This window comes from Mesocricetus auratus, unplaced genomic scaffold, assembly GCF_017639785.1.
Source record: "Mesocricetus auratus isolate SY011 unplaced genomic scaffold, BCM_Maur_2.0 Super-Scaffold_100676, whole genome shotgun sequence".
Lineage (NCBI taxonomy): Eukaryota > Metazoa > Chordata > Mammalia > Rodentia > Cricetidae > Mesocricetus > Mesocricetus auratus.
Genome location: NW_024429266.1, coordinates 129,317,705 through 129,461,883, shown reverse-complemented (window position 1 = coordinate 129,461,883; position 144,179 = coordinate 129,317,705). Strand labels below are relative to the sequence as shown.

General features: G+C 41.0%; 2 protein-coding genes across 2 annotated transcripts; both read left to right on the top strand.

The window, feature by feature from the left end:
• The first annotated feature begins 51,813 nt into the window (after positions 1 to 51,813).
• Positions 51,814 to 53,510, top strand: Tacstd2 (tumor associated calcium signal transducer 2). Its single transcript, XM_005076078.4, has one exon. The coding sequence runs from the start codon at positions 51,879 to 51,881 to the stop codon at positions 52,833 to 52,835; it is 957 nt and encodes a 318-aa protein (XP_005076135.1). The 5' UTR covers positions 51,814 to 51,878; the 3' UTR covers positions 52,836 to 53,510.
• A 21,327-nt stretch (positions 53,511 to 74,837) lies between these two features.
• Positions 74,838 to 143,899, top strand: Il23r (interleukin 23 receptor). Its single transcript, XM_005076112.3, has 10 exons — positions 74,838 to 74,934; positions 83,966 to 84,262; positions 92,699 to 92,822; positions 99,620 to 99,780; positions 105,289 to 105,434; positions 115,223 to 115,379; positions 134,244 to 134,330; positions 136,897 to 136,999; positions 140,866 to 140,956; positions 142,964 to 143,899. The coding sequence occupies exons 1-10, from the start codon at positions 74,838 to 74,840 to the stop codon at positions 143,600 to 143,602; spliced, it is 1,902 nt and encodes a 633-aa protein (XP_005076169.3). The 3' UTR covers positions 143,603 to 143,899.
• The last annotated feature ends 280 nt before the right edge of the window (positions 143,900 to 144,179 follow it).

Below are 144,179 nucleotides of genomic sequence, written 5' to 3'. Positions count from 1 at the left end.
CCACCTGATCCAAGCTTTACTGTACATTTATCTGTGTTTCTGTACTTTCTTCATTCCTTTGCTGGCTCAAATCTGGATTCCAGGACCCAAGCTGTGCTAGTCAAGCAAATGAGGACAGAGTAATGGAACAAAGATTGTATTAAGACACCCACTACTGCCATTTCTATTAATATCATACTAATGACATCAGTGATTATTAATGGATCATCTACTTTTTATTTTAAAAATTGTAATTGCAGCATGAAGAAATGACTGTGTATTTTAGAACTAATCCTGAGTAGTCATGGATCAATTTCCTAGAACATGGGGAGTCTCTGGATTTAAATATAAAGGCTTAGATTCTAGAAAATCAATACTGAGCTAGAAATGTCATTTGTATATCCTCAAAAAGATAATGTTTATCATTTTCCTGTATGACCTAAAGTGGCAGGTATTTTATTTATTTTACATACTAATCCCAGTTCCCTCTCCCTCTCATCCTACCCACTGACTACTCCCCAGGGAGATATTCCATGGGGGATAATCAAAGTCTGTCACATCATTTAGGGTAGGGCCTAGACCCTCCTTTGTGTATCTAGGCTGAGATAGTATCCCTCCATGAGGAATGGGCTTCCAAAGTCCATTTCTGCACTAGGGATAAATACTGATTGCACTGCCAGAGGTTCCATAGACTGCCCAGGCATTCTAACTGACACCCACATTCAGGAGGCTTGGTTCGATCCTATGCTGGTTTCCCAGTGGTCTGACTGGAGTCCCTAAGCTCCCACTTGCTCAGGTCAGCTGTTTCTGTGGGGTTTTTCAGCCTGGTCTTGACCCCTTTGTTCATCACTCCTCACTCTCACTTTGTACAACTGGATTCCAGGAGTTCAGCTCAGTGCTTAGCTGTGAATCTCTGCTTCTGCTTCCATCAGCTACTGGATAAAGGCTCTAGGATGGCATTTAGTGTAATCATGAATCTCATTATAAGAGAAGGGTATTTAAGGTAGTCTCTCAACTATTGCTTAGATTGTTAGTTGGGGTCAACCTTGTAGATCTCTGCACATTTCTCTAGTGCCAGATTTCTCTTTACACCTATAATGGCTCCCTCTATTATGGTATCTCTTTTCTTGCTCTCCTCTATTCTTCCCATGACTCGATCTTTCTGCTTTCTCCTGTCCTCCTCTCCCCTCCTCTTCTCCCCTTCTCTTTCTTCTAACTCCCTCTCCCCTCTCCCATGCCCCCAGTTAGCTCTGGATATCTTAACCCTTTCTCCTCCTTCAGGGGACCATGTATTTCTGTCTCCCTTAGGATCCTCTCTTTTTCCTAGCTTCTCTGGAGATATGGATTATAGGCTAGTAATCCTTTTCCCTATGTCTAATATCCATATATGAGTGAGTACATACCATGTTTGTCTTTCTGTGTCTTGGTTACCTCACTCAGGATGGTTTCTTCTAGTTCCATCCATTTACCTCTGAACTTGAAGATGTCATTATTTTTTCCACTGAATAGTACTCAATTGTGTAAATGTGCCACATTTTCTTTATCCATTCTTCGGTTGATGGGCATCTCTGTTGCTTTCAATACAAATAATACTGCTATGAACATAGTTGAACTGATTTCCTTGTGGTATGAATGTGCATCCTTTGGGTATTTGCCTAAGAGTGGAATTGCTGGACCTTGAGGAAGACTGATTCCCATTTTCCAAAACTAATCCTGGATTGTGATGAACAGGAAACTTTGCTTCATAAATGTGCCTCTGAGAGTTAGTTGTTCAAAAGGGCATTTGATAGTAAAGCCATTTACTGAATGTAAGGACAGTGATTTGAAACTGGAAATCAAGTCAGAGTACTACCAATACCCTGTTGTGGGATTCCTACCTGGGTTCTGTTGCCTGTTTAGCCCCCAAATAGCACACAAGACACTATATTAATTATGAAGCTATTGGCCATTGGCTTGGTTTCTTATCAGCTAGGTCTGGCTTGATTATTAGCCAATTAATTACTCATATAAAGGACTTATATTTGTTAGGATGCACTCTTGCTACATCCGTTCCTCCCAGGAGTCATATGGCAACCAGCTTCTTCTACATTTCCCAGAATCCTCCTGACTCCTAGTCCCACCTATCTTGTTTCCCTATTGGCCAACAGTGCTTTATTGACATATACACAGGACTCTCCCATCATCTCCTCTTTTCTGTCTAAATAAAAAGAAAGGTTTTAACTTTAACATAGTCAAATTATATATAACAGAACAGTTATCAAGAAAGAACTATAGCTACAATATTTTGTCCATTAATATTTAGTAAGATTCAAAGAAAGTATTTTATCATCTATCTGATCTGTGTGAGTCTAAAGTCTTATATGTAAATTATCTTTCATCATAACTAAGGAAAACTATAACTACAACTATCTGTCTTCAACTCCATCAAAGACCACAGAAGGATAATACATAAACACTAAAATTGACAGCGACTTCTCACTACCTGGACAGTCACCCAAATTTCTGCTGTAATGTTGGGGCATCCGTCTTCAGCTCATAGGCCACAGTGTATCTGAAAGACTTCTCAGCAAAGCAGGAAATTTCAAACTGTTCATCTGCATTGGCAAGCTGTCAGTAATTTTTCTGTGTCCTGCAGAAAGTCTGGCAGACTCTTCCATGAAGCAGGAACCCTTCAGGACCGTCCAAATTCATTAGTCACTTTTCTGTGGGTCCTGCATGTCCAGATATACAGCAACAGTCAAACAGTCTAGGCAAGAGCATGTCTTGCCCAAATAGCTGACTTGCCATGTTGAAAGCAATCTCCATAACGAGTTTCTTCGATGCCCATCTTCCTCTCAGACGTAATTGGTGATGCCAGGAGCAAACATTTCTCATTGTCAAGAAAAACCTAAAACATTTTAAATGCCATTTTCTGAAGGTCTTTGAAAAGTTTGAAGACTATCTACCTCAAATATATCTCTGCATATCTAGAAAACCTAACTTACCTAACTATAAGTTCTGACTATTATAAGTAACTATCAATAGTCTGAAGTGGGCGTGGTTAGCTGTGCAGTTCACCACCTTTTATTGCTACATCCATATGCGCCTCTAGCCACACACAAAATGGGCATGGCTAGTGGCGCAGTTCTAATGTCTCTTCCTACAGTACCCATATCCTCAACTTATGAGTTCAAACAATGTATATTGTGTGTACAGCATAGAGTAGGCAAGCAGGGTTGCTTGCCTTGCACTCTGCATTTTGTATCAATGTTAAACTAAATACCATCTCCTACATAAATAAGTCTAATTTGGTCTCTTTTAAATTCAGTGTTTTAAATTTATTCATAATAACTCTGTTAAAAAGCAAAAAAATGGTCAGGCATTGGTGGGACATGCCTTTAATTCTGACACTCAGGAGGCAGAGGCAGACAGATCTCTGTGAGTTCAAAACCAGCCTAGTCTACAGAGCAAGTGCCAGGATAGCCTCCAAAGCCTCACAGAGAAACCCTGTCTGGAAAAACCAAAAATAAAAAATAAAAAGCAACATATTTTCTACTAAGGAAGTACTGTATATCTCAGGAAGAAAATGTACTAAGAAATCCCTTGTTATATAAAACATATTGCTATGTCAGCTGAATGGACCATAGTTATTGTCAATTTTCCTCTAAATTTTGTCTAAAAATGTTTGTGTGTATGCTCGAATGCCTCTTCCCTCTGCACTTAGTGCATATCAAGTTCATGTTCATATGAGTGATGCAGCAGAGACAACCATTTGCAATTAAGGATCAGGCTAAGAGGTTTTAATTATCTCAAATCTCAAATATTTCTGTGAATATTGTGAAAAAATATAGAAAATATGATTATGCACAATTTTCCCTGGGTTTAAGAATATATCTATTTTAAGCCAGGCGGTGGTGGCGCACGCCTTTAATCCCAGCACCCGGGAGGCAGAGGCAGGCGGATCTCTGTGAGTTCGAGGCCAGGCTGGACCGACAACCTCCAAAACAATACAGAGAAACCCTGTCTCGTAAAAACCAAAAAAAAAAAAAAAAAAGAATATATCTATTTTAAACTATGGTTCTTCCATGATCCTTTTTTGTTTATGCTGTGGTATAAAGAAATGAAATAGGGGGCTAGAGTGATAGCACAGTGGTTAAGAGCACTGACTGGTCTTCAGAGAACCCGGGTTCAATTCCTAGAACCCACATGGCAGTTCACAATGTCTGTAACTCCAAGATCTGACACTCTCACACAGATACATGCAGAAAAAAACACCAATGCACATAAAATAAAAATAATTTTTAAGAAAAAAGATGAAGTGGAGATATTTTCAATCTCATGACAAAAATATACTTACTTAACTCAGTATACATTCAATAAAGACTCACTGACAATCAGGAAAAACCTCACCTTACATTCACTAAATATATTACTGAGACAAAATATAATTCCAAAGAGAAAGACTTTAAGAAAGCTACATCCAAACCAATCTTTGTATAACTATGGTTCAGTTTCACATTCTGTCCTCGTTTGTTCTCACTATCCTCAGAGAACCTTCAGCCATGATATCCATGTATATTATATAGATATCATAGATATCCACATACCCTGGGGTCACATGCTCCTTGATGGCAAGTGTTCAGTCCTGGTGTCCTGTCAGTAATTATGTTTTAGTGTGTTCTGATGAACCTTTGTTTCCAAAAGTAAATAATGGAACAATTTTGGCCTTTGAGTAATAATTTGCCAATTGTATGACTTTTGTCTTACTTGTTTGCTCCACACCTTGAACATTTCCATGTTCATAGAATATATAGTATTTTGTCCCCAATACACCATCACAAACCTAAAATATATGAACCACTGGGCTCAATGTTGGTAAAGGCACTTCCTAACAAGTCTGGTGACCATAGTCTGGTCCACAAATCAACCTGGATGGAGAGGTCAAATTTCTCAGGCATGTAATGATACTCATGTGTCTACATGTTGTGTATGATCTAATAAAGCCACTGAAGATCAAAATGCAAAGCCAGACACACTAGACAGCCATAGAAGCTGGGCAGGGGTGACACACACCTTTAATGCCAGGGCTCAGAAGACAGAGGCCGATGGATCTCTAAGAGTTCAAGGACACCCAGGGATGCATGAAAGTGAATCAATCTAAAAAGAAACAGAACTCACACCTTTAATCCCAGCACTGGAGAGTTATATAAGAGGGAGACCAGAGTCTCATGCAGGATTCAGTATTTAGTCTAGGTGCAATTAGTCTCCAGTCACATTAAGGAAAGGATCTCCCTAGCTTTGGGAGAGGTAAGAGCTCTCTGGTGACTTGACTGTTTTCATTCTCTGATCTTCAACTTGAGCCCCATATCTGTATCAAAGGAATAATTTATTCTTCTTATTGTCTCCTTGCATGTGATACTCTCAATATGGTTAAATGTTTCCTATGTTATAAATTATTTGATTTATATACAAGGACTGAAATAAGATAGACAGCCATTATTTTAGAGTAAAAATGCACAGCAATAATATCAACAAAAGGAAGAACAACGTCACTTAAGTAAAGGAAATTTTCTGGAAAATATCACTCTCTGCCACTGGATTTTCTCATGTGAACTGTGCTTTGCTATTTTACCTTGGTCCTCACTTCCATCTCCACTTTCTGTTCTATTTAGGTTGGCCATAAATAATGCAGTATTTGGGGCATCTCAGCTGTTGTATGTGAACCTGAAGTCAAGAGAATCCTTCCCCCAGGACAAATTTTGATATTCAGGGCAACATTTTGGGAGAGGCCTTGTGCCTCATCTGAAAACAGTGAATTAGCAGTATCACCAGCTTCCACAGGATTATGACCAAGCCACTTTCAGAGAATTGACTTGAGACCCTACCCTGGAGATGTTCTTGCTTGGTAAATGGATCAATAGCCTAATAGTAATCTCTTCTATCATTATAAAAATGACTGATCATTCTGCTGCAGACCATTAAATAGAAAGCATGTGTTCACCAGGTGTTGATGGTGTACACCTTCAATCCCAGGCAAAGGCAGACAGATCTCTGTGAGTTCGAGGCCAGCCTGGTCTACAGAGGGAGTTCAGGACAGCCTCCAAACCAATTCAGAGAAACACTATCTCGAAAACAAAAAACAAAAAAAGAGAAAGACATGTGTTCATGGTGACCCCTGCTGGAGAATCAGCTCATTATCCAAGCTTTCCAGAAATGGGAGAGAGGGACTAGGAGGAAAAGAGGAAAGCGAAACAATATGTGGTAGGGTTGTAGTGTATGAGAGAAAAATAAATAATATTCTGTGCCTTGTGTACCTCTTAGTTAAAGACTCTGCTTAGGGGCTGGAGAGATGGCTCAATAGTTAAGAGCACTTTTTGTTTTTCCAAAGAATCCAAGTTTAGTTTCCAGTGCCTATGTCAGAGGCTCACAGTCACCTGTAATTCCAAATTTTTAGGGCACCAACATTTTCAAGACATTTAATCTAGAAGAAGAAGAAGAAGAAGAAGAAGAAGAAGAAGAAGAAGAAGAAGAAGAAGAAGAAGAAGAAGAAGAAGAAGAAGAGAAGGAGGAGGAGGAGGAGGAGGAGGAGGAGAGAGAAGAGGAGGAGAGAGAGGAGGAGGAGGAGAGAGAGGAGGAGGAGGAGGAGAGAGAGGAAGAGGAGGAGGAGAGAGAGGAAGAGGAGGAGGAGGAGGAAGAGGAGGAGAGAAAATAAATGAAACAAATCTTTGTTTAGAATGGCTCTGGTACCAAGGTAAAGTTCCTGAATGAAATTTTAGTTTTAAGTAGTATTCAGGACCCTGGGAATCCAGCTGAGTAAGTACTTGCCTGACATATGCACAACCCTCAGTTCCATCCCCAACACTGTAAATCCAGCATGGTGGTATACACCTGCACTCGGAAAATTGAAGCAGAAAGATCAGAAATTCAAGGCCATCCTTGAATGCAGACCAAATTTGAGGCCAGTTTTGGATACAGGAAACCCTGTGCCAAGAAGGGGGGTCAAATCCCTTAATAATTTTGTGCTTCTATCAAATTGTAAAGGTTGAGTATATTTCTTAGGCTCTATTGCCACCTAATGGTACATTGCTGCTATCTTTTTTCCGTCAATTTTTTAATTGGGAAAAAATGAATCTTAAAAGTACACCAAGTTTATAATATAAATTATGACACTCAACCCATTTCAATCACCTTGTCAAGTGGTGGTGACATATACATTAGAGAAGGTAGCTCAAGGCAGGAGAACATCAAAGAGAAGACTTGCCCAAATTAGTTAACAAAGACTGGAGCTCAGGGCTCACCCATACCTCATCCCCTCCTGGTTATCTGCACAGTTTTCAACTGTTTAACCATTGTGACTTGATGCTCATGTCCTTCCTGGGAGTATGCTCCCCAGTGGGCACAGGTCCACAGTGCCTGAAAGGATTCATTTAGCCTCCAACTAAAGACACCTCCAGGGCAACGAGGTGAGGAGTAACTGGATAGAGTCAGCAGAGTGGCTTGGTTTGCACAGCCCTGACCCATTACCACACAACAGGCTTCCTATTACAGAGCTAATGAGACCCCAGCCCTCTTTTCTAGCATGGGCCTGAGGTCATCTGTCTTGTTCTGTCTTTCTAATCAGCCTGCAAAGAAAGGGCCAGAACAAAAAGACCTGAGAAAACAAAGAGCCCAAAGACTGCTCCCACAGTGTTAAAGCAGGATCGCCGGCCACGTGGCAAGTGACTCCCAAACTCCCTGAGTCTTAAGATGGGTTCAAGGACTCAGAGGAGTTCAGGGCACCGGCAGCATAACCAGCTCTCCGCAGCGTCTGGTCCCTCATCTCTCACCCCAGCATACCCAGTTCAAGTCACAGTACTGTGGGAGGTCTCTTCCTGAGACTGGTTGCAAAGAAACTTGAGCCCATGCAAGCACAAGCAATCCATCTGGAAAGAAAGATGCAAGATGCTCAGCTCTGCCGAGCCTGCCCTATGAGGGTGCTAGCTAGCTCACCATGGTTCTCACCACTGTAGCTCACGTTCCTAACAGGAAGTCCACCCTTAGATACAGCTAATTTCTCTACATTCTGCTTTTTATCTGAACCCTGCTCTTCCAGGACTTCCAAGCCTTAAATGGAATGTGGTCAAATTAAGATCCATCCCTCACCTCTTATCACCAGGAAACAATATGATTCCTAACAGGAATGGGGCAAGGACAGAGATAGCATCAGGATGGGGTAATTAAAAGAATTCATCTTAAATTAAACTTTTAATTAATTTTTTAGAAAAGGACTATTTCTGGGATGCTTTTTTTTCATTTTTACTTAAATTAGAAACAATTTTATTTCACATGTCAATCCCAGCTACCTCTGCCTCCCCTCCTCCCCCTCCACCAGTTCCCCCAACTCCCCACCCAATCCCACTCCAATCCCTAGGGAGGGTGAGGCACTCCATGGAGGATCTCCAGAGTCTGTCATTTCATTCAGGGCAGAGCCTAGGCCTTCCCCCAAGAGTCCAGGCTGAGAAAGCATCCCTCATTGTGGGACAGACACCCAGAGTCCATTCGTATGCCAGGGATAAATACTGATCTACTACCCAAGGTCCCATAGATTATCTAGGCCTCCTCACTGACACCCACATTCAGGGGGTCTGGATCATCAGTCCCATGCTGGCCTCCTAGCCATCAGTCTGGGGTCCAAGAGCTTCTGGGATGCTTTAACACTACTGAAGCACGGGATTAGAGGGCAGGCTGGATTGCTGCTATCTTGAGAAACTGTCTCCCTCAGCATTATCGTTGTGAGGAATCATGACCAACTTGGGGAGAAAGTGTTTTATTGTGTTTACATTTCCATATCACAATTCATCATTAAGGCAGGCAGGGCAGGATCCTGGATGCAGAAACTGATGCTCAGGGCATGGAAGAGGGTTGTTTACTGGCTTGCTCAACCTGATTTCTTATGAAACCTAAGACCACAGGCCCACGGGTCGAAATACTCAATATGGGTTGTGTCTTCCCAAATCAATCAATCAAATTAAGAAAAGTACCTGCAGGTTTGTCTACAGACATATATTTGAAGCATTTTCTCAGCTGAGCTTCCTCCTCTCAGATAGACTGTAACTTTATGCCAAGTTGATGTAAAACTAGCCAATACAAACACTAAATAGGGAATATTGGCTTAATTTGGGAGTAAGTGTTCCAGTACCCCCATTGCAGCCCTTGCTTCTAAGATACCAGGTCTCATCCACAAAAGGCCTTTGTATCTTTCTTTCCCATTGCCAAGAACAATACAGCAGCAATGCTTGTCACATTGAAAAGGAACAATGCCTTGAGTAATTTTAACTGGGGAGTCTTTCACTACTTTGTAAACAAATTATCCACACTCTTGGGCCTCAATTCTTTCCTCTACAGGATGAGAATGGTAACGCATGCCTCATAAAGTTGTTCTCATTAAATCAATTAACATAGGACCTAGGGAGATGGATCACTGGGTAAACTGCTTGCCTCAGAAATGTGAGTACAGATTGCCATCACTCACATAAAAGGCTAGATGCCACAGTACAAGCCTGAAACCCCAGCACTAGGGAGCCAAGACAGGTAGTTCCTGGTGATTCATTGGCTGCCAGTCTATTTTTTTTATTTTAATTTTAACTAGCTGTTTCACATGTCAATCCCAGTTCCCTCTCCCTCCCCTCCTCCCGCACCCTCCCACCATCCCCCCAGCCTCCCACCCTATCGCCACTTCCTTCCACATAGGGGATATCTAGAATCTGTCATTTCACTCAGGGCAGGGTCCAGACACTCCCCTAAGAGTCCAAGCTAAGAGAGCATCCCTCTTTGTGTTATGGACACATGAATTCTGTTTGTACACCAGGGATAAACACTGATCCACTGCCTAGGGCCCTATAGGTTGCCCAGGCCTCCTCACTGACTCTCACATTCAGGGGGTCTGAATCAGTCCCATGCTGGCCTCCCAGCTGTCAGTCTGGGGTCCAAGAGCTCTCCCCTGTTCAAAATCAGCTCTCTGCTGATTTTGCCCGCCCATTCTTTGCCAATTTGCTCATCGCTCCTCTCTCTCTGTCACTAGGTTCCTCGGGTTCAGTTCAGTGTTTAACTGTGGGTGTTTGCCTCTGCTTCCATCAGTCTCTGGATGAAGGCTCCAGGATGGTTATAGACATCAAGTTCATTATCAGGAATGGGCATTCGAGGTGGTCTCTCTGCTATTGCTTAGCTTAATGTTGAGCTCTGAGTTCAGCCAGATAACCTGTCTCAAAAATAAATTGAAGGCTGGAGAAATAGCTCAACATGGAAAAGTGCTTATGTTACCAGTCTCAAGAGCTGACTGAGTTCAATCCCAGAACCTGAATCGAAAGCTGTATGCAGCAGTATCCACCTGTAATCCCAGCCCTTACACAGTGAAATGGCTGGTAGAAAAGGGAGAATCACCTATAAGCTTGTGGAACAGCTACCCTGGAGTACACAGTACACAGTATAGCAGAAACAAGGAAAAACACAGTTTAGGAAGGATAGAACCAAGTCTTGTTCTCTCTCTCCCCCCCCTCTCTCTCTGTGGGGGGGGGGAGCAGTTAATATAAAGTGCTTGTAACTGACACATAAACATTAAACAGTATAAAACATTTTAAATTACTATCATATACTTCCTATCATGATATTATTTTATAAGGTCTCCAATATACCAGGCCAGCCTGAACTCACTATATAACTAGAATCACTTTGAATTTAGATTCCTCCTGCATCCACTGTGCACCACCACAACTAATTTTTGCAATGCTGGAAATGAGCCCCAGTGATTCAAACATGCCAGATAAGCACTACCAAGAAAACCTCCAGCCCATTTTCTTTTTTCAATTTTAAATATTCTGGTATGTAGCCCATGCTGGATTTAAAACTTCCCCTACCTCAGCTTCTTGCGTATTGCAGCGCAGCACTAAATCATCCAAATTTACTTCATGGTGTCACAATGAAGCAGTGACAGTATTTGAGAAGTGTGACATCGCAAGGAAACACCCAGTGTTATCTTGTAACCGGTTTTACTATGTTAAAATAATGCTTTGATGATGTCACAATTCAGTTTGGTGGTATAATGGTGTTCTGTTATGTCACAATTCAACATTATGATGGTGTAATTCAGCATTGTAGTGCCATAATCACATGGTGACATATATACAATGGGGCATCGTGTTGGCTCAGTGGAGCACTGAGTCTCCAAAATGCAGCACTGTAAATCACAATTGAGCATTATGTCAATCCAGTTGAGCATTTAATATAATTCAGGTCTGTGAAGTCACAATGGATCATTGTGACATTACAATTTTATATTGTGAGGATGCAGTGGAGTATTTTGAGGGCACAATGAATCAATGTGATGATTCACAGTGGCACACTGTGGAGCACTGTAGTTACAGTAGACATTCTGGTGTCTATGGCACATTGTGGTATCACAAGAGCCCTGTAGTATCACAACATCCCATAATGGCACAATGGAGCCTTCAATTATCTCAGTGTACTTTTGTGACATCACAATGAGTCGTGTGATATCACATTGGAATATTGGAATGACACCGTGGTATAATATGAATGTCCAATGGAATGGTGTGTGTCTGTGCCTGGAGCCTTCAGAGACCAGAAGAGAGTGTTAGATCCCCTGGAACTGGAGTTACAGACAACTGTCAACTGTTGCATGGAAGCTAGAAATAGAAACTAGGTCCTCTGGAAGAGCAAGTGCTCTTAACCTCTGAGCCCTTCCTACCTTTCATTGTTTTGTTTTGCATTAGAAAAATACAAATGCTCACATTTTAGTTTTGTAGATGAGAGTGTCCTCTGTTATCCAAATCATTGGCAAACGTTGACCTGTTGATGCCTATCTGCAGTAAGATTTTGTTTCTCATCACAGTTAAGTACAAATGTCACTCCCTAGACATGACTTCGGTGAGGTGTTTGTAGCATGTGTGTGTATATAAGTCTGTATGTGCTGAAGCCAGAGGAGGGCATCACAAGTACACAGAATGTATGACGTAGTGCTGTATTATTAAATAAGTGTGCGCTGCTGTGTGAGTACACCCATGGGCAGTGAGACATTAGTATATCCCTCTGGCTCCTGTCTAGCATTTCCATGAGTGCTTATGTCATACATCAATAAATACTGCATTATTGCTCTCTCTTTTCTCTCTTCCTATCTCTCTCCTAACTCTCCTCATTCTTTCACTCTCTGTCCTCCCTTTCTCCTCTCTTCCTTCTCCCTCGCTTTCACTCATCTTTCTTGATGTCCTCTCTCCACACTTTCTCCTCTTTCTCTCCCCAGTCTCCTCTCCTCCTTATCTCTCATTCATCCCTTCCTCCCTATTTTCCTCTTTTGTCTTTCTATACATTCACTCTCCCTCTCTTCTGCATCTCTCTTCTCTCTATCTTCTCTTCCTTGTCTCTTCTTGCTATCTATCTCTCTCCCATTCACTTTTTCTCTCTCTCTTCTTTTTCTCTCCTTGCTCTCTCACACTCTGTCCTCTGTTCTCTCCCTTTTTCTTTATATTTCTTTCTCCTCCCTCTGTATATACTCTCTGCATCTCTCTCCCTATCTTTCCCCATCTGTCTGTATTTCAGCTCCACCATCTCTGTTTCTCTTCTCTCTCCCTACCTCCCCTCCATCTCTCTTCTCCCTCTCTTTCTCACCTCTCTCTCTCTACTCTTTCAATCCAATCATTCCCCCTCTCACCCTCTGTATGTGTCACCTCTCCCCTCTTTTCTGTTCCTTGCTCCCATATCTCTCCCACATTCCCTCTTTTTTCTTCATAACTCTTCTTTCTGTCCTCGCTATCTCACACTCTATCCTCCTATCTTCTCTTTTGCTCCTCTGTCTCCCCTCTCTCTAACTTCACTCTCTCCTAACTCTCTCCCATCTCTCCTCACTCTCCTTTCTTCTTCCTCCTCTCTCTTCTATATCATTCTCCTCTTTGTATGCCTCCTCTTCTTCCCTTTTTCTCTTTCCCTAGCCAATTTCTCTCCCCCTTTCTTTCTGTCCTCCGTACCTTTCTACTCACTCTTATCTCTACTCTTCCTCTTCTCTCTCTTTTTCCTCTCTCACCTCTTTCTTATCTCTCCTTCTCTCTCCATTTTTTGTTCGTTTCTCCCTCTCTTTCCATGATCTCCTCACTAGCCCCTTTCTCTCTGAGCTCCCTCTCTCTCCTCTATCTCAAAGTCCCCTTTCTCCACTCTTCCTACTCCCTTTCTTTCCCCTCTCTGTCTTCACCCCCTCTCTTACTAGTCTATCTCCTCACTGAATTTATTATTCCTCATCTCTCTCCTCTTCCTCTTTCTTATATCTACCATCTTTCAAGACAAATAAGATTTATTTTTCTTTCCTCTCATTCTCCCATCTCTATGTTCTCTTACTCTCCTCCCCAATTCTCCTTCATTTCTCCCTTCATCTCTATCTCTTTCTGCCCATTCGCTCCCTTCTCTCTCATCTCCCTTTTCTCTCCTCTCTCTCCATGCTCCCTTCTTCTCTCTCCTCTCTCTTTGTACTCTCTCCATTCTGTCCTTTCTTTCTCTCTTCTTTTTATATTCTTTCTATCATCTTCCCCTCTAAAACAATTGTCTCTTTTCTCTTTTCTATTTCTCTCTCATCTCTCTCTCAATCATGCCTCCTCACTCTTTTCTATACACCCCCATTCACTCCTTTCACTCTTGCTTTCATGTGTTTGTGCACGCACACATGTGTGTGTGTGTGTGTGTGTGTGTGTGTGTTTTCTTCCCTCCCTAATTTTCCTACTTCTCCTAACTCTCCTCTTCCCCTTTCTCTGGTCTTTTTCTAACCATTCACTCCCTCTCCCCTTCTCCTCTCTGTCTTTCTTCTTTCTCCTCTCCTTATCGCCTGCCTTTTCTCCCTCTTTTTCTCCTTTCTCTTTCCACTCTATATTCTATCTTTCTCCTCTCTCTTATTTCTCTGTCTTCCCATCCCATAAAAGAGATAGGATACTCAGGCTAATAAGAAGCAACTTTTAAGACAAGAAGGATTTATTTGGCATTCTGGTTTGAGGTCATATAGTCCATCATACCGAAAACACACAGCAGCAGGAATGTGAAAAGGCCAATCACATTATATCTGCAGTCAAGAATCAGAGAGAAATGAATGCTGGTACTTCCCTCACTTTATCTTTTTCCCTTTTTACTCATTCTAGGTCCTCAGATCCTGGGATGGGCCTGTCCACATTCAGGATGTCTTCCCTCCTTAGTTAAATTCCCAGAAACCTCCTGACAGATACACATAAGTGTACATTCTCCTAGGTGATTTCAAATTGGTAATGAATCAATAATGCCAAGTGGTGGTGGAGAAGTTATGATTTAATCTAGAAAAATTTAATTTATTGATTCATATAAGAATGCATACTAAAACTAGAAGAAACTATCCTGAGTGAGGTAACCCAGTCACAAAAAGACAAACATGAGCCTTCATCCACTGGCTGAAGGAAGCAGAGGCAGACACCCACAGCTAAACACTGAACTGAACTCCTGGAACCCAGTTGAAGAGAGGGAGGAGTGATGATCAAAGGGGTTAAGACTTGGTGGGTGAAACCCACAGAAACGGTTAACCTGAACAAGGGGGAGTTCATAGACCCCAGGCTGATAGCTGAGAGGCCAGCATTGGATGGATCCAGATCCCCTGAAAGTGGGTATCAATGAGGAAGCCTTAGCATTCTTTGGGCCCTGTCATCCAGATGGACTTTGGGAGCCCATTCCACATGGAGGGATGCTGTCTCCACCTGGACACATGGGGGAGGGCCTAGGCATATATATTCATATAGTGTATAATTTACTATAAGTCTGTTCTCACTGTTTGGATTATTTGGGTCAGATCTAAATTTGTCTATTTCCTATATGATGACATGATTTCAGCTGCCTTAATTGTGACTTCTATTTGTGTGACATCGATGACAGTTCTGTATAATAAGATTAATTCCAAGTTCCAACCTAAAATTCTGGTAATCTTACATACATTGCTGAAAGTTTTGGGGTACTTTTTTCATCATTTTGATAAAATATATATAACAAAGAATAACATTTAACCATTTAAGCATACAATTTATTGAATTAAACAAATTCACCAGGCTATGTCATTTCCACCATTTCCAGAATTTTTTTCATTATCCCCAGTGTGTTTAAAACACAAAAACCCCCATGTGTCCAGGCTGAGAGAGCATACCTCCATGTGGAATAGACACCCAAAGTCCATTTATATGCCAGGGATAAATACTGATCTACTACCCAAGGCCCCATAGATTTCCTAGGCCTCCTCACTGGCACCCACATTCAGGGGGTCTGGATCAGGCCTATGCTGGGTTCCCAGCCATCAGTCTGAGGTCCAAGAGCTCCCCTTTGTTCAGGTCAGTTGTTTCTGTGGGCTTCACCAGCCTGGTCTCAACCCCTTTGCTCATCACTCCTCCCTCCCTGCCACTGCATAGACTTTTTCTTATGTACAGACACATAGAAAGGGAAAGGAGCAGATACACACAGTCTGTCCTGTAGCCTTCTGGACACAATCAGAATTGAATCTTCACCTTAGAATCTTCACTGATGAGACCAATAAGGCACAGGGATCAAAAGTAAGCCTTTGAAAGTTCCAGACAATTTAATTTGTACAAAATGCAACCCTTGATCTTCTCCCTTCCTTTATTCTTTTTCTTAATTTTTCCTCTGTTTTGTTTTTGGCATTGAAGGAGAGAAACAGGACAATCTAGAGGGTTTCTCCCATTTAAAAAAATTTGATTGGTGTTGCTATTATTTTTGAGACAGGGTCTGTTAAGCCCCTAGAGTTTCCTTGAACTTGTTTGTAGCCAAAGCAAGCTTGGCCTTCTGAACCTCAGGACTCTGCTCATGAATGCAGGGAGTACAGATGTGTGCCACCATGCCGAGCATAGCCTTTGTTTGTTTGTTTGTTTTTAAGGAAATGTATAAATAATCACACCCATGTTTTAAACTATATAGTCTTTTTAGATATCTTCATCAGTAGAGAAATAAAATTTTGCTGAAGTTGCAATAAATAAATAAATAAATAAATAAATAAAACATAAAAACCATAATGTACTACTACTCCATTTTATGGGTTATTTTACATGTTCAATATATGTCAGCTAGTTTGCAGCTTCCTTTAATGAAGTGGAGTTTATATTACATTCTTAAAACCTGAGGTAAAATATATTCATTTGTTTTCACCTGATCTTATTAGGTATGTCTATAAGACGAGTACATATTTACACACCAATATTCTCTCTCTACCTTGTCTAACTTTAGAAAAGTACAAACTGCTTATTTTGCATTGAGGAGCACTGTGTTCAACATAATAAATGCATTTTTAAAGGCTCTGAAATAGAACATGGAGTAGAGCAAGGGAATAAGAGTGCATGCTTGAGCTCTAGAGACTCGTAGACTGGGGTGGTATGAATAGGAATGGCCCCCACAGACTCATGTGCTGAATGCTTGGTCCATAGGGAGTGGCACTACTAGGAAGTGTGGCCTTGTTGAAGAAAGGGTATCACTGTGGGGCAGGCTTTGAGGTCTCATATGCTTAATCCGTGTCCAAGTGGCTCAAGTCTTCTCCTGCTCCCTCTGAATCAAGATGTATAACTCTCAGCTATCTCTCCAGTACCACATCTGGATGCATGCCATCATGTTTCCCACCATGATGTTGATAGACTAAACCTCTGAACTGTAAGCCAGCCCCAATTAAATGTTTTCCTTTATAAGAGTTGCTGTGGTCATGGTGTTTCTTCAAAACAAAAGAAACCCAAACAAGACAGAAGTTGGTACCAAGGAGTGGGAGATTGTTGTGGCAAGCCTAACCATGTTTTTGTTTGGAGGAATATGGACATTGAACAGGTGAATGCTTTAAGTGGGGACTAATGGGCAATACTAGTGGGAACATAGATGACAGTACTGCTCAAGAGTTAACAGAGGAGAAGAATATTAATGTGTGGCCTAGAGATGGGTCCAGTAATATTTTAGAGAGAATTTGTCTACTTCTTGCTCTTGTCTGAAAAAAATCTGCCTAAGGCTAAAGTGAAGAGTTTTGAGTTAATTCCTTTGGCAGAGGAAATCTCAAAACAACCTATTATTGACTCTGTTGTGTGGTTATTAGTGTTCACTTTATGAAGAGCTATAATGCAAAGGAGCAAGCTGATCAAGGAAAAAAACTTTAATGTACAGTTTGAGGACAAAAGTAGCACCAGGACGTGAAATGGAGCTAAATCCTCTGTTCAGACAGATAAACATATTAAAGAAAGCCTGATGTTAAATGGAATAAAGGGAGTGGTAACCTCAAGGTAAGACCCCACACAGCTAAGCTTCCACTTGTGAAAAGAACAGCTTAGGTCAAGGTGTGGTGACACGCCTTTAATCACAGCACTCAGGAGATGATGGCACCAAGATCTCTGTTCAAGTTCAGCCTGGTTTACAGAGCAAATTCCAGTACAACCAAGCGTTGGCAGTGAAGGAAAGTATGGAAGACAGAAAGCTGGTGAAGATGTAATTGAACCAAGGGGGCCATGTTCCAGCCCCAGTAAGCAGTAGACCGTGGCAGCTTTGGTCACTTGATTCTAGATTTAGAGCTAAGGATAGAAAGGAGTTATGAAATCTTCCTCCATGACTAAGGAAAGCCTCTGAGGCCATCTATGTGTCAGGGGTGTCCCTGCATGCAGGCCCAAAGAGGCCATTGTGTGAAGCTGTGAAGTTGAAGTACAAAATGCCTTGGAGACCCCAAGACATTCGTTGGAGATGCCAAAGTTGTAGGATACCTGTTAGTATAAAGTGCATGGGGAATCTTGGCAGATTCCATGGCAGGTGAGGGTGACTGAGGCAGGGGACAAACATGCCAGGCTGACAGAGCTTAGTGAGAAGTTTTATTAGAAAGGGAAAGATGGAAGGAAAGAGAAAAGAGACACAGAAACAGAGAGAAGACAGAAGAGAAGAGGGAGACAGGAAAAGTCCTGTCTGCCCCAGGAGAACAGTCAGAAAGAGAGTGGGAAAGAGAGCATAAGTGGGAGGGAAGATCTTTCTTTTAAAGGGGTCGTTTGCACCTGGGCAGACCAGAATACTGCCTGAGTGCATGCATTCTGTCAGGTGACATAGTTAGACCAGCATAATGCTTGTCAAGGAAAGCTGCCAACATGGAGTGGAAACCTCTTAGGCATATATCCAAAAGATGCCCATTCATACAAAGACATCTGTTCCACTATGTTCATAGCAGCATTATTTGTAATAGCCAGAACTTGGAAGCAACCTAGATGCCCCTCAACTGAAGAGTAGATAGAGAAAATGTGGTACATTTACACAATTCAGCAGAAAAAAATGGATCCCTGAAATTTGCAGGCAAATGGATGGCACTAGAAGAAACCATCCTGAGTGAGGTAACCCAGTCACAAAAAGACAAACATGGTATGTACTCTCTCATATATGGATTTTAGACATAGATCTGGGGAGTGCCAGCCTACAATCCCACGGCCAGAGATTCTGGGGAACAGAACCTTTATCCAATGGCTGATGGAAGCAGAGGCAGACTCCCACAGCTCAACACTGAGCTGAACTCAAGGAACCCAGTGCCAGAGAGGGAGGACTGATGAGCAAAGGGGTTAGGGCTTGGCTAGTTTAACCCCCAGAAACAGCTGACCTGAACAAGGGGGAGCTCTTGAATCCCAGACTGATAGCTGGGAATCCAGAACGGGACTGATCCAGACCCCCTGAATGTGGGTGTCAGTGAGGAGGCCTACGCAATCTATGGGGCCTTGGGTAGTAGGATCAGTATTTATCACTGGCATACAAATGGACTTTGGGTGCCCATGCACCAATGAGAGATGCACTCTCAGCCTGGACTCTTGGGGGTCTATGGACACCCCCATGGAGGGCCTCACCCTCTGTGGGGAATTGAGGGGGTATTGGAGGGTTTGTGGGAAGGCATGGGAAGAGGGGAGAGAAAGGAAGAGGTACCTGGGATTGACATGTGAAGCAATCTTGTTTCTAATTTAAATTTAAATTTAAAAATAAAAATTAAAAAAATTGTGGTAGCAGCATCACAAGTTTTAGGCCAGCCTGGACAACATAGTGAGACCCTGTCTCAAGATGACAAGGACTGGGGTGTAGCTTAGTGGAGTACTTGCCTAGAATGTGCATGAGCAAAACAACAACAAAATCCAACTGTGTGATGGATAAACAGTCACAGGAGTTACAAGAGAAGGCTGTGAGCTCAGCAAGCAGGTTTCAGGGTAGTTCTGTCAGGATGGAAAGACCTCAAGGAACAAGTGAATGGCAGAGCCAGGCACTGTTGCTTCCCACTTGGTTGTTGCTGTCTATATCCCTTTGTTGAGCCCACATTTTCATAGGTTTCTTCGCAGGTAGCTTCACTTCTGCTTCACAGTGAAGACCGAGGCAAAGACCATCCATACAGGCAACCGACTCCTCTGTTCTGTCTTTTTACATGGTTATGCCTTGTCTTGATTTATAAGCAAAACCTACAAAAATAAATGTTTTGTGGTTTATCTAAAAAATAATGCATAAAATGTTACTGTCATTTATGGTGAATAAAATCAAATAAATCTAAATAAAATGTGAGTTTTGTTTTTAAAAAAGTATTGAATTGTCATGTGCCTAGTCATACACACACACACACACACACACACACACACACACACACCAGCTGTCACACCTCTTCCCTTTCCCATGATCAAAGAAACCATATTTAGCTCTCTGTGCTATTGATTTCTAAATTTTAAATTCTAGCTTCTATTAATTCACTGCTTGAATGATAATCTTACAGACACCTCATACTTAGAATGTTAAAAATAACATCCTTAGTCCCATCACATTCTCTTCTTTCCTCAGCTTCTAGTTATTACTGAAGTGAAAAACCTTGGAGTCATCCTAGATTCCTGTCTCACTATGTACCTACATGAATAGTAGGATTTGTATACCCTACATGAAGAGTAAGATCTTTAAGTCACTGTATTCCTACTGCCTTGCACAGCAACTGGAAATTGGAAGATTTATGGTATCTGTGGAATGAAATCAAGGAATGTATTAGAGATATGTCTACACCCAAATACTGGCCCAGCCTCCTAACTGGTACAAGGAGAGGTGGAGGAAGAAGATGAAAATCTCCCCATATAAGAAGTCTCTTTTAATCTAGAGAAAGCTTAGTGTTGCTTCACAGAAAAGAAAATGAATGGATTTCAGCTCATAGCTGTGGAGGAAAGGATATGTGTGGTTATATTTTGTTCATGATCTGACAAATAAAGCTTGCCTGAAGATCAGAGTGCAAAGCTAGCCACACTAGTTAGCCACAGAGGTCAGCCAGTGATGGCTCACACCTTTAATCCAAGCAGCCACACTAATTAGCCATAGAGGTCAAGCAGTAATGGTACACACCTTTAATCCCAGCACTCAAGAGACAGAGGCAGATTGATCTGTTAGTTCAAGGCCACCCTTAGCCACACAAAATTGATCCAATCTAAAGAGAAACTGAGTTCAGAGCTCACACAAAGGTGATCCCAGCACTAGAGAGGAATATAAGGCAGGAGGAGACAGGAGCTCAGTGCAATCTGACGGCAGTGTAGTCTGAGGTTTGGTGGAGACAGATGCAGTCTGGAGATGCAGTCTGAGGACAGAATCACCCACCCCTTTTGTCTGAGCATTGCTAGAGATGAGAACTCTCTAGAGGCTGGTCAGTTTGCTTCTCTGATCTTCAGTATTAACCCCATTGTCTGACTCTGAGTTTATATTATTAAGAACAATTAGAATTCATACTATAAATATGGCTTGGCAACAACTGGGGTGGTTTCTGGGAACTTTCAGGAGAGAATGGAGAGAATTATAAGTTTTTACTTTGTATTTTGTGTTTTTTTAAGCATTATAGTGTGGTAAAGCACTTGAGGCCTCAACCCTAGGCAAAGAACTACAGGAAACTAAAGAATGCTGAGATCAGGGAAAATGGTCTTCCCCAAGGAAAAGCACACCAACTGATTATCCAGTACCAAATTGTCAGCCCTGAAAACATACATACAAGTAACATTCCACAGACTAAGCAGGTTGTATTTGTATTTAGGAACACACACACAACAACAACAACAAAAACAACAAATAAAGGGAAAAAAAGGTAATGAATTCAAAAAAACAAAAAAGGGTACACCAGAAAGGGAAAGGAGAAATGATGTAATTATATTATAATCACAAAAAAATGAGGAAAATATATTTTAAAATATTTTGGTCCCTTTTCTCTAGATTCTTCAGTTAGAAAGCAAATAAGACCTTTGAAAAGATCTAAGGTTTATATAGATGGAGCTCAGTCATATTATTGTAAGTAAAAGCTGAATGAATGACATGCATGACCATTTCTTTAAGTCTTAAATTATCTTCAACTTTTTAAATGAGTGGTTAAAAATATCATGATATATCCCTCTCAGAAGGGACCACACAGAGCAAACAGCATACCCGTTAGTCAGAACTCACTGCCAGATACATCATATTTTTGGCTAGGAAAGTTATTAGAGATGCAACACCAAGGCTTTTTTCTAGGTGCAGGAATTCAGTTATTGCATGACTCGTGCCCATACTTTAGGTTCCCAAGAGAAAAGTAGACACATGGCATCAGTCTTATTACTTATGCAAACAATATAGGCACAGAGAGTCAGCCTTAAGTGTTAGGAGAGGATTTTTTTTATCAGTGGAAGGATTAGTTTACTGATCACGTTCCCCATTGCCCACCAAAGGCCACCTTATAAGAAGGGCTTTCTTTGCTAAGTCAACTCTGCTTTTGTCTCCATCCTTAATTCTTGGTAATCATGCATTACACTAAAACTACTAACAAGAGTGGTGCAACAGGTGAGACTAAGCTGTAATATTGAATTTACCTATGTTCCAGTTGTCTTAGCCTTATCTAGTTAAGTTTCATGTGACTTTATTTTTAAGTTTGTTTTGTTTTGATTTTATTATGAGACAGGGACTCACTGTATAGCCCTGGCTGTACTGGGACTCACTGGCCTGAAATCATAGAGATCCAACTGCCTTTGCATCCTAAATGCTGGCATTAAAGGTGACTGCCACTACACCAGGCCCCACCAAATTTTTGTATTTATTTTTTGTTGTTCCTCTTTGTTTCTTGAGGCAGTATCTTGCTGCATAACCCTAACTCAGGATACCTGTCATATGCTTCCAAATGCACCAGTGAGAACCATGTGTCTCCAGGCTTGGCTTGAATTCAAGTCTGGCTTGGGTATCAGTTTAATATAACTCAACTCTGTTCATTCTAAGGTTGATCTGTTATCACAAAGTGCACATATACAAAATAAAGTCACATAGACGTATGTCAGTATACTGCAAGCCAAGAGTCTACAAGTGTTAAGTCAATTCTAATCAGGAAATCTACAGTCAGGTAGTAAGTTTCCTTCCATCCCAATAAGGTCTGCCATTATGCATTCCACTCTCCTCTCTTCTGTTTCATTCTGAATAATTTAGCTGAGTCACTGGTTCCAGAGGGATTGTCACAAGCAGTCAGTTTCAAAGAACTTTGTTATCTTTGACTTCATTTTGTCTGAATCTAGACCATGGATAACATTTGAAGGTGTTTTGTGGGAAAGTCAGAAGTAGGAGCCAACCACTGCTGTAGTCTAGTCTGTCAGGTCAGAGAGAAGCTCGGAGATCAGTTTGAGTTTCAAATGACCACAACAGCTTTTGGGGTGGTATTGATTTTCCCCTTCCAGAAGGAGGAAAATGGTTGGGGATTGTTTTAATTCTTGATGGCTTCTCCATGCCTCCACACATCCCCAAGCCTTGAGCTTTTCTTTTCTGTGTTATAAATTTGGTGTGCCCAGTTAGTAATTATAATGATTTTTTTCAATATTTGCTATGCTTTTTTGTTTTGTTCTGTCTTGTTTTAATTTTCATGTAGACTTTTTTGTGCAGAAAAGTTGAGTGCAAGAAGGGCAAAAGAATTTCTACACAAAAATATTTTATGAGTTCACCAGAAGTGTTAAGGGTTGGTTAGGACAAAATTTCCATTTTTTTACCAAAATAAGGTTTTAGAACCTTCCTGTTTGGGCTGGAGAGATGGACTCAGTGGGTGAAAGCACTGGCTGTTCTTTTCAGAGGACTTGGGTTCAATTCTCTGCACAAAGATGAGCTCATAGGCATCTGTAACTCTAGTTTTAGGGGATCTCTGATACCTCTTCTGATGTTTTAGGTTCCTACACCACAACATGGTACATAGACACAGGCAAAACACATACACAACCTAAAAAATACTTTTTAAAAAAATTAAAACATACTTCTTTTATTCTGATTGTACATCCAGGGAACAGCCTAAAAAATGTCTTTTTCTGGGGTCAACTTCAATGAATAAACTGCCTTACTGGATTGTCTCTTGGGCCAAGAGAAAGACAAGAGTTATAGCCATACCTAAACCAGAAAGCTGAATGAAGACAGTAAGTTCAAATGACAAGACATTCTAGAGGACAATATTGCTCATCATTTCAGTGGCTCTCTAGTATTTGCTATTTGTTGTTGGGGGCTATTTGATATAATATACTTATGATGGTATTCTATAAATGTCTTAATTTTAATGAAAGAAGCATTTTAAGCCATAAACACTTTCTTAAAAGGTGAATGCTCGCCGGGCGTTGGTGGCACACGCCTTTAATCCCAGCACTCGGGAGGCAGAGGCAGGCAGGTCTCTGTGAGTTTGAGACCAGCCTGGACTACCAAGGGGAGTTTCAGGACAGCCTCCAAAGCCACAGAGAAACCCTGTCTCGAAAAAAACAAAAATAAAAATAAAAGGTGAATGCTCAGTTAACAAAGTACTTGCAATTCTAGTTTGATTTTCAGAACCCTTTTTAAAATCCCAGGCATGACTGGGTGTGGTAGTACATACCGTTACTCCCTGTGGAGACAGATGGAATTCTGTGAGTTCAAGGTCAGTTTGGTCCACATAGTGATTTCCAGTGCCGTCAGAGGTATTTAGTGAGACCTGTTCTCAAACAAACAAACACACACACACACACACACACACACAAAAGAGAGAGAGGAAAAAAAGGTGGAAAGGAGGGAGGGAGGGAGAGAGGGAGAAGGAAGGGAGGGAGGAAGGGAGGGAGAGAGAGAGAGAGAGAGATCTAGCTTTGGTGGATACATTTGTAATCCTAGATCTAAATGTGTAGAAACAGTGAACCCCTGGGACTCACTAGCTAGCCAGCTAGCCTAGCTTACTTGGAAATTTCCAGTTCAGTGCAACAAGAGATTTTGTGAAGATGAAGGAGAAGGAGGACCAGGTTTCCTCTGGCCTCCACACACATGTTGACGAGGACATTCACATGCACCCACATATTCATGTGCATTTATGGACACACCTGAACACAAACTATTTTATTCTCAGTGGAACTGGAGAAAAGGGCAGTATACAAACAATTTTGTATGTCTGCTATCTTTTCATGGTAACTTTAAAGTGAAAGACCCTGGCATCAAAGCACCGGGCACTGAACCGAACCCTCTGCCCAAGAACCGGGGCCAGACCACTGGCTGCAAATGCAAGAGGTGATTTATTGAGTGCACAGGTGCCTGCGGATGCTGCTGCAACTCGGGTGCAGAGCATACCGGGCTTGCAAGGAGTACGATATTTATATAGTTTTAATGGTTACATAAGTAACAGGCATTTCATTGGCTCATCTTGGGGGCAGGGGTAGTTCCCACGGACTAAGTTTCCTGGTATTACTTCATGAAAGACCCCGGCACGCTTTAGCAATTATTATCCTGGTCCATGACTACTATGGTGATCATAAACACAACTGGGGGCAGGGGTAGTTGCCAAGGACTAGGTGTCCTGGTATTGCCACATAAAAGACCCTGGCACGCTTCAGAAATTATTATCCGGGTCCCATGACTGCTCTGGTGACCACAGATCCTGTTTGACATCCTGCCAGCTGGGCGAGGCACCTGGTCTGGGTTTCTTTCATTAGGCAACGGCCTAGCCTTGCTTTTCTTTTCCTAGGGGGTCCTGGGTAAGGGTCTTTCAAAGAGGTTTCACATTTGCTTTTGTAACCCAGTAATCTGGATCACAAAGAGAACACAGCTCATGGAAGTGGACCATCAGCTAGAGGTCACTCCATAGTAACAAGAAGTTTGGCATAGCAGCTCATACACTATTCGCAAGAACGGGGAAGTATTTTTCACATCCCTCTCAGTGAAAGATCTCATTTAAAAATTGTTTAAAAAAAACAGTACTGAAGGAGATGCAAACTAAAGAATAAGTGAACTAATGACACTAACTACTCAGTACAACAACTATTTAGGTATAATTTTCAACACATTATATAATTTCACTAGCAATCACAGCATGCATGAATTCATAGGTTTGCCGTTATGCTTCCTCTAGGTACAGAAGGCTATGGTAGCCACCGGTAGATTTTGAAAGATTTTGTAGCTGCTCTCTGCCTGTAGTCACTTACAATTTGAGAAGTAACTAGGGGGCGGTATTTAATGTTTAATTGTAATGGTAAGAAAGTTCTGGGAAAGGCACTGCATAAAATAAAAGTAGACACTGGTTTTTCTGCTGTACTCTGGATTCAAGAGCCTCACCACCAGGCCCTACATAACAAAAAAAAATCAATTTTCTTAATGCATTAGTAAATTCTGGGCTTAGGTTAGGGCATGATAACACATTTTCTTTTTTTTTAACGAGTTTATTTATTTATTTATTTATGAGATTGGTGATTGAACACAGAGCCTCGACTATTCTAGGTAAAAACCACCACTGAGGTATATATATCACTGCCCCGTTGTCATCATCATCACCATCATCACCATCACGGGGCTAAGGATCACACCCAACATTCTAGTCAAGTGCTCAACCATTCAGGTATATCCTTAGCCACAAGGAAATGCATTTTCCAAAGTAGAAACTTCATCATTTATTTTGAACTGATTATGAAATCATTAAAACATAGGTGATGATTCAGTCATTTGTGGGAACCCTAATAAATTTGAGACTTGCCTAGAAAATAAAAGAGGTTGAATTTTTTAATGAACATGGAATAATAACAGCTAACATTTATTGTTTTCAATAAAACTCCTATGTTAGTCAGTGTTCTATTGCTGTGAAGAGACATCAAGACCACAGTGATTCTTAATAGAAGAAAGCATTTAATTAGGACTTGTTTACAGGTTCAGAGGTTTGTCTATTATAGTCATGGTGGGGAGCATGGAGGTACACAGACAGGCATGGTACTGGAGAAGTAGCTAAGAGTTCTACATCTGGATCTGCAGACAGAAGAAAGAGGCTCTGGGCTGGTGTGGCTTTTGAACCCCCAAAGTTCATTGCCCATTTATACACTTCCTCCAGCAAGGACACCCTTCCTAATCTTTTTAAATACTGCCATTCCCCATACATGGTCCCAATGAGAAGGGGAAAAGGACAAGATCTCCTGAACAAATTGGGAGCACAGAGGAGAGTGGGGGTGGGGAGAGGTAGGAGAAGAGGAGTGGGGAAAAAAAAGGGATCAGAAAGATTGAGTCAGGGAAGAATAGAGGAGAGCACAAAAAGAGATACAATTATAGGTTCAAAGAGAAATCTGGCACTAGAAAAATGTCCAGAAATCCACACGGATGACCCCAACTAAGAATCTAAGCAATAGTGCAGAGGCTTCCTTAAATGTCCTTCCCCTGTAATGAGATTGATGACTACCTTATATGCCATCCTAGGGCCTTCATCCAGTAGCTGATGAAAGCAGTAGACATCCATAGCTAAGCACTGAGCTGAAATCCTGGAATCCAGTTGCAGAGAGGGAGAAGGAAGGAGCAAAGGGGTCAAGACCAGACCATGCTGCGGAAACCCACAGAAACAGCTGACCTGAACAAGTGGTAGCTCACGGAACCCAGTAGGACATCTGGGAAACCAGCATAAGACCGAACCAGGCCTTCTAAATGTCGGTGTCAGTTAGGAGGCCTGGGCAGTCTATGGGACCTCTGACAGTGAAACCAGTATTTATCTGTGGTGCACAAATGGACCTTGGGAGCCCATTCTCCATGGAAAGATATTCTCTCAACCTAGATACACAGGGGAGGGAGGGCCTAGACCCTGCCCCAAATAATGTGACAGACTGATGATCCCCCATGCGAGGCCTCACCCTCCCTGGGGAGTGGATGGGGGCTGGGATGAGAAAGTCGATAGGAGGCATGGGAGGATGAGAGGGAGAAGGAACTGGGATTTATATGTAAAATAAGATTATTTCTAAATTAAATAAAAATATATAATAAAAAATATTACCACATCCTGGTGACCAAATCTATGAGCCTATAGGGGTCATTCTCAATAAAACCACCACAACGACATAAAAAATTTTTCATGTAGTATCTTATTTAAATTTTCAGTAGTCAGAGAGGTATTTTATGGATGAGGAAACATATAATAGTTATAATTTGAGGTTTATTGCCTGGAATCCCAATAATTAACTAAGGTAGGTTTTTCTCCTACATGTATGGCAAGCAAGAACTGACAAAATATTCTGGATTATTTTATTCATGCAAATAACATGTCTTCTTGTTGCTGTTGTGAGTGTGGTTATGGCCCCACGCAGGTTCGCAGGAATCAGTCAGAAAGAAGGAATAACCTTGCAGCAAAACCCAGGTGCATTACATGAATTTAATTTAGATGAGGAGTAGCGAATTGCTCTTAATGATGAAGCAGTAAAAAGTGTTTGTGTGGACAAGGCCTGACCATTGACTGGATTGGTCTACCCGAGTGTGTGTGACTGCAATAGGAGCTGCTCTGACTTATTGTTCTGCCCTCTTAGGGATACAACTTACTAACAGCAGACTTGCCTGGGTTTGAGTGAGCCTTTCATCTCATCCTGAGGTTTGGGGATTTAATGCTCAAGCATTGTTTTTTAACTAGAAACTGATTTAAAAAAAAAAACTCTCTTGTCGCTTTCTCTGTGTGATTTATTGCTCCTCTCCCCTAGACTAGATGACTACAGCCATATTGTCGCAATTCTTCATTGGGATATCAAAGAGAAGCTGACATCAGGCCCCAGTACATGCTGCTGGGTCATCCAACATGTGTGCTCAGATCACATTGCTTTATGGGTGAATGCTCTTCTCCTTCATTGACTCCATTTAATCACTGTAAATTCTCATCCAGGGAATCAATCTCCATCCAAATCTTGTAATACCTCCATTCAGGGACAAGACCATGTGGATTTGTATGTATTAATTATTTAGCATTACATTTGGGGGAGGGGTTGAGACAGTTTCTCTCTAGCTTTGGAGCCTGTCCTGGAACTGGCTCTGTAGACCAGGCTGGCCTCAAACTCACAGAGATCCACCTGCATCTGCCTCCCAAGTGCGGGGATTAAATCGTGAACCACCACTGACTGGCCACATTACATTTTTATATTAGAGCAACTAAAAAGCTCATAGAAGTGAGTTCTACAGGAAGGATAATCTACTTGGCTAATATAAATAAATCATAATGGCATTTCTCAGAAATTCAAAGAATTGGTATTATTTTAATTTTATGGCTTGTGGTAGATTTTGATTATTGAATTATTTTTAGTGGAATAATCTTAATGTCATAGCTTAAGCAAATAAAAAAAGAGCAAAGAACACCTTCAGCTTATAACGACATCTTACTCTCTTAAGACACGAGAACTATATTTCTAGTTTCATGTAGAGAATTAATTTTGACCTTTCTTGAAGTCCTGTGACTAATGAGTTGAGGGCAGAGCAAACAGAGGTTGAGGAATTCTGTTCCCAGAATATCTGGAAGCCATTTTTGCTCTCTTGAGAACCTGGGAATAGTGGCATGGCAACAGACCCTCCACAGCAGTTTTGACTGTGTCAACCATTAGTGTCTTGGCAGGCTGTGTTCAGGGTCTTCATCTTCAAACCTTCAGGAAGTGTGGGGTCAAGAATCCAAACTGACAATTTCCCCCATATTTCTGGAATCTGAAACTAAGGTGTTTTCCATGATGGTAAAAAATATACAGATCTATTTAAATGAGATTCTATGAAAAGAAACTCTCTTTATATATGCAATCCCTAGTTTTGCCAACTATTGAAATTTTTTTTTTTTGGTTTAGTCTGTTTGGTGTTCTGTAAGCTTCTCTAGGTTGGGAAAGTTTTCTTCTGTGATTTTGTTAAATATATTGTCTGTGCATTTGAGCTGGTATTCTCCTTTTTTTTGTTTTTCTTTTTATTTTTTAAAGATTTATTTATTTATTATGCATAGTGTTCTACCTGCATGTATCCTTGCAGGCCGAAAGAGGGCACCAGATCTCAGAGATGACTGTGAGCCACCATTTGGTTACTGGGAACTGAACTCAGGACCTCTGGAACAGCAGCCAGTACTCTTAACCTCTGAGCCATCTCTCCAACCCTTGTTTTGTTTTTTCAACCACATATGGACAAGTCTTTTTTTTTTTCTTGAAGGAACAGCTCTTAGTTTGGTGCCTCGTGCTGATGTGTATAAGCAAACCATGGAGCTAGAGTCTATGATAGGAGCTCTTCATTGTTTTTCTTGGCTTTTGAAAGAAGCACTGTGTTGAGAATATAGATGTGAAGCTGTATAACCCTTAAGTTAGTGATGAAGGTCCTTAGATGGTTGAACCTTGTATAACTCCTTCTTCCTCTTCACTTGACATTTTATATTATGACTGTTGGCTTTAATGTTTTCTTTGACCGACGAATCTAGTTCCTCTATGGTATCTTCAATGCCTGAGATTCTCTCTGCCGTCTCATGCATTCTGTCGTTTATGCTTGCATCTGTAGTTCCTGTTTGTTTACCCAGAATTTCCATTTCCAGAATTCCCTCTGTGTTTTCTTTATTGCCTCCATTTCAATTTTCAAGTCTTGGACTTGTTTTTCTTATTTTTTCTTTCTGGTTTTCTTTGCTTTCTTTAAGGGATTTATTGGTTTCTACCAATTATTTGTCTTTTCCTCCATTTCTCTAAGGGAATTCTTATTTTTTTCTTTTTTTTTTTAATTTTATTTTCCAGTTTAAATTTAGATAAGAAACGAGGTTGCTTCACAAGTCAGTTCCAGGTCCCTCTCCCATTCCCTCCCCTCCTCCCGTGCCCTCCCCCCCAACCCGGGCCCCTCCCCCCCCTCCGTTATCCCCTCATTTCCCCAGGGAGGGTGAGGCCCTCCATGGGGGTGTGCATAGTCTGTCATTTCATATAGGGCAGGGCCTAGACCCTTCCCCAAGAGTTCAGGGTGAGAGTGCACCTCACATTGTTCTATGGGAGTTCAAAGTCCGTGTGTATATTTGGGATGGGTACTGATCAGCTGCCCAAGGCTCAATAGATTCCCTAGGCCTCCTCATTGACACCCAGATTCAGGGGGTCTTGATCAGTCCCATGCTGGATTCCCAGGCTGATGCCTGGGATTCAAGAGTTAACCTTTGTCTGGTCAGCTGTTTCTGGGGGTTAAACCAGCCCAGTCTTAATCCCTTTGATCATCAGTCGGGAATTCTTATTTTTTAATTTTTATTTATTCATTATGTATACAGTGTTCTGTCTGCATGTATGCTTGTACACCAGAAGAGGGCACCAGATCTCATTATAGATGGTTGTGAGCCACCATGTGGTTACTGGGAATTGAACTCAGGACCTCTGGAAAAGCAGCCAGTGCTCTTAACCTCTGAGCCATCTCTCCAGCCCCCCAACTATTGAATTTTTAACACTTTTTGGACAAAGTTTGATTACAAGGATTATTGTAGGCAACCGGAAATGTCACTGTTTTGTAAAATAGCTGTTTATCTGTAAGCATGTGTGTACATACAGCAGTTTTATTGCCTTTATTATAAAACATAAGACACTTTCATTCTTGCTGCTTTGCTAATGAACTCTTACAACAGTCTAATTACTTGCATTTGGGGTACTAGCCTTTATATAAAAACATGATGCTCCATGTTTGGTGGAGGTACAAGGGAAAAGCCTCGGATCTATTTGGCGAGCAGCACGGGGTGTGTAGGAGTGGGTGGTTGTTTTGAGGGTTTCCTTATCTTTTTTGTTTGTTTGGTTGGTTTGGTTTTCTCGAAACAGGGTTTCTCTGTGGCTTTGGAGGATGTCCTGGCACTAGCTCTTGTAGACCAGGCTGGTCTCGAACTCACAGAGATCCTCCTGCCTCTGCCTCCCGAGGGCTGGGATTAAAGGCGTGTGCCACCACCGCCCGGCGTTCTTTATCTTTCATGTATTTTATGTCTACTCTTTGCCTAGCATCTGCTGCTAAAATTTGCTGCTTTGAGTGTTTGTATTTATGTGTACAGTAACTAGACCTTTTTCTAAATGCATGCGAGGTACTTTGATAACAACAGTCCCTACTTGAGAGTCAAAAGCAAAAGACTTGTGAGATCAAATGTCATCTTTACCAACATAATGGGCAATTGTGTTATTTATTTTTTCCAGAATAGGAAAAAGATGTAACAATTAAAAGTTTTGATGTCCTAATTGCGTAAAAAACTGAGCATTTGATATGTGATATTGGTTTCTTAGAACACTCACCTCCCGCTATGGTCAGCTGTAACCCTTGCTGTAGTTTTCTGTGGGTTTGAGTACACTTCCCCTTCCCTTCGTCTCGCGTGCCTCAGGAATGCAGTTTGACAGTTGTCCAGCAGATGGTGCCATAGTTCATTTTGTGGGCACTGGACTTTTGACTCCTTCAAAGTTTTATTTGTATCTTACAGTAGCCATTCTTAACAAAACTACACCATGTTTGTATTCACGTGACATATATTTATTCAAATTCCAGAAGATTAGGCCATTTTAGATGCTGATGGAGATGAAAAACGAACAGGTGAAGACGAATTTGAATTGCTTGCTGGACCGCTTAGCTTACATGACTGACTGTCATTGTGCCAGAACCAGGTCAGTGAGGCACTAGAAGCATCAGTAGCAGGGGTCACAGCTGCCAAAAGTATGCTAGAGGTGCTGATGCAAATTGGTGAACTGAAGGGCTTGTTTTGTTGTCTGTTTTAATACGTTTCTTAGATAAATAGAAAGAATAGAGGTTTAGCATCACCCGACACCATCAAGTTTCTTTAGCCCTTTGGTGGGGGAGGAGCAGGGAGTGTAGGTCAGAGGTTAACAGGAAGGTTTTCCCTCTATTGTTTTCCATCTTATTTTTGAGACAAGGTCTCTCACTGAACCTGGAGCTTAGTGATTGGGCCAGACTGGCCACATTCACATGTGCATGAGTGCACACACTCAAATAGGTATGTAAACACTACAAATACACACACACCAAAATAAAAATTGATGATTTAGCTCTTTATGTGTACTCACATCATATTTTATGAAGCTGGAGAGATGATGGTTCAACAGTTAAGAGCACTTGCTGCTCTTGTAGAGGATCCAAGTTCTGTTCCCAGCACTGATATGGCAGTTCACAAACATCTAAAACTCCAATTTCAAGGGATTTGATGCCCCCTTCTGGCCTTCTTGGGCACTGTACACACTTGGTGTACATACATGCAGGCAAGATACTCATACACATAAAATAAAAACAAAATAGCAAAAAGAATTATCCTGCATCTGTTCATATCAGAAGTGGCACATAAACAGAATGAAGAAAAACAAACATGCGTTTAGTGGAAATTTTCTTCTATTAACTCAGAAATCTCTAAGTTTAGAATCTTGAGGAATTTTCCACTAGTTCTAGTGAGCTAACACATTGTCTTGCTATATTACTGCACTGACTAGAACACACATAAAATAAAGGGGGTGGGGGTGGAGGGGACTGATAGTCCAGATATTTTTTATCTCTTTGTTGAGACCTGAACATAATCCTGCTTTCAGGTTGCCATGGCTATGGAAAAAGAGTTTTCTCTGGGAAAATAATGATTAGGGGAACAGGGAGCAGCCCTTGCAAACCCCCATGACCTTTAAGGAGAGTGGCTGCTGCTGTTCTAGTCCTTCTGACCAGAACCATGGTCATGCAAGTCCTGTCTCCTCTCTCAGACAGGTGAGTGTTGTTTTGTCTCCAGTGATAGTTACTTCCTGGCACAGAAGCCTGGTTATGGTGGGAGGAGGGGGAGAGGAAACTTTCAAAGCTTGGAGGCATATTGTTGAACGAATCTAGGATAAATTTGGTCATCGTTGCTTTTTATTCAGCTAATAATTGGCTTGTTTGGGGTTGAAAATGATGCCAATTTAGCAACTGAGTCAAACGCACACCTTTGTCCTTGTCGTTCTGGAAACTGGAAACTAAAGCAGTTCCACCTGGTGCCCAGGAAACCTTAAAGACTGAAGGAGTGCTTCTGCTGAACCGATGTACTGCATAAAGATAAAAATAGAAAAAATCATTTCTGGCTGGGGATGTTAGATAGTGGTCACTTCTGAAGGGCACAGTTGCTTCAAGGAGCCCCCAGTGAGCTTCGGAAGTACTGCTGGTATTGTTTCTTCACTTGGAAGATGGCTGAGTGGGGATTTCCAGACTGAAATGCATCATGACAGTGATTCAGTGATACTCTTGGTGCATACGACATTCATTAAAAAGAAAATGTTTAGTTAGCAGTTTCCATTTTGTATCATATTTTGATATCAGGACATGTGTGACTAATGATGACACAGTTTTTGTTTGACTTGGGGTTTTGATAATGAGGACAGTATGTGGGGCTCGAAACTGTCCCTGATGAAATCTGCTTTTGTTTTCTATATGAAGTGCTTTTTTTTTCTCCTGGCAGTGGTTTGAGTTGTAGCCTGGCTGCTGGTCTTGAGTCTCTGGGTTAACAAATATCTGTACACTAGTTCTATTAATGTGCTTAGTAGATGCAGCAGGGTGAGCTGGACTTTCCACCAGCCCTCCTTCCATGCAGACTCCTTGGAACAGTCATGGTGGGAACATACTGCCAGCAAGTCCATTTCTTGCCTGGTCTACCTGAGTGGGATGTCTGGCAACAAATGCTCCAAGTGCTCCAAGACTACAGGTGCAGCTGATTACACAGGGAAGCCAGCATGGGGGCGTTTCTGCTGTTTTTCTCAGGATTTTGAAATGTTCTTTAAATCGTTTTGCTCATAAAGTATAGGTAAAAATCAAACTGCTTGTCCAATTGCTTCCTCAGAACTTGATTTCTGCTCCAACAGGTATCTGTCTCATCACAGTCAACAATCCAATTCATCAGAAGCTTCTACCCAGCTTTCTCCACGGAAGTGATGAAGAAAATTAGCTTGTAGCCACCTCTAAACTTGGTTGTCTCCCAACACCTAATGGTATTACTGGAAGACATGGGGGCCAAACTGAGACCTGACTGTGGTCAGTCAGAAGTGGGAAAGAAGACCAGGTTTCATAGTGTTTGAGCACAGTCTTCGAACTGATTGAATTCAAGTTTTAAGGGGTGTGGTTTTGCTTTGTGTATGCGATGAAGGGCATTTCTTAAGATTAGAACACAAAAGAATTATGTAGGTATCTTTGGTATTTGGGACAGGGCCTCACTGTGTACTCTAGTTGGCCTCACACCTACAATCCTCCTATCTTCAGCATTGGGATTGCAGACTTACACTCACATGAAAATGAGGAGTAGAAAAATGAACCCATTCGTGTGCTTACGGATAATGGCTTGAATCAACATAAGTGGTAGGGTTCTTTAGTGCAGTTTAAATAGAGATGGTATTTAAGGTAACACTTTGAAAGGTCGACTTAAATTACTATTTAACCTTTGCTTCAGTCAAGAACATTAGCGGAGATAGGGGGCCTTTGGGATCTACTAATCTAGCTCCTTGACTAATTGGTAAAATTTATTTTTTAAATTATTTGTGTATTTGGTGCTGACTACAGGAACCCAGAGCAATGTGTGTTCTGAGAGTGTCCTCTGCCACTGAACCGTAACCCCAGTTATATCCCTGCTGAGGTGCTCTTTAAGCAACAGACACTAGATTGTTATTCTTAAGGACCAGTTGCCTTTGTATAGGCCAGAAAATTGTCTGCTGCATTCCCACTCCATTAAGTCCTTAGAGCAAGGACTAATTATTGATGTATAATAAAATTGTGTAGTGCTTTAATAATAGTTGCATGTGCATGGCTTGACTAACATATTCATGAGCAGTGATGTACTGGTACATCCTTGAGTGCAACTGTAAAAACTGATGTCATACATCTGAGTCCTGCTGTAGGACTCATTACATTTGAGTTTTTCTATAATAGTACATCTGTGTACCACTATACTCTTAGATCTATGTGTGCTGTTTTGTGAGAACATGTGTGATCACTTCCGTAATACTGGTGCATCTGTGTGGACTGTTGTTCATGGACATCCATGTGTTCTGATTTACCAAGAAGTACATAGGCACACCAATAAGGGAACACCAATATGCACTGCTCTACTTCTGCACAAGTGCGTCTGTGTCCATGTGCAATGCAGTAATAGTATCTTCATTTGCACTTTTTTCCTAGTGTATATATGTATAGTGCTGTCCCAATAGACCTATGGGCATGCAGGAATAGTACACTGCTGAACTGGTTTATCAGTATGCACTGATCTACTCCTACAAATGGGTGCACTGCCCTTAAGAGCAGGCATGTGCACTACTGTACACATACACCCCTGTCCTGCATCATCTCAGTACGTGCACATCTGTGTATGCTACAGTAGCAGCAGGACATCTGCTTTTACTCAGATACCAATGCACAGTGCATAGAGATACATGTGTGCTGTGATATTATTGCTTTTAAGTGCATTGTGGTACTCACATAGCCATGTATGTTCCTGTCTAGTACCTCCATGGAGCCATGGAATTGGTTTACTAGCTTGCCCATATATCCTGCTACAGTAATAGATCCCTACATGTTTCTATAATAGCACATCTGTGTCTACATGTGTAATAGTACATCCACGTGTGAAACTGTAGGAGTGTACCCATAGTCTCTACTCTAATATTAAATCCAGGTGTGGTTCTTTGCTAGTACATCCATGCGTATTGCTGTATTAATGTATTCCAGCATGCTGCTATACAGGCACAATGGTATGCACTCCTATACTCGAATGCCAGCAATCACTGCCCTACTGATGCATCAGTGCGAAGTACTATCTGAGTAAATCCATGTGTACTACTCCAGTAGTAGATAAAGGTGTGCTTCTGCATTCATACATCCTTGAGCACTTCTTTGAGTACATCCATGTATATGGCTGCACAGTTCATCTTTGTCAGTTCTATATAGCTGCATGATTATGTGCTGTTATACTATCATATTCATGTGTGCTGCTATACAATTACACCCCTGTCAAGTGTTATAATAGTATATTAGTTCCAGTTCTTCACATGTACATCGGTGTGCACTGTAGTCTCAGTACTTCCTTGTGCACTGCCTTAATACTGTACCCATATGCACCGATATTCTAGAACATCTGTGTGAGGTAGTGTACTGCTACTTCCATGCGCAGTGCTGCAGTGATATATTATTTATGATTATTAAAGCTTGCCTGATGATTCGGAAAGCAAAGTCAGCCACAAGCCATAGAAGCCAGGCATACATCTTTAATCCCAGCAGCCAGAAGCTATGGGGTGGTGGTACATGCCTTTAATCCTAGGACTCAGGATTAAGACATAGGTGAATCTCTGTGAGTTCAAGGCCACCCAGATCTACACAAGATTGAATCAGTCTAAAAGAGAATTATAGCTCATACCTTTGCCCAACATTAGGGAAGTATAGAAGACAGAAGCAAGGTCAGCAGAGGCATCCATTCTCCAGCCACACTGAGGAGAGGCAGCAGTTTGAGACTTGGTGAAGAGCCCGTGCGTGCATCGGCCCTTTCAACCTGAGCTAGAGGTGAGAGCTAGTGACTGGCTGCTTTGCTTTTCTGATAATTCAGCTTGAAGCCTGAACCCCAATATCAGTCTCTGGGTCCATTTATTTGTCGTGTTGCGTAGTGCTGCGAGCATTTCCATGTATAGTACACAGTAGACACTGCTCTTCTGTGTACCAGGTGATACTAGGACATCGGTGTGCAGTATTTCACACCTACACGAGTATATCCGTGTTTCAAACCTACGAAGTCACCCATGGGCAGCACTTTACGTGTATTCATGTGTGCTACTTTACTCACACAGCCACGCGCACCAACGTTCCAGAGCATTAACGTGTCCTGCGGTAGAAGTAGTACACGAGTCTTTGCTGTAGTAGTGTATCCACGTGTGCTCTTGTCCAGTAAGGACTGACCACGAGATTACTAAACTAGCCTTGTGTCCTTCCATAGCAGTATATCCATGTGTGCTTCTATAATTGAACGTCCCTGTGTATAATAGTTCATCCATGTGTGATGTTGCAGGGGTACATCTATGTACATCCACTTCTGTTCATGGATGTCCATCTGAGCTGCCGTACTTGCACACACATACGCACAGTCATTCCAGGACATCAGTGTGCAATCTGTCCTTCTGAACTGGTATTTAGTGCTTCGGGTGCGGTGCTGTGCACATGTGTTGCTTTCTAGTAAATCTGTGCTCGCTTCTGTTACCTCTGTGTGCACTGCATTTACAGTAAAAGCCACTCTTTCTCCTGCACTGGAGCTTCCATCTGAAACATGTACTTGTCCATCCCTGGTCTCTGCTTTACTCGTGAAAATGTGTGCCCTGCTGTTTTAGTTCAGATATGAGCAGAGCTGTGCCAGTGCACCCATCTACTTCGTTGTAAATGCTCATCAGTTTACCCTGCAGTAGTGTGCACCAGCTTCTGCAAAGATGCCATTGTGCAAAGCTTTAAGTCGTATACTGGAGTGTGCCGCTGTACTAGCACACCCGTGTGCCGAGATGTACCAATAGGCTCTTGTGTGCCTCTGTCTGATACTTCAGTGTTTGCTGGTGCTGTTTTTCCAAATTAGCTTAGGCCCTGGGCACAGGTGTCTGCCTTTTTGTAATTACCTGTACCTCCAGGCACAGGTGTCTGTGTTTTTTCTGATTATTTGAAACCTTGGGACCAACTCTCAGTGCCTTTTTCTGATTGGCTGGACCCTGGGCACGGAACTGTGCCATTTTCCTGATGAATTGCACCACTAGGCGCAGGTTTCTTGATTTTCCTGATGAGCGACAGTATTGGTGCAGGTGTCTGCTGTTTCCCTGATTGCTTATGGCCATGGACTGTTGGGGAAGTCTTATGCTAATAAAGCACTGTCTGGCCAATAGGAATCTAGATAGGTGGGGCTAGGAATCCAGGAGGATTCTGGGTAGGAGAAACACAAGAGAGTCAACATGTAACGCCATTGGGGGTAGGAAGCCTGGAACTATTCTCCGGTAAGAGACATACTTAGATTAACAATTATGGGGTAATTACTTAAGGCAGAGCTAGCCAGTAAGAGACAAACAAGGCCAACAGCTTCATAATTAATATAGCCTCCTGTGTGTTTATTTGGGACTCATGCGGATCTAGAACCAGGCTGGCGCGGCAGAGCCCAGGCAACTGGCGGGGGATAAACCAAAGCGGCTAGCAAAAGGAAAGCTTCTCTTAACATAATGGTTGTCAGGAGTGGGATTGAATTTCCACGCAAAACAACAAAAGGTTTAAAGGAATTTTAGAAACAGAAGAACGGAGAGAAGCACAGATTTTTGGTAGCAGCATTTTCTCAGGTGTGCTCTGTTTTGTTAGCGACAAGCCGAGATTCATGTGGCTCGTTTACCGGAGTCTTCCTGACTCAGCATAAAAAGAAAAAAAAAAAACAGCAAGGTTGTTTTAAGAGACTCTGCTACCGATTGAAAGGGGTGTACGTACAGCTGGAAGTGGCAGCTTTTGCTGGATGTCAGCATGGACTGAGGCGGTAAGCTGGAGTCATGCTTAAGCCCGCCATCTTGAAACGGCAGTTTAAAACAGCCGAAGTTTTACAGATAAGACACGTGGCCAGAAAAACATAAAGATTTACAGTAAAGTCAGACTTGGATAAAGAAAAACTTCTAAAGGTTTACAGTGTGTTTAAAAATATACGTGAGATTGAGAGAGAAAATGAAACGGCAAAGTGGTAAATAAATGCAAAAGCCGGCTGTGGTGGCGCATGCCGGTAGGAATTGCCCCAGAGGCAGAGGCAGGCAGGTTTCCGAAAAGAAACCCTGTCTCAGAGAAAAATAAACAAAAGTGAAAGAAATAGAGTAATAATAATAATAGATAAATAAATAAGCCACACAAAGATGGAAAATACACAGAGAGTCTGGATACTGTACACTATTGTGTTTTTCAGTTTTTGCTTGCTCAGGAAGGAACTGCTGCTAAAGTACACTTGATTATAAATGCTGCTGAATTAATCCAACTTCTATCTTTTGAAAATGCCTTGACTTCAAAATTTAAGTATAAGGATATGTTACTCGGAAAAGGAGTTTTTGCTTATGTTTCCACAGAACATAAAAAGCTGAGGATTTCTTCCAGACTTCTGTGGTTTGACCAACCAAGACCCCCGGAAGCAGTGGACCAGGGGTTCCAACAATTGAGACAGCTAAGATGATGGAGCTTTACAGACCCCGAAAATACGGACTTATACAGGTTTCTGAGTTTTGTCATGATCCCCATGGTATAAACAGCGCCCCCTTCCAGCAGGAAGCAGTTTGGAATGAGCGACGTCCCAATTCCCATCTTGTTTATAAATCTTTGTTTTCATTTAAATGGGATTGTTTATAATTGGCTAATGATCACAGCCAATCCTTTTTAATGGTAAAAAAGGGAATTAGGGTATGGGTATTGTTTTTCATTTATTGAGACAAAATCAAGGTCAATTTTGTGATGCATATATTTCTCCTCTTGATTAAGTATTGTGCTTATACTGATCTTTTAAAATGTAATGTGTAATTAAATACAGATTATAGATAGTTACTTATAATAGTCAGAACTTATAGTTAGGTAAGTTAGGTTTTCTAGATATATAGAGATGTATTTGAGACAGATAGTCTTCAAACCTCTCAAAGACCTTCAGAACATGGCATTTAAAATGGTTTAGGGTTTTTCTTGACAATGAGAAATGTCTGCTCCTGGCAGCACCAATTATGAGAGGAAAATGGGCATCGAAGAAACTCGTTATGGAGTTTGCTTTCAACATGGCAAGATTAGCCATTTGGGCAAGAAACTGCTCTTGCCTAGACTGACTGTTGCTGTATAAACTGGACATGCAGGACCCACAGGAAAGTGAATGCTGAACTCAGTCTTACAGGGTTCCTGCTTCATGGAAGAGTCCGCGAGACTTTCTGCAGGACAAAGAAAAATGAATGATAGTCTGTCAATGCAGATGGACAGTTTAAAATTTCCTGCTTTGCTGAGAAGTGTTCCAGACACATTGTGGCCTATGGGCTGAAGATGGATGCCCCAACGTTACAGAGGAACTTCGGGTGACTGTCCAGGCAGTAAGATATCTCTGTCAATCCTAGTGTTTATATATTATCCTTCTGTGGTCTTTGATGGAGTTGAAGACAGATAGTTATAATTATAGTTTTCCTTAATTATGATAAAGATAAGTTACATATAGAACTTTGAACTCACAAGGATGGTATGGATGATATTTTCTTTAAATCTTGCTAAAATATTGTAACTATATTCTTATTTGATAACTGTTCTGTTATATACAATTTGACTGTGTTAAAGTTAAGACCTTTCTTTTTGTTTAAACAGAAAAGAGGAGATGTTGGGGAAGTCTTATGCTAATAAAGCACTGTCTGGCCAATAGGAATCTAGATAGGTGGGGCTAGGAATCCAGGAGGATTCTGGGTAGGAGAAACACAAGAGAGTCAACATGTAACGCCATTGGGGGTAGGAAGCCTGGAACTATTCTCCGGTAAGAGACATACTTAGATTAACAATTATGGGGTAATTACTTAAGGCAGAGCTAGCCAGTAAGAGACAAACAAGGCCAACAGCTTCATAATTAATATAGCCTCCTGTGTGTTTATTTGGGACTCATGCGGATCTAGAACCAGGCTGGCGCGGCAGAGCCCAGGCGACTGGCGGGGGATAAACCAAAGCGGCTAGCAAAAGGAAAGCTTCTCTTAACAATGGACAGGGCAGGCCTTTTCCCAATTACCAAAGTCCCTTGGCAGAACTGTCTGGTTTTTCTCTTTGTTCCTTTTGTGTTTGCCTCTCTACCTTGGGTAGATCCATTAATGTTTATTCCTGATTATCTGTGCACCTGGGCATGGATGTCTACACTTAACCAGGTTATCCCTCTCCCCCCCCCAATACAGGTATCTGGATTTATCCAGATTAAAAGCACCATGGCAACAGGTGTCTACACTAATCCAGATTATCACAGCATGGGCACAGATGTCTGCACTTATCAAGGTTAGCTGCTTCATGGACACAGGTGCCTCCACTTATCCAGACTATCTGTGCCCCTGTCAAAGGTTCCTGTACTTTTCTTGATTCGTTGATTTACTAGACACAGGTATGCATGCCATTCGTTAAGCTGTGGTAACAGCTGTCTTTTTCCTTTTTTTTTTTTTTAAGCCTACCTGTGGAATCAGTTTTCATGATCAGATGCACGCTTACACTCAGGTCTTTACCCTTTCTGTATAGTTTGCAACCCTTGGCTCTGCTGCCTATAGTTCTTCCAGATTAGCTTCACCCCTAGATCAGGTCTCTGTGATTTGCCTAATTAGCTGCAGCTCAATGCACAGGTGCCTTTCCTAGCTTTAATTATCTGTAGCCCTGGCCACAGCATATTCGGTCCTAACCCTAATCCTACACTTACCCTAATCTTACCTGTAACCAATCCTTAACCCTAACTCTAACCTAATGCTTATCTTCCAAGCCCCAAGCTGGCCACCCAGCAGCTCAGATAGGAGCCTAGTCCAAGACAGGCCTGGATATGCTAATGAACCTTCCCAAGGTCCTGTTGACAAGCTAGTGATCCAGCCCCAAGCTATGAGTCCTGATAGCACAAAACTATCAATATAGCTATCAAGATGGCCAATGAAATGACATAAAAAAATGGAACTTTGGAAGTGGTCTCTAAATTTAAACCTAACCCCATTCCTACATCTGAACCTATGCCGACCTAATGCTAGCCCTAACCTTAAACCTAACACTAGCTCTATCCCTAAACCTAACTTGAATACTAACCCAAACTATAGCTCTCACCATAAATTTAATCCTAGCTGAAGCACTAACCTTAAATACGACACTAGTTTTAGCAAAACTATAAACCCACCTACAGCCCAAACTCAAAAAACTAGGTCTAAACCCTATTTCTAATACTAACCGCAGACCTTATATCAACTTTATACCAAACTCTAAACCAACCCTATCCCTAATCCTAACCCTGACTCTGCCATAAACACTAAACTTAAACCTAGCCAAGAACTAACAGTAACCATAACTGCAAACCCAGACATAAAGTTAACATTAGGCCAACCTCTAAATCTAACTATAACCTTAGTAATACTATACCTAGCCCTACCCTAAAAATTAACCATACCTCTAAATCTCACATTCAATTGAGAAATATAGCTAAAATTTCCATTCCCTAACACAAACCTAGCCTGACCGTAACCCTATTCCTAACTCTAATGCTAACACTAATCTTAGAATAAGCATAAAAGTGTCTCTAGGATTAACACTAACTCTGCCTATTACCCTAAACTAAACTTAACCTTTTCTTACTTAATCCAGTACTTTCTAATCCTAATGTTAACCCTAACCTTAATATACAATCATTATAATCACATCCTTAGCAAAATCCTAACCTTAATCCTGCATATTGACCAAACAATAAAACTAGGTCAAAAATAACCAAAATCCAATTTTAACCCTAAATGTACCCCCTTGTCAAAATTCTAAACCTCTATCAAACCTGAGTAACTCCTAGATCTGACACTAAAAATAACCCCAACAGTAAATGTAGTAGTCACATAGTTCTGTTAGTAAAGTCAGATCACACCCTAATCCTAAACCTAGCTCTAACATTATTCTAAGACACAAACAAACATAAACGAAATCCTAAGATTGATATTAACTCTCTCCCTATCACTAATCTTAACTCTAATACTAACATCAAACACTACCATTGCCTAAAACCTAGTGCTATTCCAAACTATAAAATTTAAACCTAACACTAAACAAAAGTTTATACCTAACAAAAACACTGGTTCTAACCCTAGTCTTAACTCTAAAATTATCCTAAATATAGCCTTAATTCTAGGCCTCGTTCTAACTATCTATAATCCTAACACCAACATAGTCATGACCCTAACCCTAAACCTAACAGTATCTCTAACAGTAGACTTAATTTAAAATACCATTCCAACCCTAGCTCTTGCCCAATGTTAACCCTAGCTCAAAGAGTAGCCCTAAATGAAATTTTAACCCTACCTCAAGCCCCAACTATAAAACTAAGCCTAAAACTAACTTTAACCCAATTCTAAGATTAATTATAACTCTTACACTAAGAATATACAAATCTCTACCTAACACTATCTATAAGCCTAACCCTAATCACAAACCCAAACTTAAAGTCAGGTCTCAAACTAACCCCAGGACTAGCAGTAACCCTAACAAATAAATGTAACCCAAGCTTGAATCTTAGGCCTACACCTAACTCTAATATAAACCTTAGAAATCAAGAAATCACAGCAATACTGTCCCTAGCCCTAATCTTAACCCTACTCTAAATCTTACATTAATCTTAGACATATACCTAAACTCTCCCTTGCGCTACACTAGCCCTGGCCTAAACATAACCATAACTCTGCCTAACTCTAACATTGATCTCATAAATAAACCCTAAACTGTCTCTAAACCTAAGGCTAACCTGAGTCATAACTCTAACCCTAGCAGTATCTCTGGTCAGACCCTAACCAAAACCCTAACAATGAATACATCTAGCACAAACTATAAAAAATAAATTGGTCTAAATCTAACAATAACCCAATTTCTAACACTAACCATATGTTTCTCCCTAATGATACACCAAACTCTACCCCTACTTTGAGCCCTGTGCCTTACATAGGTATTGACCCTAACCATAACCTCAACTGTTAATAGTGCCATTCCATATGAGATTATATGGTCCAATTGCATTCAACTACCACACTATCCTAACCAAAATTCTAACCTTGACATTAAACAAAGATCTGTACCTATTCTAAACACTAGCTCTGACACTAGTTCTAAGCATAAACCTAACCCTACAGTACCCCTAATTCTAACATTCACCCCATATGTACTTCTAAATCTAGCCAAAGACTTAAATTTAATAGCTCTAAATTTAAATATAACACTAATTTCAAGCCTATATGCAACTTACCCAAACCATATCTCTCACTCTTAAACTTAACCCTAGCTTTAACAATATATCCCTGACCTGTAACCTTACCTCAAGTCTATACCCTAAAACTAGGTCTTCAAATAACTTCTGCTCTAGTTTTTTTGATTTTTTTGTTTTGGTTTGGGTTTTTCTTTCTTTTGGGGGGGGGGTTGGTGTTTTTGTTTTGTTTGTTTTGGTTTTTTTTTTTTGAGACAGGGTTTCTCTGTATTGTTTTGGAGGCTGTCCTGGAACTCACTCTGTAGACCAGGCTGGCCCCGAACTCACAGAGATCTGCCTACCTCTGCCTCCCGAGTACTGGGATTAAAGGCATGTGCCATCAACATCCGGCACTTCTACTCTAGTTTTTTTTTTTTTTTTTTTTTTTTTTTTTGGTTTTTCGAGACAGGGTTTCTCTGTGGCTTTGGAGGCTGTCCTGGAAGTAGCTCTTGTAGACCAGGCTGGCCTCGAACTCACAGAGATCCGCCTGCCTCTGCCTCCCAAGTGCTGGGATTAAAGGTATGCGCCACCAACGCCCGGCCTCTACTCTAAGTTTTTAACACTGTCTCCTGCACTAAATTTATACCTGTCCTAACTCTAGGCCTGACCAACCCAACCCTAACCCTAACCCTCCTACACTAACTTTATACCAGCCCTAAGACTAATACTAAACAACACACACTAGTCTTTACCCTAAAACTAACCCAAAACATAGCTCTAACTCTAGCTCTATCACTAACTCTTATCTAATACTAGCCATAACATTAAACTTAAAACTAATTCTAGCCCTAGACCTAACTTGAAAACTAGCCTTGAACCTAGCTCACTTAAAACACTAGCCCTAAATCAGGCAGTGGTGGAATACACCTTTAATCCCAGCACTTGGATTGAAGAGACAGGCCAACTCTGTGAGTTCAGGGGAAGCCTGGTCTACTAAGAAACTTCCAGGATAGCCTACAATGCTACAGAGAAACCCTGCCTCAAAAAACAAAACAGAACAAACAAAACAAAATAGCCCTAAATAAATCCCTAGAATTAAATGAAATTGTAACCCTACCTCAATCCTGGACCCTAGAACTGGGTCTAGGCCTATAATTAACATTAATCCTACTACCAAGTCTAGTTGTACCTCTTACACTAACATTGCACCAAGCTTTAACTGAACTTCATCCATAATTCTAACCTTGGCTCTGCCATCAAACCTCACCCTAAACATCACCTTACATGTAAAACTAACCCCAAATTTAACACTAATACGACAAATATAGCCCTATCTTAAAACTAAGCTTACTCTAATTCTTAAACTAACCTTAAAAATAACAGCACTACTGTTATTTGAAAGCTCTACACCAAGAATTTGCCCTAACTCTAACCTAAGCAAAACACTAAATCAAGCATTAACCATAATATTATCTAAACAAAACCGTAAACCTATTACTAACCTTATCCCTCAAACTAAACAAAGCTTTACACCTAATCCAAATATTGGCTCTAACACTAATTTTTACCTTAAGACTAACCCTAAACCTAGCCCCAATTCTAACACTATCCCCAACCTATGTCTAACCTAGTCATACCTTAAGCCTAATGCTATTTATAATCCAAGGCCAACCTTATCTCTAACCTAAGTTGTAACCCTAACCCTAACCACAAGCCTAAAAGTAGCTCTACCCTAGACATAACTGGAATACTAACCCAAATCCTAGCACTTACCTGAGCCTTCAAAAAACTCAAACTCTTGCCCTAAGCATATCCCTAGCCCTAAATGGAATTGCAGCACTACCTCAAGCAAATGCCTAAAAACAAGTTTAAAACTAACCCTAACTCTTGTTCTAACAAGACCTGTAGCTTTTACAAACTTCACAGCAAGCCGTAACCTTTCCCTAAAGATAATCCTAACAAACAGCTCTTCTAGCAATCTGAACCATAAACCTAAATTAAACCATAAACATAAACCTAACCACAGGACAAGCACTAATCCTAATGACAACATAACACTGATCGTAACTCTAACCTACCTCCAACTCTACCAGTAATCTTAGAAATATAACTAAAGCAAACAGTCCCTTGTCCAAACACTAACCCAGGCATGACCATAATCAAAATAATACCTTCAACTCTAACAATCTTAGAAATAAACCCCCAACACTTTTCATAGCCCTAACCCTAACCCTACCCTAGCCCTAGCCTAACCCTGTCTAATCCTAACACTAATGATATCCCTAACCATAACCATACAATAATCCTAATCCGACCATAGCAAAAACCTTAAACCTAACTCTACATCTACTTGAACCACAAAACCAAGTTTAAAACTAACCATAAAGCAATTTTAACACTAACTCTACACTAAACTCTTTCCCTAAGTCCTAAGCCTAAAATTAGCACTGACACTAACTATAATTTCAAGCCAAAATTAAACAGTCACATAGCTCTATTTGTAAGTTTACATCTAACCCCAATACTAGCCATAACTCTGACCTTACTATAAGTCTACAGCTAATGTTCCACCTAAGTTGACATAAAAAACAAATCTTAACTTTCATAGTGAATTCAACCCTAGTTCAAATATTAGCCCTAAATAAATCAGCAACCAGAAACCCTACCCGTAATCACTATCCCTCACAATAACACCTTAAACTTAACCCTATATCTAATTAATGGAAACATTAACGATATATGAAACCTAACCCTAACCATAAGCCTATACCTAACACTTATATGTTTAATATTAGCCATAGAGGTTGCCCTACCCTAACACTCCAAGACTAACCCCAAATCAAGTGCTAACTCTAACCTGAATCTAAACATAATCCCAGTGCCAACCATTTACAATAGCCATACAATAGCTCAGAACACTATCCCTAATCCTAACTCCCTAACCTTAAGCCTAACCCTAAACCAATTTTGACCCTAACCTGTACTGAACTCTAATGCTAACCCTAATTACAGCCTAACCAAAAACTAATCAAACCCTAACTTTAACCCTGACAGTAAACACTAAAACAAACCCCTAAACCAAACCTCAAAACTCAAACTTTCACTATAAACCCAACCCACTCTCTATACCTAGCCCTAATCTACAATAAACCTAACAACACTAAACAAAAAGGAAGCCAAACTCTAACCTTCTAACCATAACTTTAAAGTAAACTCTAGGACAATACTAACCATAACCTTACCTTGACTCTAAGCCTAATCCTACTCCTAAATTTATCCCTAACCCCCTAAAACCAGCCCTAAATATAATCCCAAACCCTAACTGTAACACTAACCTGAACTCTAACCACAATATTTAATCCTAACCCATACCTTAACCAGCAAACAGAAACTCTAACCCTAACACTAAACGTAACTCAACTCTAAACCTAAGGAAACATAACCAAACTCTAATCCTAACCCAACACAAACCCTGACCTCAATCCCTAAAGTTAACCCTTCATCAGACTATATCCCTCCTCCCTACAGATATAAGGCCAATAAAAATTCATGTTCATGTGTAAATGTAAATGCAATTCTTAGGGTGCTATCATCTAGTCTTCCTTAAAACTAAGCATCTGGAAGGTGGACTAAGGTAGGAATGGTAATCCAGGATGTCACAGGTGATGATATTTACCTGTCCCAAGTCTCAAACATTGAAATGGTTCATATATACACTTTGGAGAAGCATATCAATGTTGGGACATTCTGTGTGAAAGTCACTGTGAATTAACTCAACAGACATTACCTGGTGCCGCTTATATACTCATGTGCAAGGGTCGCAGTATACTGATGTGGCTCTTGCCCCTTGTAAGCACTTGGACATCTAGGAGGTGGGCTAAGGTAGGAATGGAAATCCAGGATGTCACAGGTGATGGTATTTACCTGTTCCAAGTCACAAATACTGAAATGGTTCATATATACTCTCAAGGTAAGCATATCAATGTTGAGACATTCTGCATGAAAATCAATGTGACTTAACACACATAACTTGGTACCTCCTATATAATCATGTGTCAGGGTCACAGTATACTGATGTGGCTCTTGCCCCTTGTAAGCACTTGACAATTCTAAGATGATGGAAAGCTTTGTTGAGTATTTCTAAATTAAAATTAAAATACAAAGAAATTAAGCTAGTACGTGATTTTGTTTTTAATTAGAGGAAGAGAGAATTAGATCTGGGTGGGTTTGTGTCTGTTGAGGAAAGCCTGGAAGAACCACATATTAAAGAAGGAAGCCAGGGGATCTGGAGGTCATCCTTGTTCACTCCATCTTCCCAAAGATGATAATAGGCTGAGATGCCTACTACTCCACTCCTCCCAAAACCTAACAAAATCCTATTCTTGCCTGAGTTAACTAAGTAGTCAACATATCATTACCTGTGTTCCTTACTCCTAAGAGTCCCTCCCCACTAGCTTCCCTCCATCTGGCCTGGGATTCAGGGAAATGAAAACCATGTGGTGTATAACATAAATCCCAGCACTTGGGAGGCAGTAGCAAGCAGATCTGTGAGTTTGAGGCCAGCCTGGTCTACAAAACGAGTTCCAGGGCAGCCAGGTCTACACAAAGAAACTCTGTATCATACACTGTCCCCCAGAGAAGGGGAAAGGGACATGATCTCCTGAGCAATTAGGAGCATGGGGGGGGCGGGGAGGGAATTAGGAAAAAGAGAAGGGGAGAAAAGGAGGGAGGAGGAAGACATGAGAGACCAGGAAAATATAATCAGAAGAAGAATAGAGGAGAGCAAGAAAAGTGATACCTTAGTAGAGGAGTCATTATAGGTTTAAAGAGAAATCTGGCACTAGGGAAATTTTTAAAGATATACTAGGATGACCCCAACTAAGAATCTAAGTAATAGGGGAGAGGCTATCTTAAATTTCCTTCTTCTATAAAGAGATTGATGACTGTCTTATATGCCATCATAGAGCCTTCATCTAATAGCTGACGGAAACAGAAGCAGAGACCCACAGCTAAACACTGAGCCAAATTCCTGGATTCCAGTTGTAGAGAGAGAGAGGAGTGAAGGAGTGATGAGCAAAGGGGTGAAGACAATCCTGGGGAAACCCACAGAAACAGCTAATCTGAACAAGAGGGAGCTCATGGACTCCAGACTGACAGCTTGAAAACAAGCATAGGACAGAACCAGGCCCCCTGCACATGGGTGTCAGTTAGGAGACCTGGACAGTCTATGGGACCCCTGGTAATGGAACAGCATTTATACCTAGTGTATGAATGGACACTGGGAGCCTATTTCCCATATATCAGTACTCTCTCAGCCTAGACACACGGGGGAGGGCCTAGGCCCTGGCCCAAATTATGTTACAGACTTTGATGATTCCCCTATATAAGGCATCCTTTCTATGGAGCAGAAGAGGGATGGGAAGAAGGTTGGTGGAGGACACGGGAAAATGGCAGGGAGAGGGAATTGGGATTGATATATAAAAAAAGATTCTTTCTAATTTAAATAAAAAAGGGAAAAAAGAAACTTTGAGACAAGAGTTTATTATGGCCACTCATCCAATCACTGGAAAAAGTGAGAAGACAAGCTAACATTTAATGGAATATAACATTGTCTTGGAGTTACAAAGCTTTACCATTTGCTGTCTTATCTGTTTAGTTTGAGTCTCAGAATAAATAACCTAAGAAACAGAGCCTCTGATATACCCATTTTACAGATGGGCAATAGAAACCCAGGGAGGGTAATTCTTGTTAATCCTAGGATGAAAAGGTAAGGGAATACAGAGAAGAGGCATTTTCCTGAGTGGATCAGGAAAGAGTGGATCAGGAAAGGCTTCCAGAAAGCAAAGAATGTTGGTGACCATCGAAAGAACTTTGTGAAGATGTTAATGAGGTGTCCTGGATCAAGAAAAGAGGGAAGGAAAGAGACTGAAGATAGGAGTCCAGAGAGAAAGGGAGGAGGTATGGGATGATGGGACCTGGAATGATTGAGTAGAAAAATCACAATTGTATATTAGAACCAGTTAAAGAAGCGGAGACTCCAGGTACATGACTGCAAAGGTTTCAGAACATGTGGAAGTCTGGGAAGTTGACAGGGGTGCAATAATGATGGCAGTAAGTATGACAGCAGCTGACACTGGACTAATTAATAACTTATGAACTTTACCCTTAGAGCCAAAATATCTCTCTCTTCCCTGTACACACACACACACACACACACACACAGAGAGAGAGAGAGAGAGAGAGACAGAGACAGAGACAGAGACAGAGAGACAGAGACAGAGAGAGAGAGAATTCTGAACAGAGAGAAAATGTACAATGTACAGATTTGTGCTTTAGATCTTTCTCTGTGGCAGGGTGGGTGGAGGTTGGACAGGCTAGGCTAGTTGTCCAAAAGACCTAAAGAGATGGTGGGGGTGGAAATCAGAGGTGTGTCCCCAAATCTCCTGGTGCTACTGGATAAGAATTTGTCCCTCGTGTCTCTACTTCCTCTGCCTATAAAGACAAAATAATATGTTTGCATCTGTCTGCCCTGGGAATTGCTTGAAAATTAATGGTGCAGAGGCCTGGCTGGCTTCCAGGAGTCAAACAACACCCTTGCACAGTATACTACTGGCACACATTAAATGCTGATATACAAAATGTGTTTTGAAGGTGGATCTGAGAATAATTATAGTTTGTTAATTACTGTTAATTTTACCACAGCTTAGAATGGTGGACTTTCTCTAGATTCTAAGAGATTGCCACCCCTCCATCCCATTAAAGAGGCACAGTTTCTCACGGGCTCCATTCCCCCATTACACTTAGTGCTTCAGCTACCTCCACTGGTTATTGAGAAGGAAAATCAGTAATTTGCTCTCTAAGAACCAAATTGTGCAAGATATCTCTAGTGGTCTTACTGACTCTACAAAACTTTGTTTCTTTTCAGTTATCTTTAACAAGTATAGGCACATGTATGTGTTCATTAGAACTTTTGATTCATGGCACACCAGGACAACTGGATTCTGTGGGCGATGTAGTAATGGGATTGTTTCACTAGCCTGTCTTCAGGTTCTGCACTACTTTGTTCCATAAGTATTCATTTACAGTTTTTATAGCCAAACAGAAGAACCAGGCTGGAATCCTGGGAAGTCAATGGCTGGTGACTTCGGATCTCCGTCCCTCATCTGCATCATCTCTCCTAGAGTAGGACTTACAGACAGTACTGCTTGTGTCCTGAATGGTACGAAGACATGCTAATGTTGGCGACCAATGAAAGAACTTTGTAAAGATGTTAATGAGGTGTTCTGGATCAAGAAAAGAGGGAAGGAAAGAGAAGATAGGAGTCCGGAGAGAAAGGGAGAAGTGTGGGATTATGGGACCTGGAATGCGAGCGGTTTGGAGGTCAGGAGCTGGGTCTCTAGAGCAACTCAGGAAGGCTGCAGTAGGAGAGGTGGGACGTCCTAGTTCTGAGCCATAAGGAGGGCAGCGTCTCCAGGGTGGGGCCAGGTAAGTACTGGTTTCCTCTATGGGCTTTTGGTCAGCAGATGGCAGGAGCAGCCTCCCTTGCCTGATCCTATCTCGGGAGACTTCCTCATGGGACCTGGGACTGGGGAGTACCACCCAGATTCCATTGGGTGAGTCACCGGCTAACCAGTCCTGCAGGTTCGGGAGGGTATAAGAACCTGAGGAAGCCTCCTGACGACATTTGCCTACAGTGTCCTACCTAGCCTTATCCGTTCAGAACCCAGGCTCCAGGTCAGTTAAGATCGTTCCCCCTCCCCCCCCCACCACCATGGCTAGGGTCTCGGAGTTAGCACCACTGTTGCTGCTGCTAATGCTGGCGGTGGTGACCCGCTTTTGCGTGGCACAGATGAACTGCACGTGCCCCACCAACAAGATGACCATCTGCAGCTCCGACGGCCCGGGTGGCGTCTGCCAATGCCGGGCAATCGGCTCACAGATGTTGGTCGACTGCTCCACGCTGACTTCCAAGTGCCTGCTGCTCAAGGCGCGCATGAACACCCGAAAGAGTGGCCGCAGCCTGGTGAAGCCCAGCGAGCACGCGATCCTGGACAACGATGGCCTCTACGACCCAGAATGCGACGACAAGGGTCACTTCAAGGCACGCCAGTGCAACCAGACCTCGGTGTGCTGGTGTGTAAACTCGGTGGGCGTGCGCCGCACGGACAAGGGAGACCTGAGCCTGCGCTGCGACGAGGTGGTGCGCACCCACCACATCCTCATTGAGTTGCGCCACCGCCAGACGGACCGAGCCTTCAACCACTCCGACCTGGACTCGGAGCTGCGGCGCCTCTTCAAGGAGCGCTACCAGCTGCGCCCCAGCTTTCTGTCGGCCATTCACTACGAGGAGCCCACCATCCAGATTGAGCTGCGGCAGAATGCATCGCAAAAGGGACTGAGAGACGTGGACATCGCTGACGCCGCCTACTACTTCGAGAGGGACATCAAAGGCGAGTCGCTGTTCGCTGGCCGCCGCGGCCTGGATGTGCAGGTGCGTGGGGAGCCCCTGCACGTGGAGCGGACGCTCATCTACTACTTGGATGAGAAACCCCCCCAGTTCTCCATGAAGCGCCTCACCGCCGGCCTCATCGCTGTCATCGCTGTGGTTGTGGTGGCGCTAGTGGCCGGTGTGGTCGTCTTGGTGGTCACCAACCGGAAGAAGTCAGGAAAGTACAGAAAGGTGGAGCTGAAGGAGCTGGGGGAGATGAGACGCGAACCTAGCTTGTAGATGCCCGGCAGGTCCTGGGCTTCCACATCACCCCAGACCAGAAAGCGTTGGCCTGTTGATTCTTGGCCAGGAGGTAATTTTCCTCCCAGCTCTGACCTCTCCCTTCTCTATCCACATACAAATTCTCTAGATGCTGAGTTCAGGCCACCTCCTCGCCTTTGGTCTTGAAGGAAGCATTTCTGAAATTCCTTGTTCCGTCAATAGAAACCTGACCAGAGAGTTAAGGCGGGCTAAGTGGGTTAGTTAAGAAGCAAGTGCCAGGCAGTCCCTGGTCGTTTCCCAGCGACTTTAATCCACCGAAAGACTTAACTGGGTTAAAATAGGGAAGCAATGCTTTTACTTTCCTGGGTTGAGATCCGTCTGCTCCCTGCCTTCCCGGAAAGAAGAGAATTTCGCTAACTGAGCTTGTGCAGTGCTCTTCATCCGCCGTCTTTTGTACGGGAGGAAAAGGTGTCTCCAATACCTGAAGACCCTTTAGATGTCTCTGTTGGACTGCGTCTACTCTTCTGCCTGCCCTTGATGGAGCTGATACTAATAATGCTCTCTTTTGTAAAATGTTTGTACAGATGTGTCTTTGATAGTGCTGCTGTTTTTTAAGCAACAACTCGAGTTTAATAAAATATGGGAATGGCACAAACCTGAAGATGGGCTGTGTGAAAATTCCCTCCAGATTTATACCATTGTGTTGTTCTCCTTTGTCTAATACTTAAATTTTATATCTTAAATTCGAATGCTTCCGTGTGAAGTTCTAACATTGACTATTGATACTCTGGTGTTTCCTGAGGGTTGGGGTGTTGTGTTTGCCTAGTATCTGGCAGGCCCCGGGTTCTGCCCTCCGCAGAGGGTGGGGAGAGATGGAAACCTTGGAATTGCAGTTAATTTGAAGGTAGTTCCTAACACTAACCACTTTTAAGCCAAACTGGAGGAGGAGTGGGGGATGGGAGCAGCCGCTGGCTGCTTTTTAACAAACCTTCCTTACAGTTCTTAAACCACATAGAGGAGCAAAGACCACTCCCAAGAATCCTAGAAAATAAATGACTAGGTGGCTTTAGGTCTCTGCTACTCATCTTCTGAAGAATGGGGCAAGAGTCCGTTTCTATCTTGTGAGGACACTCACCTGTTGGGTATGGTCAGACTGTATTAATGCTTGCTATTGAGTGTTTGGGTGGAGGAAGGGGGAGGAAGGGGAAAACACCTGAAGGTAGAAATTGGGAGAATGTGGTGCGGCAGCGCCTCTAGATGCTTTACTGAAATTCTAACATTTACTATTGGTTCTTTGGTGGTTCTGGAGGGGTGGGAGGTTTGGTTGCCTAGCAAAGGGAAGCCGCCGGGGTGGAGCCTGGGCGAGTATCGGTTGCCTCTCTTGGCTTTCGTTTGCCCAGAGGCGTGTGCAGTCTGATGCTATCGCGCGGGTCTGGCTGGGTACTCCGTAAAGAGGGAGGGCCACCCAAATTCCTTTAGGTGAACCGCTGGAACCAGTCGATCCGGTCTGGTGGAGAGTAAGGGTGTAAGAGCGAGAGGGAGCGGTCCAGCCACCCGCAGACATCCTGCAGTGTCCCAACACCCAGCCCGAGTCTGCCAAACCCCGCGCCTGGTCTTCCAGGTTGGAGTTCAGTCCGGGCTCACGCCAGTGCTGTGAGTGAGAAGGTGATGCTCCTCTTCGCGCCCGCGTAGGACAGAGACACTTGATCTGCCAGCTAGATGGCAGACCCGGGGGCTGCTGCCTGCTGTTCCGCTTGTGTTTGGTGGCCGACTGCTCCACGCTGACCTCCACGTACCGCAAGCAGCTCAAGTGTCCTGAGCTTGTGAGGCTCCTTAGTTTCACAAGCGTATTTCTCTTAGGAGTCCTACTCTGAAGTAAGAGGTACTAACCTCATTTAGCTGTTGGGCAAATACATTAATCTTGGTGGTGAGCAACTGTTAAGCAACTTCCCCAACCCTGTATTTATGAGCACTTGCACCATTTTTCATTTACTGAACAAGCCAGTCACCGATTCCTTCAAGCTTAACGCTTCCTTTCCACTCACTGGGACTCACGCGAAATCAAATCCGTCTCTATGGGAGGAGTCAATGCAATAACCGGGAAGCTGACAGTCCACAAAAATCTAAATGCAAGGCTTTCTTCCCCACAGAAAACCTTCTCATCCCACCCCTCCTCCACAGTCCAAACTGAGCCTCAGCCTAAAATGCCATGCTGGTGGTTAAGGGGCGGCAGCTCTCAGCTGCCTGTCTTCCCAGCCTGGGGCTGTGGGGTTTGTCATTGGTGGGTTAGGTGGCTGCTAGGGAAGAAGCGAGTGTCTTCAAGCTTAGGACTTCCTCTCCTGTTCATGTGAAACCACTTAAAGGGAGGGAGCCAGTTCAGGCAGGTTCCCAGCAAGGGCATGGAGGCAGCAGTGCCTAGTTACTCCCTAGTGAGAGAGACTCTGCAGTCTTCATTCTCTGGCCGCCTAGCACTTCTCAGAGTCACCTGAGGGCCCTAGCCAAACAGCCTTGGGGGAAGGCGAGGCATCCTTTGACCTAACCTTCCATTATAAGGGCAAAATCAACAAGGGGTTTCCCGAAACTAAATTTCTGTGGCCCAGCTGGAACTTTCCGCTTTCATTATTTTAACTTACCTTCAAAAAGCAAATAAGCAGATGAGGATGAAGTGGGCAGTGAAAAAGGGAGCTCTCTGAGAAAGTCTTCTATCAGAACGGCCCTGTCTGAAACATCGGTTTCCTCTCTCAGCCCAGAGTAAACACTTTGCTCTTTACAGAGCTCCAAGTTGGAAACCTGCTCACATGTGTGATCTCTGAGATACTGACTTGCTGGAGAATCTGAATTCAAACCCTGCTTGGGTGAGAAAGTCACTAACTCCCCCCTCTCTGTGAAGATGACATGAGGTATTTGGTGAGTTCAGCATATTTACGCTGTTCTCTTTTCTAGATAGCATGGATGACACACACAAGAAAACTAAGATCTAAAGAGGTTGGCATGCAGGCACAGCCTCCATGAACCAAAGTCAACTGACTCTGCCTTCCTGGTCCAAGTGACTGCCATGGGCACCTGGTGTGTAGAGTACCTTTCCTCTTCATTTCTTCCAAGCAGGTCATATTTCTGAGTTTTCCACTCAACCTACCAACTGACGACAGGGCTCCTAAAGCAACAACCTTCAGGGCCTTAGCCTCTTCCTCCAGGGTTCCCCCTCACTCCAAAATCTCCCTTTTCCTGGCTGGTTTGAGCACAGGCTGACTTAGAGCAATGTGAAAAGCAGGTGGGCCTCTCATCAGGTCTCAGCTTGTCTGAGCCTCGGGCAGTCTAGGTTGATTTTCTTGTGTGAGTCACCAGGGTTTTCTCCACTATTTCCATTCCCTTAAGAAAAACGATACTGGACATTATTTATCACTCGTGCATATTTTTCCATGTAGAACATTAGTCCAGTATTTTATTATATAGATGAAGGGATAAAACACAGAGAATAGACTTCCCCAAGCCAGGCAACAGGTGGCAACTGTACTTGGGTTCAAAAATCCTCACTGTGCTATCCAGTAATCATTCTGTCTGCATGCCTGGCTGGTTTCTCTTTCCTTTGTTTATTCTTGATCATTTATACACTTTTTTTCATTTGAGACAGGGTCTGGCTGGCTAACAACTCATTGTGTCAATCAGGATGGCCTAAAATTCTGCCTCTGTATACTAAGATTAAAGGTGCATGTCACCCTGCCTAGTGATTCTTTCTATTTTTAAGTTGTGATTATTCTATAGCCTTTGGATAGCACTTAAATGAAAACAATGCTTCGGCTGAGTGGATGTAAAATGGTAAGCTTTCTAGTACCTGGCTGCTATTTTCTTGTTTGTGAAATGGGTATAGTTTTATTTCGCAACATGCTTGGTTTTAGTAGTTAAGACCAGGCCTGGGGTTAAAGAGATTGTATCACTCCTGTTTGATCTACAGAAAGTTAGCTTAAGAATCTGGAGGAAAGGGAGAACCGATGGGCAATGGAGTTAAGACTGGGCTGGTTTAACCGACAGAAATAGTTGACCTGAACAAGGAGGAGCTTGTTCAGATTGTTCAGGTTGATGGCTGTGTGGAAAGCATGGGACTTACCCAGACCGCCTGAATGTGAGTGTCAGTGAGGAGGCTTAGGTAATCTATGTGGCCTTTGATAGTATTTATCCCTGGCATACAAATAGAGTTTGAGTTCCCATCCTACAATGAGGGATGCTCTCTCAACCTGGACTCTTGAAGGAGGGCCTAGACCCTACCCTAGATGACATGACAGACTCTGGAGATCAACCATGGAGGGGATCAGAGCATAGATTGGTTGGGGGGCTGGAGGGCTTGGTGGGGAGGGATGAGAAGGAGGGGAGGGAGAGGGAGCTGGGATTGACATGTGAAACAAACTTGTTTCTAATTTAAATTTTAAAAAGGAGAAAAAAAAAGAATCTGGAGGAAAAAAATTGCTGATTGTGAATGAGTTCATAGGTCATCCACCCACTTGTCCATGGGTGTAGGGACAACAGACCTTGGCCAGAGACCCACTTCTCCATCAGCCTGGGAGCAGGCATCTGTGAGACAATGTTTACTGAAAACATGTTTACTGAAACAATCCAATGCCCTAAGAAATGTTTACCGGAGCTATAAGTTCCCAATAAGGGCTCACTTACTGAAACACCCTGACTTTGATCTTTCCAATGGCTAGCTGCCTCTTCCTTGCCCCCTGCTGCTGCTGACTCTGGTGTCAGGGATTTAACCACCAGCCAGGAGGAGGAAGGGAGGTATATGTGTGTGTGTGTGTGTGGCAGAAGCTTTTCAGGAGGGAAGTGTTTCTTGGGAAGTTCTCCTGAGCCTCCTTGAGGAGCATAAAGATCTCTTAACGCAATCGGCTGGTCTCTGTGTCATCAATCCCGACACCCTCGCCACATTCTCAGATACAGGCACATGGGAACATCTCCTTTTCTAGATTTCTGTGATAGGGAAACTAGGGGGCCACCTGTTCACAGAGACAGCCATGGCCCCTCTGCTTGTACAAAACATTCATGTTCAGCTAGATGAGCAGAGACATATCTTCAACCATGAGAAACAAATGTGTGTTTTTCAAGACAGGGTTTCTGTGTTATCCTGGAATTTGCTCTGTAGGCCAGGCTGGCCTCCGTCTCACAGAGATTCACCTGCCTCTACCTCCCAAGTGCTGATATTACATGCATGTGCCACCACTGCCTGGCTCAAATATGTTTCTTTTTTGTTGTTGTTATTGTTTTTGGTTTTGTTTTGTTTTTCAAGACAGGGTTTCTCTGTATTGTTTTGGAGGTTGTCCTGGACTCACTCTGTAGACCAGGCTGGCCTTGAACTCGCAGAGATCTGCCTACCTCTGCCTCCCAAGTGCTGGCATAAAGGCGTGTGCCACCAATGCCTGGCTTAAATGTGTTTCTTTTTAAATTTCAGATTTATCCATTATTGTAGCTCCATCTTGTAAAACTGAAAATTCATTTGAGACAACCAGAAATGAGACTGCCACTGAAGAGTTGCCTGCAGAGGGAGTAGTGCTCTTGTAGTTTAATGCTGAATGAGTTTGACACTGTGGAGCTGGGTGATGAAGAATTCAGCACATAGAGGAGCTCCCATGGCAAGACAGGCCTCTAGAAGCCACCAGGCCAGATAATGTTTATGACCTATGTCCCCACCTAACTCCCTCTCCCCATTACAACTATTTTTTTTAATTTAATACCCAATGTCAATTTTAAAGGACTCTTTTCCTGTCTTGTATCTTTTTTCTATCTTACCATTTTCTTTTTCATCTCTCAAAAAAATAGACTGTCCTGGTTTAGGGGTCTCCATGGACTCCAGAGAAATAGAATTGTTCTGCATTATCTACAATGTATTTTTGCTTCTCTCTTTCAGATTATTGTAGGGGTGAGCACACAATACTGGGGCTTGGACAGTATTATGGACTCATCCCTACAGATTACCTTCTGCCCAAACTCCCTTATGTTACCCTCTTTTTCTTGCTCTTACAGCAACCCCTAATTTTTATGATCCCCCCATGCTTTCTATCAACTTAATACCAATCACTAGTTTTTCTTACTGTGGGATTTTTTTTCCTTCTCTTTGCTTTTAGGGAATACCCATAATATCTGATACATTATTACACACAGTACTGTCAACACCAAAAGAATTGATCCATTTAGGATGATGGTTTTGTAGTTAACTATAAATCTGTTTTCATGATGGGTCTACCCTAGATAGTAATTAAGGCAATAGAATACAAATAGAATTCTTCTCTCATGGGTTGAATGGAATCAGAGCCTAGGGTCCTGAACACTAGTCTTACAGAGGAAATGACTCTTCAACACTACTAAAAACTAATTTCTCCTGAACATTTAAGACACTCCCACTGAAAGAAGGATGCACAAGTCCCAGTGCAAAAACAAAAGTAACGTGAACATAAAGGCAACTTGTTTCCTCCAAAAATAAACTAATCCCACAGTATTGACCCCAAGGAAAATGGCTTCAATGAAATTCCAGACAAATAATTCAAAGGAATATTTGTAAAATATTCAAAACTATCCGAGAGGATGTGAACAAACTCATGAATGAATACTAAGAAAACACAAAGAACTGAATGAAATAAAGATATAATAACTGAATTTAGTCAAGAGATAGAAATGCTGGGGGCTAGAGAGATGGTCCAGCAATTAAGAGATGTAGTGCTCTTACAGGGAACCTAAGTTCTGCTCCCAGCACCCACTCTAGGCACCTGCATGGGCACCTGCACTCATGTGCGCATCCCTACACAAAGACACATAGATATATGCATGATTTAAAGTAAAATAATTTTAAAACATAGAAATACTGAAGTGAAAACTGAAATGCTAGAAATGAACGCTTCAGTAAGTCAAATGGCAAGCTCAGGAGAATACCTCACCCATAGAATTGTCACAGGGAGGTGCGGGACAATATAGGGACTGAAGACAAAGTAGAAACTTGGAATAGTCTGTCAAGAACAAAGATACATACTGAAAACATACAAATGGGATACGGAAGATCTATGGGTTGCTAAGAAAACAATAACATGCTAAATTCATAGAAAATATCGTCACTATAACAGAAGAATCTATAAATCTAGGGAAGGAGATGCTTTCCCAGGTACAAGAGGCATGTGGATTATCAAACAGATAAGATCAGAAAAGAAACTCCACATACCATATTAGAATCAAAACAGAACAGCTAATATATCAAAAGGTGCAAGAGATAAAAATGAAATTACAAGTACAGGCAGGCCTATTAGAGTAATAGCTGATTTCTCAGCAGAAACGTTTAAACTGAGAAGGATTTGGAATGTCATATTTCAGCCTCAGACAGATCATTGGTGCTAACCTAGGTTACTGTACCCGGCAAAATTCACTGTCGCTCTATTTGCAATTTTCAAGAAATAGAATGAGCCTAGATGTTTACCAGCTGCTGGATGGATAATAAAAATGTGATATATTTATATAATAGAATGTTATTTAAGTGTTAAGAAAAGAAAATGCAATTAAGCTGGGTGGTGGTAGTGCATGCCTTTAGTCCCTGATGAAAGGGGGAGGCAGAGGCAGGCAGATCTCTGAGAGTTCAAGGTCAGCCTGGTCTACAAATAGAGTTCCAGGACGGCCAGGGCTGTTACACAGAGAACCCTTGTCTCAAAAAGGAGTGGGGAGAAAATTATAAAATGTACAGATAAATAAATAAAACTGGAAATAATCATCCTGAGTGAGGTAGCACAGACTCAAAGAGACAAAGATCCTGTTTTCTCTCATATGTGGGTATTAACTTTTAAAGCGTTACATTTGGGTGCTTTGTTTAAAATACCCACACAAGCTAAGAAACTAATAAAGGAACCTTTCAAGCAAGGGAAGACAGAATATAATGCTATAAGGCGAAGAAATAAGAATAGGAAGGATTAAAGGGGTGGGAGGGGGAAGGCAGGATCGAGGAGGGAATGAGGGAAAATTAACATTAAACCTACCAAAATAGAAACATCTTAAAATATATACATATATAAAAAGAGTTTAAATGGAACTACACTATATGGGAGACAAACAAAATTCCAACTAGACACTATACATTATCAAAAATTCTCAGTACCAGGAATAAGAATCTTTTTTAGAATTGTTGGCCAATGGAGTCCATAGGCCCCCACAAACACTACAGGCTATTTCCATTGCTCATGGTTACCCTACAGCACCTGACAGCAATACCCTACTGAAGGCATCACATACTTGAGTCATAAACATGAAGAAATCCAGTAGCCACTGATCTGGAAGTTTCATCCCTATTGGATAACATTCAAAGTGCTAGAGGATACTTGGCACAATATGGGAGGAGAAAAGTAATCATCAGTAGCTATGAACCCTGCATACTATAATAATGACCTGTCTGGCAAGATGTGCCCATTAGGAAACAGTAGCATGAATGTTATGAGACTGATCATCTACTTTCTGATTGGATCTAAGGCTCAGGCCATGAGATGGGACAATCATATTACACTGTTAATAAGGTCAATATCCTAAGGCCCTAAGAGAGAACCTACTACTATTATTCTGCTAAATGGGCATAGCATTTAAACTTTAATGACTTACTGCTATACTCATAGATCAGTATATCACTCAACCTTGTTGTGGGATATTCAATCACACTGTGAGCCCAAAGTTTGCATTTATGTTAATTAAATAAAATCAACCTTGGGTCAGGAGGCGAAGTTAACAACTAGTTAATGGAAAGTAATCATGGAGAGTCATCGGGTGTCTGTAAGATGATAGAGAGACATACAGGAAGTAGTAGGGAGGGACTTGGTATAGAGTGGGCTCAGGGATAATTTCAGAAGAGAGAGCAAAAAGATTGTAAGAGCCAAAATGGTGGATGACTTCAAGGAAAAGGAGTTTTTCTGGACTCAAAGAGGCATATACACAGGAACTCACAGTGATTGCTACAGCATACACAGGGTATAAGAAAGTTCAAGTCAGACAAAGTTCCACTTGATAAAGTGGCCATGTAGTACCATTCTTAGCTGAGGAGATAATTGACATTTGACAGCTTCTGGCAAAAACTGTCAGTTTTCTTTAATGGTATAAATTCTGATATATTGATCATACTGAAGGGTAGGCCCCACACCCAAGAAAGTTAACCAATGTAAACTGAACTCAATGGATTTGCAAAGAGAGAGGGTGAGTGAGTAAGAAAGAGAGAGAACAAGAAGTTGGGTGGGTAAGAAGGCTAAGGTAGATCTGGAAGAATTTGGGGTGGATATGATTAAAAACATTGTATAAAATTTTCAGACTTAATAAAATGTTATTTTAAAAATAAATAAAACAAGGGGCTGGAGAGATGGCTCAGTGGTTAAGAGCAGGGGATGCTCTTCCATATCAGCTCACAACCATCTGTAATGAGATCTGGTGCTGTCTTCTGGCCACAAACATGTAGGTAGAACACTGTATACATAATAAATAAAATCTTTAAAAAAAAAAAACAAAAAGGTTGAACCATCCGTTTTCTGACTTCAAGAAGAACACCTACTCCATCATCAAAGTTAGATACTACCTTAAGGGGAGAAGATAAAGAAAAGTATTACATGCTAATGGAATCAGAATGCAATCAGAAATTGCTGTTGAAATGGACTTCAAACAAAAACTACTCCAAAGAGAGACAGAAGGTCACTTTATCCTGATTAAAAGTAAAGTCCATCAAGAGGAATTACAATTATAAACATACATGTATCAAATACAGGTGCACTCAATCTCAAATACTGCCAACTATAAGGTCAGAGACTGTGATGATTAGTATTAATTGTCAACTTGACTGAATACAGGATCATCTGGGAGATGTGTGCATGCCTGGGAGGCATTATTTCGGTCATTTTAATTGGGGTGGGAAGACTTACCTACTGTGGACAGTATTTCCTTGTTGGAATCCCGGGTCATATAAGCAGAGAGGGGGAATTGAAGAATATGTTGTATGCATTCATTGCTCTCTTCTGATGGTGGTTGTCATGTGACCAGCTGCTCCAAGCTCTAGATGCCCTGAATTCCTTACATGATGGACTGTGTCTTGAACCACAAACTAAAATAAACCTTATCTCTCTTAAGTTTGTTTTGTTTAGAGTGGTTTTTTTTCACAGCAACAGAAAGAGAAACTAAAACACAGATTAACAGTGTGTTTACACTGATAGTGGGTGACTTCTTACCCTTAGACAGATCATCTGGTTAAAACAAGCAGAACCATCTGAATTAAATGGCATTATTGACCAAATGGACTTAACAGATCTCTACAGAGCATTCTATCAAAATACTCCTAAACACATATTCTTCTCAGAAGCCCACAGAATTTTCTCAAAATAGATGATATATTAAGACTCAAAGTAAGTCTCAAAAAATATAAGAAAATTGAAATAGTTTCTTGCATTATATCTCACCACATCAGAATAAAGCTAGACATCATGGAATGATGAAAGTGTCACAAAAGAAATCAAGAAAGAAAACTTAAAATTCTTAGAATTGAATGAAAATGGAAACCTGTGGGAAATACTAAAAGCAGCACTAAGAGGGAAGGTCATATATATATATATATATATATATATATATATATATATATATATATTCTTACATAAAAAAGTGACCCTCCAATAAATAACTTAACCATGGACCTCACAGCCTTAGAGACACAAAAATAAGCCAAACCTAAAAGGAGTAGATAGAGATAAATATTAAGATCAGGGCATGCCTGGTAGATGGTGGCACACACCTTATTAATGGATTACCCAACTTACAGGAGGCAGAGGCAGATGGATCTCTGAGTTAAAGGCCAACAGGGTCTACAAGGTAAATTCCAGGACAACCAGCAAGGGCTACACAGAGAGACCCTGTCTTGGGGGGGGCGGAAATAAGTACACAAACTAATGAAATGAAACAGAAAAGAAAAAAAATCAAATCTTTTAAAACATAAGAGAGTGAAAAACCCTTATCCAAACAAGAACAAAAAAATTTGGAAGAACCGAATTTTAAAACTACGCATGAAAACTAAGACATTTAAAACAGCAATAAAATTCTAAAAATCATAAGAACATGCTTTACAAAGTTATTTTCCACTGAATTGAAAGGAATAAATAGATGTATGATCTCGTCTCTCCAGTAAAGGACATGCAACAAAATTATAATGATCGCATTAATAAACTTTCATAACTATGACCTGACTGTCTCTGACTCTCTGCAACAGGGGAAAGGAGAGGAGGTCTTGCATTTTGAGGAAAGAACATGTGACCTTGAGGCTGTAGGGGAAGTGGAAAGGAGTCAACTTAGTTAATGTGTACCATCATATGTGATGTGTGTTCTTTATCCTGGGGCCTGTACACAGAATCAACTATGAGGGAAGAGGGGGCATAACTATGGATGGCATGATCTAAGCAATGCCTGACCTGGGTTCTAACCCAAAACTTTTGCAAGTCAATAAAAGAAATATTTTCTTTTTTAAAATAAATGGATTAAGAGAATTAATAAGTATTTGTTTGAAAAGAAATTCAGCCGGGCGTTGGTGGCACACGCCTTTAATCCCAGCACTCGGGAGGCAGAGGCAGGCGGATCTCTGTGAGTTCGAGGCCAGGCTGGATCGACAGCCTCCAAAACAGAAAAACCCTGTCTCGCAAAAAAAAAAAAAAAAAAAAAAAAAAAGAAATTCAAACAGCTTGTAAGCATGAAAAGATGTTTGCCTTGTAAGGGACAAAGGAATGTACATTTAAGTGACAAAAAGGGGCTTACAGTGTAGTGTTTCAAGGACTTGAAATACTTAAGGTATTTGAATTTTGTATTTGAAGAAGATTACACATCAAGATGTAAGAGATAGTATTGCAAGAGTAGAGTCAAGGGCAATTTTCTTTCTTATATTTAGTTTTACTTATGCAATTAGGAAATAATTGCAACCACTTAATGGAGTTCTCAGCTGGAACTTCTGAATAAAAGCTGTGGTTACCTCTGGCTCCCACTGAAGGACAGTCAGCCATTTTGAATTATCTGGACTCCAACTTCAGAAACCAGATCTTAGTGGTTGCTAGCTAGAGACAGGTGAGGATGTTAGAGCCATCCAGTAGTTATCCAGTAGTCATCCAGTAGTCCACTATAAAAACAAGACTCTGTGTGCTGGTATGGCCATTGTCTTCAAGACAAAAAAAAAACTGTAAGTTTAAAGTGGAAGATCTGTTTATTGTGAAGAAGGGCTAGGATGACAAGAAAGTAGAAGTTGAGACTAGATAAAGGAAATACCAAGCTAATTTTTATTGGAATACAATTTTTAAATAAGGATGCATCCAGTATTGCAAACATATGAATAGTCATACCCAGTGTATGTTCCAGAAGGATGAGGGAGCATTTCAATCAAGATACTGCCCCTATACTATGGTCCATCACATCTGTGACTCTCATCAAACCTAAGGCCATTTCACCTGATTCACAGGATATACCAAGAACAGTAAGATTTGATTGTTACGGTGAGAGCAGCTGCTATAAAACAAGTCACACTTCATAGTTCCGCAGAGTTTCTATCACCTTTAACTTAGTGTTTAGCTTCCCACACCTCATAAAAGACATGAATGAAAGTTTCTGTGTACTAATGTGGCTTTTGTAAGAGAAAATTGAATTATATTGCACTGGGCCCCCTGGAAACAGAGAGGTTTATCTGTGTGCAAGATTATTGTAGAAAGTCTCCAGAAACAGGGAGCACTGAGGGAGGCAGCAAAGGAGTATGGCATTTCTCAGAAAGGTCTGGTACTTGTAGGCTTGTGCTCACTTGTAGCAAGGGGGCCAGGGCTTCATACCCACAATAGATCTGTCGTGGGTGTGTGCTGTCCCCGAGAAGAGGCATGTCTTTATCCTTGGGAAACTGAGGAGGCAGGCAGCTGCTGGGATGAGAACCTCTGTGAATGGGGATCTAGTGTGCATCACAGTGACTCTTCTGAGTGTAAATAAGCAAAGTCCTAAGGACAGTGATGGTGTCACAGGACAAATGCTTCAGTGGAGCTCTTCAAGCAACTGTCCTATCATGACTATTCAGGAAAGAACACTCACAGCAGCTACATATACCTCATCTCAGTCGTATTCCACATTGATGCGTTTCTTTACAAGGGCTTAGCCAAAGGAAGTTATTTTTGTTTGTCCTCTGAATCCAGATGGAATAGGTTTGGAGCCTAGACTTCACAAAGTCTTCAAGAGTAGCATGCTGCATTAGTTTTCATTGTTGTGAGACATAGTTGACAAAATACAAAAGGAAGAAAGGTTTGTCTGGGCCATGGTTTCAGTACATGGTTGGTCAACTACATCATGTTAGGGATCAAAGCTGATCATTTTTTGGCTTCTTGGAAACAGAAAGACAGAGAGTGGAAAAGACTAGAGATATAATACAGGTTTTCAAAGACATGCCCCCAGAATTCATTTCTTCTGATCATTCCTGGCTTCCAGAGTTCCCATCTCCTCCAAATAATACGTCAATTCATCAATGAATTAGTCCATTGATTAATCCAGAACCTTCATGATCTAGAGTTTTCCCCAAAACTCTACCTCTGAACATTGCAGTAGGAACCAAGCCTTCAACATACCAGCTTTTGGGGGAAACATTGTATGTTCAAACTATGCAAGTCAGTGCAAGGATGTTGGTTCCTGAATAGATCTGATCGAGTGTCTAAGTCTGGGCTGATATAACAAATTACTATAGAATGATGAACTTAAGCAGAGAGTGTTGTTTCTTCACAGCTCTGTAAGCCAGAAATTAAAGATAAGGATGACATTATGATCAGATTTTGGTTAAGGTTCCCTTTCTTGTTTTGTAGACAGATATTCTCTATTCACATGGTAAGAGGACAAGTCTTTGGTCTTTCTACCTCCCCAATAGAGGGCTATTGACATTTAGGAGGACTCTCCCTCTATTACCTAGTTACCTCCTATATTAGTCGTCTTTGTATCACTAGAATAAAAATATCTGACACAGATAACTTCTAAAAGTTTGAAGATTCTGGTCCCAGATAAGGCAGACCCATTTCTCTCTGTCTCTGTTGAGGTGCCAAACAGTCACAACTAAGAAAGTGTGACAGAGCAAAATATTCATACCATGAACTAGGGGATGGAGAGAGAAAGCAAGGGAGAAAAGGAGGGAGGGAGGGAGAAGACTGATGGCTGGGGTTCCATTAACTTCTTTGTGAATGCAGCATCATTACCAAGGACCACACAAAACATCCTACTGCCTAAAAGCTCAGAGAACCTCCCAACCCCAATAATAGGGATCTAGACACCATCACATTGGTATACAAAATAAGAATTTAGGAGTCACATAAACATGTTAAGAACTGTTCATTTGGCAACATAGTGGTATATATCCAGAAAAGAAAACTTACTCAAACTCTAAAATTATGCAGATTTGTCTGGCTTTGAAGATATGCTTCTCAGATCTTCTACTGTGGGAAACTGCTGTGTGTGACACTATTCCTGGGAAGATGAACGCAAATGTATTCACCCTGTGCAGGACACTGATGACAGACCAAATCAATGACCCCACTGAAGTCCAACTTGACAAACCAATGAGTTTTATTAGAGTTACATACAGGAATATAGGTGAGGGGTTACTTTCAGGAGCAGGGATGATGTAAAGGTAGTTCCATCACCCAAAAGACCACCCTAATAAGGTGACAACTCATAAAAGCTGCATAATGTAAAGGCAGCCTAGCAGGTTTAGAAATCTCTCCCAGGCCGCTTGGCTGCTCTGAGCGTCCTCTTAACAGTCCTGGCTGCTAACAGAACCTTGAGGAAGGAGGTCCCTGTGCAGCTGGTCAGTTTAAGGGACTTCCTGGGTCTTTTTTAATTTTATCCTAAAAGTTTCATTTTTAGATTGATTTACTTATTTATTTTTGTGTATGAGTGCTTTGCCTGCATGTACATAGGCCACATGCATGCCTGCTATTCACAGAGACCAGAAAAGGGTGTCAGAGGTCCTGGAACTAGAGTTAGAGATGATTGTGAGCCACTATGTGGTTAGTGTGAACCTGGGTCCTCTGTAAGAGCAAGAAATGCTCTTAACCATTAAGTCATCGATCCAGACCCAAGAACTTCCTGAATCTTGTTTTTCAAAGATTTATTTATTCAAATATTTTGTGTATATAAGTGTTCCGTGTTCATGCACACCAGGAAAAGGAATCTGATCCCATTACAGATGGTTGTGTGCCATCATGTGGTTGCTGGGAACTGAACTCAGAACCTCAGGAAGAGCAAACCAGTACTCTTAACCACTGAGCCATCTCTCGAACCCCTGAACTTCCTGATCTTAAGGGGCCTCCTTTGGAACAGCAGAAGTAATTGCTACATGACAGGAGTATGTCTAGTTCATAATGTCTATCCCTAACCTTGGCTATCCCGGAGAGCAACAAGCTCATGTTTCTCCCAGGCAATTCTTATCCAGTGACTGAGCATGGTGTGAAGGGCAGTGGATTTCCATCTTTGCAAAATAAAGATTTCCTCTGCTTAGCCATTTGGGGTCTAGGGATTCCCTCCCCAGAACTATGTTAAACCTTGACTCTCTTCTTATCCAATCTTCTCTTCTTTAAGCAATGTCAGACCGTCATCATGTCCTCCTTGGATTATTATTATTCCTGCATCCTTCTCAAACCTTTTCATTCAGTCAGTATCCAGTATGTCTGACCATGTTTTGATATATTCATCATAGAGAGCAAGGAGATTGTAAGCTTCCTGGTGTGGATGCTGGGACTGATCTTGGGTCCTCTGCAAGGGCAGTATGATCTCTTTATTACTGATCCATCCCTCTAGGCACAAGAATGGCTTCTTGGTCATGGCCCAGAGTTCTTAGATCCCATGAACATGCTCCTTTTTTACATTGGTGTTTGAGTGTAGTGTTTTCTCGGCCTTGTTCTGCATCCCTAATAATCTCTCTTCTGTGTGATCAAGTATATAGGTGATGTTTCTACCTCTAAGTTTGAGACCAGTCAAAAATAACCCTTTAAGAAAATAACTGATCAGACCTCGAATCTCCAGGAAGAAAGAAAGGAAGGAAGGAAGGAAGGAAGGAAGGAAGGAAGGAAAGAAGGCTAAACATCAAAGGAAGAATTGTTTTTTCCAGTTCTGATCCCAATTCTATCATTTTTTTTTCATTTTTGGTGGTGGATATGCATATAAATATATTCAATAGTGAAATTGTTAAATCCAATGTGAAGCTTCAGAATGGTTGTTCTAACAGTATAAAAGACTATTGAAATCTAGATCTGGTTAATTCTAGTGTATGGTGTTTATTTTCAAATTTTATTCCCCTTAATGCATTTATTTAGTTTTGTTTATATACTCGGTGAGAGAAAGAGAGAAAGGAGGAGAGGGAGAGAGAGAAGGGGAGGGAGAGGAAGGGAGGAAGGAAGGGAGGGAGGGAGGGAGGAAGGGAGGAGGAAAACTGTTGGAGCAGCTTCCTTCTAGGCCTGTGGAAATTAAAGACTGACTGAGCATGGAAACCCAAGTTTGTGATCGAAGGTGAAGGCAAAAGAATCAATAGCTCAAAGGGAGCTGTGGCCTACACAGCTAGTCTTACAAGATACCTTGCAACAAAATACCTTGAGGGGACAGAGGAAAAGGTGGGATAGTGAAGAGAAAGGAACCTTGGAGACTGGCAGGCATACGTGAACTAATTTCTTTGTATTGTTATTTAGATTCAGGGTCTACTTTGTAGGTGGAACTGACCTTGAGCTTACAGAAATCCTGCCTCAGCTTCCTGAGTACTGACAATACAGGCCTGAGTTTTTCCTATGATATACGCTGTACCCAGCAAGTGTTTGATGTCTGCAAGAGCTGTCATTTCAGTAACTGCTCTTCTTTGCATACCAGTGGCCTCTGCTGGCCACACTTAGCTTTGCAGTCCATGGGCTGGAAATACTCCTGTCTCTCTGGAGATGACCTAGATCATACCAGATAGGATGGCTGATATTGTATTTGAGGAGGTGTCTTCCAAGAGCAATGGGTGCAAAGGGAAGAAGCCACAGCACTGAGATTTCTATATGCTGACCTGCTGTCCACTAAGCATGAATCACTCAGTGGGAGGGATGGGACAGCAAGATGTCTGCTAGAGCTTCGGAGTTCGTGAACTCGACAGCAGTGAAGCCCCAGGCAGAGAGATGCTCCAGAGGTTGGTGCACCTGTTGTCCTCAGACTCAGGGGCTTCACAGTCCAAAATTATTCCCAATTAATGCCATCAGTTCCTCAATACCTGTGTATGCTACTGCCTGGTTGAGCCTCCTCTCACCTGAAATTCCTGACTCATCTTTTTAATTTTACTTTATTTTTATTTTTAAAGTATGTTGTTATACAGAAACAATGGACAAACATTCCATAGATTTTTCATGTACTATATTCCCACACCTTTATCAGTGGGATGCATTCTTTTAGAACCAATAAACGTATAGTATCTTGTGATTATCACAGAGTCCTGGTTTGCGATTAGGTGATGTGAATTCTATGGGTTTGAATAAGTATAGAATGACATAAGAGAGACCATCATTGTAGAATCACTTGGTGTAGTTTCACTACCTCAAAGATTCTCTGTGCTTAGCCCTTTCATCCTATTCTCCCTCCCACTTAATCCCTGACAGACACTGTAATTATTTTCTTATTGTTTGGTTGACTGATTTTCAATTCTCTATAATTTTTTATCTTCTGTAATGTCATGCAGTAGGAGTCATACAGTATGTAGTCTTTCAGACTGACTCCTTTTACATAATAGCATTCACTCAAGCTTTCCCCATGTCTTTCTATGACATCACAGCTCATTTTTGACACTGAGTAATATTCTGTCATCAGTCTATACTAGAGCTTATCCATTTGCCTACTAATAGACATACTAATTGAACCAAGTTTGAGTAAATATGAATAATGTTGTAAATTCCCATGTGCTAGATTCTGTGTGCTATTAGATTTTTATCGTCTGAGTAAGTACCAAGGAGCACAATTTCTAATTTGTATGTAAGAATTTGCTTAAATTTCAAATTGGCTGTTCTATTTTGTATTTCCCACTAGTTTTTCTAATTTGTCTCTGTTACTTAGAGTTCTTAAATGTCTTGGGAAATCCTGCAAAGCTAACCTTTAGTGTGCACCTCACAGGAAATGGGGTGAATCAACCTTCTGTTCCTTTCCCTCTAACAGAGCTGAGGTGAGCCTAAGGTGTCTGAAGCCGAAACCCTGTGCTGCTGGTTGGGGGTGGCATTGTCTTTCAGAAAAGTCAATATATGGCTCTTTCTTCTCAGAAAACCTCCAGCTACCAGTTCAGTGTTGTGATAACTAAAAAGACAAAATAGCTTCTCACTTACTGGGCATAATTAAAGAATGAATAAAAGTAACCTTGATTTATTTAAAAACATATAAATAAGCCATAAACTAAGAAAGAATTAATTCAAAGAAATTTTAGGCTTCTAGAAATGAACCTAGAGCTATTTATGCTGGGTAAGTACTTCTAACACTACTTTAATATTTTTTATAAATTCATTGAAAATGGTTTTTGTTTCCTTCCTAAATAATAGCTATGTAACTTAGTCTGTATGTTTCTTAATTACTCAGAATTTCCAGTGTTGAAAGGTAGATCAGGCTCAGTGAGCTGTGCACTACTGGTAAAGGAAAGACACGGTGGTGAATGTTCACCCACTGGAAGATGTTAACGTAGGGGGGAAAAACACAGATGAAAGCGGAATGCCTGCACCACAAAACCTAGTTCAAAGTCAGCATGAATAGCAAAGTATAATATGTCAAAGTATAATATATCAGTGAGACTCTGTCAGCCCAAACAAACTAAGACAACTTTCAGTAGCCTGGTAATGACAATGTGTTGATTGTGCTCAAGTAAACTGAATATTTTTACCCATTCCAAGCAAATAATTTTTCAGAACACCTCCCCATCTCCACATAGCTCTTCAAATCCTTACTGCTTTGATTTTCTTCTGGCCCCAGTTGAGTCTTGGTAGCCCACCCCCCATGAGTGGAGGCTATCTTTAATCAGTTCTCCACCTAGTCATCCGAATTCTCTTCTAAAGCTCCATTGGATAATGCTGTCTCTTTACTTAGCAATATTTGACATCTCTTTTTTGCCTTCAGCATGAAACTTAACTATTTAGCTGGAAATACAACATCAGTTTCAGGCTTCTGCTGACCTGAAGTTTGTTTGTTTGTTTTGTTTTGTTTTAGTCTGGCAAGGGTGGAGTGGGCAGGGAGAACCTTGATATATATCTAAGGCTGAACTCAAACTAGTGATCCTGCTCCTTCATACTTCCAAGACTAGGATGACAGGTATTTACTGTCACGCTCACCTCTCCACTAACATACTTTTCCACTGAAGGTCTCTGTTCTCTCACCTTGGAGAAGCAACTTGAAGATCCTTAGAGACTGTCACTTGCATTTTCTGTTCTCCACAAGTGAAATGTTTTCACACCTCCACCACAGCTTGGTCGGCTATAACTGATCATTAAATCCTGCCATAGTTATTTTTTTAAAGCCTGGTCTTCAGAGTTATAATACAGTCATGTTTTCTAGGAGTTCTCAGTTTGGCCATTTATTACACTCATTCAGGAGGCTTTTGCAAAAATCTCAGTGTCCAGATTTTACTCACAGAAATTGCAGTTTCACTGTCAGAAATGAGTCTAAGCACAACTGTGTTTTAAGTGTTCTTCCACAATGTGTTTGCTAGGAACCGAACTTGGGTCCTCTGAAAGAGCAGCAAGCACCCTTAACAGCTAAGCCATACTTCCAGATCTAAGCTTTCTTTTATTTTTGAAATGGGGTCTTATTCAATTTTCTAGCCTCCCAAGCATTGGGGCTTTAAAGTGGCTTTTCTTAAGAAACATAATTATAGATATCCCAAAAATAAGCTGTAAGTAGATCAGAGTCATGACAAGCACTTTACCTACTTAGCCATCTCTCCATATCTAAACTGATGATTCTTATTCAAGATTAGTTTTCCTTGTAGGGAAGAAATTTCTTCTTATCTTTTGGAAAGTGGGAGGTATTCTTTATCTCATTCCAGTGGCTGTCTTTGAAGCCAAGTAAGAGGCCTAAAGTAAGTGAAAGCTTGTAACTGGAGAGTTGCTTACAGTTTCAGAGAGTTATTCAATGATCACTATGGCAGGAAGCATGGTGGCAGGCAGGCATGGTGCTGGAGCAGTTGAGAGCTCATATCTCAACAGAAAAGCTCACCTCCTAGTGGCACACCTGCTCCAAGGCCACACCTTCCCAAACAGTCCACCGACTAGATAAGGAACAGCCAAGCATTTGGGAGCCATGGATTTGGATGACTTGGAACCGTAAAGAAAACCGTGAAAGTACATGAAGCAGTTACTCTTTAACTTGCAGGAGGCTTCAAAGCCGGCTTCACCTTCACCTACTTTCCCTTCTCATTTCCCTCCCAGACCTGCCACCCCTTGTCTGCTTCCTGCATTTGTTGGCAAACTAAGGACTTACAGGGGTATAGCCTCTGCCCCTCCCCCTTACCCTTGTGAGGTGCCAGTTGATGCGGCTTAGGCTCCTCTCTTGTGTCTTTGGTTGGGGATGTGTACTGTCCCTCCCTTCCACATACCCTTCTCTGCTCTGAAATCTCACTTCTCATAATTTCGCAAGCTAAAATGTGGTGTTCTCTCACCCACCATTGGCCCTCAGCAGCAAAAGAAAAGAGGAGGAGTGTTGACAAAGAGAAGCTGTGCTTCTTGCTGGGGAAGCACAGACTCTCAGCTTAGCCTCAGCGAGCTTCTCCTCAACAGTGTGTGGTTGGGATTGGTAAAAATGAACCTGGAAATGAGGCTGACAGGAGAGAGTGGTGCGACTTCCTCCTCAGTTGCCCCACATTGCCATTATCTCTGAAGGAGCAGGGGGGAGTAGAGGGTTTCCCTCCAATTCTCTCACCCTCAGTATTCCCTCACTCACTTTAGTGTATGTTGCAGGTAGAAAAATACTCTGTTACGTGGATTGGTGTTTTCTTCTTTTTTTTTAATGTTCATTTGCTTTGAGAGCATGCCTCACTATGCATCCCTAGCTGGTCTAGAATTCCCTACGTAGACCAGGCTGACCTTGAACTCACAGAGACCTGCCTGCCTCTCCCTCCAAAGTGCTGGCATTAAAATCATGTACAACAATGCCTATCCATTTGGCTGCTTGGATAAGACACAATTTTCAATTAAGGGGGGGGGTATTGACACAGCAGTTCACTTTTAGTAATCTGGGTTTTCCCAAATAGTGACATGAGAGCTAGTCATTATGAAATGGACACCGAGTTCCTCTTCAGGAAACGGAAATGTAGGTCAGGGCATCGCTGACATTTCCATTTGCCTCATAGGTAAAAATCTGAAGCAATCACTGACAGGCAGGCAGTGGGGAAGAAGACAGCGCAGCCTCGAGGGCAGCTGCATGGCTCTGAAGAGAAGGTGCTGCAAATGAGCAGAGAGGTAAAGAGAATCTAATGCCTGAAATACTTAAAGACAGCTGCGCTTTCCTCTGGACATGCACAGGCCAAAGTGCTCTCTCATGTGTTCTGTGACTCTTTCATGCAAGGCTACTCGTGAAAGGTGAGTCTCTCCTACTGGCTGCTATCACACTAATTCTGATGGCTACATGATGAGCAGCTAACTTCGGATGAGGCAATTCTACGGCTTGTACAGCTCCTTATAGAACTATGCTGTCATGAATTAAGAAAGGGCTCTCCAGATTCATAAGCCACAAAAAAAATGGAATCTCGTGTTTCATGGTGGTTGATGAGCCGAGTTGTGTTTTGAAGTTCTTTAATATGAAAACTCAGGCTTAACTAAATAGACAAAAACACAGCACTGTTGATGAAGCTCCTCGCAGAATGCTGGCATCTGTCTGCCCTGCTTCTGTCATTGTGAATGACAGTATCCTATTCAAGGTAATAATCATGAGAAATGCAATGCTAGGTATCAAATTAACATGTTGTAATATAAAGATTTTTCATGATTTTTTTTCCAGAGAGAAATGAAAGGTTTCTTCCTAATTTGGGACATGAGTCACCTCATGCTTCAGTTGCACATAGGAATAGCTTTTTATGTGCTCTTCAGATGGTGTCATGGAGGTATAGTATTTTATGTATCTGTCTCTTTTCATTTAACAACTAGAACATTGAATGGTTATCATTTTCAAGTCATTATGGATAATATCTGGAAAACGCAAAAACTATTGCACTGAAAAAAAGTAATGGAATGGAACAAACTAAAAATGACCCAACTTCCCTCCAAATGCAGGCTGTTTTTGTTTGGTTTGGTTTTTTTTTTCCACCAGGTACCCCAATGGGCATTCCTCTGCCATTCAAGAATGTTTTCACAAAAAGAAACATCTTGAGATTTTCTATTTGGGGATTATCATAACTGTTAGGTAACTTATCCAAAGCCTACATTTACTTCAATTCTCTGAGCTACTTATTGATGATTACTATACAACAAGCTCTCTCCTAGCTTTTAGTTCATTATTACACTGTTATTTTGCTGCTGTTGTTTTTGTCTTATAACTCACATAAACATTCAATAAGCCAAGTCCTTTGCGACAGCAGAAGTTTAAGGAAGGTTATAGTTGGCATCTGGGAGTTCCTGTTGGGAACATTGGGAACAGCTGTCTCCTGGGCAAGGGTACAGTTATAGGAAGAGAAATGATACCAACAAGGGGTTCTAGACAGTGAGTGACACTTTTCAAACTAGGTGATTCAGAATAGTGATGAATGTGTTTGCTTTCTTCCTTTTTTGTTTTATTTTTCTGGTTTTCCGTTTTGTTTTGATCTTTAGGTTTTGTTGTTGTTGTTGTTCTGTTTTTTGCTAATGTGAAATGCTCCACAAATTTGTAAGTCACCCAGGCGTGGGACTATGCTGACTTCCATTTCGCTCATCTAGTCATGGACACAATTATGTTGGCACCATAGATGTAGATGTGAAAACTTGTAGCAAGATAACTGGACACTTCAGAGTCAGACCAACAGATTCCTTACAGGGTTTAGGAGAAAAGATGCCAGTTGCTTGAAATTCTCAGACACAGTGAAGTAAGACATAGTATGGGACAGAGCCTGACACCGTTGTTCATTCTTCTGTAAGTATTTTAATAGAATCCAAGTGACGTCTGTCCAGGTTTTTACTAGGATGATGTTATTCTGTTTCAGTAGCTTTACTCGCCTAGTAATCCTGTCACTCAGGAGGTGGAGATAAGAAAACTATTGCAAGTTTGAGACTATTGAGTTCAAGGACAGCTTGGCACACATAGGGAAACTTCTCTAAAAAATGTCTTAAATAAACAAGTGGTTTTATAAAGATATGAAAGTATGATTACACATTTCTACAAAAAGCCAAACACCTCTAGCTAATCTAATAACCTTGTTTAAGAAATTCAGTTAGCTGGGCAGGACAGCTCATGTCTATATCATCATCATGCAGGGGGCTGACAGGAGAATGGAAGTGAATTCAAAGCCAGCATGGGCTGCAAAGTGAGAGCCTGTCTCAAAAAGTATAAAGAAGAAAAGGAGCTAACAAGCTAACATGACCTATTCTGTTCTAGTCTGTGTTGCCTCCTCCCAATCAAAACTTGCCTCCACTGTGTTCTGAAAAGCCATTTCTAAAATCCAGGACATGTGACTAAATCTTTTGACACTTTTGTATGTATTCTAAAAACGGTTTCACAATGAGTCATAGAGATGTGCTTTTTCTAAACTTAAATTATCAAACTTATTTAAAATAGGCAGGCATTTCCTTTAAAAAGAATAGAAACAGTGCTTCACAAATCTGTCAGTCATCCTTACTCTGGCCCCATGATGCTGTACTCAGTATGCCCCGTTTTGCCTCCTCCTCCTTCCTTTTCCTCTTGCTGTCCCCAGCTCCTTCTTTCATTCATCTTTTAAGACCAAGTTACATTTTGCACATTAGCCTTGAACTTGCTATGTAATCGGCAGGCCTCAAATTCCCTATCCTTCTGCTTCACCCTCCCAAGGATTTCCTGGATTACAAGCATATGCTACCATGCCCTGATAGGTATTTCTTTCTTTCTTTTTAAATATTTTCAAACTGATTTACCTTTTGGGGGAACAAAGTGTTTGCCATGGCACGAGGGGGAAACCAGAGGACAACATGCTTCTCGTGTAGGGCCCAAGGAGAAAACTCATGTCTTCAGACCTGGTGGCCATGCACCTGCTCTCATTCTTTACTGTGTAGCTTGGGCTATCTTAGAGTTTATAATCTTTATAGCACAAGCTGGTCCCGAACTTATGGTCCTCCTTCCTCTGTCTCTTGAGTCCTGGAATTACAGTGTTGTCATAAACTCCCTTTTCATGTCTCTGGTCCTATTCCCTATTGATGGTGTTGTGATTATTTTATTACTACTTCAACATGTGTAAATGTTACTTAAAGGAAAGTAAATTTTAAGCCAGGCATTGGTGGTGCATGCCTTTAAACCCAGCACTCAGGAGGCAGAGGCAGGCAGATCTCTGTGAGTTTGAGGCCAGCTTGGTCTACAGAGCGAGTTCCAGGACAGCCTCCAAAACAATACAGAGGAACCCTGTCTCAAAAAAAAAACAATGAAAAAAAATAAAAGTAAATCTTATACTCCATACTCAACAGGCTAGTTCTCTAAAATTTGTGTTCCAAATACAAGGACCCTTTTAAGATCAAATACTGGTCCTTATTCTTATCTTAATAAGATTTAAATAATTGTAATACAAGTATTTCCAGGAAAAGCTACAACAAATTTCACAAAACTTCTAGTGTGTTTTCTAGATAAGAGCTTTATTTCATTAACATTCCATTCTATTTGACTTTATATAAATGACTTTACTCATAGGGGAGACTGCTGGAAATGTAACTCAAGGCAAGCACTGCCACACGGAGATTGTTGTTGCTAAAAACTTTCAGTAATTCTCCTTGATTTGACCATTATTTGCTTTTTTCCAATGTTGAGCTTTTATGAACTATGTTGTTTTGAAGCTTGCTTTCTAACTCAATAAGGCGTTGTTTCCTCTATATTAGTAAATTAGTGATGAGTTTCATGTGGCTATCAAGTGTTCTCTTTTTGAAACGATTTGATCATTATATTAAATTTATACTGATAAAGTAGCTTTTACCTCTAACAAAAACAACCCTCCAAAAACAACAAAAGATTGACTGAGTATCAGGAGAAGAATTGGATTCTGCAATGCCCTATGCTACTTTGAGTCTCATCTTTGAAAAAATGCTGTGGCTTCATAACATTCCCCTCCTTACAGTAGAAGAGGAAATTGTATTTGTTCTCTGACAATGAGAAAGCTCAAAGGCTGTGTTGTGTCGCACCTGCTGTGCGGCCTGCATCCGAGAATGTAGCGAGGTGGTCGGGATAGATGACACAGAGACCGGTCGGTTGCTTTAAGAAAACTTTATCTTCCCAAGTCAGCTTAGGAGAGAGCTCTCAGAAGAAATCTCAGGAGAAGTCTCTCTAAGAAAAAGGAGCTTCCCTTTTTAAGGACTTTTGCCATCCATTTACATACCATTCTTTCCACTTCTCACCCTCCTGGCTGGTGGTTTAATCTCCGGCCCCAGAATCGGGGAGACACCACAGGGGGCAGGAAGAGGCATCTAGCCATAGGAGGTGTGGAAGGCATGGTATTTCAGTGAGCCAGCCCTATCTGAGCCCTATCAAGCTTTAAAGCACTGAATTGTTTTCAGTAAACATTACATAGATGCCTGCTCCCAGGCCGAAGGGGAAGTGGGTTTCTGCTCAAGGTCTGGTGTCCCCACAATTCACCCCTTTTTATTTTTAAATGAGGCACTCCTGTCTTAGGTCAAGTAGGGTCACCCTCCCTGGCCCGTCTTTGGGGGACCTTGAACCCCTGTTAGGTGGGAGTGGGTCTTCCCCACAAGTTGCCCGTCATTGAAGTAGCCCCACCCTTAAAATCATTTGTAATAAGGCTTTATGGCTATCAGGATTGCCATGGGCTAAGGCACTTTGAACTCAGCATGAAGCCAGAGCGCCTACTGCCACTGTTACCATTCCTAGGACCCCCACTGACATAGCGCCTCTCTGTCACCTGCCCATCCCCCGATCTGGGCCTTAGCATTCTACCACCAGCCTTTCTTTGCTACAAGGGTGATTTATAGTTACAATTTGACGGTCAAAACAGTGATAAAGTTTACAATTATTTTAAGATCTACTTAGGAAAGCATTAGAGAGTGCACTTGCACAGATACATTAGGTACAATCATTGATGTTACACATGTAGCATTATAAAAAATATGAACAAGAGGCTTGTTGCACTATTTACAGAGTACCAATTTGTTCCTGTGGTAATGTAGTCTGTCGATTTAATGTCAGTAGTATCAGCCGAACATGCAACCCGAGTCAAAGTCTTTTTGTCGCACCAGGACAAACCATATTTCTCCAGAAAAACACATTGTGATTCCAAAAACAGGAACTACCGAGTCTGATATTTCAAGTGACCATGTCCTGTTCAAATACTGAAAAAAGGCTTTTGCCATTCATCACAGTCCATACCAATGTCTAAATGTTAAATGGGTCCTTTTTCCCCCAAAGGGAAAAGCTGGCAAAATGAATTCTGTTGTTTTAAGGTGTATCAAAGGCTAGCTGCTAATCTTCTAGTTTTGTTGGCTTTGGGATGAAAACTCACGGGTCCAGGAGGTTGATGTAGCAAGCCTGATGAGAAACTGGAAATCTCGAACTGACTGTTTTATTTCTTTCTCGGGCTGTAGATTTGATGACATCAAGGGTCAGGAACACTGATTTAGGAGATCTCGAACTGGCTTGAGCAGGCTCCCACGGTCTCAGGTCCAGTTTTTTCTGCTCCATGCATCTCACCAGATGTTGTGACCGCTACTGAAGCTTTATTCTTTTCCTGTAAGAAAACACAAACATGCCCTCGACCCCAAATTAGGGTCTTCTCTACTGTCTAGTGTATGGATGTTTCCATTTGGCCTGAGTAATAGTTATTTAACTTTCATTATGTTAGAATCTGTCTGAAGCAGATTCCTCACTGGCATTTATATTTTATAAATATTTAAATGAGGAGTGGATTATTTAATGAATCATGTGGAGACTGGGGACATTACTCCCTTTTATTTTTAAATTTTGTTTGAACTGTTGAAGTTGGACCATAACAGTAGAAGGATTTGTCTACCCTCCTTAGTCAACTATCTAGGTGAATTGGGATCACTATTTAAAGTATAGTAGATGTCCTTTAAAAGGGACATAACCATTAAGTACCTTTGAGAATCATTTAAGGATTGTAAACTATACTATGTCCCAAATAGTCCTTTTTTTTTTTTTTAACCTGTAGCTCTCACTAGCTGACAAGGCCTCGTTTGCATCTGAACTGACAAGGCCTAATTTGCATCTACACAGACACCTTTGGGGGTGGGGGCCTGCCAAAGCGGCAGGACAGTTCCCTGAAAAAAAACCTCTATTTCTCTCTCTCTCTCTCTCTCTGACTGGCTCTGAGGGCTTAACTTGAATTTTTTTGTTAAAATATTAACCGACTGACTGGATGTTTCTTTTGGCTATATCTAAATCGATTTAGGTAGTTTTTAACTGTTTGAAGGGATTTAAGTATCCCTTTAATCATATCCAAGGCAATTAGAACAGTTGCTTTTGTCAACATTCACGCATTTACATTTCACACTTCATACATACTGACGTGGCCACGTCCATACACACAGACCATGCATACATATCTCTCCTTGCCTAGGTTATGATTAGTTTGTTGAACTGAAACTTCTTTAACAGAACAACTCCAGTCAATCTTTTAATTAAAACTAAAGGTTGAAAAAGTCCTGTATGTCCCTCGTCATTTCTTCATTAGAGAAGTTTTGAGCTACACTCAGGGGCTACAGCCATACCCACTCCTTGTAATTCTGTAGATGCAAAGTGGAAAGGCCAGGCTTTTGCCAAAAGTTTTTAGAGATGACTCACAAAATTCAATAACCTACCCTATATAAATGTAACCAAACATTTTTATTTTATATGCCTTTGTCTTTTTCTTTACTGAATACTAATACCTCATTTATTAACTGTTACCAGTTTTTTAAATTTACCCATCTTTAATCTATCCTCCCATTGAGGATGATCCTCCAAACCACCCTCTAACTGAGGGCAACTTTTCATCTTAGGTTCCCTTTCTTTTTTGACCTTTGTTAGGTGAGGGCCTAGACATTTAATCCAATCCACCCTTCAACTGAGGGTTTAATCATGGAGATATCAAATATTTTTAATAAAGCAGAGATTTCCCTTTTAGGAGGGGGAAACTCAGACTCTCGTGTTGGCAGCAGCCACTCCCAATGTATTTATTAGTGTTATAAAGGCGATGGATGGGGAGCTGCAGTGACTAACTGGCATCAAAACGGTGGGAGGGGTTTTCTTCACCAGTGTCCATACTTCCCTTACCTGGGTTTGGCAATGTTTGGATCATTTTTATCATGGCGAGCATTCCTAGTGTCGGCAGCAGAGTCGGGGTCAACATGTCTGATGCACCGTTCGGGGACCCAAATAGGCTTCTCACTTCCTGGAGGGAAAACACAAACAGCCCCTCGGACCCTAGCTAGTAGGGGAGTGGGTGGCTGCCATTTTCCTGTAATCAAATCCTTCCATCTGACCCATCCCAAAGACTGGGAGGGTTTGTTCCAATGTCTCTCCATGGCAGACAAATTATTACTGTCTATGGTCAAAAAATTTAAAATATAAAGTATGGTGGATAACTGAATATTGGGGGAGGTAACATACTCCCCCTTTTTTATTTTCTTAAAATACTGTTTGAGAGTGGCATGGGTGCGCTCCACAATGGCCTGTCCGGTGGGGTTGTGAGGAATACCAAAAGAATGGACAATGTGATGTTCCCTGCAAAAGGCAGCAAAGCGATTGCTGGCATAGGCAGGGCCATTGTCCGTTTTTAGGGCATCTGGAACACCCATGTAGGCAAAGGCCTGCAGGCAATGAGAAATAACATCTTTAATCTTCTCTCCTGAGTGGAGAGAGGCAAAAATCAGTTTAGAATACGTATCCACCGAGACATGCATGTATTTTAATTTCCCTGCCTGTGGCAGGTGAGTGACATCCATTTGCCAGAGATGGTTGGCCCTGAGGCCCCGGGGATTTACCCCCTCATTGGGAGAATTATGATAAGGGGCACAATCAGGGCACTGAGAGGTAATCTGTGTAGCTATGGATAAGGGGCACCCAGTGTGAAATTTAATGGAGCGGGCATTTAGATGATACCGCTCATGGAGCTGGTGGGCCAGCTGCTCCTGAGTAAATAAGACCCTAGGGCGGGTCAAGGAGTCAGCAATTTCATTGCCCTGGGCAAGGGGTCCTGGAAGGTTAGTATGTGCACGAACAAATCCCACATAAGCAGGGTGGATGCGCTGCCAAATAAGATGTTGGAGCTGAACTAATAAGGAACGAACCTGGGAGGTTGGAAGAACATATGGAGAAGTTTCTAAAGGTCTAACAATGTTGGCAACATAAACACTATCAGTATATAAATTAAAGGGCTCTCCCTCAAACATTTGGAAAGCCATCAAGCATGCAAACAACTCGGCGGCTTGTGCTGACATCTGCCCTATGGGTACCCTCTTCTGCACCTGAGAAGAAACCACCACCGCGAAACCCTTGGAGGAGCCGTCTGTAAAGACTGAGCGAGCTCCAACTAGAGGGTTCTCCTTTAAAATCTTGGGAAAGATCACAGGGTGTTGTTTGAAAAAGACATCAAGGGGCTGTTGGGATATTGGTTATCAAACTGTGCGCCTGTAGATGTAATAAACAGGGTCCACCCATCATGGAAGATCTGTAGATGTTCCACCTCCTCCTTACCATAAGGAAGGATAATTTTATCAGGACTCTTTCCAAAGGTTTGAATGCTAAACTTGTGCGCCTTCCACAACAATTGTAAAATGAGATCATAGTACGGGGTCACTACCTTCTTAGGGGAGGCTGACAAATGTACCCAATAAATAGGACCAGTCTGCCAAAACACGGCAGTGGGCGAAAAGCTAGATGAAAGTACAACCAGAACAAGGGGCTGCCCATAATCTATACGCCGAAGGTGGGCTTGCTCTATACTTCTTAACAACAATTGTAGGGCTTCCCTGGCCTCTGGGGTAATCTGTCTAGGGGAAGTTGGAGCAGGATCCCCAGGAAGAATATCATAAAGCACTTTAAGAGCCCCTGTTTTAATAGAAAGAGAAAGACGAAACCATTGCACCTCTCCCAAAAATCTCTGCCAATCATGAAGTGTTTTTAAATTTGAACAATCGATCTGGAGTCTTTGTGGCCGGAGGCCAGTTTGTTGAATTTGATGACCCAAATAAGTATAAGGGGGTCTCTTTTGGATCTTTTCAGGAGCCAAAATAAATCCTCGGGCCTCCAGAAGCTCCTGTAGCTCTGCAAAGGCTATGTAACATTGTCTTTCTTCGGCCGCGGCCAAAAGAATATCATCCATGTAGTGGATAATGTAAAGGTCAGGGAACTTACGTCTGAGGGGATCTAAACAGGCAGCTACATAAATCTGGCATATAGTTGGACTATTAGCCATCCCTTGGGGGAGCACCACCCATTGGAAGCGAAGGGCAGGCTCCCTAAAGTTAATCGAAGGAAGGCTAAACGCAAACCGAGGACTATCTTGAGAATGCAAGGGAATAGAAAAGAAGCAATCCTTCAAATCAATAACAATCAAATGCCAGTCTTTAGGAATGGCCACAGGCATGGGCAAGCCAGGCTGCAGAGCCCCCATAGGCTGCATGGTCGCATTCACAGCCCTCAAGTCTTGTAGTAACCTCCATTTCCCTGAAGATTTTTTTATTACAAATATAGGGGTATTCCAAGGGGACGTGGAAGGAACCAAATGACCTGCCTCCAATTGTTCTTGAACTAGCTGGTGAGCCGCCCTTAGTTTCTCCGCTGGTAAGGGCCACTGTTCCACCCATACCGGATCAGTGTTGATTGCTGGCCATCAGGGCAACCATATAAAAACACACAGTTATTCTTCAGTAACCATTCAGTTATTGAAAGAATACACTTTACATGCAGTAGTATGTACTTCTTCTAAGTCCCTTACAATATTTTGCATATAATTGATTATTTCATGTGTTTGCTTCCAGGAATTACAAATATAAACTGCTCTGGTGATATGTGGGTAGAGCCTGGTGAGATTTTTCAGATGGGGATGAATGTTTCTATATACTGCCAAGAAGCCCTTAAGAACTGCCAACCAAGGAAGTTTTATTTTTATAAAAATGGCTTCAAACAAAGATTTAATATCACGAGGATTAATAGAACAACAGCTCGACTTCAGTATGAAGGCTTTGGGGAACCTCATGCCTCTATACATTGCACTGCCGAATGTCCAGGGCATCATCAAGAGACGCTCATTTGTGGAAAAGACATTTCCTCTGGATGTAAGTACTGTAATGTAGCCTAATGGTTAACTGAAAGTTGCTAGGCTTTTGAACTAAATTTAGAGGCAAATTAACATACTTTAAGACAGGGGCTCAACCCAAATGTCTACAGGTTGATGAACTCTGAGTTATAGAGACTGGTGAGGTATATAAAGAGAAGAAAGATCATGGCTCACTGGGACATCCACCGTCACATAGGGTCCAGTGTGCCTTGATCTACTGGGTTTTCAAAAGAAGATAGAAGTGTGCAGGTTTGATTCTAACACCATAAATTTTTTAAATATTTCAAATACCTAGAGCTGGAATGAATACAGTCTATGTGAAAGTCAACACCCCAGGTCTGAGAGGCTGCTCTTAGGTAAGGATGACAGTATATAACTGTAACCCAGCATTCTGGATGTGGAGGAAGCAGGATGGTGAATTCCTGATCAACATGAGCCTTGGCAACAACAAAACATTTAAATGATGCTCTCTTCATCTGTTTCTCATATGGCTTTTGTTTGTGAATTTGTTTTTCAAACTGACATCATTAACTTTGAAGCTGGTTGACCTCAGGGAGGGATTTTGAAACCAAGATTCAGGGTATATTCAAAACTACCTTTGTATTCTCACTGTCCTCCCAGTGAGCTATGCGTTATTTGTTTAGCTGACCTCAACATCTATGAATTTTGTGGAATGAACGTACTTGTAAACACTATACTTCAATAATTTATTTGAGTACATGTTAAAAACTTCAAAGTATGTTAGTGTCTAACTCTTATAAATGCATATTTTGATAAAAACATAAGGTTCTACAGACAGGCATTATGGCTTCTATCTTTAATCCCAGAACTCAGGAGGCAGGCAGATCTCCATGAGTTCAAGGCTAGCCCATTCTATATCAGGATTTCCAGGCCAGCCACGGCTACATAATGAGACCCCATGTCAATAAACAAACAAATAAGTAAGAAAGCATGCATAGGGATATTCCAATATAGTCCCTTCTTCTTAATCCCATAGCCCCTGTTAAGAATTACTGTTACTGTCATTATTAAGAAAAATTTAGTCAAGTAGATTTCAAAACATACTAAATCAGTTTGTGTTCTCATATTATGAAAGTGTATATGTTCCTGTACTTATTTGTGTAAATATCTATGGACCTTTTTTTATGTGTCTGTGTCTGTGATTGTGTGTGCAGGTGTGCATGTGTACATATGCACGTGGGGGCATAGGACAGAGGTCAAACTTGTACATTATTCAAAAGGAGTCGTTCACCTTGATTTTTGAGACGAGGCCTCACACTGTGAACCGAGGCTGGCCAGGGAGCCTTGGGAATCCTCCTGTCTCTCCCCACTCAGTGCTGGGATTACAAGATCATGACATCATGCCAGGCATGTTGTATAGGTACTAGGGACTAAACTTGGTCCTCAGGCTTGCACAACTAACTGAGCCATCTCCTTATCCTCCCACCTTTGTTTTCAAGCCAAGAGTCATTCCCCAGTACATCTTTGCCATTTGGGGTGAAGGATCATAAGGGCACCTACCCCCATAGTTTTGATAATACTGCATAGGTACTTGCTTCTTCCTTGGCTCCAGATCATAGATAAGAACAGACAGAGCAGACCCATCACTTGGCCTCTGGGTTGTCTGCCTGAAAGCTAGGGGACTTCCTCCTTCTGTAATAAGGTCACTGTCCTATTTAACTCCAGGCAGCTGACCAAGTATACATGTCTTTCAAATGAGATAGCTATAGGATGAGGGGGAAGGAGAGTTGAAGAAGTAAGTTTTAGACTTTAATAATAAACTTGCTAAATATGCCTTGAATTAATGCATTGAACACTAAAATATGCCTACATTATGAACATCAAACCATAGACAGGCAGCTCAACTGATACATGAAATCTTGTTAGGTTGCCCGTATCCTCAGGAACAAAATGAGCCTCTCAGTATAGCAGTGCTCTGCTGTGATATGCAATTCCTTCAGAGGGAAAATAAGAAATCTCCACAGTTTCTGGGAAAGGTGAGCTGTTGGTTTAAGTGAAAGGGAAAAAAATCTAAAATAAGCATCACTTCTGTTAAAACAAAAAAATTCCAGCAACTTTGGCTTTCAATTCTGTGTCTTACTTACAGTTTCTTACTTACAGTCAAAGAGCACCTCATCCTATAAATGGACAGATGCGGTGATGGAGATCAGAGCAGGTGATAAAATAGAACAAGAAATCCACCATGTCACGTTTGGTTAAAGCAGAACAGGTCTGCCTTATGCTGGGTCCGGTTGAATGAACTATCAATGCAGGTTGTTGTTGAACCTCCTGTTTTCAGGCAAAGCTGGTCTTAAACTTCAGTTTGGCACTGAGCACAGGCCCCTTCATTTTGGTTTGAACTTCTTGTTTATTTTCCTGGGATCTTCATCCAAAACAACAACAAGCATGCTCTTACAAGTTTTACTTAACAGCTCTTCCCCATACCAGCGTGCAGGTGACCTTCGCCTCTCCACTACCCTCCTAGTGTTGGTTGAGGGGTTCCTGCCCAAAGCCCAGAGCCAAGCCATGTTTCAGGTCAGAGAATGTTCCCCCTTCAGGAAAGCCTAAGAGAAGCTCTCATCGTCTACCATCACTCTTTCCATTCTTTAATTTTTGAAGTGTAATTCCTCACAGAAACCTAGTGTGAAAACCCAACTACCAGGCCAGAATTTACTCAACCTCCTGGGTTCAAGCTGAATGTGCTTTAGGGCTATGTTCCCAGCAAACTTGAGTCCTATTAACTAGGTCAAAAGAGGGGACTTGAGGGTTTTGTGGTACCCCAGAAGGCACACTGCTTTCACTGGGACGCTTTGATGCAGGATGTTTGTTCTGTAAGCTTTACCATGCCAAGCAGTCATCACTGTTGTGAACATAGTGATTGCAGGCGTTTTGACTCATCATGGAAGGTAGAGGGAGTATGAGTCAGTGCTTTCCCTGAAAAGATCCAGGCATTTCAAAGTCTCTCTAATGAGTGATTTCTGAAATAACACTAGCACAGTTTCCACTATAATCCATAATCTTAAATGCTTCTTAGATTCTTATCTCTGATTAAATGAAAGCATATTATGGGAAGTTTGCTCCATATGGGTCATTGAAAAGTGTCAAATTAAATGAATCATGTAAGTGATGTTTCCCCTTAACCATTTGCTTAAACATTGAAGCATTTTTGTCTTACATGTTTTCAGTCTTCGACCTGTACTTATGATGATGAAAGAATTGTTAGCCATACAAAACCTTGAATATTTTCCGTGTTGCTCCTTGTGTGGATACCCTGGCCTGCACCCTCCTGCAGAGGCTTAGTGATCTCAGCCTGAAACTCCTTGCCTCTCTCCATCTTGATTCTTGTCATTGTCATCTTTTTGATTGAGCCATTCATTCATGGGATAAACCAGTGATTGTTTTATAAATGTACCCAAGAATGTGCTAAGTACTAGAAATACAAAGTAAAGAGAACCACAGACCCTGCCCCTTCAGAAGACCTCAATGGCAAACAGTCTTTGGTTAGACTAAATTAAAAGTCTCCCAGTAAATGATTAGGGATTGCCCTATAAGGGTACAGATGGGTGTGAGAGAACAAAATCTTAATCTTCTCTGTGTGCTCAAGGTATTCTCATGAAGCAGACAGCCAGTTTTATTCTTAGACATTTATAACCTAGCAGCGAATCTAACAATGGTTCCTCTCCTGACTTTACTCTCGAGCTCTATATTCTGCTTCCCACTAACTACATTGCTCACTTAGCCAAATGCAGCATTGTCACCTTTGTCTTTTTCAAAGTTGATGCCAACCATGTATTTACAGTCCTGACCATTTGCTTCATGGAGAGTAGTTCGAAACAAAGTTCAGAAAGGTGACATGTGTCTTCTGTAATTGCCAAATTGCAGTGCTCTCTGTCCAAAACCACAGGAAAAAGTAGCAAAAATAGAAACGCCTGTCAAGCCTACGAGTTCATCATTCTACCCATGACATAATCCCACGGTTATAATCCACAAACTCTCACAACCCAGTGTGTAGAATGTTGTAAAGTACTGTTGCCATGCTTACCTCCTTCAAGTTCAAATGAAGCAAAAATTTCTTTCACCATGTAGGAGCCCACGTCTCTCATTGGGACCGAATGTCACCACTCGCCAAACTCTTACAGAGCACTTTTGTGTCATCATCACTGTTTGAAATAGCTTTTAGAAAAGATTGAGTTGTTTGCATGTGTTGCTGTTTGAGAACACATGCACATATGTGCATGAAGGCTAGAAGAGGGCACCGAATATTTTCCTCTATCGCTCTCCTTTTTTTCCCCTTTGAGGCAGTCTCTCTCTCTGATCCCAGGCTTCACATTTTCTTGAATAGGCTGGAAGCCAGAAAGTTGCAGTTATTCTCCTGTTTCTGCCTCACTTAGAGCTGGACTAGAAGCTGGGGTTACAGGTGTGCATACCATGCCTAGCTCATTATGTGGGTGCCACGATCTAAACTCCAGGCTCCATAACTGTACAGCAACCACTCTTAACCACTGAGGCATCTCTGTAGCCAAGAACACAGCTCTTAATAGTAAAACTGATTACATTTAACATACACAGTTAAAAAGCTTTTGATGAGCGAAAATAGAAATGCCCCAAGCACATGAGCCCATCATTCTACCCATGACAAATCCCATGAGAATGTGTCTTTGAGGTCTCACCATTTCCCTTTCTCTTTCCCTCTAAGGAAGCTGCTGTACTATATCACTTTGTAACATACTTTTAAAATCACTTCATTATATAGTCATTACTCAGTAGTATACTGCTAGTAACTCCTGAGTTCTTAAAGCATCATCAATAACATTTTTAAGGTGTGTTGTAGCTTTGAGGGGGATTCCATGTTTTTCATTATTGTGAACATTACTTTGAAAGATAGTTACATCCTTTTAGCAAGTTACTTTCATGTGTGTGTGTGGATATTTCATTAAGAATGCACTCCTAGCTGTACAACTGCTGGGTTGCATGGTATTATTCTCATTTGAAATTTTTTAATTATATTTTTTATTTATTCTGTGTGCATGTGAGCACCTATGCACATGCCATGGCATACATGTGGAGGTCAGAGGACAACTCAAAAAAATCCATTGTCTCTACCCTATTCGTCTTGGGAATCAAACTCAGATTCTCAGTTTGGGCAACAAGCACCTTTTCCTATTAAGGGATCTTGTCAGTTCCATTCTTACCTTTCATTGTTATAATACACAAACAGTAAACCTCAGAGGGTATCTACTTCTGTACTCACACTAAAAATCAGTTACAGGATTTCTTCAAATCTATTTCAACATTTTATAATTTACAATACCATTTTTTTACTTTGTATTTAAATTTAGAAACAAGCTTGTTTAACATGTCAATCGCAGTTCCCTCTCCCTCCTCTCCTCCCCTGCCCCCCACAGGCCCCCTGTCCATCCCCTTTCTACTCCCCAGGGAGGGTGAGGCCTTCCATGGGGGATCTTCAAAATCTGTCATATCATTTGGAGCAGGGTCTAGGCCCTCCCCCGTGTGTCTAGGCTAAGAGAGTATCCCTTTATGTGGAATGGACTCCCAAAGTCCATTCTTACACTATGGATAAATACTGATCCACTGCCAGAGGCCCCATAGATTGTCCAGGCCTTCCAACTGACTTCTACGTTCAGGGTGTCTGGGTCAGTCCAATGCTGGTTTCCCAGCTATCAGTATGGAATCCATATTTATGCCTTTTTGTTCTGTGATCTAAAGATTTTAACCAGGGCCACCCATGTGACCATATTTTGAAACTGTCTGTTGTGCCTCGTGTGCTCACTGCTGTGTGCACAACTGAGAATAACACTCATCCCTAAACATCAGTAGCCAACAGTCCATCAACAAAGGTATAACTCCATGATTGTCTGTAGACTGGCCCAAGCTTTACTCTTCAACTCTTCACAATACCTCCTCCCAATGTCTACTATGATTTCTTCCATTTGTCTTGCAATTCTCAGCATAGTCATCTTAGGCAGGAGTTTACTTTGAGGGGAAAACTGAGAGATGTGCCCTGGAAATATAGAGGTATGGCAAGCAGTCAATATTCCCATGCTTGTTCGAAGACATCAATCCTGGTAGCTTATTGTTGAATAACATAGTCGGACATCTGGATACCATTCTGGGGTTACATAGGCCTCAGGGGTCCTGAGGGTCCAAGACTGTCATCAAAACTCTCTGTTCCAGACTGGATTCAATCTCAAATGTAAGACCACTGGAAGGACTGCTCATTGTGACAGGAAAGTCACAAGCAGCTCAGCTTATGTGCTGCTGAGAGAGTGAAAGTGTGTGTGTGTGTGTGTGTGTGTGAGAGAGAGAGAGAGAGAGAGAGAGAGAGAGAGAGAGAGCCTTGAAGAATTCTTATTGATTCATCCTGAGTCTTGAACTCATTCCCAAGGAAAATGTTCTGATTAGTCACTAAGGTCAAGGGCGTCCTCGTACATAGGACCTAGTTACTGGCATCCTTGGTCTGGACTGGGTAAGAGAGGGGAGTTGAAGAGATTGGGGAAAGGGTTTTTTTTTCTCATAGGAAAAAATGCTAGCAGACAAAATAAAAAAATAAGGCTCTGGGGAGGACAAGTTGAACGGGGGTGGTGAGTAGGGGGTGTGGTCAGGGATGTGGGAGAGAGAGTGCATCTTGAAATAGTTCTATGAATACCAAACGTTTAAAAAAAACTTTTTGATGTGGTGATGGTAAAGTCTGCATAGTATAACCCACTTATTTTTGCCATTTTTAAGGCCTTGCTTCAGTGTGGTTGCTGCATTTGCTTATATCCTTCCAGCACTCTCTTTCTAGGACTCTTCTTGACAACTGTATCTGTTGAATAACAGCCCTCATCCCACACACTGTCTACCTACACAATGGGCCTCCACGGTCTTCTACCTTTGTTTTGTGAATCTGATTATTCGAGATATCTTGTATAAGAGGAATCATGCACTCTTTTGTGTCTGGCTTAATCTGCTCAGTGTTCTCACGTTTTATCCATATTGTAACATGGTTGGAAGTTTCCTTCCTCTTACTGCTGAATTGCATGCGAACCGCAGATTTCCGAAGGGAAAAATAAACTATATGCTCCACAGGAGGAAATAGCCTTCTGGGGCAGTGGGAGAGAGCTGGAGAATCTCTCACAGAGCCTAAGAACAGAGGCGAGAAGGAGAAAGTAAGAGAAGGCTCAGCTGCTCTGGATGTCAAGCTCAGTAATACTGATGTCATTCTGATAGTGCAGTAAGAAGTTTTGCAGATAGAAAGTGACTGTGACCTTAACAAGCACAGCTTCAGCAGAACTGTTCAAACTAATCCTGAGTAAATTAGAGGGGCTGGGAGATGGCTCCATCGGTAAAGTGCCTGCCATTGAAAGCATGAGGACCTGAGGTTACATCTCCCGCATCCACATGAAAGCCAGGTATGGTGACGCCTGCCTGTAATCCCAGTACTGAGGAGGCAAAGACAGGAGAATCTCTAGGTCTTGTTGGCCTATCAGTCTAGCCAATCAGTGAGCTTCCTATTCAGGGAGAGATCTTGCTTCAAAACAAACCAACAAAAAAAGCAACAAGAACATAAAAAAGGCCAGGCGATGGTGGTCAACACCTTTAATACCAGCACTCGGGAGGCAGAGGCAGGTAGATCTCTGTGAGTTCGAGACCAGTCTGGTCTACAAGAGCTAGTTCCAGGATAGCCTCCAAAGTCACAGAGAAATCCTGTCTTGAAAAACCACCAAAAAAAAAAAAAAAAAAAAGAAGAACAGAAAAAAGAGTGAAAGGCTGTATAGATGGCTCAGTGGGTTAGAGCACATATTGTTTTTGTTGAAGTCCCAAGTTCTGTTCTCATGACTCACACAGGGCAATTTACAACTACCAGGTTTAGGGAATTCAATGCCTTCTGATGGCCTCCAGAGGCACCTGTAGTCACATGCACATATTCCCACATAGTCAGACATATGTAATTAAAAATAAAATAAATATTTAATATAATACTAAAAGTAATGAAGGAAGACATCCAATGTGGCCTCTGGTTTCCACTTGTACTAGAATTCTCACACACGTAAGTGTACACAGCACACACACACACACACACATCCACGCAAAAATATGTACAAGAATAATTTTTAATGACTTGATTCAAAAGAAAGAAAAGTAGGGTGGTAACTGAGGGAAAATGGAATTAGAGAATTGGAAAGGGGGCTTGCTTTATTTGGATGGGAGGAGCCTGGCCTTGTTGTATCCCACAGGAATAGAGACTACAGTAAAGTATGGTGTGGGCAGGAGAAATAAATGCCTGGTGACAAACTGGATTACAAGATAACAGTAGTGTAACGTGGAGCCCATAGGTATTCAGTGCCAAGTGGCCTAGTTTCCCAATGAAACTGACAAATTATCTACTACCTACTTTATCAAGAGCAGCTCTTAGTGGTTTATTTTGTTTCAGATCCACCAGATGTCCCCAGCAAAGTGACATGTGTCATTTATGAACACTCAAACAACATGACTTGCACCTGGAACACTGGGAAGCCCACCTACATAGACACCAAGTATGTGGTGCACATGAGGAGGTAGGTTCTATAACTCTATCAGACACACATTCTACTGAGAGTGGACCCAGCTGAGCCCCAAACCAGCCTCAAACCTGAGACACATATCTTCGTTAAGGGATTTAAAGTCACTCCGGGAATCCTGCCATTTTCTGCTTCGTGGGACAACAAACTCTGTGGACAGCACATCCTTTTCTCTTGGTAGTAACTGATAGCAGGAGTTAAACAGTCCAGTTTAAGTGTGACCTGAATCTCAGCCTTGTTCTCATTTGAGGATTAGTATAATGTACTTAGTCCCTCAAAATTCCCATTCCTTACCTTTAAGATGGGTCCCCAATGCATGCTTGTTCTAATTGATTGAGTAATTCTGGCTTTCGACTCATATAATGGTACCAGGTCTTTAACAGTAAGTTCAGAGGAAGTAGTAATGACTACTTGTGACCTTCAAGTTTTAGTTCTAATTTAGGTACTACAACTATAGCTTGAGTGGGAATTCAAGTTCCAGATAGGAAAAGAAAAAAGATATCCTCCCATGGCCTCCTCCTCCATAGTTCTGGGCAGAAACATGCCATGCATCTGTCTACTGTATCCAGATGGAAAGGTAGCAGAAGGCATTACAAAGCAGCCTTACTACTGCAATCCAACACTATCTGCCATCCAGTACTGTTGCCAGTATGCCCTCAGAGAGGTTGTTAGCCTTTCTGGATGGTTCTTAACCTCCTGTTTTGGAATGAGGACAATTGTAAAAACCACGACGAAACAGGAGGTATCTAAGCCCATTCATGTCACTATGATTAAATACCAGTGACTGGCCAATAGGTAAGAAATAGTTTATGTCATACAGACTAGAAGCTGCAAAGTTCAAATCAAAGTGTCAGGACATCTAGTGTGTGCCACCTGCCCATTCCTCATGAGCAGTGTCTTCTGTATGTACTCAGATGACAGCAGGAAAGATAACTCGATCCTTCATAAGGTATTGATATCATCATTGAGGTTGAAGCGCTCACTATATCATCACCATCTAACAACTCAGTCCCTTAAGACTCTTTCATTAGAGTCTGAATCTTACATATAAAACTGACCCATTGCTGCTAGGTTTCAGTGTGTGCATTAAGAAGGGCACTAATTGGAGGGGATTAGAACATTATAGTGCTCTCAAAGCTGCCTAGGCTTACACTAAGCCTTATTCATATAGGAGAAAGGTTAATTAATAATCATTAACAGAGTACTGTACACAATTTTCAGATAATTTTGGATGAATCAATAAAATAATGTTAAATATGTTCTAATAAGCAAGATTAACTTTGTAGCTATTGAACATAGATATGCCATTATGTATATGCAATATTCTAAAATCTGGAAAAAATCTAAAATCCTTCTGGTCCTGAGCACTTTGGATAAGCGAAGTAAACTATAGTTAAACTCTGGCAAACCTCAACCTGTATTTCAAGTTGATGGAGTACTGATCAATGTAATGTTATTGTATTTTAAAGAAGACAGTGAGACTGGAAAAATGGTTTAGCAGTTAAGAGCATTTACTGCTCTTCCAGAAGCCCCAAGTTTGGTTCCCAGCACCCATGTCAGATGATTAATAACTGTAACTGAAGCTCTTGGTGATCTAACCCTCTGGCCTCTATGGGTACCTACATTCACATACCCCCATACGCACATACACAACACACACACACACACACACACACACACACATACACACTCATACTCACATACGCACTCACACTCACATAACCCCATACATAGACATTCACATACTCACATGCACACACACATACCCACATGTATACACTCATATATATATATATTTAAAAATTAAAAATAATAAAACCAAATTCTTTAAAGATGACATTAAGCATTGAAAAAAGTATCATACAAAATAGATGTTTTCTTCTAGAAAATTCAAATTACACTTTCCAGTAAGTGCAGACAAAGGAAATGCATCTAATTATCTTCACTCATGGGAAAACCCAATCATGAGCCAAAAGAAGCTAGAGAAAGAAAAACTTGCTTTTCTAATAAATTGCCTTTTCCCTCCAAGAAAAAGTTGGGTTATACTGAATGCCGTGAGCAAGGTGGAAAGCATGCAGCAGACAAAAAAAAAAAACAAAAACAAAAACAAAACAAAAAAAAAACAGATCCTGGCCTCTTAGGGTATTTCCATTTAGCCAAACAACAAGAGCATAGGCAAAGTTTCCCTTTCAACTCACGTGCTTCTGTGTTCCAGCAAGATCACACACACTGTAAGGCCTGTCACCCTGGCCACCTGCTTGTTCCACAAAAAAGTGACAGTGCTTCAATGGCAGGACAGGGAAATAGGAGGCCCTCCAGTGTTGCATGGACCTTGTTAAGCAGAACCGAGTCTGTTGTTGCAAGAGCAATTTTGCTCCCTGGTGGTGGCCCCACTAGACATAACTGTGTACCATTTTTCTGTGTATGAATGGGTGGTGCTGGGAAAAGTTAGCCTCTATTACTAAGTGTCTACTTACTGTTGTCCCCTGTCTTCAGCAGGCCCTTATAAATGGGCTACTCTAGCACTACTATAGAGATGTCTGACAGTGCCTTCTGCTTGTTAATAGTTGTTAAACAGAAATAATGAATGAATGAATGAATGAATGAATGGGGCTCTCAAGATGGCTCAGCAGTTAAAAGGGCTTGTCCCAAGCCTCACACCCTCAGTTTGATTCCTGAGCCCACAAGGTAGAAGGGGAGAGCCGAATCCAAAAGTTGACCTCTGACCACAATATCATGGAATGTTTACCTGTGAGTATACACATGCACAGAACAATAGATCGATGAACAAATATTTAACAATTTCAACGAATTTTAGAAAGACAAATGTATAAAAGGGAACATTCTTCTCAATCAAACACCAGGCACTTCTTCCAGGTTGCTTCTAACAGGTTTTCAGGTTTGGAGACAAGTGTTTTTAACTGCTGAGCTCCATTTTGTAAATTCAGCTCTCCTCTTGCTGTTTGGGTCATATCCTTAGTAACCCATGCATTTCGCCTTATAAGACTTGAGGTCTCAGTATGTGCGGTAAGAGAACTAGCCACAAGCCAGTTAAGAATGTGTATGTGGTTTTCTCTAACTGGAAAAGAGTCAAAGATGCCCCACTTTCCACTTGCTCTTACCACTAAGCACAGTGGCAGCTTTCTTGTTTTCATCTTTGAATTCTTATTTAACGCAGGTTAGCCTATTTTCCATTAAGTTCTCTGTTGATAAACTTATAACCCCTCTTATTTCAGAAAGAATATAAGGTACCTACATAAATATCTAAACACAATGTCATAATGTAATTTTAGATACAAATTATATGTGTGTGTGTGTGTGTGTGTGTATCAAGTAGATGTGGTAGTGCACACACACTGGCAATCCCCAGTACTTGGGAAGCCACAGAAAGGAGACTAAGAGTTCAAGGCCAGCCTGAGACACAGAGGAACCCTGTCTTAATTTTTTTGATTTCATTTATATTTCATGTATATTCATAAAAGTAGCACACAAATGCCTTTTGACTTGTCATAATTAAATAAGTCCTCTGTCACAATTTAATGAGTCCTACTCCTTGCTTTCTCTTATCATGCACCTGTCTTCATTCATGATTACGACGATGCCATCTTTCCTGTTTCACAGGTGACTAAACTGAAGTATATGAAGGTTAAGTACATTATCTTTATTCTTACAGTATGAAGGGAAGGACGAGGCAATATGGGAAAATGCTGTAAATTAAAGCCTGAGTTGCTAGGGACATGCAACTTGGTCCTCCCTCTATGTCATGTGTCAGCCTGATAGAGCCCATTATCACCTCCTAATGTGACCTTCCTGTGACAGAACATTTCTGTGGTATTTTAATTCATATAGTCATTTTTTACTAAAGTGTAAAGCTAGTTCCTCATATCTATGTGTCTGCTAGCGTGTCACTTGATCAAGTTCTGATTCTTGAATCTGTGTGTCTCTGTGAGTAAGCCACATGAATCAAGTTCTGATTCTTGCTGAGGCATTAGGAAGCTGCAGAAACTCAGAAGTTGCTAAATAGGCATGTAGTAATGAATGGAGCTAGAATGGAATGCTAAGCATTAAATGGCAGTAACTTCAAAGTGGTCTTCCTCACCAACCCTATGAAAGCAGTCTCCAGAAGAAAAGCAGTTGGTGGTGTTAGATGAAGAAATCAGGTCAGTCCTAGTCTCAACTCAGCAGCTCAAACACCATAATTAGAACAGTGCAAAAGAGGTGCAGATGACTCCCAGCACCAAATCCTATGAATGTTGATGTGCAGATCTGTAATTTCCATTTCTTAGAAATGTATTTCCATTTCTTAGAAATAAGAATTTCAGGGTTGAAATGTGACTCAATTAATGGAATAATTGTCTAGTATGCACAAAGCCCCAAGTTCAGCCCCCAACTCTGGATAAACTACTGTCATCTTCAGCAACACAAGGAAGTTAAAAGCCAGCTAGAGCTACATGAAACCCTGTCTTAAAAAAAGAAAGAAAGAAAGAAAGAAAGAAAGAAAGAAAGAAAGAAAGAAAGCCATACACAGTGGTGTAATCCTTTAATCCCAGCCCTTGGGAGACAGAAGCAAGCAGACCTCTGAATTTGAGGCCAGCCTGGTCTATGTAATGAATTCCAAGCCAGTCAGAGCTACATATGGAGAGAGAGAGAGAGAGAGAGAGAGAGAGAGAGAGAGAGAGAGAGAGAGAGAGAGAGAGAGAGAGAGAGAGATAGAGAGAGAGAGAACCAAAATACTATGGATATTTCAGAGTAGAGGTTGAAAAATAGAGGGCCACGAGAAGGCTCAGCAAGTAAAGGTGTTCTCTACCAAGCCTGATGACCTGAGTTTGATCCTGACTCACGGTGAAAGAACTGACTACCATGAGTTGTTTTCTCTCTCTCTCTCTCTCTCTCTCTCTCTCTCTCTCTCTCTCTCTCTCTCTCTCTCTCTCTCTCTCACACACACACACACACACACACAGATTCAAGCTAGAAGACTCCTATTCTGGTCTGCTTCTCCTGTTTGCTGTCCAAAGGCAATATTGGCTAATGAAATTTGACAGTTTAGCAAAAATCAAGTGGAATTTATCAGGATTAACTGGCTGACTAGAAATCCTCAGTCATGCAATGCAAAAATACTGACGTAACTCAAGTGGCATTTAATGGTTCTCTGTACTGCCTAATCCCCAACCTCTTACCATTATGGTCTTCGTTGTCTTAGACAGCAAAAGACTCCTTTTTTCTCTTTTAATCAGCTACCTGGTAAAAATCAATTCTATTTTCTTAATGTTATTTTTCCAGGTAGGATCTCATTGTAGCCAAGGGTAACCTAAAGTTCTCTGTATATCCAGGAATGACTTTGAACATGGGATTCTCATGTCTCTGCCTGCCAGTTTCTGGGATTACAGGCATTTACCACCATACTCAGCTGGTTCTATTTTCAAAATGCAGTCATGGCCGTCCCCACTCGCCCTCATTTCAGACTAATAGTTCAAGTCTGGATGACACTGGACTTTTGTTCTTTCTCCTACGCCACTTTTATTTCCCAGTAGTCTACCCTTCATGAAGATGCCTCTGAAACTTTGTAGTTTATCCAATGTGCTCTCTTTCTCTCACATGTTAAGTCCCAACCTATCAGCTCCTCATTGGAGGCTGATAAGCATTTTGAAAATCCCTGGTTGTGGGTTTCTCTACCAATGCAATAAGCCAAATCGAGCCAAATTAATAAAACCAGGTTTAATCTGAGCAAAGCAACTCCTGAATGATTCTTGGGGGGAAGGGAGTGGGAGAGAAATCATACTACATGTCTATGGGCTGGGTCTTAAATACCCTAAGGGCATAGTCTTGAGCATCTCAGGGGGAGGAGCTGCTGCTTGGATAGCTTTTTCAGGGATGGGGTCTGGAGAGTGGGGTTGGGCCCGGAAGTGGAGCTTTCACATAAACAGAGGTTCTTTGGGGCGTGGTCTGTTCAACTCGCAGTTACTTCTTGCCTTTTCATGCTGCAGAGGACAGTACTTGCTGAGTTCCATACCGTTTCGCTTACATTTTACAATATGCTGAGTTTTTCCTACCTATACATTTGGCCTTCCCTATCCTGCTTCAGTCTCTCACCCCATCCCGACCTTCCTCTCACTCTCGCCGTGTACCCAATATTGTGACAGAAATACATGCCCAACTGAAAAGGCCATTGAACTGACTGAACCGTCACAGAGGTGACTCATTTCTTTAAAGCTGTGGGCAACACCAACAGTGCCTGTTGTCCACAATACACAGAGGAATCCATGAAAATATTAAGGTTTTTTTAAATAAGAAAATAAATATAGCTTAAAATTTTCAGTATATAGCCGGGCACTGGTAGTGCATGCCTTTAATCCCAGCACCTGGGAGGCAGAGATTAGCCTGGTCTACAAGAACTAGTTCCAGGACAGCCTCCAAAGCTGCCTTGAAAACCCCCCAAAAAATTCAGTATATAATATTAATGTCTACAAGCATACATATAAACCAACATGTATGAACTTATGAATGGATATGTGTATTTTGCATATATGTGTATTTTGCACATACACATGACTATATAACCACTTTTTTTTTTTAAGTGGAGGAGGTCTACAATAGGAAAAGTATTTTGAACCCATCAAAGTTAAACCGTGGCCTGGGCCACATTTTAATTTGTTTTAAAAAAATCAGTAGATTAAAACTAAGTTTGGTTCATGTTTTAGTAACAAATTGGGTTCTGAAATCAGGTGAAAAAGATAGCATTCAATGTTTCTGGAACAAATAAACTACATAAATATAACTTGTGGGTTTTCTTATAGTTTAGAAACAGAAGAAGAGCAACAATATCTTGCCTCGAGCCATGTGAATATCTCCACTGACTCATTACAAGGTGGAAAGAAGTATTTGATATGGGTCCAAGCTGTCAATGCCCTAGGCATGGAGGACTCACCTCAACTACAAGTCCATCTGGATGATATAGGTAAGGAATGAGACATGTCACATGTCTATTACAGACAACTAATTTGCACTGATGTTATCAAGTAGTCTAAATCTGAACAAAGTACACCTAAAGCTCCTGCAGATAATAAGCAATCAAATTCTTCTTGTATTCTTCCACCTGGGGCAATTCTGCAATGGAGCATCCTTCCAGTCTCACCTCTAGATGGCAGTGATTTTGCAAATATGTTTTCAGAACTTGTGTTCCGAAAACTAGGGAGACCAAGAGACACATGAAATCTACCTTAAAAGAACTTGCCACCCTTCAAGGGCAGATGGGAAGAAACAAGGATTGTACTCAGATATGATGAACCTTATGTTGTAAACGGTACGGCATACAAAAAGATATGTACTCTGTGTAGTGTGTGTCAGGGAGGGTCCTTTGCAAGTACGTACAGACTGATGAAAATTGTATTGACATCTCCAGCTTCACCAACCAAACTAGTGTTACCAAATTCAGTACATGATCCATTTTATGAAGCTGAGCACAGATGATCCTGAGAGCAATTTCCATGCCATAGCTCCAAGTTTGGACTTTAAAACATTATGAAGGCTATACTGAAATACCAGGCAGAAAAATAAATTTAGGAATAGAAAGAGGATTGTCTCCTGACAATTGTAACCATTAATTTTCTCAAACTATGGGTAATCATGCTGGAAAGACACAAAACAACTACAGTCTCTTTATCTATTATAATACAATTAAAATACAAATACATAACATCCAAGATGAATTTAACATTCTTCTAAAAATGTAACAGGTGGGAATGTTTGAAACATTAGTGACGAGAACCACAGATTCAACAGTTAAGTCTTATCATGGGCAAGCATGTGTTTAGAATTTGTTTCTTTTCAAAAGTTTGAGTTTTCTCAAAACTGAAGGCTAGTTCTTCATTGCATTGCTCTTTCATGCTAAACCTCTCCTGCTACTGTATTATTTATTTTTCTATTACTGTGGCAAAACACCATGACCAAGGCAACTTCTAAAAGGAAAAGGTTAATTGGCATTATGGTCCCAGAGGGTTAGAGCCTATGATGGTTGGAGCAAAGGCTAAGAGTTCACATCTCAATCCACAAGCAGGAGGCTGAGAGTTAACTTGAAATGGCAGGAGTCTTTTGAAACCCCAAACCCACTTCCAGTGACATACTTCCTCCAGCAAACACATCTTCTAATTTTCCAAACAACCACCAGATGGGAAACAAATGTTTAAATGCCTGAAGCTTATGTAAAGGGGCCATTCTCATTCAAACAACCACATTCCCTTCCCCCACATCCCACAGTCTTATGATCATGTCATAACTGAAAATTCATTGATTCCACCTTCAAAAATCCCTATAGTTTTTCAGTCTCAGTGCTGTTTATAAGTCCAAAGTCTTTTCTGAGACTCAGGGCAGTCTTTTTATTTTATTTTTTAACATTTACTTATTGATTTATTTTTTACATTCCAATCCCTGTTCCTCCTCCCTCCTCTCCTCCTACTACTCCCCAACCCCCCCCTACTCCACTCCACCTCCCATCTGCTCCTTCAAGAGGGTAAGTCCTCCCCTCGTAAGTCTACTAAGTCTGTCCTACCATCTCCTTGAGGCAGGAACAAGGCATCTCTCCACCTTTCACATCCCTGTGTCTAGGCTGAGCAAGGTATCTCTCCATATAGAATGGGCTTCACTAAGTCAGTTTGTGCATTAGAGTTAAATCTTGGACACACTGCCTGTGGCCTCTGCTAATGAGAGATCACTGACTCTGGTCTGACAAATGGGAAACCTGCTTAAGACCAAACTAGACTCCCTTAATATGACAGTGGTATGGCTGGGAAAATATATGACTCAAGGCAGTCTTAAGTGTGACCCTTGGTAAAATCAAAATCAAATTGCATGCTTGCAACATACAATGGCACAGAACATGCATTACCACTCTGAAAAAGGAAGAATGGGAGCAAAGTGAAGAAATGCTGGACCAAAGCAAGACTGAAAACCAACAAGGCAAATGCCAAATTCTGCAGCTCCATGTCTGATGTCAAAGGTTGTAGATGAACCTGCTCTTCCAGTATTGCTGCCTGGGACATCCTTCTCTTCTTCAGGCTGGTTCCATTCCCTATGTTCAGGGACTATCTCCTTGTCAGATATCTGACAGTTCTGTCATCTTGTGGGCTTCAACATAATCCCAGTTCACTTTCACAGCTTCATACGAAGGCTTTTCAGAGCCTCTTGCCCTCTGAGGACCTTCATGCAGGCACTGCCCTGTTACACATTGCCTGGACTCAGTGACTCTCCTTAATCGTGGAGGCAGATTCTATAACCTCTTTCCTCATGTATCTTTCATGACTCTAAGGTGAGAACCATGTGGATGACACTGTCAAGTTCAGCGGCCCCTTGGGAAGGAGCCTGACTCCCTTGAATCACACTTGCAGCAGCTTTCATTAGTCATTGCATTTTAGGAATACATAAACCCCTTAGGCTTTTCTTCTTAAAGGTAGAAGCTTAGGTGGGTGGAGCCTTGCCCTGAGGACACTCTCCCTTTATTCCACTGTAGACAAGGCCTTCTTTGCCTTCATTGTCCTATCTCTTGCAGTACAACCTTGGCTGTGGTGCTTTTTCTCTTCCAACTGTACAGTTCATATTTCTTGCTCTTATTCACTATAGGCCTGCATACTAATTGTTAGTAATCTCCACCAGACCAAGTCAACATCATGCTATTTTGAAATCTATTCCAAAAAAATTAGTCACACTACTATTCAGGTTAGCCTCGGATAAATTCTTAGGACCAGGGCAGGAGGTAGCTAGATTCTTAGCCAAAATATCACAGGAATGAGCTCCAGCCCAATTAAAGTTCTCTCTTCCTTATGAAGTCTCTTGAACCATGGCTTCACACTTTGTATAGCTCTCATCACTACTCTGCTCCAAGCCCCTAGTAGGACAGCCACCAATTCCTGCTTACAGAATTTAGCCACTTTTCAACACAAAAGTACCAAAGTGGTCCACATTCCTCTAAGAAGAACTCCTATAGTTACACTTCTCTTCCTTTGGTAAGACACCATGACCAAGGCAACCTATAAAAGAAAGAGTTTGATTTGGCTTATGGTGTCAGAGGGTGAGAATCTATGATGGCAGGGTAAAGGCCTGGTGTCAGGAAGGAGGAACATTTTGATCTGCAAACAGAAAGCAGCAATAGACAATTTTTAATGGCAAGAGTTTTTTGAAGCTTCAGAGCCTGCCCTCACTAACACACTTCCTCCAACAAGCCCATACCCCCTCATCTTTCCTACATAGCCACCAAATGGAGGCCAAGACATATGGAGCACATCATTCAAATCATCACATGTACCACCTGAATTTCTCAAAATATATTTGCTTTCTCTTAAGAATGGTTGTATCTGCAAAATCTCCTGATAACCTAAATAATTAGTTAAGGGACTCTTCAAGGGTGAGTTGGTTTATTCAGACTTAGCAGTGCAATATGAATATGTTGCCGCTGTAAACTATATGTGAATTGAAAGAGGTTGAGGCAAGAAATTTCAAAGGCAAATGAGGATGACTTTATAAATTGTTTTGAATTCATTACCCTTGACTACAGGGATTAGTATCAAAGGTGATGTCAATCCAAATATGGTCAGACAGCTGAAGGACAGACATTGCATAAGCCTGTGGAACACTAGGGTTCTGACAGTATTTTGTGACCAATACTGTAATCATACACATGGCCATGAGTTCCTTTCCCTTTCTAGCCTCACCTCCAACTTTATGCACTTATTTTCTATGAAGAGGACTTAACACAGTCATTATTTTTATATCTACTATTTTATTTAATAATTTGCAATCATTTTACATATCAATTTCCCCGTTCCCTCTCCCTTCCATTCTCCCATGCCCCCTACTTACCCCTCCAATGGACCCCCCCAGCCACTCCCCTGACTCAGTCTTCCTAATCCCTCACGTCCGTCTCCCCTGTTCTCTTCTCCCCTTCTCTTTTTCCTATATCATTATTTTTTGGAGATTTTGGTCATTTTTACAGGGTTCAGAATGCTTAACGGTGCTATTATGAATGTCTGCCCCAAATTCAAGTGGGAGACAGGAGAAGGAATATAATCCATAGCCTTGATAGTACTTAAACGGTTTTATGTTGTTCCAGGGCTCTGAAAGTCTACTTTCTTTACTTGAGAAAATTTAGAATCTGATTACTATTGGAACAAATCTTGCACTAGTCAAAGGAAAGCAACTGTATAATAATGCAGGTGACACAAATTAACTACTGTGAGCCCTGTAATGAAACTAATTTTGCTTTGATGTTTTTGCTGTTTAGTCCTGTATAAGACTATGCTACAGAAAGCATATTTTAGTTATATAATTCTCTGTAAACTTCTGTACATAATTTTAGATAATTGTTAATACAACAATAGCTTGCCAAAATGTATTCTAGGAAGTTAAAAATGAAGAAAAGTGAATTAGTTCATATTAAGTTGTAGCAACAGTTCTTGAAGTCTAGATGCAGGTTTTTGAGTTGACAATTTATCTAACAATGACAGAGGTTTTCACCTTTATATTACACATATAGAATAAATTACAAGGATCAACAGTATATTCTGTTCAGATAAAGAAATTTACATGTTCATATGGTTTAGAAATATGAATATTCTAGTTAATAGTTACACAATTTCTTCTAAAATAACTATAAGGTGACCCATCAGAATGTCAGGCCCTCTTTCAGGACACACAATTTCTTACTATTAGAGATCTTGTTAATTGCAATGGGAGAACAAAACAAATTAGCAGCAGATGTAAATATTCACATGCTTCCTTATTCCCCAATTCAAAAAGAGTATTACTGTGAAAGGTATGTTTAACAGCTTATCAAACAAGATTATCTGAAATAAACATTGATGCAGTGTTAGCTTACTGTTACTGTGAAAAATACCTGAGATTATCAACTTGTAAGAAGGAAGGATGTAATTTAGCTTGACATCTTGGCAGTACCATTCCACAATTGGTTGATCCCATTGCTTTGGGCCCATGATGAGAAGTACATCATGGTAGAGCACATGGTGGAAGTTATTTACTTTATAATTGCTAGGAAACAAAAAGAGAGAGAGGAATGGCCAGAGTCCTAAATATACCCCTTGAAGTTACACATCTCTTATGATCCAATACCTCCTACTACATTATGTGTCTTAAAGTTCCCATCATCTCCCAGTGGTGTCAAGCTGGGTATGTAACCTTTAACACAAGGTACATTGGGAACACCTGAAATCCAAGTCGTGGAAAAAATGATATCTCCTCTATCTCTTTTTTATACTCTGGATAATGAGGCCAGCCCATGGAGTTTCACTGAGCTTTTAAGGAGTACTTTTTCTCTTACATAATAATTCAGAAAATAAGACAAAGTCTTATTTGTAGGACCTTGTACTTTGAATTTTAACATGTCTATATGTTGATGGAAGGCTACCAAGTTCTTCCTGGGGAATTTCCTTAACCACTACTATTTTGTTTCTTCTTCTAGTAATACCTTCTGCATCCATCATTTCCAGAGCTGAGACTGTAAATACTACTGTGCCCAAGACCCTAATTTACTGGGATAGCAAAAGCATGATTGAGAACGCGTTCTGTGAGATGAGATACAAAGCAACAAGGAACCAAACGTGGAATGTAAGCTAAGATTTCGTTCATTCCTTAGCATCTGAGGAAATGACTTACAGAACAGCCAGTTAACAGTGTTCAGACTGGATTTGGGAAGGCTCTGCTCCACATGCTTTTGACTGATGTGACATTTGAAAGACTCTGGTTTCAGTGACTACTGTGTTTTTCTGAGTGGGCTTGCTTCTGCTAAATAGGCTGTGTTGACAGCTAAATGGTATCATTTTTAGTTCCTTGGGATTGTCTCAGGATGAAATTTACATCCATATCCATGGATATAAAGCTAAAGCATTCTATGCTGAAATTGGAGGGCATGGTGGGTGGGAGGGATTCAAAGTGGAGATGTTAGAGTAAGATGTCTGTTTTTAAACTGAAAATGTGTGATTTCGGAGCAGAAGCAGTGGCTCAGCGGCTAACCGTAATGCCGTCCTTGCAGAAGACCATAATTGGGTTCCCAACAAGAAGCCCAACAATGGGTGTCTTACAACCATCTTGCATCTTGTGGCCTTAATGGGCACCTTTATACATGTGCACAAACACAAACAAATACATAAGAAAATATTGTTGTAGAAATTCAAGCACTAAATTTATCTTAGAGTATGGAGTTAACCTTAAATAATTTATAACCTTTATATTATTTTTAACTTAGATACAGCATGTTCAGTTTTAAACAACCTTTTACAAAATACTTTAATCTCAAAATTATTATTATTAGAATATTTAGAAAACAGTTTTAATATGGTAATTTTAAATTAAGGCTCAGAAGGTTGTGTGTAAATCACAGAAAGCATATGGAACCTTTAGATATCTAACAATCATAAATACAGGCAAAGACATTAGTAGTTCTTGTTGTCTCACCAAATTTAAATAAATAACTTGTTTAAGATTTAAGTTGTTATAACAGATGCCTTGAAATGCTTTTTTGCTAGAAAAAGATTTTATTTCTTATTAGTGTTTATGAGGCATCCAGAGCAAAATAAAGTTCAGCATTTATGACTTTATTATTATTATTGCTATTTTAAGTAAAATTTAAAGATGAATAATCTTTTTAAATGTATCACTATGGTGTGAAGCTTTAAGATGACCAGCAAATTGTAAGATGCTTGTGTAACCCTCAAAGGAGTTTTTTTAAATAACAGTATATATATATACATATATATATATATGTATATATGTATATATGTATATATGTATATATATATGGTTTTTCTCTTACATAGGCCTGACTAAAATAAGGAACTTGAAAACTTGTTTGATTTTAAAGGCACAACAGTGGTCAAAACTATCCTTAAAATTCTTTAAATGTTTGTTTTTATATAAACATTCCTAGACACATGCAGCATATCTAAGGTACAGCAGAGTTGATGAAAAGAATTGTGCTTACAAAGACTGAATGGCGGCCGGACGTTGGTGGCGCATGCCTTTAATCCCAGCACTCAGGAGGCAGAGGCAGGCCGATCTCTGTGAGTTCGAGGACAGCCTGGTCTACAAAACAAGTTCCAGGATAGCCTCCAAAACAATACAGAGAAACCCTGTCTTGAAAAAAAAAAGACTGAATGGCTGATTGGAATTTCAGCACTGTGGAGAGACTGGAATGTTGGGGGTGGGGCAGAGTCTAATTACTATACCTTGGACTACTTCTAGTCCTCCAACAACACAGTCATTCCTTGCCCGCCTCTGTGTCTGGAGTTTTAGTTCACATGGCCTCTGAGTGTCAAAGTAAGCATATTTTTATAGCAAGTCAGAAAAGGCAATAAGTCATTGAAAGGTTTAATTTTGTCCCACTGACCAAGTGATCAACTTTGTGTCTGCTTACCTCCTGAACTTTCTCTCATTATGGCCTCTGTGTAAGGGCAGGTGAGTTCACACACACACTCAAGGTCACTGAATTTTACATTCCTCCCAAGTCACAATCTGGATTACATCTAGGTTAAAAGTTAACTTAAAACAAACTGCTAAAAGTGGTGCTGGGATTTTTACAGTGTGTTCCTTCAGATGTCTTTCAAATTATGATGCACAAATATGCCCTTTTAATACAGAATGTTGTGTGACAACATTTTCCTGGGGAGTTGCAATACATACACACAAGTGGGGGGGGTGATAGATAAATGGATTATAGATAGACCACAGATAAACAGATTATAGATAGGTTAGAAATAGATAGTAGATGATTGATAGACAGACAGACAGGCAGGCAGACAGATGAAAGAGAAGTCTATTCACCACAGAAAAGGAACCCATGACAGAACAAACGAAAGATTACACCAATGTCCAATTTGGTGAAACAATGAATTGTTGAGTCTTCTGAAAGGGACATAGATGAAGAGTTTCCCATGGAGCAGGAATGACTCAAAAGCAGCTGCATCACCCAAAAGCCCCAGCACTGGTGATGACTCACTGAAAGCATCCACCCTGGAGCTGTGTGCACAGCGCTCAGGTAACTCTCTGTGCAGCACCCAGGTGCCAGCGGCTCCTCCCACAGGACTCACTTTAATGCTGGGAGGAGCCCTGTAGAATCTTCCAAGTTTCTGTTCTCTTAGCCAGTGAAAAGACTTCTTTTTTTACCTCCTAAACTTCATGTATAAAAAGATGTTTCTCCATCCCACAGTCATTTATAAACAGTCACTCAGAGGCTTAGTATTAATTACAAAATGTTTGGCCTATAGTTTGGGATGATTTCTAACTAGCTCTTACATTTAAATTAACCCATTTCTATTCATCTTTACACCACCATGTGGCCCACGGTTTACCAGTTCTCTGATGTCTTGTCCCTTGAGCAGCTGGATCAGGTCTCTCTCCACTCTGTCCTTCTTTCTCCCTGTATTCAGTTTGTCTTTCCCACCTAGCTATATTCTGTCTTGCTATAGGCCAAAGCAGCTTTTATTATCAACCAATGAGAGCAATATATATTCATAGCATATTATCCTACAGCATTTATGAACCTCCCTCCCTCATGGAGGAATTTTTTTCTAAGGTAACTGCTACACCACAAATGTAAAGATGTCTCTATCTATCCCTCCTTCCACTATCTCTTCATTACCTCCTGTAATGCCCACAATAAACCTCTCAACAATCCTTTGTGACAGGCTGCATTAACTCCATTCCTCATATAAATGAAGTAAAGCCTGAGTGAATCAAGCCAAATGTTTCCAAGTTTATGTAGATAGTGCTTAAGTGCCCCTCACAAATCTGTATTGCTCCAGGTATCCAGTGGATAGCCAGAAAGTGAAAACACATTCCAGTCCAAAGCCCACATCCCATTCCCACTTCCGTTCTTCTAAAATACAGCCACTATCACAGAAAAGGGAGGATCACCATTTCTTTCTATAGTTTCCCAGTTAACTCAAAGATGGCTAGGAGGAACCTTTGTCTGATATTTTCATCTAGGTCATCCCGTAAAAAAAGAATTGAAAGTTGAAAAGGGCTACACCTTTCACCTCAGTTCTGTGGTGACAGTCTCCATCAGATTAGCTGGAGGACAGTGACAGACAGCTGTCTAAGGAAAGCCTTGAGGCTCAGACCACAGGGACAAAGCTCCCTTCTGCTTTAGTTGTACAGCCTTATTTAGGCTCTGACCCTTTGTTAACAGTTTTGGCAAGTCATGGCCACTAGGAGAAAAGGACACATTAGGACTGCGTGGTAATTTGAACAAGAAATGTCGCCCCTAACATCTGAACACTTGATCCCTTGTTGGTGGTGATTTGGGTAGCGTTAGGAAGTGTGACCTTGCTAGAGGAAGTCTATCCCTGGGAGTGAGCTCTGAGGTTTCAAATCCAAATGCCACTCCCAAGTCACATTTTTGGTTTTTGTTTTCAGTTCAAGATTGAGCCCTCTGCATCCTGCTGCAGCTGCCATGCCTCCACTCTGACATCATGGATTCTTTTTTTTTAATGTTTTTTTTAAATTTAAATTAGAAACAAGCTTGCTTTACATGTCAATCCCAACTCCCTCTCCCTCCCCTCCTCCCCATCCCCCACTAAACCCCTAAGTCCCCTAACCAATCCCCACTCCACTCTCCAGGGAGGGTGAGGCCATTCAAGGGGCATCTCCAAAGTCTGTTATATTATCTGGAGTAGGGTCTAGGCTTCCTCCTCCCCATGTGTCCAGGCTGAGACAGCATCCCTTAATGTGGAATGGGCTCCCAAAGTCCATTCGGATGCCAGGAATAAATACTGATCTAGTACCTGAGGCTCCAAAGATTGCCAAAGCCTCCTCACTGACATCCACGTTCAGGGGGGTCTGGATCAGTCCCATAATGGCATCTCAGCCATTGGTCTGGGGTCCATGAGCACCCCCCTTGTTCAGGTCAGCTATTTCTGTGGGTTTCACCCACCCAGTCTTGACCCCTTTGCTCATCACTCTTCCCTCTCTGCAACTGGTTCCCAGGAGCTCAGTTCAGTGTTTAGCTGTGGGTCTCTGCCTCTGCTTCCATCAGTAACTGGATGAAGGCTCTAGGATGGCATACAAGGTAGTCGTCAATCTCATTATCAGGGAGGGGTATTTAAGGTAGTCTCTCCACTATTGCTTAGATTGCCAGTTGGTGTCATCCTTGTAGATCTCTGGAAATCTCCATAGTGCCAGATCTCTCCTCAAACCTACAATCACTCCCTCTATTATGGTATCTCTCATCCTGCTCTCCTCTATTCTTCCCCAGACTCAACCTTTCTGCTCCCCCATGTCCTCCTCTACTCTTCTCCCCCTCACTTTTCCCCTGCTCCCTCTCAACTCCCCCCCTCCCCGCTCCCAGTCCACTCAGGAGATCCTGTCCTATTCCCCTTCTCTAGGGTACCATGCATATCTCTTAGGGTCCTCCCTGTTTCCCAGACTCTCTGGCCATGGGATTGTAGGCTGGCATTCCCCTGCTTCATGTCTAAAATCTATATATGAGTGAGTACATACCATGTTTCTCTTTTTGTGACTGGGTTACCTCACTCAAGATGGTTTCTTCTAGTGCCATCCATTTGCCTGCAGATTTCAAGATTCCATTGGTTTTGTTTGTTTGTTCTGCTGTATAGTACTCCATTGTGTAAATGTACCACATTTTCTCTACCCACTCTTTAGTTGAGGGGCATCTAGGTTGCTTCCAGGTTCTGGCTATTACAAATAATGCTGCTATGAACATAATGGAAGGAATGTCCTTGTTATATGAATGTGCATCTTTTGGGTAAACTCAGAGTGGGATTGCTAGACTTTGTAGTAGACTGATTCCCATTTTCCTGAGGAATCTCCATACTGATTTCTAAAGTGGCACTCCCACCAGCAGTGGAGGAGTGTTCCCTTTGTCCACATCCTCTCCAGCATAAGCTGTCATTGGTGTTTTTGATTTTAGCCATTCTGACATGAGTAAGATGGTATCTCAGAGTTGTTTTGATTTGCATTTCCATAACGGCTATGGATGTTGAGCACTGTAAGTCAGATAAACTCTTCAGTAAGTTGTCTTGCCCTATTGCTGAAGATACTTATATATCTAACTGAACACTCAGAAGTTCAGCTGGTGTCCAACTTGGAGCTTCACCCCTACTAACTAGTGTTCGTGGAACAGAAGATACCCTGCATGCTGCATGGAGTTTTATCACAGTAATGGAAATGTAACTAGTACAGTTCTGTGAAGAACCTGATCATATGAGTTTTTTGAACCAATAGCAAGAAGGAATTGAATGTATAAGTCATTCCTATGGTATCTTAAGTCATGAGACTATGGAGAAATTTATTTTATGACTGATTAGCTAAAACTAAGTGAGTAGATGTTTTTTGTTTTGTTTTGTTTTTCTTGGTGGGGAATTTTTTTTTTGCAATTTTTTAATTGAAATTTTTTTCACATGATACAATTTCCAGTTGTGGGCCTCTGTATTGGTTCCCATCTACTGCAAAAAGAAACTTCTCTGATGATGGCTGAGCAAGGTACTGATCTATAGGTATAGCAGGATGTCATTAGGAGCCATTTTATTTCTATGCCCTTTAGCAGAACAAGAAATAGTATTTGGTTTTCCACTAGGCCCATGGCCAATCTAGTCTCAGGTTCTTGGCCAACCTAACAGTGTCTGGCATGGGTTCCATCCCATGAAGTAGGCCTTAAATCCCAGCAGAGAGGGATTGGTTACTCATACACTGTGTCACTATTGAGGCAGAACATCTTGCAGATAGGTCACCATTGCAGATCTCAGGGTTTGTAGCTTGGTTGGTGTTTCCACTCTGGTAGCATGAGTACCTTCTAGTATCATGAACACTCGTCAGTAGAGGTGAATTTCCTACTTGGACACCAGCTGAACTTCTGAGTGTTCAGTGAGATGTACAATTATCTACAATAGGGCCTTCCCATCAATTTGTGGAAAGCAACCAATAGCCTTGGCAATAGCCTGAAGTGTTTTGGGTGTTTCTGTGGGGCCCTACTGGCCAACTCAACTAGATGTAACCCATTGCAGGGACTGGAGTTTTACTTGGTGGTATAAAATATATAGTTACGGCAGTATCTGCTCCATTATTGGTCACCCCATTTAGATTTCTTCCATCTGTGCATACATTATAAGAAACTTCTATACTAGTACGTTTCCATATAGTACCTCAAATGGTCATTAGTGTTAGTTGCCCCTCCCCATATTCTTTTCATTACCCTTATCTTTTATCCCTCTCCCCATTTAATCCTTCCAATTCAGTCCCTCCCTTCTCCATAACAATGTATTCTGCTTATTCTATTTCCCTTTCCTTAGGAGATCCTCTTCTCCTTCCCAGTTCCTCTCTAAGTTCCTAACTTCTCTGATTAAATACATAGCAGCACACATATCAAAGACTTAAAGACTAACATCCATGCCATATGGTGGTGGTGGTGCGGGCCTTTAATCCTAGCACTGGGAAAACAGAGGCAGGAGGATTTCTGTGAGTTGGAGGCCAGCTTGGTTTACAAAGAGAGTCTGAGGATAGCCAGGGCTGTAACACAGAAAACCCATCTCAAGAAAAAAAATCAAATATAAAAGGAAACAATATTTGGGCCTGGGTTACCTCACTCAGGATGACTCTTTTTAGCTCCATCCATTTACCTGCAAATTTTAGGATTTTTTTAAACAGCTGAATAATACCATATTGTATAAATGTGTCACATTTTCATTGATAAGTTGATGGACATCTTGGCTGTTTCCAATTTTAGCTATTGTAAATAGAGCAGCAATAAATATGGATTAGCAAATTTCTCTGTAGTAGGATGTAGAGTCCTCTGGATATATGCCCAAACTGGATTTTATGGTAGATAGATTCTCACCTTCCTGATGAATCCACACACTGATTTATATAGTAACTATACAAGTTTGTGCTCCCTGTAGCAATGAATAAGGGTTGGGCTTTCCCTACATGTGCTGTCATTTGTTTTATTGATCTTGGCAATTTTGATTGGTGTGAGATGAAATCTCAAAATAGTTTTGATTTATATTTCCCTGATGACTATGGATAAGAATATTGAACATTTCTTTGTTTCTCAGACGCCTGTGTTTCATCTTTTGAAAATTCTCTGCTTATTTGTGGACACCATTTTTATAATTACTTCTTTTCTTTACGTTTAAATATTTTTAGTTCTTTATGTATTTTAGATACTAAGACTCTATCCAATGTGACAATTAGTTCAAGCCTATTCCTGCTTTCTCTTCTATCAAGTTCATATGTTGATCTTGTGTTGAGGACTTTGAGCCATTTGGAGTTGTCTTGTATAGGGTGATAAATATAGTTCTATTTGGAATCTTCTACATGCAGACATCCAGTTGACCAGTATCATCTGTTAACGATGTTGTCTTTTTCCAGTATATATTTCTGGCTTCTTTATAAAAAAAAATGAGGTGTCCATAGGCATGTGGATCTACATCTGAATCTTCAATTCAATGCATTGTTTAGTTACAATACTAAAAAATTCCTTGCCACATGTATATCTCCCTTAACTAGAGATGGTTCATGTCATTTTTACTAAACTTTCTGTGAGACACTGAGTACTTTATAAGTGACACTACATTTTTCTAGAAATCCACTCTTAAAAGAAAGCCAAAGTACTAGTTAGTTTTGACAATTTATTAGTGGAAGTTGTTTATTGAAAATAATAGGCACGGATATCTCAGGTAACAAATTGACACTTTGCCCAATGGGAAAACACACTTAACATTTGGAGTTGCTTCTGTGGGCTCCCTTGTGGTGACCTAGCCTTTGACTTGTACACGGCTTCCTCCCTCTCCTCAACCGGATTCTCCAAGCTCAGGCAAGTGATTGACTGTGGATCTCTGCAACTATTTCCATTCAGTTACTAGATGAAGGCTCTTTGATGACAATTGGGGTAGTTACCAATCTGAATACAGGACATGACCAGTTCAGGAACCCTCTCCACTACTGCTAAGAGTCTCAGCTGGGGTCATTCCTATAGATTCATGGGAGATTCCCTTGCATCAGATTTCTACCTGAAAAGGTCTTCTTTTTATCCAAAGCATCTCCGTTTTGTTAAAACTGTCTTTACCAAAATATATTTTTTATCCAGTTATTTTTCATATGATCTTTTTCTTATTTTGTTTTTTAATACATTGCATTGAAAATGAAAACTCAGAAAATCATATTTCATCATAGGAATTGGTTATTATGCAAAAAACATCATAAAAGAGAAATTATGGTTTTGCTGTAAATAAAATGAAGCCTATCCATAAATTCCAAGATGTCTCTATCTTTGAGCCAAGAGCTCTTTATGCCTAAATTTTCATGTGCATATACATACCTATGATATGCATTCATTCACATGTTTATATCTTTAAAATGTAGTGGCATGGATCTTAATTTTAAAACATTTGGAAGATAAGACGTTATACTTCATGAGACAGATTAAATGAAAGCCTTAGGAACACATATGAAATTTGGTCAACAGGACAACACACTGAAGTAACATGTAACAGTGCATTTAACCACTGAGAGGGGCAAAGAGTTGAGGGAAAATTTCTAAATCTTCTGTATGAAGTTTTCAAATAAGTGTGTTAGGGACAGAGGACTCCATCCTTGAGTGGTTCCCCTCCTCCCACTCATCCCCTGTTTTATTTTTTTTTACTTGTATATTATGTCAATTGAACATAAATCAGCATTTTCTGAAATGTAATTTGAGAATGAGTTGGCTGTAGAAGGCAGGCTTTATAGAACAAGGGAGCCATCCTAAAAAAAAAAAAAAAAAAAAAAAAAAAAACTTGTCAGGGTAAAACATACCCTCACTTTGGTCCCAAGGTAGCATGGAGGAAGAAGTAGATTCCCCATTCTGGAATGTTTGAGAATGTGAACCTGCTTTGGTCTAGCCAGGAGGGGAAGCTGGAAATAGGGGCTTGGTGCATGTGTTATTAGAAAAGCATCGGAGGCTCCTGTGAAGTGCAGCCCTGGAGATGGAGTGGGGCACCTGTAATAATCCATACAAGAAAGATACAGACAACCACCCTGATTAAGTCAATTAAAAGTATATGAGTCCTTTATTACCCAGTGACCAAGAGCAGGCTTATGCCTCAAAGTCTCTTGATGCCAAAACTCAGGGTACAGTGTTTTTAAAGGCAAAATCCATGTAGACCATAATTTACATCAAAGTAAGATGAGCATCAGAGTAACCTTAAACATTCATTTCTGGAAGAATATAGTAATTATTTTAGCCAGGACATGATAATTGCTTTTTACTTATACCTTCCTCAGATATTTTAGTTTATGTTAAGTTTGTATAAACATTAATTATTTTAGTTAATACATCTGCTGGATGGAATAGCCACTCTAAATGACTATCACATGACTTCACTGCCATTATGCATCTATTTTAGGTTATGGAATTTGACACCAACTTAACATATGTGCAACAGTCAGAATTCTACCTGGAGCCGAACAGCGTGTATGTGTTTCAAGTGAGATGTCAAGAACTGGGTAAAAGAAACTGGCAGCCTTGGAGCTCACCCTTTGTTCACAGAACTCCCCAGACAGGTGGGCATGTCTAAACCCTGTTCTCCTCAGCTTCCTTTCAAGCTCTTTCCTTTTTTTTTTTAATAAGCATTTCTTTTTTAAAATATTATTTATTTATTTATTGTGTATACAGTCTTCTGCCTGCATGCCAGCAGAGGGCACCAGATCTCATTCAAGGTGGTTGTGAGCCACCATGTGGTTGCCAGGAAGGACAGTCAGTGTTCTTAACTGCTGAGCCATCTCCAGCCCTCAGTCTCTTCTAAGCATCCTTGCAGCTTGCCTGCTACCATTGAGAAGGCCATCTTGTGGAGGTGATAACGTTAAAATCATCACTTTCTTTGAGCTTTCTAAGGTTGACACTTTGTGGAATCATCTAAGCCACCTGGAAATGCTTAGGTCTCAACACCTTTATTCACATTTCTTCCCACAAAGGGAATGATTCCACACACAGCTGGGATGACAGTTCTTACAAACACACTGATTTGTTACCAGTCCTTGTTTCAGAATGTGTCATTGAGTTACAAAAAAATGTATCACAAAAATTAAAAAATCAAATAATGTAAATAAACACTGATTATCTCTACACTAAAGGTAACCAGAAAGAGTTACAAAACAAAAACAAAAACAAAAAGCACTTAGCCATGGAATTAATGATTTCTCAGTAGGACCTCACTGAGAGAGATTTAGAAAAATCTCATTGCTATTATTATTAGTTTACTTACATATACGTTTAGTCACACCACACAACGCTACCTTCTTAGCTGAAGAGATTTCAATTGTAAGCAAGTAATAAACTCAAACAATAACAATTGTCATCCTATTCCAGAGAAGCTCCATGAACCAGAGTTATGGCTTTTATGTATAGTTTATATGGCAGATTTTGTTTTGCTTTCCAGAAACAACACATTTGGCTTAATTATACTCACATCATTAATAACATGATTCTTAATGTAACAGCCTGACAGCTACGCTCTGTGATTTCAAACAAACCAAGTTACTTTGGTGCCACCTGGTGTCCAATCTTAGAGATACACTATCAAGGGAATAATTTTCAATAAATTATCAGTTCTCTACTTTTAGAAGTTAAAATTTAATATCATCTGTCTTAAGTTAGAACTGGTAAAACTTTTGACACTTTTAGTATAATATAAAATAGATTTGCTTAGTAATTAAATTCTTTTTCAATTTTTATTTTATTTTGATTTTCTTTTGTTTACATGTTTGTCCATATGTGCCTGGAACCCGCAGAAGTCAAAAGAAGTCATCTATTCCCTGAAACTGAAGTTATGAATGGTTGTGAGCCACTGTGTGGGTGCTAGGAATCGATCCCAGATCCTTTGGATGAGCTCCTAACTGCTGAGCCATCTCTCTAGCCCTAAGTAACCCGTTTCTTTTTAAAAAGAACACTAGAGTTACTCGACCAGTGTGATTAAGCATGGTTTACTTAAATTTACAAAGCACTGCTCTCTATAAGCTTGTTTGTTTTCTATATTCACCATATTTGATTTGTAATTTGCACCATTTTACAGATGTAGACACTGAGTCATGATTAGCTAGACAGCACATTGTTCATGGGTCATTGCCCTGAATTTCTCAAATGCTCAGCACTCTCAGTCACTGTTGCTGTTCAGTTCTGTCTGAACAAGTGGGAGGACAGATAATCTGTCCCCTCTGCAGATCACAGACAGGCTGGCATGTGTGTGCACACCTGTATCTGCTTTTTTAGATAGAATGTCACTCTGTAATACAGGATTACCTTGAAATTGTGACAGTCCTCCAGCCTCAACCCTCCAAGTGCTGGAATTACAGGTGTGTGCCATCATATCCAACACGAATGCTGTCTAGGGACAAAGGTCCTCCATCTAGGGTAGTATAGAATAAGGACCTGCAAAGTCTGGTCTTAAAGTTTCTTATTTAATAAGGAGAAATGTCACTTAAAAGGCAAAATAGAGCCGGGCGTTGGCACAGTCCCAGCACTCGGGAGGCAGAGGCAGGCGGATCTCTGTGAGTTCGAGCCTAGTCTGGTCTACAGAGTGAGTTCCACGACAGCCTCCAAAACAATACAGAGAAAACCTGTCTCGAAAAACCAAAAAAAAAAAAAGGCAAAATAGTCGTCAAACTTAAATGCTTATGCTTTTCACACACTAGCCAAGAGGAGCCACAGGCTATTATTTTGTTCCCCCATTCCTTCCTGTGCTACCTTAAATAAGAAACAGCAAAAATACTATAGAAAGTAAAAATTCAAATACATATTTTCCTCTTTGCAAACACAATGTAAGTTTATTTACTGTGTGACACAAAAATATCTACTACTCACACGTTAATTAAGTTATGTTAGTATTTCCTAGGTACTTACATTTTCTGTGACTGGAACTGCAGTGTTTTCTGGTTTGCTTATGTAGTCTACCTTGCTGAGTTTTTAAACAGCTTGTTCAATGACTGCACGTCATTCCAGTTTATAGACATACCTTAACTTATTTATTTCCTTTTTGATTTTTTTAAATTGTATGTGGGTGTTTTGTCTTCATGTATGATGTCTGTGCACAATGTGCATGCAATACAAAAGGAGACCAGAAGAGGGCATCTGATCCTTTGAAACTGGAGTTTACATACGCACCAACATGGAGATGCTGTGCTTCTGGCCTGGGACCTCTAGAAGAGCAGACAGTAGTCTTAACTGCTAATTCATTTTTCCAGCTCCCACTTCCTTATTTAAACAAAATTTCAACTACTTCATTTCATCATTATCAATAAGATTTTAAACAGATTTGCATTTAAACTTTCATTTCTTTATTCTAAAAAAATAATATTAGATGAAGAGTTAGGCAAATTTGGTGCAGGAAAGATAGCTTTGGGGGTAAAGTGCTTACTGTGCACAAATGAGGATCTGAGTTCAGATTTCCCGCACCCAGGTAAAAGCCATGTTCAGTGTTGTGTATCTGTAATCCCAATGCTTGGGTAGGGCAGAGCCTGGCAGATCCTCGAGGCTGACTAGCCAGTTAGTATAACCCATTGATGAGTTCTAGGTTTGATAAGAAATCAATGTCTCAAAAAAATAAAATGAAGAACAATAGAAGTAGACATTGGATGTCAGTCTCAGGCTGCCACATGTACATACATGGAAGAAAGTATCCTCACATACAAAAGCATACACACCTACACACAGTTAAGCACATACATGTGTACATCTCACATACAGTGTTAAGCATATACACACATACACCAGGTTAAGCACACACACACACACACACACACAGACGCACACACACACACACTGAGGGGGGATTAAGCACATTTTAAGGTGCATGTTGTCAAATAGGTTTTATTCTATTGGTAATTTGATACATGAATACACTGTACTTACATGATTTCCACCCCTCTTAAATTTATGACCTCTCCTTCTCCCCTTTTTCTTCTCCTTTTTATTGGTTCTTTGAAACAGGGTTTTCCTGTGTAGCTGGCTGTCCTGAAACTCACTCCATAGACCAGGCTGGCCTTGAACTCAGAGAGCTATCTGCCTCTGTCCCCCAAGTGCTGGGGTTAAAGGCATGTGCCACCACCTCCTGACTTATACATATATGTATAATATATATACAAAAATATGTATATTCTTCTAGCGAATCCATTCAGTGTTATACTTATTTATAGGTGTTTAGGCCTGACCATTTGAGATGAGCTAACTCCCAAAGATAATTAATTCTTCTCCCTCAGAAGCCATTACTTGTCTGTAGTTCTTTATCTAGGGATGAAGTCTTATGAAATTTCCCTCATCTTCACTGGCACGTCAGCTGATGTATTCATTATGCAGGTCTTGTTTAGGCAGCCATGTTGTTGAGACATCATGGGAGCAGCTCCTTGTAGTGTCTAGAAGACACCATCTTGCAGCAGGCATCTTGGTCTTTTGGCTCTTACAGTCTTTCTGCTCCCTTTCCATCATGTCTCCTGAGCTTTAGGGATTGGGATTCTTTGTAGATGAACTAACTGGGTCTTTGCATCCCATGGTCACTTAGTCTCTGCATATTGACCAGTTGTGGACCCCTGTAGCAGTCTCCATCTGTTGTGAAAAGAAGTTTCTTTGATGAGGGACATGAGTCACACTTATCTGTGGGTATAAAGGTAAGTGTTTAGAAGTAGAAGTCATATTGACTTAGGAAAATGGTAGTAGTAGTTTCACAAATATGTTTTAGCAAATCCTTATTATTTACCTGTTTAAGAATTCATGAAAACGCAGTAATTATTGAGTTAATTAAATACTAGTTTAGCCTATATCATATGGCAGGCCTTATTAGTACTTAAGAACCTCAATAAGCAGAGGTATAGACCAAAATCAATACCTTGGAGAAGTCTTATGCTAGCAAAGACAGAAAAGAATAATTGCATAACAATTATTCTTTTTATTTTTTACATATTTTAGTTAAATTAAAAACAAGCTTGTTTTAAATGTCAATCGCAGTTTCCTCTCCCTCCCTCCTCCCCTGGCCACCACCAACACCCTATCCTTTGACCCTGGAATGGTACAATTGCACATTGTTCAATTTCCATGAGTTTGTAGGTTTTCTGCAATTTGTGTTGTTGAATTCTAACTTTAAAGCATGGTGGTCTGATAAGATACAGGGGGTTATTCCAATTTTTTGTACCTGTTGAGGTTTGATATGTTGTCAAGTATGTGATCATTTTAGAGAAGGTTCCATGTGGCGCTGAGAAGAAAGTACATTCTTTTGTGTTTGGATGGAATGTCCTATAGATGTCTGTTAAACCCAATTGGGTCATAACTTCTGTTAGCTCCTTTGTTTCTTTGTTAAGTTTCTGTCTGATGGTCCTGTCTAGTAGTGAGAGTGGGATGTTTAAGTCTCCCACTATAACTGTGTGGGGTCTTATGTATGATTTGAGTTTTAGTAATGTTTCTTTTATGAACGTGGGTGCCTTTGTATTTGGGGCATAGATGGTCAGAATTGAGACTTTATCATGATGGATTTTGCCTGATTTTAATTGATTTTAGTTTGAAGTCTAATTTGTTAGATATTAATATAGCTACACCAGTTTGTTTCTTGGGTCCATTTGATTGGAAAATCTTATGCCAACCCTTTACTCTGAGTTAATGTCTTTCTTTAAAGCTGAGGTGTGTTTCTTGTATGCAGCAGAAGGATGGATTCTGTCTTTGTATCCATTATACTAGCCTGTGTCTTTTTTTAATAGATTTTTTAATTTAAATTAGAAACAAGCTTGTTTCACATGTCAATCCCAGCTCCCTCTCTATCCCTCCCCCCCCACATCCCTCTCTAACCCTCCCCAAATCCCCCAATCCCCACTTCTCTCCCCAGGGGGATCTCCAGAGTCTGTCATTTCATTCGGGTGCCAGGGGTTCGGCCAGTATCAGTCCTATGCTGCAAGAGCCATCTATGACTGATGTCTTTAGGGCTGTTTTTGGAACCAGCTGAACAGCCCAGGGTCCCACCCTGAGTAGGGGAATGTGGATCAGGGAAGTCCTAGCTACCCAGCAGTGCTAAAAACCAGAAAGAGACATCTTGTCACTTCAGGAGGACTCTCAGTCAACACTGAATACCACGGTTTATTCAAGCATCCTCTTAAATAGCTTTCCAAAAGCAGGGGTACTGGCAGAAGACATCTATTATCATGTATATAGTGCTGACTAGGAAACACTTCCTTTAACCCTAGAGATGGTCCTAGAATGCACGTACATAAGCCCTCAGACTTTCCATAATAGCACAGTCTCATCAGTCTTCAGACATATCCCACTAGTCCTCATGATGGGTTTGGGGCCTAGGTCTATTGTTACACCAACTAGAAACCATTCTCCACTGTGGTCAGGCCATCTGGAGGTAACCAGCCAACATGTAAAAGACAATAGGAGATTCGAGCTCCTGGAATTGAGCTGAGGCCTATATCTGAAATATCATATTCAGGCCCCGACATCCACGGCAAGGCCTAGGCCTTCCCCCATGTGTCCAGGATGAGATAGCATCCCTCCATGTGGAATGGGTTCCCAAAGTCTACTACCCGAGATGCCATAGATTGCCAAGGCCTCCTCACTGACACCCACATTTAGGAGGTCTGGATAAGTCCCATGCAGGCCTCTCAGCCATCAGTCTGGGATCCATGAGCTCCCCCTTGTTCAGGTCAGCTGTTTCTTATTATAGCAATGTTAAGACCATTAATATTGAGGGAAATTAAGGACCATTGAGTGTTAATTTCTGTTTGTTTTGGATTTGTTGGTAGTAGTGTATTGTGTGTGGATTTATCCCCGCTTTTTCTTTTGGCTTTTTGTAAAGTGGGATTATCTATTGCCTATGCTTTTATGAGTGTAGTTAACTTCCTTAGGTTGGAGTTTTCCTTCCAGTTGCATTCCGTAAGGCTGAATTTGTAGATATGTATTGTTTAAATCTGGTTTTGTCATGAAATATCTTGTTTTCTCCATCTATAGTGATCGAAAGCCTTGCTTGGTACAGTAGTCTAGGCTGGCATTCCATATTCCCTTAGCATTTGTAGAACATCTATCCAGAACCTTCTGACTTTCAGAGTTTCCATTAAGAAGTCAGATGTGATTCTGATAGGTTTGCCTTTATTTGTTGCTTGGCCTTTTTCCTTTGCTGCTCTTAATATTCTTTCTTTATTCTGTATGTTTTGGGTTTTTACTATTATGTGGCGAGGGACTTCCTTTTGTGGCCCATTCTATTTGGTGTTCTGTAGGCTTCTTGTACTTTCATTGGCATGTTTTCCTTTAGGTTAGGAAAGTTTTCTTCTATGATTTTGTTGAATATGTTTAATGCACCTTTGAGTTGAGTTTCTTCACCTTCTTCTATCCCTATTATCCTGTTTTATGTCTTTTTATAAAATTTCATTTAGAAACAAGGTTTCTTCACATGTCAATCCCAGGTCCCTCTCCCTTTCCCTCCCCTTCTCCCATGCCCTCCCACCAACATCCCCCATGCCCACCTCCCCCAATCCCCACTCTTTTCCCCAGGGAGGGTGAGGCCCTCCATGGGGGGTAACCATAGTCTGTCATTTCATCCAGGGCAGGGCCTAGACCCTCCCCCAAGAGTCCAGGCTGAGAGAGCATATCTTACTGTGGGATGGGCACCCAAAGTCCATTTGTATGCCAGAGATAAATACTTATCTACTACCCAAAGCCCCATAGATTGCCTAGGCCTCCTCACTGACACCCATATTCAGGGTGTCTGTATCAGTCCCATGCTGGATTCCCAGCCATCAGTCTGGGGTTCAAGAACTCCCCCTTGTTCAGGTCAGCTGTTTCTGTGGGTTAAACAAGCCCAGTCTTGACCTGTATGCTCATCAGTCCTCCCTCTCTGTCACTGGGTTCCTTGAGTTCAGCTCAGTGTTTAGCTGTGGTTGTCAGCCTCTGCTTCCATCAGCCATTGGATGAAGGCTCTGTTCCCCAGACTCTCTGGCCGTGGGATTGTAGGCTGGCACTCCCCTGATCTATGTCTAAAATCCATATATGAGAGAGCACATACCATGTTTTTCTTTTTGCGACTGGGTTACCTCACTCAGGATGGTTTCTTCCAGTGCCATCCATTTGCCTGCAAATTTCAGGATTCCATTTTTTTTTTTCTGCTGAATAGTACTCCATTGTGTAAATGTACCACATTTTCTCTATCCACTCTTCAGTTGAGGGGCATCTAGGTTGCTTTCAAGTTCTGGTTATTACAAATAATGCTGCTATGAACATAGTAGGACAGAATTCATGTTGTATGAATGGGCATATTTTGGATACATGCCTAAGAGTGGAATTGCTAGGTCTTGTGGTAGGCTTATTCCCATTTTTCTGAGGAATCTCCATACTGATTTCCAGAGTGGCTGTATGAGTTGGCACTCCCACCAGCAGTGGAGGAGTGTTCCCTTTTCTCCACAACCTCTCCAGCATAAACTGTCATTGGTAATTTTTATTTTAACCATTCTGACAGGAGTAAGATGGTATCTCAGAGTTGTTTTGATTTGCATTTCCCGGATGGCTAGGGATGTTGAGCACTTTCTCAAGTGCCTCTCAACCATTTTAGACTCCTCCATTGAGAATTCTCTAGCTCACTTATTAATTGGATCCTTTGGTGTTTTAGAAACTTGCTTCTTGAGTTCTTTGTAAATTTTAGAGATCAGCCCTCTGTCAGATGTGGGGTTAATGAATATCTTTTCCCATTCTGTGGGCTGCCTTGTTGTCTTGTTGACTGTGTCCTTTGCCTTATAGAAGCTTCTCAGCTTCAGGAGGCCCCGTTTATTAATTGTTGACCTCAGTGTTTGTGCTACTGGTGTTATGTTCAGGAAGAAGTCTCCTGTACCAATTCGTTCAAGGGTACCTTCCACTTTCTTTTCTAAGAGGTCCTGTGTGGCTGGACTTATGCTGAGGTCTTTGATCCATTTTGACTTAAGTTTTGTGCATGGTGATAGATATGGATCTATCCGTATTCTTCTACATGCCAATATCCAGTTATGCCAGCACCATTTGTTATCCCTATTATTCTTAGGTTTGGCCTTTTCACGGTGTCCCATATTTCCTAGATATTTTGTGTTAGGGATTTGTTGGACTTAAGATTTTCTTTGGTCAATGAATCTATTTCTCCTAGTATATCTTCAATGCCTTAGATTCTCTCTTCCATCTCTTGTATTCTGTTGGTTATGCTTATGCTTGCATCTGTAGTTCCTGATGATTTACCCATCTTTTCTAATTGCAGCATTCCCTCAGACTGTATTTTTTATTGTCTTTATTTTAGCTTTCAACCCTTGCACTGAATGAATTGTTTCTTGCAATTTTTGGTTTGTCTTTTCCTCCATTTCTTGAAATTTTTTGGGTTTTTTTCCTTCCATTTCTTTAACGAATTTTTTCATTTCCTCTTTTAGGGTCTCTATCATCTTCTTGAAGTTGTTTTCAAGGTCGTTCTCTTCTGCTTCATCTGTGTTGGGATGTTCAGGTCTTCCTGGTGTGGAGTCCCTAGACTCTGGTGGCCTCATATTGGTTTTTCTGTTGTTGAATATGTTCTTATATTGTTGTCTTCCCATCCCTCCTTCCAGGGGGTACAGGTGGGGTCTCTTCCTCTCCTGGTGGATACGAGTCCATGATTCTCTTCCAGTGGATACCAGCAGGTCCAATACTCTGATGGGTCTCATGGTGGGTGCAGGCGGGTCTGAGACACTCCCTCTTCTGGTGGGTGAGGGTGGGACTAGCACAGAGATGTCAGCAGACTTGTGGTTGCTTGGTCTGCTTGGGGGGTGAGTCAACCTGCCTGCAGTCCCCAAACCAGGAGATCCCAAAGTGGGCAAGCAGAAGTTGGGCACAATTATTCTTATTTTTATTATATATTTAAATTAGAAACAGGCTTGTTCCACATGTCAGTCCCAGCTCCCTCTCCCTCCCCTGCATGCCCCTCCCTCCCACCAGCCCCCCCAACCCCCCACCCAATCCCCACTCCATTCCCCAAGGAGGATAAGGCCTTCCATTGGGAATCTCTAGAGTCTGTCATTTCATTCCAGAGAGGGCCAAGGCCCTCCCCCAAGTGTCCAGATTGAGAGAACATCCCTCATTTCGGGATGGGCACCCAAAGTCCATTTGTGTGCCAGGGATATATACTGATCTACTACCCAAAAACCACATAGATTGCCTGAATTTCCTTACTGACACCCACATTCAGGGTCCCATGCTGGCCTCTCAACCATCAGTCTGGGGTCCAAGATCTTCCCCTTGTTCAGATCAGCTGTTTCTCTGGGTTTCACCAGCCCAGTCTTGACCCTTTGCTCATCACTCCTCCCTCTCTGTCACTAGGTTCCAGGAGTTCAGTGTTTATCTGGGGCACAATTATTCTTATAAGTACAAAATTAAATAAAAGCAGGGAGAAACAATCTACACAGGTGAGATTAACATGACTTGTGATTGAAAAGTAAAACAAAATCTATTCCCATAATATTATTTTGGCTAACCAGTTTACTTGGTAATGAAAATTTTTCCAACAACTAAACTCCAACTAATTAAGGGTTTATTTATAAGGAAGTACATACAGTCCAAGCAATAATGTTCCTTCTGTAGAGAATTCTCCCAATTTATTTCCTAAAATTGTTACATGTGTGTCACTGGTTTGCAAAATTATATCCAACAAGGTAGTAGGCATTTCTCTGTATTGCTACTCTCTAAAGAGTATCTTTTTCTTGCCTTTAAAGTTGGCCTTGGGCACTGGGCAAGAGGATTTGGAGTTCAAGTTCAACCTAGGCTATGAATTGAAAGCCTATTAATGGATGCATGGATGGATAGATGGATGGATGGATTGATCGATGAACAGATGGGTGAATGGATAGATGGGTAGTGGGTGGATAGATGGATGGATAGATGGGTGAATGGGGAGGACACAAGCAGCAAAAACTGGTCTCAAGCTGAGATATTAGTCATTTGTAGAAGGCTTGGCCTGCCTGGTTCAAGTACTGCCAATAAAAGCTCTATTAAAAACAAAACAAAACAAAACCCACAGCCTCAAAGAGAAAATGAAAGGGCTCATTTATAGTAAGAGTTGGGTGACTTGAATAACTTGATATCTTTTCCTTCCTGGAGAACTAAGCCTTTACTGGAAAGCAGAGCTTTATACAAAAAAAAAGAGAAAATCAGTTTCTGAGAATAGAAGGTCAGGCTTTAGCACCCCCACAGGGGAAGTTTTGCTGGTTAGACAGTCACACTCCTCTATAGTGTCATGTTATCAACAGGGTTTTAGTAAGACTGGATAATCTTGGATGATTACTATGGGTGGGGCACCCTGCTAAGCATTTTACTTATGAGTTGTCCTTTTTGCCATAGTCCTATAAAACAAAGCATAATCATTGTTCCACCATAGGGATGAAGGTAATGAGATACAAAAACTTGTCAAAAGTTATAAAACAGATGAATGGCCAAGACCTGGTATGATCACTCTGTGGGGCTCCAGAACAGCTCTCCTGTTTGCCATCCCTAGAGACCTGGGAATAGCCTGTGTCAACACCACCTCAGCCACTTGTCTAAATGTTCTACACATATGTCAATAATAAAACCATGTGGACAGAGCTCCATTTCTATTGTAGGGCTTCCTTTGAAAATGCACAAGTGAGAAAATAGTCATAATATGCCATCAGCTCCTTTACACCTTGTCGTGAATAACTGATGAGAAGGCAGGCTTAATTTGAGTTGATGATAATGAACCCATAGGACTCTAGTTACCTTGAGATGGTATAAGGAAGGGGGTCTGAGAAAAGAGAAAAGGAACTTGTGGGAAAGATGACTTTGTTCAAGGCAGGGTAACCATTGGGCACTTCATAGTAAGTTTGCCAAGTAGGTTCCAGTTGAGTAAGTTATCTAGAGTACAGTGTTTCTCAGAATGGAGCCCTGAGCCCATTGCGTGGAAATGCCTGTGGAGATTCCTGAGCTGCTTCACTCCCAGGTTCTTCAGTAATAAAGTGTAAGGACCAATGTTCTAAATGGCAGACCAACCTTCAAACGGAAGCTCTGGTTATGGTGACTACTACCTCTTATTCCAGGGTGAGGCTTGAGCCTCACTAGGAGTTCAAGGTCAGTCTGCAGAGTATTATGAGTTCTAAGCCCACCTGGAATATGTAATGAGACCCATTCTCCCACCCCCAAGTACAGAGAGAATTACTAGTTAACCATTCTTCTCAGGTTTAAGTTTCCAGCTCTCAGTTTTCAGTGTTCCAAGTTTCCTCTCGGGTTCTTTAGGTGACTCAAATGGAAACCAGAGGCAAGCTATACCATCTAGTGAGCCCATGCATAAGGGAAACAAACACAAAACAGGGTTCCCTCTCAAGAGTCATGCTCACATAAGTAAAAGGTGGGCATTCAAGGCCACATGGTCAGCTACTACACTCAATCTGCCATTTCTACACATATCTTTAGAGTTCTTGCTTTCTTTTCTGAAGCTTATGCTTGGCTTAATGATCTACTTAGGCACATTGGGTCTGGGCACTGCCTCTGAGCCCCTCACTAAGATGTATAGGAAAAGTTCTGACGTATTATAAAAGTTGGGGATGTGGGAAAGCCTGATAGAGGAGTCACCAGCTCTGCAACCTGGTCATTGGTGGAAATGTTCTTTGTAAGCTGTGTGAGCTGGCAAGAGGCCTTGGTGGGGGATTAGAGCCCTGCCGCTTAGTTTCCTTAAGAAAGAACACCCTGTAAAGGCAAGAAGCAGTGAGACACGAGTGAGTGTAGAAGCCAGTTTTAGTAATGACAGGCTTCACAGGGACAGAAGAATCTTGGGAATTCTCCATAGTATTGTTGGGTCGCTTCCTGGGGAGTCCGTCCATCCAGGCATCCTTGGCAGCCCAGGCTCTAGAGAAGAGTTAGGCACATGTCTGTCTTCTGGAATGGTGTCTACATGACCCTCTCGGTCACATCTGGTTTGTTCTGGCTGTGAGACCTCAGCGAAGCAGAACCACTGAGGGCTTCAAAGCCTCCAACCTGAACAATTTCTATACAAACCTCTGGGGTCTTTAAGCACAGAAAATATGCCAAAATGGCCGAGATAATTTATCAACAATTTGTAGAAAACCAATACTGAAAACAAAGTCATTTCCCTGAACTCAGTACTTCCAAGGTAAACTGGCGACATCGCTCTGTCCTACAGACCTCTCTGTGATGGAAAAGCTCCTGAATTTCATAATCCTTTTATGATGATAGAGTGCTGAGCAAAAGGCAGTAATTTCATAATGACTAATTAGTGTGCTTGAACTGCAACTTTCAATAGAAGTTTCCCAGAGAAGACAGACACATATTTGGACAGTTTTCCAGAGGAAGGCAAGTATGAGCAAGCTGAGAAGTTTCTTTTCAATTTGCTCCTGTGAAGTTACTATTTGTAGTGTCACCAGACCTGCTTAGGTGATCATTATTAGTTTTTCAGGGTTTTTAAGTGCCTAAAGAAGAAAAAATCCAAACATCTTAATAGAACTCAATATATGTGCTATATATGAATGCAAATGTGATAATCATGTATAGAGTGCTTTCAAATTTTTCCCTTATTTATAAATAGAGAATTGTCAATCACAAATATATAGATGAATTATAATTTGTAGATTCTTAGTTAAAAACTGTGAAATAGCTGGGCGTTGGTGGCCCACGCCTTTAATCCCAGCACTTCGGAGGCAGAGGCAGGCGAATCTCTGTAAGTTTGAGGCCAGCCTGGTCTACAGAGTGAGTTCCAGGACAGCCTCCAAAACAACACAGAGAAACATTGTCTCAAAAAACCAAAAGAATAAAAAAATAAAAATAAACGTGAAACAAACACAATATTCCCTGAAATATGAGCCATTTGAACTTCTCATGGAGATTTTTATCTACTCCTGATTCTGTCTCTAATAAACCACTGTGTTTCTGTAGGATAAGAAACAACTCAAAAGTACTACATTTCTGGAGAGGTTGCTCAGTGAGTAGAAGTGTGTGCTATTCTTTCCGAGGGGCTACTAGACTACTTGGACTTGAGAACAGGGATGCACTGTGCTCAAAACCAAAACTGGAACTTTGAAGAATCTTTGACAAAGTCAAAATTCTTACCTCTAGAATTTTGATGTGCTTTTACCTCTGACCCTCATATCTGTGTGGTCCACGTGGCTTGGAGAACCTTTTTTTTTTTTTAACAGCTTCTGGTTGTTTTCCTTCCCTTTCTTCTATTCATTGCTGCAACAAGATTTCTTTGTTCCTCTTCCCTTTTCTCTATAAACATGTAAATAATGAAGGAATGCATGAACTAAGAGAGTCTATTGATAGCGTCTCTGCATACCTTGCCATCCTTAATTTTCATAGATGGCACGACTCATTAACCCATGAAATAACTCTCCATCTGGCTTAGTTTTTCAGTTATTGTGGTGAGTTGGGTTGCTGACATACTATGGTTTCTTCCTTGGGCTTCTGATGTCTGTTGGATGTGGTATGGTTGGTGTAACTTTACTAATTAGTATAGGTTAGACCAAATTTTTGCCCTTGGTCTGATGGCATTGAATTTCATCAACCCAAGTTTGACCTGGGATAGTAATACTCAAATAACACTGTTACATAGCTGAATTATTAAAATAAGACTAGAAAAATAGGAACAAAAAGAAAATTTTACATTTTAAGAAAAAGAAAAAAATAGTAGGTTGGCTAAGAATATTACCTCTAGCTTTGACTCTTCTTTCTTCTGGAAAGAAATATTCAGAATGGCCACCTGTCCACTCTGATTTAAGTTCTTATAATACAATTCTTGACTGACAAAAGAAAAAAAGAAAAAAAATGAAACTATCTCAGAGAAGCCCATTCATAGAAACACAGCCTAGAGAAATAGAGATATGGAGTTTAAGATATATGGTAAAGAATCAACAAATGAGGAATGGAAATTCAGATGCAGTGACATTTGTTCTAAAGCTAATTATAATAGCAAGAGGTTGGAGCCAATTTAAATGTTCAACATAGCAATAAGTAATGTTGTTGAGGCTTTAGTTTATGTGAAACATAATAAAGTGCTTTATGAAACTGTCTCATTGTGGTTGTTTGAATGAGAATTGCCCCACTCCCCATAGAATCATATGTTTGAATACTCGGTCTCCAGTTAGTGGAACTGTTTGGGGGAAGATTAGTGGAGAAGATGAACTCAGATCTGACCCAATCCCTTCCCCCCCCCTTTGCCTGCAAATTGCAGGTCAGATGTGAGCTCTGAAATGCTACTCCTGCCACCACTGTCCCTTCCATGATGATTACGGACTACCTCTCTGAAATTGTAAGCATGTACCCAATGAAATGTCTTCTTCGATAAGCTGCCTTGATCATGGTATCTCTTCACAGCAATAGAACAGCACCTAAGACGGCCATTAAAATCCCTGAGGGAAGCATGGCTATTTTCCTGTTTTGCTGTGAAGAACACAAGTCACAGAAAGGATTAAGAATTTGTTTGGGTTTATGTAATTCCAAGTGGTGTAGCTGGGACCTGAGATATTTCATGTGAGTCAACAGTTTATGTTCAAAACAGCTTCTCAACAGGAGTGTGATTGAATGGAAACTGTATTGTATGCGCATACTGAGTATTAAGCAATTGAGTGTGTTTTGAGTCATTTTTAGTGAGGAAGTATTCATTATATAACACTGAATGCAAAAGACACACCGTGACATTGCTAAAGCATGTGATCTCCAATAGGGTATTGATGTGGAAATGACTCTCTAGGTTGTGACACAGTCTTAAATCCCGTGTGCCCTTCATAATCTTCTGTGCTTCCAAAGCCTCCCATAATTAACGTGTGCTGATGGAGTGACAAAGAAAAATATCTGGAGAAAATAACCATAGGCTTAAGCTTTGAAGAGCTTTTGACCCAACAATACACACTGAAGTGGGATAGAGAATGCAGCGGAGCCACGCAATGCTGTCACACTGTGACTTTTCACCAGGGAAGCAATGCTATCTTTTGGGGTCCCAGACTGCTGGCAGGGCCACCACCCTGATCTGCCCTGCTGCAAAAGTAAGACTATTTACTTATGAGCCTAGTGACCAGTACAAAGCACATGTAAAACCTAGGTGAGAAGTTCCACTCTTAACTGCCATGTAGATGACATTGGCAAATTAGTTACCATTCCAAAGTCTTCATTCAGTAAACGCATGCTTAGTCATGATGAAGGTACAGACATGATTGGGGGGCTCATCAGAGAGCATATGAGGTCTACCGTGTCATCTGAAACACACTGGAAGGTACTGAACGTTTGCCTCACAAGGATAACAAACATGGTTTGCCCGGAGGTCACCATATAATGAAGAACTAAGGAGATCGTTTGACACCAACTCAAAGAAACAAATACAATGCATTATTTCCAGATCTTAGAGTAGATTTGGTTAATTTAGTCTAGCATTTGTTGGGCTAAAGAGTATATTTATGGCCTGCTTTTTGCCCCAGAATGAGGATCTAGTCTTGTAAAAACTCCAACTCTTTCCAGACACATTGTCTTTCATTGGATCACTCTTGCTTTCCATGTCAGTGTGTGTAAGCTACAACAAAAATCTCTCCAAACTTTTTAGACATAGATCTGGGGAGTGCCAGCCTACAATTCCATGGCCAGAGAGTCTGGGAAACAGAACCTTCATTCAACGGAATGGGATGGAAGCAGAGGCAGACTCCCACAGCTAAACACTGAGCTGAACTCAAGAAGTCCAGTGACAGAGAGGGAAGACTGATGAGCAAAGGGGTTAAGACTGGGCTGGTTTAACCCCCAGAAACAGCTGACCTGAACAAGGGTTAGCTCTTGAATCCCAGACTGATGCCTGGGAATCCAGCATGGGACTGATCAAGATCCCCTTAATGTGTCAATGAGGAGGCCTAGGTAATCTATTGGGCCTTGGGTAGTAGATCAGTATTTATCCCGGGTATACAAATGGACTTTGGGTGCCCATCCAACAATGAGAGATGCACTCTCACCCTGGACTCTTGGGGGAGGGTCTAGGCCCTGCCCTGGATGAAATGACAGATTATGGACACACCCATGGAGGGCCTCACCCTCCCTGGGGAAATGAGGGGATATTGGAGGGGTTGGTGGGAGGGTGTGGGACGAGGGGAGGGAAAGGAAGAGGGACCTGGAATTGACATGTGAAGCAACCTTGTTTCTAATTTAAATTTAAAAATAAAAATATAAAATATAAAAAAATCTCTCCAGACTAGAAATTATCTGGGCTTCTGAATATCCTCAGATATATCCTGTGAAGATATAATAGTCATATAATATAATACTCTACTTCAGGCAGAATTGTCCCAATGTGAACAAGGTTGCTTTCAAGGGTTAAAATACTATAAAATGCTAATAGATGGTGAATTAAGATGGTGGAATTGGATTGTTTTTTTTCCTCACACATCTGTTTCCTGTTAAAATATCTTCACCACAACTTTTGCTTTTATAATAAAAAAAAATCAAGTATGAGTTATAAAAAAATAAATAGATAACCACTTGGTGGCAGTATAGCATGGAGAATGTATGGCTTCATTTCAGTCTTATGCTAAAAAGAATTGTCACAGATTTGATTTCTTCTCTTAATCCTATTTATAAGTGTTTTTTATTCAGATGCCTAATTCTTTGTGAAATTACCCTCTCATAATTAACACCTCTTTCAAATGACTAGTTAATTTGAATGAGTACACCTTGTTGATTTGAAACTATGATAACAGACTCTAGAGGAAAATTGTATTTACTCATTAAGGCTAATAATGTGAAATATAGTTGTTTATGTATGATATTAGTTAGTAACCCTATAAAGTTTTCATTGCCAAATAGCGACTTAGTTTATACAATTATGATAACTCGTACTAAAAATACAACAGCATAATTTACTATTTTAAATAAAAATGCTAGTTTTCAAATAATAAAAGTAAAAATAAAAGTACCAGCAACATATGCTGTAAACTTCTGCCTTTGCTAAAGAGAAAAAGATGCTGTATTTTAATATTGTATTTCTGTTCTTGAAATTCCAAAAACATGTAGCTGCTGGTCCTTCTTGAGTTGTGTGAACCATTCATCTAGATGAGTAAACCTGGCAGTTGGCCATGACTACTTAACCCTCATGACTCAGAATTTAGGAGACTTATTTGCTGGGGAGCAGAAGAAACTTAGTGAAACATCAAGAAGCTCAAAGCAATTTCTGATTTCCACAATTGACGGGAAATATTTTCCTCTTGCTGGAGAAAGAGTCAGAACACAAGACAAACCTGACAGTTTTCTCATGATTTCATCTTCTAAAATCCCCAGCCCACAGTTTACAGAAAACTGCCCTGAAGTCACCTGTGTACAAGTAGCTTTCAAAAAATTCCAAAGACCTAGAGGAATCCAGTCTTTGAATATGTGTTGTCCATTTCTTAACGAGTATCCCAGAGACCACACTTTATCGCATAAGCCTTTGGTGGCCTGGCAACGGGCATCTGAAGTTGTACAAGACATTTTTTAGAAGGTGAATTTGAATGGTGACCCTGGAATGACTGAGTACCTAGTGTTTGTGGAATGCTGAACTTGGAACCTTTTCAGAATTGGAACCTTCTTCAGAGATGTCTTCTGCTCTTGAGGGTTGTGTCTTTGAAGTCACCTCTGACAGCTCTCCTTTATTAGGTCGAGGGAGACAGGCAAGCTTGCTCTGGAACTCTTTAGAATTCAAGCATACAGTAAGTTAATTGCCAAGACTTCTTACCTCACTCGGTTCTAACGTTTTCGTCCGTGGGGCCCTGAAAGTCTGATGGCTAGACAGGGCTGGCCAAGATCCTCATGAGCAGGAAAGGAGCAGAGAGGGGTCATTAGTGACATCTCACTTCTGTGTTACAACCTCAAAGTGTCTTTTCATAAAAGCTCACCTTATCCCAGCACTCAGGAGGCAGAGGCAGGTGGGTCTTGGTGAGTTCGAGGCCAGCCTGGTCTTCAAAGAGAGTTCCAGGACAGTCTCCAAACCTCAAACCCTGTCTCGGTGGGGGGAAAAAAGCTCACCTTAGTGCAGCCAAAGCAGGATGAATAAACCAGAGCCTGTACCAAGAAAGGCAGAAGTGATGCAGCTTGGACGGTCAAGGCAACTTGGGCTTCACAGCAAGAAACCAAGTAGGGACAAGTTATTGTGCATTTTTGTGGCTGGGCCAAATTTTCATCTCAGTATTGTCTTGGTGTTTGTTGCCTAGAAACCAACTGAAATTGCTAGCCACATTGGCACTTTAAAGCCTGGTGTAGTTTTTAACTGTTCACACAGAGATTCTTCCTTCAAGATGTAGTCACTAAAAAGAAAATAAGGCCTTCACTTTATCACACTATGAACCTATGAAATTAATAGTTTAATCATCTCCAACGATGTCTGAGGAAAGTTGGCCACCTGAATGCTAAAACCTAAAATGCTGATGCTCTTTCTTTCTTGTTTTAAGTTCCTCCGGTCACATTAAGATCATCCCATGAAATTCAGAAGATTGAGATGCTCGCTGCTACAATCTTTAAAGGACATTCTACTTCTGGTAAAGAAAAAGTGTGTGTGTGTGTGTGTGTGTGTGTGTGTGTGTGTGTGTGTGTGTACTAAGGCTTCCTCAGCAGGAAATTTCCACACAAAAAATAGCACATCAGCATTTCTGGGATATACTTGACTAGGTTCAAATGTGCTTACACTGAATGTAAGCAATAGTTCAGAGGCACCTATCTGCTGGTGAGGTAGTCACATTTTTTATTTCAGCAGTCTCTGAGTCTCAGGTCCCAAAAATATCTTTTAAAAAATATATCACTGTTCCCCATGTGCTAGGATTGTACATACATCATGTGTCAGTCTGAAGACCCTGTTTACATAAATTCCATGGATCTGCTTTATAGTAGGGAAAACTGAAGTTCAGGGAGGTTGACACATGCTCTAATGTACAAAGCTGTTAGAAATTTGAGTCTAATTATTTTGCTTTCATTTATTTATTTGTTAGTTTTTGTTTTGTTCTGTTTTTCAAGACAGAGTCTCATACTGTAGCCCAGTTCCAGGATGTCTTGAAGTTCACAGCAAGCCTCCTGCCTCAGCTTCCCAAATGCTGGGATTACAGGCATGAGACATCACACTCAGCACTATCCTTTTAAATATTTAAGTCTGTGCTCTTTCTCTTAGGTGAACCACTTACCATTTTATTTGTTAATGTGGTTTGATATGTTTTCATTGGTGGCCATACGTAAATGTTTCAGGCATGGAAAAATATTAGATAAGATTGTACAATGAGCAAATAAAACTCCAAATTGAAGTTTGACGTTGAAGAATTCGAGGCCTGACAATTTCACTCGTAGAAAATTTACTTCCTGGTGCAGAAATCTAATAGGACTAGAATAAGATATTTTGCAGGTTGTATCGATATTTTTGCTGTTATTAATTTATTCAACAAATGTGTTAAATAACTATGTACCTAGTACTGTTCTGGATGATGGCAAATTAACAATAAAAAAATGGACAAAGCTAAACCTGGTGGTTTATTAGCTGTGAGGAGGTGAAAGCTGAGCAACAGTTCAATCCCTCAGCTACAGAGCAAGTTAGAAGACAGTCTGGGCTACATGAGATCTTGTCAAAAAGTGAAGGAGGCAGGGGAAGGAGGAAAAGAGGGAAAACGAAAGGATGGAGGGAGGGAGGGAGGGAGGGAGGGAGGGAGGGAGGGAGGGAGGGAGGGAAAATAATCAATGCCTTTGTATTGAGCTTCTACTCTTCATAGATAGGGAAGAAAAACAAAATAAGAAGGAAAATGCCACATGTAAAGAAACATGAAGCACACAAAGCATCCCAGTATAGATTTCTAGTTGTATACATGCACCTTGAATTTTCTGTGGAAATTTTGGAGGCTTGGGACTCATGGCTGCTCCATTAGACATACAGTGCTATCTATGTCTTATGGAAAATAAAATGTGAATCTCAACAAGTTTATAATTATTCCCCCAAGTTCATAGAGCTGAAGAAAGGCAGAATTCAAATAGACTCCTGGTCCTTCCAATCTCCTCTTTTTTAAACCATTTCTGCAAGCACCATGTTACCTTGAGAACCTTCTCTCCAATTCCAGGCTCTAACGCTCAATGGTCTGCAGTAGCTTGTAACCCTGTTAGTTGCTTAGAATATGCAATAATAATTCTTAAGCCCTAGAAAAATATTTAATCCCCAGTCTGTGAGAATTTGAAACAGACTAAAGTTCACAGACCCCTACCTGGCAAGTTGGTTTAAACGTGAAGAGGGACAGCTTGGAAACGTCCGGGTGAACGGAGCAGTGGCTAGTGTGGGGCTAGTCACTGTCTAGTGCTAATTACCAAAGAAAAGTGGGAAAGGAGGCAGGGATGAAAGAAGAAGAAGAATGGAAAGGCAGCTGCTAGCTCTGTATGGCCACTTAACAAGTTCCAAGTTGGTAAGTCACCTCTGAAACATCTGAAAATACTGAGGTTGTTGTCCCCGTACTAGGAAGAAAATGTGATGAGCCTTTGAGTAACACCTGTTGGATAAACTATACTGAGAGAGCTAAAGAGATCAATTCAGCTTCAAAATGTAAAAAAAAAAAAAAGCAAGATATAGCAATTTTTATTTCCTTCTCACACTATATATTGTTCTAAGCAGTACTGATGTACTTTTTCCTAGGTCAAGTAAGAAGTCACAGATAAATTTTGCCTCACAGAAAAGCTTACAAAAAGATCTTAGTTGCGTCTTTGGCCAGCCTTAGACATTGTCCCAGCAATAGGGAATTCTCAGCTGTGTCACACAAACCAAATGAGGTTTATCACAGTACATATTCACATAAAATATATGTAAGTATGAGTTGACCACATTTGCTGGATATGCACTTCTAGAAACCCACTGACCTCAGGTAGATGCGGTCCAATTTTCTCAGACAGAAGATGGTTTCCTGGGCTACACAGTCAGGCGATCTAGAAGAGTAGTCACTTTATAGTATTAGGAGAATGTTATCTCTGCCTTCCCTTCCCTTTGAGATCAGTTATTGTTACTTTAAACAGGGTATAGATAACAATAACATGGTCACCACATGGACACAAATGCATAGTTAAAATTACTTTTCTTTCCTTTCTTAGATAATATTCAAGACATTGGATTTTTGTCGGGAATGGTCTTCTTGACCATCATGTTGCTGATTTTTTCTCTGATTGGGATATTTAACAGATCACTTCGAATAGGGTAGGTTTTTGTAGTTTCTGGTACCTGACTTAAGCCATATATGTGTACTATCAAAATGTAGTCAAGTTGATTATTTACTAGAAAAACACACAGACATCTTTATTTTGAAAGGGAGAAATTTTAATCATTATTGTGTGTGTATGATGTGTGACTGGAAAAGTATACACATGCCTATAGGGAGTGTATGGAGATCAGAAGGCAACTTTGTCGAGTTGGTCTTTTTTTCCACCTTTATGTGAGTTTCAGGAATGAACAAGCCTTGTTTAGGTAACCACAGCTGGTATTAATGAATGAGTGTGACAGTCATGTTGTGTCCTGAAGACAGCATTTCCTAGCACTCCTCCCTATCCTCTGGCTCTCACAATCTTTCTGCTCCTTCTTCTATCACGCTGTCTTGAGCCTTGTACGGTGGGAGTATTATAGATGCTTCACTCAGATTGATCATTAAACAGTTGCTTATTTCTCAGCACTTTGACAAGTTATGAGTCTCTTCACTGGCTTCTACATACCACAAAGAGAAGCTTCTCTGACCCAGGTTGAAAATACTAGTACTAATCTGTGTATAAACAAATACACAGAAGGCAATTTGACAACATGACCATTTAGCAAATGAACAGTAGTAGATATCTTCCTTATTTGGGACTATGCCATCCCTAGACATGAGCTTTTAACCAGGTTTATAATACCACAATTGAATTTCCTCCTGTGGAAAGGGATTCAAATCCAATCAGAAAGTTGTTAGTTACTCCTGTAACATCTGTGGCACTATGGCACCAGTGAACATGTCTTTCTTGGCATTTTGGAATTGCAGAATATGGGGATACCACTGAGTAAAAACCATTGATGACTTTTCTCCCCTACATAGCCTATTCCTGAACACTGGCCAGTAGGAAGAAAGTTCCAGGTCAGTTCCAGCATGATTTCCCTATATTCTGTAACCAGAGTGTGTGATGTTTTCAGGTGTCTACTTATGGTGGACAATGAAAAGCAGTAGTAATAGTCTCTGTTGTCTTGAGGAAGGGCCTATCTTCTTTCAAACAACTTCTTTCAGTATGGTATCAGTAAAGGTTTATGCCTAATTGTTCAAAATGAGATAGAAGTAAGGAAAGGAAAGGTCCCTGACATGAAAGGCCTCTGACATGTCTAAATTTTGCCAGATGCATTTAGCATTTTTAATATGTTAATAGACTAAAGTTGCTTAATGTTGCAGTTTCTTAGTGTGTCTAGTAATGCACAGATTTGGACATACATGAACATCCTTTGGTTTCTGACTTAGACTGTACATATAGCCAATCATAACTTGGACGTCAGTGTTTTCTTTTGTTGTTGTTGTTATTGTTTTGTTTTTTGAGACAGGGTTTCTCTGTATTGCTTTGGAGCCTCTCCTGGAACTCGCTCTGTAGACCAGGCTGGCCTCAAACTCACACATATCTACCTGCCTCTGCTTCCCAAGTGCTGAGATTAAAGGCGTGTGCCACCAACACCCAGCTAGCTAGTAGCCTTTTTTGCCATCACTTGTTTCATCAGGTAATCTTTCATCTAAATGTATAATCAAAATGAAGAATAAAGATTTTAAGCAAGCTAGTCTACAAATTATACTAACCTATTATCCACAGCCTTTTCCCACAGAACTTAATATTTTAAATTATATGTCAATAAGTATATCCCTAGTGTTTTTTCAAAGTGAACAAACTAGAATGTAATTTTGCTTGGGGATGTCTTAAAATACAATTAAATACAAAGACTCTTTAAACATCTTATGTTTGAATAATGCCTGCAAAACAAATTTATATTAGTAGTATCATCTAAAGATACCTAGATATTTTTGAAATATTAAATGGTAACCACTTCATAATTATAATTAATACAGCCCCAAGACTTTTAGTTAGCAATAATCCAAAAGAAAATAGAACAATTCTTGGATAATTTAATTGCTTAAATTCTGAATTTAAGAAAATAAAAGAGGGACTGCCTTGTAAGCAGTAGAACTTGAGTTTGAGCCCTAAAATTCAAGTTAACAAAGACCACAGGTATCCTGTTACATACTTACAATCCCAGTGCTAGAAAAGCAGAAACAGCCATATCTGTGAGGCTCACTGGCCAGCCTACCTGGCGTACTTGCCAAGATCTAGGCCGGTAATAGACCCTATCTTCCAAATAAGGCAGATAGCACCTGAAGAATGACACCCAGGGCTGTCCTCAGGCATCTACATGTACACATATCCACAAATCCACATACGTCTGAAAACACACACACATAAAATAGAAAGAAGAAATAATTCCAACAAATGTATTTAACACATATGCAGATATTTATTGTTGGTTAATATGACTGTGCATTCCTGATAATAGCCTGTTACTAGACTCAGAACTAAAACAGAGGCAAAAATCATATTTTAAATATGCACAGATTATATGCACTAGTGATAAAGATCAAGTTACCAATAATGCATCAGTGTTGCATTAAGAAGTAAAAGCACTTCCCTTGGAGTTGTTTAACCAAGAACCAATACCTTATAGAAATCTTTAACAGAGTTGTACAAGGGATTAAGTCCCTGACTCCAACTGATCCCACCTGGCCCAGATAACATCACTGATAAACATCATTGTTTATCCACCAATATCCATACATGATTGCTTTTGACCTTTATGATTTTAGAAAGTGGCTTTCAAAGTCTATATTTGCTGCTTTAAGCAAATGATATACATGCATTATCTTGGTCAGTGGCGTTGAAGAGTAGATCATTTAAGATTACAGCTATGCATTAACTTAGGCTATAAATGTTGATTACATGGGAAATCCGATGCAAGTAAGACTGACTGTGACATCGTTTTCTTAAAGGCAGGTTAAACAAACTGAATACACAGCAAACTAGCAGTCTTAAGTCTTAAGTGACCTTGAGGTATGTTATTATGTCTGGCTATGAGATACAGCAAAAGTTTCAGTCTTTTGGAATGTAAAATATTCTCAGAACAATGTATTGCCACACAAATATAATGAAACTAAGAGTAGATAAATTAAAAATATATATGTAAAAATCATTATCTACTGTATCAGTGTACTATATGAAAACCTCACAGTAGCATCAACTCATTAGCTTGGTCTAATTATAAACATATAAAGAGGGCTGGAGATATGGCTCAGCCATTAAAGACTAGGCTCACAATAAAAAATAAACATATAAAGAATGTGAATTAATTTTAAAAACCAAGTCATAAAAGATTGTATAAGTATATGCAAAGAAAACATTTTTCCCTAGTATCAATCAAAGTCAAAGGAGCTTGCAACATCTGGCCATTTTTGTTGTTACTTAATAAATGTGTTTAGGGAACCTGTTAAAACACATAGCAGGTCTTATTTGGTTTTCAGTATCTTGATGTGTAAAAACATACCTCAAATCAGTGCAGTCTTGTCTACATTCCTGGTACAACCTGTTTGCCCAAATTAGTTCACACAGTCAATGTAGAAAGTGCTTTTATACATGAAGACCACACCAGGACGAGCATTTGACAAGACACCAAGCTGGTTTCTTGTTGAACCTTTATTAGTAAGAGATGGAAGACTTTGCTTCATTGAGGTAAACTGCATTCCATTCTGGCTCAGAGCATCACCTATGATTGCCTGCTCTGATTCTAAAGAAATGTGCTGACAAAGCATGATGGTGCATGCCCTTAATCCCAGCACTTGGAAGGCTAGTCTGGTCTGCAGACTAAGTTCCAGTATAGTCAGGACTACACAGAGAAACCCTGTCTGAAAGAAACGAAGGAAGGAAAGAAGGAAGGAAGGAAAGAAGGAAGGAAGCAAGCAAGCTAGGAAGCAAGGAAGGAGATAGGTGCTGCTTCTAATGTGTCATTTTGTCTCCTAGAATTAAAAGAAAAATCTTACTGGTGATCCCAAAGTGGCTTCATGAAGATATTCCTAATATGGAAAATAGCAATGTTGCAAAATTGCTACAGGTAATCAAACAGCACCAAACAGAACTTGACTGGTACCAGTGTGGCAAGTATGCCAGTAATATTAGCATTGGGAAGGTTGGGCAGCAGGATCACAAATTCAAGGCCGACCTGAGCTACATAATGAGACCTTTTCAAAACAAATAAGCGGGGACTGAAGAGATTGCGCAGTGGTTAAGAGTATTTGTTGCTCTTGCAGCGGGTCCAAGTTCATTTCTTAGCACCTTCATGGTGGCCCACAGTCATCCATAACTCCAGTTCCAGAGGATTTAATGCCCTTTTCTGACCTCTTCAGGCACCATATACAAACATAGTGCATATAAATATATGTAAGCAAAAACATTCATACATGTAAAATAAAACAAATCTGTATATAAATAGTAAGCAATAACAAAGTCCCCACAATCGAAATACCAGTTGGAGTGCAGTCTGATCTGGTCATTAGAGTAGAAACATAGCTAGTGTGTGTGGAAACAAAGTTATAGCATTTCAAGCCCTACTTAGATGAAAGAACAGTTAGGGGAGTAAAGGGCAGGAGAAAAGGAAACTGCACTATTCAAGAAGAAAGATTGGTAAGTGTCTTCAGGGTAGAGGAAGGAAGGAAGAAACATTCTGTGGAACATGCATTAAAGGCTCCAAGTGGATTGTTTATAAGAGATGGAGATGTGTCCAAGTGGATTGTTTACAAGAGATGGAACAAGGGAGGGTACCACTCCATTGTTCCAACTTTATGGACTACGCAAAGATTATTGTTGGGTGACTGTGATAGATGTTGTAACCAGTAGTGGAATGGAATTTATGTCAACCAGTAAAAAAGGAGTATGCACCAGGATGACCCTGGGAAGGGGAAGGATGGGGGAGGGGGGCTTTGCCAGCTACCGAGCAAAGGGTCAGAAGTCTATGTTTCCAGGACTCAGCTTAGCCATCACCATTTTCAATACTCAGTGGGACAGATATGTCATCTAAACATGTGGTGCTACCAGAGCAATGACCATAGAAAATGAGCCCAAATATGATGGGGGAAGAGAGGAAATAGGGGAAGATGAGAACTTTCTTGAAAGAATATTATAGGCAGAAGAGTCATGTGAGCTCAAGTACAGAGGGGACAGCAACATCTTGGGCAGTTCAGATCTGTTTGCAAAAAAGACACACACGGTTCTGCTTAACACTGGATGAACCCACTGTCATAGTTTGCTTTCTATTGTTGGGATAAACCCCTGTGACCAAAAGCAACTTGGGGAGGAAAGAGTTTATTTCATGTTACAACTTGAAGTCCATCATCCACTGAAGGCAGGGCAGGAACTTGAGTCAAGCACCCAGGACCACTACCCACAATGATCTAGTCCCTCCCACATCAATCATCAGTCAGAAAAATGTACCACAGGCTTGCCCACAGGCCAATTTGGTGGCCACATTTTCTCAACCGTCTTCCAGAATGTCTCTAGCTTGTGTCAAGTTGACATAAAACTAGTCAGTACACCCACCAATTAACTTAGCCCAGACATACATCATATGATCAAAGGATAAAATAAAAATAAATAAATATAATTTTTAAATTTTTTTTTGGTTTTGGTTTTGGTTTTTCAAGCCAGGGTTTCTCTGGGTAACAGCTCTGGCTGTCCTGGAACTCACTTTGCCGACAAGGCTGGCCTCAAACTCACAGAGATCAGCCTCGTTCTGCCTCCTGAGCGCTGGGATTGAAGTTGTGTGCTATCACAGCCTGATTAAAACAAACTTTTTAAAAAGGTTTTAACTAAGAAATATGCTTAAGACATGATTATTTTTAATTCTATCTTTGGGAGGCCTGAGAATAAAGGTTTAGAAGATACCAAAAAGACAGAAGGGGGAAATCATCCAGGACATAAACACTAAGATAAAGGGGAAAGGAAAGGAAAGATGAAGAAAATTTCAGCCCTCACTCAATTATTCAGTTGATTCCTTTGAATAGCTTTTAGTTTTTCGGGGGGTTGTTTTGTTTATAAAATGAAGCAGTATCTTTTTTTTTTCTAGAAAGAAAGTGTATCTGAATACAACAATTCCGGTGAGCAGGGCCTGTATGTAGATCCTGTGCTCACAGAGATAAGTGAAGTCATTCCCCTGGAACACAAGCCCACGGGTTACCAGGAAGAAAGGCCCACAGGCCTCCTGGAGACCAGAGACTGTCCGCTAACAACGCTGTCTACCAGTTCTTCTGTTGTGTATATTCCTGATCTCAACACCGGCTACAAACCCCAGGTTTCAAACGTTCCCCCTTGGGGAAGCCACTTCATTAGCAGGAATGAGAGGGAGTCCACAACCCTGGAGGTCGCAGATGACCACTTTGCCAGACTGAAAACTTATCCCAGCTTTGCATTTTCTGCCTCAAGTGCGACTTTACTAAGCAAAACACTAATTCTTGATGAACTGAGCCTCGTTTTAAATCAAGGTGAATTCAACCCTCTTGACATACAAAGCTCAAGACAGGAGGAAACCAACATGATTTTGGAAAGTGACACACCCAGTGAAATTATTCCAGAGCAGACCCTCCTGTCGGATGATTTTGTCTCCTGTTTGGCACCTGGGAGTGAGGACTTGCCATCTATTAATTCTTACTTTCCACAAAACATTCTGGAAAGCCAATTCAGTGGGATTTCACTCTTGCAAAAGTAAACTCTCTCATCAAAGTCAGTGAAAGAAGCTGCCTTTCCCCTGACTGTCAAGTCTTCCCTCAAAAGAAGAGTAATTACACTTCCAAGACACCAAGAATGAACACCCCTGATTGACAAAGCAAGAACAATAAGGGTAAATTTGTTTGATTGTTTTCATTTTCATTTTTAATATTCCCACTTGAGATAGGATCTCACATAACCAGGCTTGACTCTGACTCACTACATGGCCAAGGATGGCTGAACTCCAGCTTTTCCTGCCTCTTTCTCCAAGTGCTAGGATTAAAGGTGTGTGCCACCAGGACTGTTTCTTTCGTAGTTTCTTCATTAAGATGCACAAAACATCTCTGTTTGTATAAAGGATAAATAGTGAAGAATACAAAGTAGTGAAATAAATGTAGGTCTATAAAATCAAAACATGAAAATTTCCTTGCAAAGGCAGAATCAAATTTAATTTTTATCATTTCACTTAAAATTAGAACCAAACAACAAAACAAGTAAAAGCAGAAACAGAGGCTAGCAGCTAATTAACAGAGTTGCTTATTTTTCTTTCACTACTTTCCTTGTTTAGATTAAAAAGT

Bases quoted from the DNA above. Each gene is read 5' to 3' on its own strand.
- Tacstd2 (XM_005076078.4), top strand. From the start codon at position 51,879: ATGGCTAGGGTCTCGGAGTTAGCACCACTGTTGCTGCTGCTAATGCTG.
- Il23r (XM_005076112.3), top strand. From the start codon at position 74,838: ATGAAAGGTTTCTTCCTAATTTGGGACATGAGTCACCTCATGCTTCAG. The intron at 99,781-105,288 runs GTAAGGAATGAG...TTCTTCTTCTAG, and splicing joins AGTCCATCTGGATGATATAG to TAATACCTTCTGCATCCATC. The intron at 115,380-134,243 runs GTGGGCATGTCT...TCTTGTTTTAAG, and splicing joins TCACAGAACTCCCCAGACAG to TTCCTCCGGTCACATTAAGA.